This window comes from Rhipicephalus microplus, chromosome 2 (genome assembly GCF_043290135.1).
Source record: "Rhipicephalus microplus isolate Deutch F79 chromosome 2, USDA_Rmic, whole genome shotgun sequence".
Classification (NCBI taxonomy): Eukaryota; Metazoa; Arthropoda; class Arachnida; order Ixodida; family Ixodidae; genus Rhipicephalus; species Rhipicephalus microplus.
In genome coordinates this window covers 245,278,254-245,420,397 of record NC_134701.1, presented here as the reverse complement: position 1 = coordinate 245,420,397, position 142,144 = coordinate 245,278,254, and the positions used below count along the sequence as shown (strand labels likewise).

The 142,144-nt window shown below is 45.3% G+C and overlaps 9 protein-coding genes and 1 long non-coding RNA gene across 13 annotated transcripts in view; 6 read left to right on the top strand and 4 right to left on the bottom strand.

The window, feature by feature from the left end:
- Positions 1 to 1,193, bottom strand: part of LOC119161527 (uncharacterized) — a 6,404-nt gene extending 5,211 nt beyond the window's left edge. Inside the window, exons 1-2 of the mRNA XM_037414049.2 lie at positions 865 to 1,193; positions 71 to 183 (exon numbers count right to left, since the gene is read on the bottom strand). Of these exons, the coding sequence (XP_037269946.1) occupies positions 71 to 183; positions 865 to 1,042 (291 nt within the window). The 5' untranslated portion in view covers positions 1,043 to 1,193. The remainder of the gene's footprint in view (positions 1 to 70; positions 184 to 864) is intronic.
- Positions 1,194 to 1,404: 211 nt separating this feature from the next.
- Positions 1,405 to 8,451, top strand: LOC119161526 (uncharacterized). Its single transcript, XR_012887133.1, has 4 exons — positions 1,405 to 1,845; positions 1,932 to 2,145; positions 2,583 to 2,777; positions 2,836 to 8,451. It is a non-coding gene; the product is annotated as an uncharacterized LOC119161526 (long non-coding RNA).
- Positions 8,452 to 13,729: 5,278 nt separating this feature from the next.
- Positions 13,730 to 15,497, top strand: LOC119170201 (anaphase-promoting complex subunit 15). Of its 2 annotated transcripts, none has more exons than XM_037421286.2 (4): positions 13,730 to 13,966; positions 14,050 to 14,109; positions 14,651 to 14,767; positions 15,429 to 15,497. In XM_037421286.2, exons 1-4 carry the CDS (start codon positions 13,844 to 13,846, stop codon positions 15,438 to 15,440), a joined length of 312 nt encoding a protein of 103 aa, XP_037277183.1. In that variant the 5' UTR covers positions 13,730 to 13,843; the 3' UTR covers positions 15,441 to 15,497. The 2 variants fall into 2 exon arrangements, with proteins under 2 accessions (XP_037277183.1, XP_037277182.1); XM_037421285.2 differs by having other exon boundaries at positions 13,732 to 13,966; positions 14,645 to 14,767.
- LOC119170199 (polyprenol dehydrogenase) lies at positions 15,459 to 18,383 on the bottom strand. Its single transcript, XM_037421283.2, has 7 exons — positions 18,106 to 18,383; positions 17,911 to 18,015; positions 17,756 to 17,824; positions 17,573 to 17,674; positions 17,306 to 17,513; positions 16,111 to 16,303; positions 15,459 to 15,818 (listed from the first exon to the last, which is right to left on the bottom strand). Exons 1-7 carry the CDS (start codon positions 18,239 to 18,241, stop codon positions 15,600 to 15,602), a joined length of 1,032 nt encoding a protein of 343 aa, XP_037277180.2. The 5' UTR covers positions 18,242 to 18,383; the 3' UTR covers positions 15,459 to 15,599.
- Positions 18,384 to 31,707: 13,324 nt separating this feature from the next.
- LOC119169319 (proton channel OtopLc) lies at positions 31,708 to 39,138 on the top strand. The gene is made up of 7 exons (XM_075885878.1): positions 31,708 to 31,824; positions 33,074 to 33,390; positions 33,841 to 33,949; positions 34,720 to 34,966; positions 36,600 to 36,766; positions 36,856 to 36,994; positions 37,584 to 39,138. The coding sequence occupies exons 1-7, from the start codon at positions 31,807 to 31,809 to the stop codon at positions 38,510 to 38,512; spliced, it is 1,926 nt and encodes a 641-aa protein (XP_075741993.1). The 5' UTR covers positions 31,708 to 31,806; the 3' UTR covers positions 38,513 to 39,138.
- A 3,352-nt stretch (positions 39,139 to 42,490) lies between these two features.
- Mtmr6 (Myotubularin related protein 6) lies at positions 42,491 to 58,506 on the top strand. The gene is made up of 14 exons (XM_037421287.2): positions 42,491 to 42,657; positions 43,033 to 43,149; positions 43,229 to 43,391; positions 43,518 to 43,675; positions 45,280 to 45,405; positions 45,600 to 45,734; positions 46,953 to 47,085; positions 47,516 to 47,748; positions 50,528 to 50,778; positions 51,841 to 51,972; positions 52,783 to 52,909; positions 56,312 to 56,516; positions 56,597 to 56,733; positions 57,897 to 58,506. Exons 1-14 carry the CDS (start codon positions 42,634 to 42,636, stop codon positions 58,041 to 58,043), a joined length of 2,088 nt encoding a protein of 695 aa, XP_037277184.2. The 5' UTR covers positions 42,491 to 42,633; the 3' UTR covers positions 58,044 to 58,506.
- Positions 58,507 to 61,818: 3,312 nt separating this feature from the next.
- On the bottom strand, positions 61,819 to 104,348 carry unc-45 (unc-45 myosin chaperone). Its single transcript, XM_037421289.2, has 20 exons — positions 103,985 to 104,348; positions 103,734 to 103,909; positions 102,126 to 102,215; positions 101,869 to 102,039; positions 101,638 to 101,806; positions 101,280 to 101,438; positions 101,015 to 101,192; positions 99,694 to 99,763; positions 98,678 to 98,770; positions 97,846 to 97,980; positions 97,534 to 97,628; positions 93,325 to 93,466; positions 92,764 to 92,904; positions 90,328 to 90,443; positions 77,244 to 77,310; positions 76,500 to 76,613; positions 67,897 to 68,012; positions 64,668 to 64,785; positions 63,247 to 63,393; positions 61,819 to 62,176 (listed from the first exon to the last, which is right to left on the bottom strand). Exons 1-20 carry the CDS (start codon positions 104,211 to 104,213, stop codon positions 61,889 to 61,891), a joined length of 2,814 nt encoding a protein of 937 aa, XP_037277186.2. The 5' UTR covers positions 104,214 to 104,348; the 3' UTR covers positions 61,819 to 61,888.
- Positions 104,349 to 104,670: 322 nt separating this feature from the next.
- Oscillin (glucosamine-6-phosphate isomerase Oscillin) lies at positions 104,671 to 112,563 on the top strand. 3 transcript variants are annotated; one of them, XM_037421291.2, is made up of 6 exons: positions 104,671 to 104,751; positions 105,337 to 105,462; positions 105,529 to 105,630; positions 107,451 to 107,633; positions 109,391 to 109,575; positions 112,099 to 112,563. In XM_037421291.2, the coding sequence occupies exons 2-6, from the start codon at positions 105,339 to 105,341 to the stop codon at positions 112,354 to 112,356; spliced, it is 852 nt and encodes a 283-aa protein (XP_037277188.1). In that variant the 5' UTR covers positions 104,671 to 104,751; positions 105,337 to 105,338; the 3' UTR covers positions 112,357 to 112,563. The 3 variants fall into 3 exon arrangements, with proteins under 3 accessions (XP_037277188.1, XP_037277187.2, XP_037277189.1); XM_037421290.2 differs by lacking the exon at positions 104,671 to 104,751 and adding an exon at positions 104,820 to 104,978; XM_037421292.2 differs by lacking the exon at positions 104,671 to 104,751 and adding an exon at positions 105,037 to 105,277.
- Positions 112,564 to 113,394: 831 nt separating this feature from the next.
- On the top strand, positions 113,395 to 114,685 carry LOC119170205 (AH receptor-interacting protein). The gene has a single exon (XM_037421293.2). The coding sequence runs from the start codon at positions 113,592 to 113,594 to the stop codon at positions 114,567 to 114,569; it is 978 nt and encodes a 325-aa protein (XP_037277190.2). The 5' UTR covers positions 113,395 to 113,591; the 3' UTR covers positions 114,570 to 114,685.
- A 1,906-nt stretch (positions 114,686 to 116,591) lies between these two features.
- LOC142794306 (uncharacterized) lies at positions 116,592 to 118,777 on the bottom strand. The gene is made up of 2 exons (XM_075885877.1): positions 118,760 to 118,777; positions 116,592 to 117,468 (listed from the first exon to the last, which is right to left on the bottom strand). The coding sequence occupies exons 1-2, from the start codon at positions 118,775 to 118,777 to the stop codon at positions 116,680 to 116,682; spliced, it is 807 nt and encodes a 268-aa protein (XP_075741992.1). The 3' UTR covers positions 116,592 to 116,679.
- Positions 118,778 to 142,144: the final 23,367 nt, after the last annotated feature.

Below are 142,144 nucleotides of genomic sequence, written 5' to 3'. Positions count from 1 at the left end.
GAGCAATAAAATACTGGGCAATATTTTCTTTTATGCTTGGTCAAGCAATTACATATAGGGTGAACCATACCTTCGATGGTGCAACATTGCTGTCGCCATCGCTGGCTTGATCAGAATCTTCAATTAGGGGCCTCACCCGCACCCTTTTTCGGGACACAATTTCCTTCAAGTCTTGTTCCGACTCTGGAATACACAACATTCTATTACAGTACAAGTCGTAAGCTAGAAAAACGGTGTAACTGAAGACTACCATAAAAGCAACATGGCCCAAGAGAGCAATATGATTGTAGCAAGAAATGTTAACCTAGAAAAACGTATCTGTCTCAACAGATTGTGATACATACATATAAAGGTTAAAGCTCTTTACATAAGCAAATGACACAAGCTCACGTGTTTGAAAAGGCAAACTAAAAGATTGGTGAACCATCAAGAAATATATTCATGTGTGCACATAATTTCGCGTGTACATTCGAATTTAATGGCTATATATCTGAATCAATTAAATGCTTGATGTCGTTTGATCACATAAATGACCACAGTGCACGCCATATTTACCTGGGTATATGACAAAGAGTGGGTGTACACGTGAGTGTACGCAAATATAATTAGGAAGTTCTACAATTTGTGCGTTCAAAGAAACCTAGAGCGCCTAGCTCACTTACGTTTTTTCATGCATCTGCCTGTTCTAGCCCCCTACATTAAACGGGGCACGTAATTTTAATTTTGCCGAATTGCACGAACTTCGATGAAAATCGCCCTGCACTGACGTATACACGATCGATTTATCGCACGTCACATCGTTGCTGCGTGGAGCACGAAACAATCGAACTAATTCAATGCAGCCTTAAAAATGCACAAACTTACCTCCAACCCGCAAAATTCTTGCGCGGTAGTAGGCACATGTGCCGGTGGAATCGGTCCATTTGACCATAAAGAAGGCTGTCGAATAATCCTCATTCGGATTGAAATTTTTTATGTCTTCCACTGGCACGATTGCCAAATGTTTGTCGTCCTGGTATCGAACGTAAGCGTGAGTAATCATCGCTGCAACGTTCCGATTCCAACACCGCAGACAATCACGCACAACACACAGAACACACTACACACGTTCTCGAGCAGTACGATGCCACCATTACCACGTTTTTTTCCGAAAAGCTGCTGCAAGCTCATTGATGTTGATGCTAGTTAGGCCGTCCTGAAGTGACAAGGATGGCGCCCAGCTAGAACTAAAAAAGCAAAATAAGTTAGACACTGACACTGATGCTAAAATAAAATGTTATTGCTGTTGAAAAATAGTTTGATAAACTTATTATTTGGCATTCAAATCCCCCATAAATAAAAAAGTTACGCCAATTTTGAGGCCATTGTTGAGCTTGTTGGCTCGTTGCACGCAGCAGCGCGGCCATGGAGGCCTCCGTGAGCGCGGCAGACGTCGAAAACAATTTTTTTCGGCTTTTGTGACGTGATAAATGCCAAGAAAAAAACGTTTTCTTTTTTAGGTTGCGTTCACTGACCACTTGCGGTGAGCTATTGTAAACAAACGTATGTTTGGTATGTTTGCGGCCGCAGGACTGTGGTAGCGTGGTCGTTCTGTGGCGTGGGTCGGTGTTCTGGCAAGTGTTCTGTGGGTCGGTCAATCTAGCGTGTAGAGCAAGTGGTGGTCAGAGCGCATTCAAGTTTTACACATAGACGAGCGCATAGCGGTCACCGCCACATATTAGCAAGATGGAACCGCAGAAGAAACGGAAAAAGCGCGGAAGGTATAAAAAGTATCTGAATCCAAGCAGTGTATGCAGTGTGCCCAGATCAACAGACTCATCAGCTAGGCTGCGGCTCGCTAAAACTGTAAGTAAACTTCTTTAATTGTCTCGACTCTATCAGATTATCGGCAAAAAATGTCCTTGTTAAATCTCAATAATCTTGCCGCGCAGGAATCCATAAAGGATGGCTCACACAATAAAAGTTCGGATGAAGGTCCGCTGGATTCGCGGCCGCCCGTCGGTCAAGCGGAGTACACGGTACCGCAAAATGCGACATCGATGGCCGCTGCGGTGTTGGCGGCGGACAGTGCTGTGCAGCATGCGAATAATGACGACGATGGGCAGCGATTCCGATGGAGCGAGCAGCCTATGTTCTAGAACGCTGGTACGTAGATGGATGCCTTCGTCTCAAATATTGTACGCAGTGCGTTGAATGTAACAAGTACGTACGTTTGTGTTGGTGCGTGCACGCGTGCTGGAAAGTGCACCTACAAACATAATTTCCTAAAGCATTGGCTTAATGATTTCGAGAATGCGTGCTCAATTTAATTAAGAGGCACAGTTAAATTTAATTAGAGAAACTGTTGAGCCTCATTTACCACAACGTTACGATTGAAATCTTGGGTCCTTTTCTTGGAGCTGGTTTTCATAAAAGAAAAAGAAGCACGCGCGGGGGGGGGGGGGCGCAACATTTGTTTTACAGAGAGTTACAGTATATATCCTTTAGTCGTGTAAAAATTTGCAAGAGACAAATATGTTTTTAGTATATTCTTTGCTATTTATTTTTATGATTTATCTAAATGCATTTTTTTTTTTGTCTAGACATCTCCGCAGCCAGCCATTCCGGGTGATCGAAGTGAACGACAGAGAGATCTGCAAGATATAGATGATGGAGGTGATTACAGTGGAGACTGTGCCGCCACTGTGTATGATCCATGTGGTGCAAATCATTTCATCAGTGATGATGACAACACAGATTTTGGCAGTTGTGATGACACAACTGACCCTACAACAATGGTATGCTTCCACATAATAATTGTATTCATGTAAACCTTACAATGAATTTTTTCTGCAGGGCACTCAACATGATACTGTGGACAGCGTGACTCGGGGCGTGTTTCTATCTGAATGTAACAGTGAAGTGTGTGATGTGGCTGATGGCATAGACAGTGAGGGACCTTTCAATGGAAACTTGTCAACCGATGCCGACACAAACAGGACACAACTTGGAGATTTGTTTCAGGAGGTCCTGAATGAAAAGATTGTCGTTTCAAAAGGCGAGATGCTTTTGATGATATTTAAACATGCCATAAAAAGTAATTTGTCTTTTACAGCAATGGTGAGTTTGATTGAAATGGTCAACATGTTTTTTGAACGACCTGTTCTGCCACATTCACGATACCAGCTTGGCAAGCTTTTTTCAGAGCATGGCACCGAGATGAGTTTTCATTTCATTTGTGGTAAATGTTCGACAGTGCACGAGGTCGCACAATCCTATGCTCAGTCGAGTCATTGTCAAAAATGTGGCTGGGCTCTAGCTTCCTCAGTAAACAGCGAATCATTTTTTGTCCTATTGGATGTCCCCTCTCAACTTCGAAAGGTTTTAAAGAATTGCAGCTTTCTTGACCTGACAAAGCCCTTAAGTCAAAGCAGTAACCTTTCTGATATTTGTGATGGAGAATTATATCGCAAATTTGTTTCTGCTACAGTAGACGAAGGGCACAGGATTAGCTTTACATTAAATGCAGATGGCACACCACTATTTTCATCCAGCAACACTTCAATTTGGCCTATACAGCTACTGGTGAATGAGGTGCCCATTATGCAAAGAGGGGACAAACTTGTGTTGGCTGCTCTTTGGTTTGGAAAGAAAAAGCCAGATATGAGCATTTTTCTTGATGTGTTTGTAGAGAAAATGGAAGGTTTGGCACAGAATGGCTTTGTTCTTGATCATGAAGGACAGCCGAAGCTGTTCAAGGCTTATTGCATTTGCTGTGCAGTTGATTCAGTGGCAAGAGCCCCCATGCAAGGGGTCATGCAATTTAATGCATACTATGGGTGTAACTGGTGTCTGCAAAAGGGGGAACGCATTGCAGGCACTACCAGGTACCCAGTAGAGAAGAATGAGCCACCAGAGCGTTCTGAACAAGAAATTATGGAAGATGCAGAAACTGCATTGCAACAGGATCATTCTGAAAGAGGAGTGAAGACAGTTTCTCCACTTCTAAACTTGCCACATTTTGATATAGTCTGGGGTTTTGTCCCCGATTATATGCATAGTATTTTGTTGGGAGTGGCGAGGCAGTTTTTAGAGATGTGGATGGCTGATGCACAGTGTGATTTCTATATTGGGAAGCATCAAAGAACGATTGATGAAAGGCTGACAGCACTGGCTCCTCCTAGAGAAGTGCGCCGGTTGCCAAGAGCAACAAAAGAAAGAAAGTGGTGGAAGGCCAAGGAGTTTGAGAATTGGGTGCTCTTCTACAGCCTGCCAGTGCTGCAAGGAATTTTGAATAAATCTTGCATCAGTCACTGGGCTTGCCTTGTTGAGGTGCTTCACATTCTGCTGTCACGTAACATAAGTTTGTCACACTTTCAGCGAGCAGAAGAACTCCTTTTGGAGTTTCACGTCATGGCAGAAGCCATATATGGGAAAAAATGCATGACATTTAACCTACATCAACTTGTGCACATTGCAAAAAGTGTCAAGCACTGGGGCCCACTGTGGGCGCATTCGGCATTCCCGTTTGAAGCTGGCAATGGCGCATTAAAGTCCATGGTAAAAGCTGCAAATGGCGTACCACACCAAATTTGTAGAGCACATCAAGTTGAGGACTTGATCGACAAGCTATCAAGCATAACAACAGACAGGAGAGTGCTTGACTACTGTATGTCGCTCGACAAAAGAGCCACACAGAAGACAGTTGTTGCTGAAGACATTCGCCTTTTTGGTAGGGGTGTCCCATACAGAAGTGATGCTTCTACAGATCTTGTGCAGTACACCCGTATGCTTATGAAAGGGACAGTATACACGAGCCATAACTACTCGTCAAAAAAAAAGACTAACAGTTCTGTCGTACGCCTTGCTGACCAATCATATGCGGTTATAGAAACAATTCTTATGAAACAAGGCGAAGTGTACATTGCAGCCAGGCGCCTCCACTGCTCAGCAGTAAAATATAGCACCTTAGTGATGGAACATTTGGTGAAGGTTCAAAGAGAAGCAGCAACAACAACTCTTGTATCAGCATCAGAAATTTTCAGTGTTTGTGCACACATGCAAGTAGGCCCGAACATATTCATTTCACCCGTGCCTAGCTCGTTCACAATGTAAATTTTCAAATCTGGTGTGCAATTCTAATAGACCATTTTCAAGCACACCATCGCCACTAACAAGTGCGGAAGCACTCACGGGTAAAGTTGGTATGCCAGAGCAGCCAACGGCAAGAAGTATGCGGGCCTCACGCTTTACCGCTTGCGTCATTCCAGGACTTCTTAGAGACCTTGAATTTGGCTAGGTGCAACATATTACTGCGTAATTCAATTGCGAACTTCAGTGTTCAGCTGCGAGGGCTTCTCGACTATTTCCATCAGTCTCACTATAGGATTTTTTAAGTGGCTCAGAAGTGTCATCCCCCTTTTGTTTTCCTTTATGGCAAAAAATGAAATAAAATAGATACACTCTGTTGCCTATGAAACGCTCGAGCAGTCCTACATTTGGAACCAATGTCCACTGACACTGTCTACGAGTAGAATGTGAGGTTCTGATTTTGAAGAGTTCTATAGAAAGTATAGTCCGCATTTAATAAAATAAGATACAATCACTGAACGGCCGTGTGTGTTGCTTGCACCATATGTGATGATTTGATTTGTGGGGTTTAACGTCCCAAAACCACGATATGATTATGAGAGACGCCGTAGTGGAGGGCTTTGGAAATGTCGACCACCTGGGGTTCTTTAACGTGCACCCAAATCTGAGCACACGGGCCTACAACATTTCCGCCTCCATCGGAAATGCAGCCGCCGCAGCCGGGAATCGAACCCGCGACCTGCGGGTCAGCAGCAGAGTACCTTAGCCACTAGACCACCGCGGCGGGGCTTCCACCATATGTGTAACGAACGATACGTGTCTACTAACCTTCATTGGCACTATAACTACAAGTTGGGATTGTACTAGAGCAAATAAAAAGCAGGACAAAAAAGGGGATACAAATTCTCTTACATATATCAATTAATTCAAATATTTGTAGCTTCTTCATTATTCACGGGCAAAGTACATCCATATTTATCTTTCTTAGCCTTGCCAACCAATTTTTGCAGACAGATGCAACAATGCACAGGATCCCCTGCCTCTTTGAGGCAATCGATTTGTAGCTGGAAACTACTGCTCATTTTATGTGAGCAAGTTTTTTTTTTTGATGCCGTGTGTAGCATGACGTTACAATACCTCGTTTAGCAATATTCGAATGCTCTGACATGAAATTAAGACACTGGTTTCGATGAACCAGTCGTGCAACCTAAAATCAGGTACCAAGAAACAGCAAATTATCATAGCAAGGAACCTCACAAATAAATTCTAGTTCCGTTCCTTTTTAAACGCATTTAGAATGTGCTCACTTCTTTGCACAGTGCAAAGAAGTGAGCACTTGTGAATTAAAATAAAATAATCACTGTACCTAAACACTGTAAAACCTTTCTGCTGTTTTGTTAAACCCGATCATGGACAATTAATTGTTAATCGTTGAACAAGTAATCATTTATAATTATGGATTTGGTGTTCCAGCTCCCACTGCTCACGATAGCACGTTTTGACTTATGTATCGGCATGTGATCATTCATTCGCGTGCCGACTGTATCATTCCTTTAGCATTTAATGTGTAGATATACATGCAGGTGCGTTCAGACATGTATAGTATTTTGGATGTAATAGTCAACATTTGGGGATGCCTCTTAATTTTTCTTTTTTGTTCGGTGCTCCCACGGCACCAACGAGCAGCGGGTGATCGAAAACAGCTGGCGCGTTTGACCGATTCAACGTACACACTTTTCCCATAGTGCTTCCCATGCCTGCGAGGGCTCTGGGATTGCTTGAAAATGGTCTATTTGTTTTGCACTGAGGGGACTCGGCATGCTCATATGGTTCAGATGTGCTAAGGATATTTATGATTAAATTGACACTAGATAAAACTGGTATCCCATCTTGGTGAAGTGCTTATCCTTACCACTTTTTCTGTACAACTCGAGAGCTCTCCTAACTGGTATGTGGCACATTATATGAGCATTCGAGTTTTTCTTTAGAAGGGCTTGTATGCTAATTGTCACTATGTGATTGCGTCATTGTAACTGTTGTATTATATGTTGTATATTCTTTTTTCAATGTGCATTTTATGAAATGCCATAATCAAGGAAGTTAAGACATTTGCTTAGGGAGCATAGGGACTCGGGTTTAAATCGCACTAATAGAGTGAAAATTTGTTGTTGTTTTTTTCATTTGTATTTTTATGATTGTCCTAAGTCACAAAGTGACATATACTCTTTTCTTCTTGTCCTTGCATATAATTGCTAGTGCTTGAAGTTCGGTAAAATTATGATTTCAGCACTGCTCATTGTCGCTATGTTATTGCAACATTGCAACTATCATATTGTATGTGCTATTTTTTTTAATATGCATTTTATTAAATACCATAATCAAGGAAAGAAAAATGGGTTTGTAGCCCACTGGTTAAAGGGGTCCTGACAAAATTTTGTGGCTGAGACAGCCTGCAAGGTCGATTCCCGTGAGCATTTGTATATCATCTGCAAAATATCAACTGCAAATATAGGTTGGAAGGTATTTTAAATCGATTTTGGAAGTTTGCATCTTGCCACTGACACCCTCGAAGGGAAACCTTTGAAGACCCCCTACTTCCCTTCAGTCACCATGCTGCAGTCAATAAAACAAGTTATGATGACATCATAGCTGCCTTTTTTGTTGCGTTTGTTATCGGAGTCTATACTTCTTGGCGGCTGCTTGGGAGTGCTTCGCTGTGGCACACGCTTTGAAAGTTTTGTGTTTGGCGACATTGCAGTCAGGTTTACTATTCGAAAGTAATTCTTGATGTGGACTGTACAGAAGTGTGTCACAGTTCTTTGTGCTGACTTGATCAAGAGCTGCATACTCTAGGTAGCGATAGTTGCCCCTGGTGGCTTCTCGTTTTTTGGAGCTCTTTCAAACTGATACTGAAAGTGGTCAATTGTCAGGGGCCTGTAATTATCTGTCCCGTGCTGCAGCAAATTATGTGTCGTGTCATGACTAACAGGCCCCCAGCAACACATTGCAGCTGAAAAATGCGAGGCCAATGTTTTTGTGTCAGTACCCCTTTAAGGCATTTGTTTAAAAGCATGGGGGCTCAGGTTTAAACTGCAGTAATTGAATGAAAATTTTTGTGTTATGTTCATTCGTATTTTTATAGGGAGGACTGTTTTAATTCTCTTGTTGTTCTGGCATACAATTGCTACTGCTTGAAGTTCAGTGAAAAATGATTTTGCCGACAACACCTTACTAGTATTGGTGATTGAGTTTCATTGCTCTGGAACCTTGATGTTGTATTGCAAGTGTTGTGAAAAAAATGCACCAAGATAGATACAAAGGGAGTGTCTGCTGCTTACTTTTGTTGTACTTTTTGTACTAATAAACGTTTGTGTGACCTGATTGTGTGCTTTTGTTATATACATGCCTGAAACTGCCTCCACTGCTTATGGCCTTTGAATATTAATTCGGTGTTATATGCCAAAAATTTGCACTGCTCTATTTTCAGCTGTACCATTTAGATTGATGTAACTGCCTTATGTTTGCAATAATTGTACCAAGAAACATTTTTTCAGAAAAAAGGTCTAATCTATTGTAGTGTCCTTGAATAAAACTAGCTGTAATCACATTCAAGCAAAAACATTTTTGCACTGCTCTCACTATCCCGAGGCACGCAAAGCTGTGAATAAAGTTCCCTGTAGTGCATGCATGACAAAAGGATATAATGCTGTTTTTCGCAAGAGTAGCTCCATGCACATGAGCTGTGTAACTTAGTTTGTCTTTGCGGAACTTACGTGGCTTTCAAAACTTTTAAAAAATGCCATTAGTGTCATTTGGCCTGCTAGTGCCCACGAAGAACTAAAATGCCGAAGGGGCGCTCAACGGACTGACTAAAAACCTAGTAGATTGTGTGGTGGGCCAAAAAGTTGTACAATATATGCTAAAAGAGACTTGACAAGCACAAAATGAGATAAAAGCCGAACGGTTCGATGGATTCTGACATATGTCCTTAAAACAACATTAATAATTAGCACTTTCAGGTCATCTTAGCAGTGGTATAATAGACCCTTGGAATTTTTTAACATTTTGCAAGTAAATGAACGGAACAGTTCAAAGCGACTCCAAGTTTCTGACCAAACTGTGCATGCGAATTTCCAAGGGAAGCTTATGGCCCAACTAAAAGCAACCATTTTTGATTGAACCATTTGGCATTTGCACATTATTCAAATGGCCTAGTTGAAAAAAAGCCCATTTGGTCCACTTGGAAATGAGTAAACCCACTTGAACCATTTTCAATTAAATTGTTTCACATGGCTGAGTTAGAAATGGAAATTTCATTTGACCCAAATGCAAGTGAACAAATCCAATTGAACCATTTGGCAATTCATTTTTTTTCAGTTGGCCCTGTTGCAAATCCCATTTGGCCCAATTGGGAGTGAGCATATCCAATTGGCAATCCAAATGACCCAATTGGAAGTAGGCAAACCATTTGAAAATTCCAATTGGTCTTCTTGGTTATACCATTTGATCCTAGTGGACCAATTGGCAATTCCAATTGTTCCAAATGGCCCAATTGGAGATTCCATTTGGCCCAATTGGAAGTAGATGAACCATTTGAAGATTCCAATTGGTCCTGCTGGTTATACGAATTGGTCCAATTGGAAATGACTATTTCCATTTGGACCCATTGATATTTCCAATTGGTTCCAATTGTTTTTTTTAACTGGGTAAAGCATCACGCATATTTCTTCATGGTCCCCAGCCGCATAAAAAAAAAAAAAAACTGAACATGATTCCTTGCAAGTGTGTAGCATCCGAACAATGACGAAGGATGGCATAGTGCGTGCCTTCCTACTACACAAACATTATGATTTAAGGCGTAATGGGTTCCCCTGCAAGTGTGCTTATGGTATTACGCCACAAATCATACCTGCAGTGTGCTTATGGTAGTTACCACAGGCCGCCCTTCCAACTTTCGTTTTGACCGAGCGGCTGAGCACAACGAAAAATAAGTTGTTCTTGTTCGCGTATTCGAGTAGCGATATGTGACTCGCATCGATTGTGAAGGACTGGTCCAGAATCGGGTAGATTCATAATATATATATATATATATATATATATATATATATATATATATATATATATATATATATATATATATATATATAATAGAAACTACGAATTAAAGATAATGTTTAGTGCGCGATTCAAAGTAGAAATCAAAAAGAAAACAGTAGCTTTAAGGTCTCGCTGAATGAAAACCAAAGGTGCCTCAAACAAATGGCTAAGGTACTCGGCTGCTGACCCGCAGGTCGCGGGTTCAAATCCCGGCTGCAGCGGCTGCATTTCCGATGGAGGCGGAAACGTTGTAGGCCCGTGTGCTCAGATTTGGGTGCACGTTAAAGAACCCCAGGTAGTCGAAATTTCCGGAGCCCTCCACCAAGGTATCTCTCATAATCATGTGGTGGTTTTGGGACGTTAAATCCCACCAATCAATCAGCCGCAAACAAAGCCGTCACAAAACACTTGAAATGTGACAACTACCACAATCTAAACTGCGTATTCACAAGGTGTACACTCCTATTTTATCTACTTACTTATCTTTTTTATTATTTTATTGAACCAAGCGTCATCAAAGGCGTAAACATGTAAAACGTACTATAAAACGTTTTTAAAACTTTTGAATAGCGCTTAGCACTAAATAAAACAACATTTTTCTAATCTGCTAAGCAGCACCAAATGAGCAAAAACGATGAAGCAGTGCGCCGAGAGAGTCGAGAAATAATACCTTATGAAACATTACTTAACGTCGCACGGGAAATAGAAGAGGAAAAAAGACTGCGCACTCATAAAAAGGTCCACAAAATAAAAGAAGAGAAATGGAAAAGAACACCTTGCAAGGTGTTCCCCACAACATCAAACATGACCGTGTTGGAAGCCTATTTCCCTGCCCAAAAGTGAAATTGAAGGCACGTTTATGCATTTGTTATTAAATTGCCTGATAAAATACGCTTCGATAATCTCCCTTTCAGTCTTTTCACGTGCCTTCGCCATGACTGACACATTTTCAAATCGGGGGGTGTTTCTGTAACAGTTTTCTGCAACAGCAGTTCACACTATCGAAGCAGAAAAGCAAGAGGGGGGAGGATAATGTCATAAGATTAATATGAAAAGAATCAAGTATGTGTTTAGAAAAAAGTTGTTAACGATTTAGAGTACTTGATACTCTACTATGGGAGAGCGAAAAGCCGTTCTGTTATCTGTGTGTTTAGAAAAAAAGTGGTTAACGATTGAGAGTTTTCGACACTCTACTATGAGAGGGCTGAAAGCCATCGCTTGCGACTCATATTAGCCCGCCTTACAATTTTATGAGGTGTTGGCCTTACACATAGCTTGTGTTTAGAAAAAAATGTTTAACGATTTTGAGTACTTGGTACTCAACTATGGGAGAGCAGTAAGCCGTCCCTAACAATCCAACACCACCAAGCATATTACACTAATTAGGAAGTCATTGCTGATGACGAGGCGAAGCAGTGTTCATCTCATATTGAATCATGGCCTTCTATTCAGTTCTGGCATAGCCTCCTTTATTTTCTGTGCCCGCGCAGTCAGTCCGCCGGGCCCGTTCGGCCGCCTCCCGCATCCTTCTCTCTTTTTGCGTCTGCTGTCCGCCAGGGGCGCTCGCATCCCAGAATCGAGTCGGCGCATTCAGCCGCGGCGACGCATCTACAGGAAACCTTTGTTCGTGTCGCATACGTTTGCAACACCAATTATTTACGACCAAAACGGTACGTAGTACTTTCAGCAAGTATAATTGTAACTGTTGCTTCATTGTGTTGCGTGAGCAGATGACACGCGGCATTAACTGAGTGCGTATAAACAAACAACGTCGTTTGTACCCCGCGTTTGCACGGCCGTTGTCAAGCGCGGCTATCATTTTTCGCGCTTCTTTCTGGCAATACTTTTCCGCGCACCTATCTTCGCAGCGTAGTACTTTCAGCAAGTATGATATTTAACTGTTGCTTCATTGTGTTGCGTGAACAGATGACACGCGGCAATAAGTGAGTGCGTGTAATCAGGAATGTTAGTTTACGGTTTCTCTCGTTTCTGTCTCGTGCAGCGGCCTACGCACACAAGTCTCCGTGGTTCATTCGGCTGTGATGACCCGCGTCAGGTGCGATGGCGTACTGTTGCGTGCCCGGTTGCTAGTCTTCAAGGAAAAAGAGAAGGAAGTAGGAATTTCATTCCACGAAATTCCAAGCGACGAGGAGTTGCGGCAAAAGTGGATAAAAGTCATTTCACGAGACAATTGGACGCCGAACACCACTTGCTGCTACTCAACCGTGTGCAGTCGTCATTTCGCTGCTTCTGATTTTAAGCAAGGATGTAAAACACGAAGGCTTATGAAAGGTGTGGTGCCTAGCGTATTCGAAGAATATCCGCGCTACTTGCAGCCTTCGACAAAAGCCCCGAGAAGGGACGCGGCGATCAGAAAAAGAGCCAGTGTGTCAGAATGTCCCACAGCAACGAAAAGGCGAGCCGTGCGTCGTAGCAAGTCCGACTACCCTCCGTGGAATGGTGATGATATCCCTACCAATGGCGACGGGCGCGATATGTCACCACCGGCATGCAGTATCACCTGTGAGGACGGCATCCCTGCTACGAGGCAACAAAGCGATCGAGCTGTACAAGTATCAGTACCTACATTTGTCCCTTCCGTCGAGCGAATGAAGTGGCGACGGAAAGAGCGTGACCTCAAAGCACAGATTCGCCGCCTGAGAGAGACTGTAGACAAATATAAGCAAGAACTTGAAAAGCTCAAAGAAGATTGTTACGTTCTTGCCTTTCGTCATATCCGCGAAAAGGCAAACGAAAAGGACGTACAAGCATTAATACGCAATAAACAAGTTTCTCTACCGTTTCCTTGAAGGTATGGTGTTCTGTTCAATGTGCTATCTTGCGTACTTATTCTTTCTCTCTTGCATATGTTCTCTCCTAAATATTTAAGTGGCACACGGGAGTGGTATCACACTTTTGTTTTTTAAGCTTGCCGCGCTTACAAACGCGCAACGAAGGACCCACCCGTCAGTGCCGGCGGTAGCACCGGAGTCAGTGAACAGGCTCTGCCGGTTCTGGGAAGGCAGCGCCGCCTGGTGGTGATTGCGGGAACTCAGCCTGACGGTCGGCTCCCTTTGATCCCGGCGGCAAAGCGCAGGCACAGAAAATAAAGGAGGCTATGGTTCTGGTTAACATTGTTTTATTTTGTTCTTATTGACGTTTTGCTCTATCATGGGCATTAATTGATGGATGGATATATTTTGATGTTTTTGCGGCGCTGTTGCGTTTTAATTCATTTTTGCTCTAGTTAATTATATACTTTTTGTCGTTTACAAATGTTTCGGTTCACATGCACCTGTCCTAACCACTGATCTCCACTGGAGATCAGTGGTCCTAACCTTCTGCAGTTTGAAAGTTGGAATTGTCCATACATACACGTCGCTCTGAAATACTTTGCCTCTATACATTTTTTTTCCTTCATGCCTCAATATATTGCTGCATGAAACACGCATAGAGTTGGGCTCACTTTTCACATTAAAAGGCATCACAGGATTTTTTTTTTGTTTCTAACACTAAGAACGGGAGCGCCATCGACATCATGGCGTCCTTTGTATCCAATGCAAGTTTAAGCCGATCCATCTTAGGAACGGTTTGTTTACGTTTGTTTACTCTGCTTGATTGTTGCAATCATGTTTAATAAAGGGCAGAAGTGCTGAGCGGCTAATTATAAGAGTAGATGGAGGCGCCCCAGTTTCCTTCTCTACAGCCGAAAATAGCCGACCAGTCTTGGTTCTACGTTGACCGGCCCTGTGATGACGAATCCGAGTTAACCCAGCTAGAGAAAGAACACCAAAGCGCGGTAGGTATTGCAGCCGCTCGCTGCGTTCTCTCTTGTTGCCGGATGGCGTGCCACAAATATATACAATTTATGCGTTATTTCAGCTCACCAGCATCGCGCAGACGCACAACGACCTTGTTCCGATTGGGAAAACTGCAGCAGAAGTAAGCCTGGCCGGCTGTGGCATTCTCAACTTTACTTACGCGTTGGAGTTACTTTATTGTTTTACTCGCTTGTCTGCGTGCTTCAGCCTGCGCAGAGGTTATGCACGACAATTTCTTTCTTTAAGATGCCGCGTAGGACGAAACCAACGGCACCATTAAAGCACAAAGGACTATACATTATCATGCTCGATAGATTGTACGTGTGCCAGGTACCGGATAAAACGCGGAAATACGTCGTGTATTTAGTACAGGTTATTGACGTCGCCTAATTGAGCAGTAGGACCTAACGTGCTATACTACAAACTTAATACCCCTGCGTGGTCAGCCAACGCAGACAAGCCAGCTAATAACTTTTGTTTTTATTATATGTATAAAACGCTTAGTCTCAAGGAAATGCACCTCACCTGTGTTCGATTTTGGCTCTCGCAACAGAGCAGTCGACCGGTCAACCAAATCGTTATCGTAAGGATTTATAAACAACCCGTGGAATCATTTTGCTCGGTGGTTCGGCTTCCTAAGTTGTGTTCTCGAAAAGTTGCAGGATGAAGACGAGGAAGACGATGAGGACGACGACAATGAGGACGACGAAAGTGATAGCAACGAGGATGAAGACGACGAACTGGATGCAGATGACATCAATTACGATCAAGACTCGCCTGTAAGCATTGGTAGTGTGCATGCCCATCAGGCTTCATATGAGCAAAGACACCGTTCAGACATTATTAATTTGCTGTATAACAAAGTTAGACATTTCCTTTTTTGTTTCACTTTTTATAACATGGCCTTGCTAGATTTGTCGAATGACCATCCATCACAGGTCATCGGATTATAAAATGTATTAGACTTGACACATTAAAAGGTACCTTCTGTTCAACTGGGCAAGCCAGGAATCAAACTAAAAAAAAAAGTTGTATGCTGAAGCCAGTAGTCAAGTGATTGTGTGTTTAGAAGAGCCAGTAGTACCTGGAAACTTGATGCAAGCCATACAGTATAGAAGTGGTATAACATTGAAAAAAATAAACAGGATATGCGGCAAATTATTTACGAGCACGTTGTGAAGTGGTGGAGATAATAAGGTAATGATTAGAGAATGAGGTAGGAATAAAATGTAATGATTATTCTTATTGTAACACTTACATGAATAGTTTAAAAAAAATTGAATCCTTCTTTTTAAGGCAAGGTAATCCCTGCATTTGTCCTATGTTTCATTTGCCACAGTCATCAAAAGGCTAGAGATACACACGATTACATGAAAATTGTGTTGTGGAAATAATAATGTTGATGCGTACATTGCTTATTTATGCCTTCTTTCTTTGCAGATGTTCCATTAGCTGCCATTCCAGGTGACATCAACAGAGAAATAAATTGTATTCTTTTCTCACGCTCAAGCGATTTGGTCATTTTTGATCAGCGAGGTCTTGGCCTGCAGTTTATCGTGCCCGAACAAGGCCTGGTACCCCGATTCTCCAAGTTTCAGTGAATGGGCTATTTCAAGATGCCAGCAGGATGTCCAATGCATGAGTGCGGTCGTTTAGCCATGGCCTAAGCAGCACCCACGTTTTGTTCCAAAGTCTCTCTTGGACAGAGTGGTCGTCACACAGGGATAGCGACTGAGCCAGTGCACATTCCTCCAGATAGTGGCCACTGATGCCTTCAAGCTCGCTCGAAAGAGTTGCGTGAAGCACTGTCTTAACACATTCTTCTGGCGTCTGTCAGTAAAATTAAGAGAAATAACAAGAAAAAAATTAGCAATAAAAGGATATCATTATTTGTCACGATAGTGTTGATAAGCCCAGTTATTACTTGTTTAATCTATGTCCAACTGTAAAGTTTAATTATTAATAGATCACTATATACACACATCACCCTAGAATAAAAGTTTATACAATTAACGAAGAAATGAGAACTTTTCTTTTTTACTTTGACTCAAGCACTTTCATGAGCTTGCATTTTTAAACTACACTTTGTACATGTATGCACAAAAAGAGTGTTAAGACCTACCCTGAAGAAAAGGCCAGCAACTAGAGGTGCCCACCATACCCTCTGATAGAGCTGGGTGTTCACAATTCCCGGGTGGATGCAGTTGACGGTCACAGGAACACCCTTGGCTTTTAAGTGCCTTCCAAGCGCTTTTGTGAACAGCACCTGTGCCAGCTTTGACTGAGCGTAACCGTTGTAACAAGAGTATGATTTTCTGTTAAAAGAATGTAAAATGGAAATGTGGACCAGCCATACAGTTCATGGAACGCCTTGATGGGACAGCATGTGTCGCATAGTTTTAGATGACACATAAATGTAGAGGAGACTTTAAGCCAGAAGTATCACACGCAGTGCTAGCGGCCCGCACATGACTGTCCTTGTCCTATTTTAAAAATTTCTTAAGTATGTTCATGTGCTACACAATATGACTGGCCTGAAGTATTTTTTTCATAAAGTAATCCCTACAGTAACCATGTGTTGTACATAACCATCAAACAAAACTCAACATTTAAGCATTGGCATCCAGATTTTAGTCATAATGAAGATAGGTATCAATGTGTTGTTGGTGCCAAACTTACTTCTGAAATAACCCATACATGAGATATGAGAAGTTCACCTCTCATATGGAAACATAAGCTGATATCTTGTACAACCTATACACCTCCCTTCCCTCCTACATTCATAATTGTTCTGGCCCATGCAGGTGTGTATTTGTTTTAATGTGGCCCATTCGATCAGGCGGGTTTGAGACTTGTGCTTTAGATAAACGTCAGTTGCTATAATGCTCCTGGTTATTTTTTGTACTTTGCTGCATCCCTGCCTTCAATAAGCACAACCCAAAACCAGATGACACAAGATTTGTTCTGTACCAAGATTACTCTACATGCGAAATTTTATCTGGATCTGCCCATTATGATGTCACCAATAGCCAACAATTCTGTCACACTATATAGGTGTATTACTTTGACAACTAACAGTAAACCATGGCGGCAGAAGCAGCAGCAAATGAGGGTATGTGGCATGGGTAAATACGATAAGGAAACAATAAGATTTGCAATCACACTGTTTCACGAAGATTCGAGGCAGGGTAAAAGAAATATATCCACGATAGACTTAACGTAATAGCTTGTTGGGGCTAGAACATATTATGCTTATTCCTTTACAATGGTTGCAAGTTTTCTGCGTTCCTAGTAAGCCTCACATACACTAAGCTCACCTGCTGTTGAGATCATCGATGTCCATGCGGCCAGCTTTATGGACGCATGACGATACATTAACAATCCTCGCGGCTTGTCCTTTGCTACTGGCAGCAATCAGCAGAGGTAGCAATAAGGCGGTGAGAAGGCAGTGGCCAAGGTAGTTAATGCTCACGTGCAATTCAAAGCCGTCCTCAGTTTCCAAGTATGGCATCAGCATCACGCCAGCTAGACAGAAGGTGGTACTGTGAGTGTCCTGTGTCATAGAGAGATTCAAGTTGACTTACCGTTGCAAATAAGGGCATCCACTTTGCTTTCGCTTTTCAGTATCTTTTCGACAAATAACTTCACAGAAGCCATTGAGCTCAAGTCAAGATGCAGGAGCTCCACTGCAAAGATATTTAGCTTTGGTTAGACAATAACTCTACAAGACACTTGTGCAGGAGAACAAATGAGAAACCTTGATAAACCTTGTGCTGTTGGCTGTCCTTCCAAAAGTGAACGCCTTCGTTCTTCCTTGAAGTTTGTATCTGGACTTCCTGTAACAAACATCAGATATACTTAAAACAAAATTTGTAACTAGGATTGCTTTTAGTCTGCTCCTTGGGCAGACAAAAGTTGTTACCATCAATAACTCGAGCACCAAGAGATAAAAGCGCTCGTATTGTCTCGTGCCCTATTCCGCCTGATCCTCCTGTCACCACAACTGTTTTGTTTAGCATGGAGCGGTCTGAAATGGTATCAGCTATCAGATTCACAACTCCTCATTGACAAGCTGTGACGCAAGCCACATAAGCACAGAAATGCGCGCTAAACTTACATGAAATTTCCTCTTGCGGCGATAGTCGGCTCTTTATCCGCAGTAGGCACTCCCAGAGAAGATAATAGGCTGACAGGATGTATAAGCAGAGCAGGTCCCTGACGAGGAAAATCACATGGTGGATGAGAGAAATCATGTTCGAGCTAGTAAAGCTGCTCCCAAGCTGTCTCAGACTTGTCGCTTTCTGCGTGCAATTATGCACGCGTGCGAGTCTGGGGGTATTTGGCGGCGCAAAAATTAAAAGTGGCAGCTAGGGGGGAAACGACGCCACTCCAAGGCCCATCTGGTGAATGCAAAATGCAAAACAAAACTGCGCGTTTACAGCTGTTTGCACAGTGTCCGCTACCGCATGCGTCCAAGCTCGTTTTTTAAACTCATTTTGCCGGCGAAGACAGCTCAAGATGTGGCAGCAGTTTATTTTATGCAACTACTGCTGTTCTTTGCTAAAACCCTTCCATAACATTTTCCGCCGAAAATGAGCAACTCAGGCGCTTCAAAATTGTTTATTTTTTCACGTGGACTGGAACTCACGCACGTTTACGTCGTGTTTGGGACACTCTAGTCGCAAGCGATTGCGATAGGTTTGCCCATTCTCCATCCAAATAAAATCAGAACTCTGAAATGGAACCAAACACAAAACGAAACAACAAAAACGTGACGCTGACTATTCTTCAAAAAAGCTACTTAAAAAAAGTTGCTATAAACTTTTTTAAATGTCTAATTATGAACGTAAACCCTGCTTTCAAACGTAAAAAAAAAAGTTAGCGCATAGAGCGGGAGATTTAAGTGCCGTAGTTCTTGTACTACTCTGTGCAAACAGTGTGAGTGAGCAAACTTTATTTAACCAGCGGATTGAGGCGTGGGTGTCTACCAACAAAAACGTTGGTGTGGACAGAGAACATGACTACTACACAAGCAGATCTATTTTTGTTCCTCCGTAATTTTCCATGTTATTTTTCAAAATAAGTTCCGCCAGGGTGAATCTAACGTGCACGATATGCCGCACACGTTACAGGTGAAGGAGGTAGAACAGCCGTCTGCACAAACTACTTGCTTGCTTTATTGAAGCATTTGTCTTGCCTCACGAAAGCCTACAGTGTATGACGCCAGTGATGTAGTCTGTTGGTCGAAACGAAAGCTCGTCGTCTACTACCTTCACATTTTGTACCGCTAGGGTGCTGCGAAAAATTGGGAGACCCTTAAGCTTCGCCTTTAAGAGTTGAACGCGATAGCGAAACCCAGTCCCTAGTGCGCCCTTCAACCACTGAGCGTATACTTATTAATATGTTTTGTCACATAGACACACATGCACACAGTAAATTGTACCAGCGCGCGCGCAAGAATGGTACATGTTTTTGATCTAAAGAAAGAATCGCATGGCCTCCAAGATACACGCCGTGCGCTTGCTATCTCGGAGGCCATAAAGAGTCTCACAATGCCTCACAGATGGCAGCACATTATCTAGCGTTTGCTCTTTTCTTGATCGACGCCTCTGGAAAGGCATGATATGTTTCCACTAGATGGACATGGTTGTCCGTTTTTATAGCTGTTTGAAAGTTCCTGTGTGTTTTTAGCGGCGATGGCTGCACTATTCCGGCTTTTTTCGACGTAGTTTGAGGCCTCCCAAAATGTGCATACAAATTGCCGAATGGGCTCGTTTCCGTCGTGACACCTGTCAAATAAAACGCGTTACTTTTTAAAGTAACCATAGAATGAATTCACTAAAAGAGCTTATTGCCTCACGAATTCAACGCCGCAAAAATTTTAAGAATCCGTCCAGTGCGAGTGGAGTTACAAAGGTTTGTCGCATGCTGGAATTGCATTCTATCTTCTCTCGCCCCGACGAAAGCGCTGGGAACTAAGCAGAGAGGGGTGGCAGGGGCAAAGAAACTACGTCACCCGCGCCTCGTGACCTTGAGCACTTCTTTCTTTTTTTTCTTCGAATGCGAGGTTTTTTCAGTGTGATCGTGTGCGCACGCGTGGACAAGTAGCGGCCTCCCGCGGTGATCTCTGTAACAACCTTTTTCGCTCACGGACGATTTTTCGCTCACAACCAATGGGGTCGACACCGACGGTGGAATTTCCGCGACACGAGCTCTCTAACGCTATCGCGTTAATACGCGTTGTTGAAATAGTTGAGGAAGGGGGATGGCTAAATTTTATCTCCGGGCCTACACCACCTCCCTCGTTGGTAGAGACCAAAAGACAACATGCGTCACAATGGATGAAAAACAAAATGAAAATGAAGGAATGATGTGCTTCTCGCCTTTCGTTCCAAGCTCTCCTGAATTAAAAAAGGGAACTAGACAGTTCTTCACGTTCAACATCAGTGGCCTGCGGGCACGCCGTTACCCTCAGAAAACCTGCGTGGCCATAAGTAAACGTATTGGGCAGATTTTGCACCCCTCCCTAAGCAAAATCCACTCCCGCCCCCCCCCAATACCTGCCCAAATTATTCAAAGGGGTCCTGCAACACTTTTTGAGCATGGTCAGAAAACACTGCCGATCGGTAGTCGAGGCACCTGGAAACATATGTGAACCAAACATTAAAGTGCTGCACGTGACATGTTTTTTTAAAATATTTTTTGCAAAGACAGCTAGAAATTATTCCCTCCTTTAAAAATAATGTCTTACCCTCAAGTGGCCCCGCCGTATACCTTAATTCACGGACGTCGGCCGATTTAAACATCGTCAGCTGCGTAGTTACTAAGGCCGCCGCAAAAGGCCGCCACATGCCTCCGCGCGCGCGGGCGATCACACTTATGTCAGCTTTGAATCGTTTCGGAGCGCTCTCTTGAGAGAGAGAAAGAGACTGATGAAAGGAAAACGACGCAACCTCGCTCTTTCTCAGGAGAGTGCTGCAGAGCGCTCCGAATCGACCAGTCAAAAATAAATGGCATGAAAGTAAGACGGGCGCGTGACGTTACTTCTTTCCCCCGTGCCAACCCTCCCTGCTTAGCTTCCTTCCAGCGCGCTCATGGGGACGAGAGGAAAGAGAAAGCAATTACAGACGGTGCGACAAATCTCTTAACTCTGCTTGTACTTGAGGAATTCTAATTGTTTTTTTTTTTGCGATAGACAATTTGTAAGGCCACAAACTTCTTTAATGAAGTTATTCAATGATTGATTAATAAGTTATTGCAGGGCCGCGTTATTTAGCCGCTGACAAAGTACCAGCTGAAATACTGCTATATTCGCCCCTGCAGTTAAAATATGCCGCGAAGCCGATCACCTCCGCAACTGAAGAAATAGCGCCACTCTTGCACTCGGCTATATTCCCTAAGGTCGAGTGCATTCCCGAAAGGCCATCACCGACAATCCGACTAGATCATGACGTCAGTCCGAAGTGCACGTACATCGGTCCAGGCTTCTGTGAATCCTCCTTTGAGGTGAACCGCCGCGGACTTCAGTAGTTGTATACGACAGTCACTATACTGTATACGATCTTAACCCCAGTTTGCACAACTGTGGTATCTTTTGTTAATTACATGCAGCAGTACGCCACTGGTACCGCTACAGTACTACTACTGGTACGTTGCAGCGTGGCCGCCTCGTTCAGAAGGAGGAAGAAAGTTTAAGCGGAAAGACAGGGAGGTTAGCCAGTTCTTAGACCGGCTGGCTACCCTGTGCTGAAGAAAGGGGTGAGGGAAATAAAAGATGTTAAAAAGAAATGTTGCGAAGAGAGAGAGAGAGAAATTGCAAAAAAAAAAATTGCGACAGAGGAAAGGCAACATCAAAGAGTATAAGACACTAAAGTCCGTCTCTTAGGCCAGTTGTCCGCGAAATGCGCAGCAAAGCTTTCAAAGCCTTCAGTGCTGCGGATGGGCTCGGCCAATGACCCAGAATTCTTTGTTCCGGCAAAGGCCGATCGCCCAGTCTATCCAGAACCCCATTCAAATTTTCAAAGCACTAGGCACATGAATAGAAGATGCAGTATCTGTACCGATTTGTATTCGATACAGCAAATGACTTCTTGAATACTGTGCACGATCAAGAACGAGAAAAAATCTGTTTTTTTTTCATAAAGAATATTATGTTAGGCATGGCCACAAAATTTTTCAGAAATAACTGTCAACAATGTTTTAGAATTCTTGTGTGTGTGTGCGTGTGTTTAAAAGGAGCAGAAAATACCACGATTATCACGCAAACTATGAAACTGCGTCAGTTTTAAATTCAAGGAAAGCCCGATAACAAAAATGAAGCCCACAAGATAACCAGGAAGAAGACAAATACTTCATTGCAGATTATTTATACAAAAACTTTAATCTTTTTTGCACTCGTGCTTGAAAAACATGAGTGCCAAAAATTAAAAAAAAAACAAAAACGAGGAAGTAATTTTTAAGTACGGGCAAAGCACAGTCCACAGGAAACACTGGGTGCAGTATGCTTACAGAAAAGCTGGCAAACGTGCATTTAATTATGCGATCAACGCCGATAACTTAGCAAGGATCCCTAGAAACAATAAATGGAAGCCACAGACATGCCAGATAGCTGAATTTGTTCGGCAACGCCACGTATGCAACCTCTCAGTGAACAAGGTGAAGTTGTATATTAGCTGGTAAGGTCCACGTGATGCTCGTATTCCTATGTTTGTATCAGGTCATGCTGTCAACTGCTAAAACGGACAAGAGCGTCGAGGTTTCAAAAGGTGATGAAGAATAATGTTCCGTCATAATTATTGGCTTATTCACTTGAACTCTCGAACGGCAGTTTCTTTTCTTTTTTTTTTTTGCCTGGTTGGTATCAAAGCACAAAGTTGACTCAGCGAGGAAGTTTGGTGAAGCGGTCAATAACTTCCGACCCGCTCATGTGGACATCTCTGAGGGCGTACTGAAGTGCCAGGCCAACCATGCGTTTCAGACATCGTGAAGCATAAGTTGTTCTTAAGTAACCTCATGCTTGAAAACGTTCTCTGTGCACTGGCAGTGGTCACTGGAAGGGTGACTATAAAATCTGCAGCAGCTTGTACACATTCGGATAGAACCTGCTGTCGCAATGAGAGAGGGAATCGTTTCCTGCAGTGCTGCAGCCGCTGGTTTGCTACTTTGTTCTGCCACTTTGTCCACCATAGACGCAGTTCTCCTAAAGCAGCCCTTGTTTCGACGTCATGCGTAAAAACGGTTGAAGATTTTTCGCTCCTTTCATTCGATGATCTTGCAGGGGGGGTATTGCGAATTGTACAATTACTGAAAATTTCTTTTTGTCCTGTGTTTTTCGAACTATTGGTATAACTGGGTTAATACGTGGTCCGTAAACGGAATGAATAGGGTTCTGCGAAAATATTCTTTTGGGCTCTCGAATTCATTGGTCCCACGATCTTGCTTTCAGACACCAGCTCAACGGCTGGTGATTTCCCCATGCAGTTTTTCTGCTAATGCCTGCACTTGTGCAAATATTTATTAGGAAGAAGCATTAACATTCTCGGGGTCATTTTGAATTGTCTGCTGCACCGCTTCTATGTCGTCAATGGCAGCGCTAATGTCGCATTGGCTTCTCGCCTGCAGCTTTTTTAACAGCGGCAAAGTCAGTGCTGACAAGTGTTTCCCGCAACATGCAGGCTTACAAGTAGGGCTGGTGGTAAGAGTGCCAGCATTAAACTGTTTGCCTGCACTGTACTTTCACCATTTCCGCTAAATTTAATCTCCTTTAGTGCGGTGATCAACGGAATTCAAAAAGGCTCTCTCAACCCAGCGTGTTTCACATATTCACAAAAGGCACTGCCTTGTGTATAGACTCTAGACAGCTCAAACTTATCATTATTCGCAAAACGTGTGAGAGGCTAGAAGATTTACGAAAAAAGACGGACGATGCTTTTAGAGTCCCCAAAGAGTTTCTTATATCTGTGAAGGAGCATGCCGCACACAGGTTTAATGGAGTGGCTGGCGCAGTGAGTGTAGAGTGCAGCTGGATATTTCTCACAAACAGCAGCTTGAGCACCATTCATTTGGCCAGCCATCGAGCTTGCACCATCGTAACGTGGACCACGAAGGTGCTGCATGTTAACACCCATGTCTGGGAGGAGCCTTGTGATGGTGTCAGCAAGGGCCCGGCACTTTGGTCGTGAATTGGCACAAAACTTAAGAACAATTTTTCGATTTCGTTGGCGCCCTTATTACGGTACCTTGCACAGACAGTATATAAGCTGCTCGATACCCGCAACATTCGTCGTTTCACTGGCGAGCACGGAAAAGCAGCCTGCAGCGTTCACTTTGCGACCACGCTTTCCGTGGTGATTGCCGCGGAGATCTCTATGATCTGGTTTAACACATTTGCCCTTATGTACGAGGCATTATTTGAGCGACTTTCTGAATCTTTTTTTTTTCTTACATCTATGTCGCCACAATCCACACGCATGCATGTGAATCAGTGCGCTGAAGATCCCTATTTTTGTAGAGGGGGCTGTGCTTAAATACATGTGACCACTGTGTTTCCCACGGAGAGTCAGACCTTGCCTCCCACAAAAGAGAACTGCCTCAACAATAGGCTGCAACTTTCTTTGGTTTTCTCGGATTTGATTTTGCCTGCCATGGTCCAGTTGATAAATAACACTTGACACAATTCATACGACAGTTGTAGGGTCTCGAATCGCGAGCGAGCGCCACGCCACGCTCTTGGAGTGAACGGACACAGCAGACACGGTCGGTACAGACCAAACAACCACATACATCTATTTACCTAATTTCAGAACAACGATATCGTCCGCCTAATCGATACATCAATCGTTATCAACACGCTACCGTACAAACAACACAATAACACTACAAACACACAATAACATGACAAACACAATAACACACCAAAGGCGGCGTCGCCAACGCTTGACTTACCACGAGGGGCCCCGACGCGCGGCCCGCGGTGCCACGCGCCGAGGACCCACGCTAGAGACAACCGTTTGCGGCAACCGCCACGCGCAGAAGAGACTCGCTCAACTCTCGCCCGCCACGAAGGCTTGCTTCCGCCAGGGGTCACTGCCGGCGCTACCACTCTACCAACCACGATGATGATAGTGGTGCTCAACGCGAACACAGCGCCATCTATCGCCCGGTGGTTGTAACTCGAAATGCGGCTTTTGGGTGATACACGTGCGCCACGCAGCGCAAACAACTTTACAGGAGGTGTCCACACCCCCCACAAGGTTTGAAGAAAATTATTGGCAACCAGCTTGGGGTCACTGCGATATCTAGTGGTTTCGTGTGTATCAAAGACTTCGAAGGTGTGCTTTCATTTTTGTAAATGGCTTGGGGGTTCAAACCCACAGACTGTCAGCAATGCTGGGTGCAGACCGCGCCTCACGATTGTGGTAGATCATTTCGTTAAGACTACGAGCATTACGCGCCCCGCCGCGGTGGTCTAGTGGCTAAGGTACTCGGCTGCTGACCCGCAGAGCGCGGGTTCGAATCCCGGCTGCGGCGGCTGCATTTCCGATGGAGGCGGAAATGTTGTAGGCCCGTGTGCTCAGATTTGGGTGCACGTTAAAGAACCCCAGGTGGTCTAAATTTCCGGAGCCCTCCACTACGGCGTCTCTCATAATCATATGGTGGTTTTGGGACGTTAAACCCCACATATCTATCTATCTATCTATCTATCTATCTATCTATCTATCTATCTATCTATCTATCTATCTATCTATCTATCTATCTATCTATCTATCTATCTATCTATCTATCTATCTATCTATCTATCTATCTATCTATCTATCTATCTATCTATCTATCTATCTATCTATCTATCTATCTATCTATCTATCTATCTATCTATCTATCTATCTATCTATCTATCTATCTATCTATCTATCTACGAGCATTACGCGAACAACCAAGCTTATTCCAGAGCTTGTGCAACAACCAGTGATAAGGCTGGAAAGTTCGAAGCGTGGTGCATAAAAGACAGCCCGACCCCGCGATGATCTGTTTATCGACAGCCGACACTCTGTGCGTTGCTTTCAGTGCACAGTGTGTGCCGTTTGTAGTCCGGCATTTCATTTCACGGGCAAAAAGTTCACCCAAATAAAACATTTCATCTTAAACTCGCCAAGTGCTTCCTTCTTCAATGTTACGACCACGTGACAATACCCGAGCCGTGGCTAAGTATTTTCGCTTCGACTCAGGGTCAACGGGCCCAGACGACAGGAGCCTGACTATTGGCCGCGAGGGCCTATGGAGAGGCCAGCGCTGCGATCGTTGCGACGTCACAGGATGCGTAGTTGTGGAATACGGCAGCTTTGCTTTCGTGACACCACTTGCATCGTCCCCCATGGCTGCACCGGTTCTTAGTCGCGATTTTACGATGCAAATTAGACACGAGAGTGCCACCGGGGGCACCGATTCGTAGTTTGCTTGCCCGTATTATCAGGTGTTACCACATCTTTAAGCACGTGAACTTCAAAACGAAGGGAAGCAGGCACGGTGTTCACAGCAAAAGCGCAAGAAAATAGGTGTTCTAGCAGACAAAGTCAACCCGCGGCATCCTATGAGTGACGTCATCACGTAGATGGTGCCACGGTGTGTCCATGAGGCCAATATTAGCATATTTAGAAAAAAAAAACCATTTTCTACAAAAAGACCTTCTATAAAAGCTCACATGTGAAAATCGAAGATGCTCACGTGTTCTAAAGAATGGGAGTTACAGTGCAACAAATATATATATATATATATATATATATATATATATATATATATATATATATATATATATATATATATATATATATATATATATATATATATATATATATATATATATATATATATATATATATATATATATATATATATATATATATATATATATATATATATATATATATATATATATATATATATATATACTCACCTTCGTTGGCTACGGAGTCATTACGTGGGCGCTTTGTTGCAGGTGAATAAAATGACGACATTCTTTTCAGCAACATGATGGCACAACTGAAGCGCCGAATCACTTCGCGTCGCAAACGGCTAAGATTTGGTGGCCAGCCGATACAAAGCGCACACCCCTATAACTTCTTGAAGTGATACTACACCTTGTGAAAGCAACCGCAGACTGATTAGCAGGGCCACATCCTGTTTATTAATCTCCTTCATGTTCTGTAGTTATCTCCAGGGAGAGAAAGGGAACTACCGACATGGTTCCAGTCATCTGCGTGTCATTATTAAAAGAAAAACCCCACCCTAAAATATTGACGAAGCCCACTTTTAATTATGGGAGGGTTCTCCTGTACAGTTAAACCTGGATATAACGAAACTGAAAAATTCTCGGGAAAATTCGTTATACAGAGGATTTCATTATATGCAAGTTTGGTCCGCAAATTTAAAAAACGAATGCACAAATTAAACGACAGGGGAACTGAAGGCCGAGCTAACCCAAAACACTTATTTGGCGGTAAGAATGCGTTACTATTGCCATGGCGGTTATATGGACACTCTCAGCAGGTTTTTGCCGTCGCCCCCATGTTCCGTAATAATTAAGTCCTAATGAATAACATGCCCCCGCGCATTGTAACTTTTTATAACGATCGCGCCATTTATTAAAGTGCAGCGTGGTACATCTAAAGATACCTTCATATATTTTAAGGGAACCATTGCATATGGAACGCTCAAAAGTGCGACGATGGTCAGCGAACAAAAGCTGTATCCACAGTTTTCTTCTTTTCCCTTTTCCCTTTTTTTTTCAGACAGCGCGAGTTCAAGGAAAGAGAAACGCAGCTGAGTGTTGTAGATGGATGAGTATAAATTATTGGACAACGCGCGAAATTTCTTAAGAGGACTTTTCGACGTGCGTGAGCTGCTTAAAAATCAAGACGGCAGCGTTCGTTGTATCGAAGCGCTCTATACGTGTAGTTCAGAAGCTACGGGCGCATGTATAGAGTGTATACAGTAGAACTGTTAAAGGCTGGGGCACGTAAGTTTCTCAAAGTATATGTACGTAGAGGTGAACAGAGGGTGCCGGGAAGCAACACCAATTCCAACACTACACCGGTTTTACACCTATGTTGATTGTATGAGTTAGGCAGAGGGTGTGGAGAAACACGCTGGTGAATTTCGCACGTCATGCGGACCGTGCCGGCCCGCAGCTAGTCCACAAACACAATAATCGTTGGGATGGCTGTTTGCGAATTTTCTGGAGCAGACAAAGACGGTTATCATATAACTCTCGTTACCATTACAAGAGGCTACTCGTATACGTAGTTAGAGCAGCGACATTTCCAGGGATCCCAGGACAACTACGCCATATGGTAACAATACCATGGGCTTCCTTGATGACATTGTATATCACGCATACGCGGGCGCGGTGCCTTCCGTAACTTTTCAATGAAATCCTATATAATTAAGATTGAAGGACAGCGATAAAATTTCGAGAGGGTGATGAAACGCACAAGATTGCCAATGAGGAATGCCGCAAGCGTGCGGAAGGGTTATGAAAGAAGTATAACTGATAAAAGCCCGTTTGTAGCACGAAGACACAGGGAAATCAACACGGATCGATCAGAAAGTAAAGCTTCTATGCGAAGTTCAAGAAAAATTCGTCCTGGTTAGCAGATTTGGTAGCCTTGAAACGCTTTGGCAGGTTAAATCCCCGGATTGAAAGGAATTCTTTTTTTCAGCTAGAAGCTCCCCGTTCTGAGAAACTTTCATGAATTTCTCTGTGGATTCGTGTTGTATATACAAACGGGCCATTGCCAATCATGCTTTACTCAACGGACGAGATTGCGCCGCCAAATGAGCGACTGACTGCATTCGATGAGTGACTTGCATCTTTGCAGTGGAAGGGGTTCAGTCCATGACACACGCGGTCTCGGGCGTTCATTCAGCCCCAGCTGTTTCGCTGTGGGACGCGAGTGCGGTCTCAGTGCGGTCTGGCCGCCCTCGGCAACACATCGTATGCGACGGCACGGTCGGGGCGCGCAAGCCCCGGACGCCCGCGATGACTTCAGGTGGATGCCTGCCGGTCGCAGACCCGCGATTTTTCTTTGTGCGTCGCTCATCGTCGTCTTCCACTCACTATTCTCTTGTTGATGTTGACGTTGTTGGCGTCGTCGTTGCTCCATCCGTGCTTTTTCTCCCTCGCAGCTGCCCCTATACAGATTTCCGTGGAAAAGAACGGCTCAGCTTCCGAGTTTTTTTCCACTCGGCGCTGGCTGAATATCGAGCGAGGTTCAGCCGGCTCGCCGAGCCGCGCGTCTGAGGCACCATTGCTATTCTTCTATGAGTATACATATTAGGCGCCGCATATCGCAAGCGCGGAGCAGTCATTTATTTACGTTATATATATATGCTGCGAGTGTTGTTCTTTCTTCACTTCATTCTTGCATATATTCGCTTATCATCACAGGTACCATACTTGGATGCCCATGCCATGCACAAGAACGGCGCTTGTCAACGACTACGTAAAGAACCCCAGGTGGTCTAAATTTCCGGAGCCCTCCACTACGGCGTCTCTCATAATCATGTAGTGGTTTTGGGACGTTAAACCCTACTTATCAATCAATTGTCAACGACTACGACCATACAGCGCGCACAGGGTACCTCCCCCCCCTCCCTTCCTCGTAGGTCGTGCACAAAATACTACGTGCTTCCCAACAGGGATGAAACAAAGAAAATAAAGTGATTACATGACTCTCACAGTGGCCTTTGTTTTTATGGGAGTAAAGATGGGAACTAAACAGTTCTTGCGATTTGAAACCAAGGGCAGTCATTATCGTCAAAAAATCCGTGCAGCCGTAAACTTTCTCAAAACAATGGCGGGACAAGGCAGACTGAGTAAAAGTATATATAGGGCGGACTTGGCATCCCCATCAGAGATGATGGCGGAGGGGGACAGCCACCCCTACTCCCTACTTATCCATAACCGCCATAGCGATAAACGCAACTGCCTTCTAGGACTATACAGCAGTTGGGGACAATGTCATAAGCACTGAAATAAGCATAATTACGAATAAAACGTGAACAATTATGTTTACTGTAGGATGAGAAACCGCTAGTTATTCAGGCTAGAATCAGACTGTTTCAGTGCAATAATGGAAATTGCAAAAGGCACTTAGCAGGTGCGTGTCCTCTCTTAAATTACAGTCGCGGCGGTACCACACAACTCCTCTCCTATGTAGCTATCCTTTCTTATGATCGCTCACACAGCGTCTTAAGGACACTCGAGGAACGTGATATCTTCAGCTAGGCCACACCCTTCGCATTTAAATTCATTAATATATCTTACATTTACATGCTGCACGCGTTTGTTCTGGCGGGTATAGCAGCGAGAACGTCAGTTGAGCAGTTCAATGACCTAATACTAAAATTCGGCAAAAGACTTCGTTTAGTTTGCTGCCCTACGCGTGGAGAGAGACGGGGAGAGTGAAAAAGAGAAAGTGAGGACACGAGTTCAGATAATCGACAAATATAGCGCACGGTACGCATAAAAGGTCGGGCATTTGAAGCAGTCGTCTTCAAGTATTCGTGTATGGCCTTCCGGGCTGAAGAGTTGTCAAGATGCAGGCTCCCAACGTATTTTCTTCCGTGAAACGCCAATCACCAATTCTGCTAAATGCACAGTGTATCATTTGGCGCTGTTTGCGAAAACGGGAATCAATATTTCGACATGTTGCGATCAACGTCCATATAGGCGTTAAAGTACATGATAGACGGGTGATGTAGCACGTTGAAATAAACATGGAACTTAGAAAGCACCCTGAACATGGAACTTAGAAAGCACCCTCTATAACCTGTATGAATCATTTGAAATAACATACACGAAAAAAAAAATATAGAAAAACTGCGAGTTCAGTGGTGTGTCCTTGGAGTAGGCGGCCAGTGTATTCATTTTTCTCTTCTCCCACACCCCCTCCCCTTTTTGCGGACTGGGCTGTTATCGAATCATGTACAGACCGCAATTTTCTCCTACGCAAGGGTGCATAAATTCCCGCGGGTTCTTCGACAAGAACGACGAGAAGATTGAGAGGCGCTGATTCCGAAGAAACAATGGCAACAAGAGCGAGCAAGGGGGAAATGAAATTGCAGGGGAAAGCGCAGACGCATATCGGCTCTTCCGGCCGGTGCGCTATACGATGCCCGTTCCACGGAGAACGCTATTTTCACACTCGCGGTAGCCCGACTGACGAGATCTTCTTCAAGGTCTCGAGCGTCGTAGGCACGCCATACTTCGAGGCTTATCGTTGTGTTCGCTTCTGGCTTTTTTGTTTTTGTTTTACGTAGCGCTGAAACACGAATCCGCCGCGCGGATCAATTAATGGAGGAGCAAAACAAATCCGAGCGTAATATCACACTCGGAGCGTGCTTCTTAGACACCATTACGTTCACGCTAGATTGACTGACAGTCATGCAGGTCACGTGATCACGCTCTCTTCCGCGCAAAGGCGCCGAAGCCGGCACCAAAGGGTGTCGACGCATGGCGCAGTGCCGGCCCTGCTTACGTTCGTGCCATATACGAGAGCATGCTGCCGCGTTCTAGACGGCATCTGTTCTTTCTTTTTGCGCGTAGGGTTTGGGGGGGACTGCAACCTTCGAGCAGATTGGCCGAGTAATACCACCGGCGGTGACGTAACGACGACCCCTCCTCTCCACTTCCGGCGTCGCGATCAGCAGGCAATCAGGAGGTGTGCGCAGTGCCCTGGATGTGGCAGAGACGTGCCTACCTGCGTAGTGACAGGTCGGAATCGACACGGGCGCGCACGCACACTGCAGAGCAGAAGTCGCCATGGACTCACTACCTGAGGTGAAACGCTCTTTGATTCCGTTTAAGCCTACAATCGTGAAGGTTACATGTGCTCAATTTGCAAATTTGACCTGAATTACATTACGGTGAAGAAACCGCTTGAATGAACCCATGCGTTTTCAGTGATGCCACGAGAGAAAGCATTTCTTGTAGTTTAGTTTATTAATGAACAATGAATGGCCCGTTAAACACACACAACGGCCGAAATTAACTGCTATGGTTAAAGATGATGTGTGGAAGTCTTACTTGTACACCAACCGGTGATTCCGAAGCTAGTACTGTACTCAATATATGTCTCTCTTCGTACATAATTTGTAATTTGTATGGAAAGATATGCGCCAAGTCTGAATACACTTGCTGCATGAAAACTGCAGGCTACGGCCAGAATTAAGACCGCTGAAAATAATGAGAGGCAATGTCATATAGACAATGACCAGGGCATCAACAACCGATATAGATCTGCTCGTGTGCGCCGTGGCTAACGACGGAGTACGGATCGCGATGTGCGTCAGAGAAAGCCAGCGGTCTTCTGAGGTGTTCGTACTTCACACTGGGGTGCATCGGTACCCGTACTCTTGGAAGACCGTCTGCAATGTCGATTGGTTGTGTTCAACTTCAAGGCCGTCGCACTTCGTCCGTTTAAGTTGGCGGCTCAGAAATGGTGTCTGTACAACTGCGCCCGAAGCCTGGAAGCATCAATGAACGTGAGCGGGCGGGCCTTTATAGCCAAGTCATCATTACCATTAGGAGCAAATAGTCACAATGGTAAGCATGAGTAACGGCGATCGCATCACATGGAAACGGTGGTCCCCAGCTTTCTCTGTATGCCGCGCACTTCGCCGAATTCGTTGTAAAGGAGAAATGTGCTATGGCATACTCGGGTGGTAGTTTCAGATCGACGTGGAAGAACAGGAGAAGCGATTGTGTTAAGATGAAACACCCTAACTGACGATCACTAGGTTAGATCGTAATGCAGATTCAAACCGTTTGCGCATGACTGGTGCAGAGGTAGCATCGCCAGAGCTCTTCCAAACAACCATGAGAGTATGTGTAAATACTTTATTTTACAGTAGTTGGTCCCCGTGCAGCTCTCCCTGACAGTACTCTGCTCTGCTCAATTTTATGTACGGGTTAAGACGGGTATAGATTGCTGGACAGTGATGTGATACGAAAATTGCGTCTCATTCTTCGGTACTCTGAAACTAACATAAACTTTTTTTTGCCCCCTCATCCTTCTTTTATGCCACAGCAAATAGCGGCGATTACAAACCAAAAAACGGAATGGGACGAATGCAACAACAACACCCAAAACGAGAACCATCTCCTGTCTAGATCTGTGGGCTCTTTCGGAGACGAAGCACTCAGCATCGTGACGGTACCGACGAAAGGCGGCAACGCGGAGAAAGTCCACGGTTTCGACGGCAGCAGCGAGAAGGCGCGGTGCCCATCGGCAGGCAGTGTCCGAAGCGCCAAGTCTTCCGGGGTTACGTGGAACGAAAGCGTAGTCGAGCACTCGGTACAGAGCACCACTAGGAACTCCAAAGAGGAGGACGTTGTCAGGCCAAGGTACGGCAGTTATATTCATTTAACGCGAGAGCGTATATGCAACGCAGCGAGCAATAAAAGAAGAAAAATGGTAGGTGTAACCTTAAAAAAACAAGGATAGAGCAAAGTGGGTCAAGGAATTTGCATGAGCAGGACATGTAGGGTGAGGGCGAGATTTACACTGGTCAATAAATGTAACAGACTGGATTCCAACGAAAGGCAAACGTGTGAGCGGGATGCATAAAGTTAGGTGGGCAGATGAGATTAAAAAGTTCGTGGGGATAACGTGATTACAGCAGACACAGGACTACGTTGATTGTTGGAACATGGGAGAGGCATTTGACCTGCGGTAGGTGTTGTCAGGCTGATGATGATAACTATACGCAACGCTGCATGAAACTACGTTGCAGCATACAGTGACTGCCTCTGAAGACACGTCTGTTTCTTTTTGTTTTCTTTTTTTTTACGCAGGAGGTTTTTCAGCATCGTGCTTAGTTGCATCTACGGGGTTTTCGTCTTCACCATGGGCTCTACATTCTGCGTTACGGACCGAGTTTTGGACGAATTTCATGCGCCCGAGGTAGATCGTTGTCCTTTCACCTTTCTTCCTTTATTATACTTACATGGCTGGCCTTGCACGACAGAGAAAACGCGCCAAGTTTTAATGTTGTAGCACAAGGGTCCGAAGTTGCTCACTTCAAATTGCTCTTGTCGTGCTGCATGTTATGACAAATCTAAGTTGGCTACAAATGATAGTTCTTTGGAGCTAGACCGTTTGCATATAAATATGTAGTGAATATACGGTGCTACAAGCGTGTACAGGGTTGCCCATCCGTGGGGGAGAAGGGGTGAAGGTTTATCGCAGTGCCCCCTTCCCTACTAAGTCAATGTTTAGGGCAAATCTTGCGCACTCCCCCCCCCCCCTAGGCGCCTCTCCCCTGCCACGGTGCGCCGAAGCGTCGATTACCGGCAAACTCTTCGAGAACTCGTAGTTGTTTCACAGCCTTTAATTGCAAGTTTTCCACAAGACTAGTAAATTATATTATATAGTAGATTGTAACGATTCCCGCCGTAATGGTTTCGATTGATCAGCGCCCGGTATTCCTCACTATGTGGCCCGCACCTACAAACTAAGATAAAGCTGGCGCAGCTACGACATTACTTCGGCAAATGTGTATATGCGTGTAAAATAATTTCTGCGAGCCTTCCTAGACATACGCTGGCTGCAGTTGATGAGTCGGTACTATAGCATAACTTTCCCTTTTCATTTAATATTAAACCGTAGTGCCACGTGAGGTTCACCTTTTTCGCACGTGTGGAGTGATCACTGTCTTTCACGTGAACGTGCAGATCTTCAGCATCGTGATCGCGTCGGTCGGCATGAGCTGGCTGGCGCTGTTCCACGTGGACATCCTGAGATACAAGTATTCGGCCAGCCGACAGGTGCGCTCCAAAGTGCGGCCCTCGCAGATCGGCCTCTACGTGCACAGCGCCGCTAGCGTGTTCAGCACGTACGCCCGTAAGACGCCCGCACCGGAGCTGTGGTTCCTGAGCGGACGGCACAGCGGCAGCTTTTACCTCAAAGGTGGCATGGTCGGTGAGTCGACTATCTCCCACATACAAGGCGGCTGCCCGTTGCATGCGAATCCGCGCGCTTCCAACTATTTCAATAGGCAGTTACGATCTATATACGACGAAGTAAGCGCACCAAGAGAAAATTCATGGTCGTGAATCGTGCGCCTTTGAATGGCACGCGAATAGGATTAGCTGTGTAAAAGGACGCTGGCCAGTGCACAATTCGTCAAAGCTTTGTCCAGTTCATTATTGAAGCGATCCGTGCTTATCTTATTTATCTGTGTTTGAGCGTTGTAGGTAACGTGTTACAATTATCTCTGCACAACTTTCAATGTGGTTCTCCACTGCGTTCTGTTCATGCGCTGTTTCGAAACCTATGTGTACATACCAACTAACCCGTATAACCAACATTTGGAAGTTCATGATTATGTCGTGGTTGGTGCAAACGGTCCGATACATGCTGCTGCCCACGAAAGGCATCAACTAAGTTGTTGCTCGAATAGTATAACTGACTTCGTATCGCATACGCCCTGCACGCATTTGATTGCTTCCTCCACTGGCTTTGCTGAATAATTGTGCATCAAAGTGTGCTTCACAGTTATACAGCTATCCTAAAGGGGAACATAACGGAAGTCACCATGTGCCTCCGTAACAGTTCACTTGAAGGCGATTGTATCATGAAGAGGCAGCTACGACATGTACTCGCAAAGCACAAGTGATTCAGAGTGACCAGTACTCGTTGCATGTGCATTAATATGCTTTTATTTCGTTTTTTTCTACTTTACTAGTATAGGGCAGATTTAACCGTCAGTTGTGCTATTACGGATGCACATGGCGAATTTAGTTACGTTTTCCATTCGATTTACTGTACTATAACGGACACGCGTGTTTTGCTTCCCAAGGATACACGAAAAGCGGCGGCAAAGCATCAAATATGTGCTGTACATACATTACACCAATATACTTACTCTATTGGACTTACCCCAGTTGACGCCTTGCGTGGGCAGCAGCGTGTATGGGGCCACACGCACGAACCTTGACCCAGTTATTCAGTTATGAACATATATGTACGTTTACAGTACGCGCCTTGAAAGCTGGCTTTACCGCTGCAATAAGCATTAAGAGGAGAAGCCTGCTTTTGCGAGAAATTATTCACTGGCATTGCGTGTTTAATGAAAATTACACCCATATTGAATCGTTAAGTGTAGATACCAATAATTAGGATAAATTTACGTCAATTTACATCAAGCATAGATTCACAGCTATCATTCAGCCCTTTGCGCATCCTGTATTATCAAAATTTGAAGCATCGCGTGTCGGGCGTTCGAGTGGTTGTGAATAACCAGTATAAATGCAGCGTTGTAGAATTGAAGTATTGGTCTTCAATGTAGCACCCTTCATATACATTACAGGCAAAACTAAGGCACGTCTAATAGCACAGAGCATAATAATGAAGATGCCGGTAGTACGAAAACGTCAGCCTCAGGGACAAAGAAACCAATTCGATGGTTGCCTATAGGGGGAGCGAAATGCAGTCGGAGGTGTGAGGGAGGTCGTTCAAAGCACCGCTACGGGGGGCCATTGCAGCCCGGTGTTTCACTTGTCCATCTCAATAGTCCGCACATAATAGAAGCTTTTCTCTCACACTCTTCCAGTGTTCTGCTTTTGCCACTTGGTGAACGAAGGCCTGTTGCTACAGCGTAGCATTCAAGCTCTGCTGTGGCACGGATGCAACACAAAAGACGTCCTCAACATAGTTTTTCACGTGCAAAGACCGACATACTCCTTTTACCAGCTGTTCATGGCGTTCAAGTACTCAAACGTACGTACTCTTTTTCTTGTCACACTCACACGGCTTACGTGTCGGGAGCGCAACAATACCATTTATTTCCCGCTCAATTCTATTTTCAGATTGTGATAAATCATTCGACTGGTTTTGCTAGGTTTGGCCTTATGCACATGATTGGTACTTGCCTGTACTTTTGGTTCAGCAGCATCGTACAAGAATACCGGCATAACACCCATTACGGCGATGACAGCGGATATTTGGGTATGTATATACTATTGCTAGAAGTCACATAGCTTCGCGCATCCATTCACCTTGTAACAATATTATTGCGTGATGAGCTACCAGAAATGTGCAATTTATAGGATCGAAAGTGGATTGTGAAACAAAGACAACAGAAAGTAACGGTCCGGTGACGACTTTAAAAGCAAAACGCGGAATGTATTTTTTTTTCAACAGTTACCGTGTTGTTCGAAGACCATTCTTTTTTTTTTTGCGTACAGTAAAACAATTACCATTGCTTTTGTTAAAGAAGAACCTCCTAATATTCGAATTTCTACATTCTGAATTATGTGGAGGCTGTGGAAGTTTGTTGTTGCCAATTACCACTATGACTTCACATCTACCGATCAGGGGCTTAATTCATCCATTCGGCCTCACAAAGCAGTATTTGAGACAGTGAACCTGATAACGCTATGTAGTACCCCTCTGCACTTCGCTGTCAGCAGTTGCCATGTACCAGACAGAGAATGTCGCCACCATTCGTCTTGCCATATTTTTTTCTTACTTACGCCGCATGATGCCTGCCATTTATCGTCTTCGTCTATGTTCCTCTCTTTCACGTTTTCATCAGTGATGAACGAGACAGCGTACGCGTACCATGACAATGGTTCGAGCATCGACGGAGGTCCCATGCTAAACACGGTCGCCATTACGCCCTACCTGCACCCGTTCACAATCGAGTACAACATCATCCTCGCGGGCGTCTGGTTCATCGTGTGGCAGAACGTGGGCACCGAACCGAGCCACCATTTCGCGCGGCGGGAGTCGGTGTTCGCGGAGTCGAATGGCGACCAGCAGCACGACGCCAGCTACCACAGCAACCTGGTGGTCAGCGCCGACTGCCACGCCGCCAACAAGGGCCTGTTCGCCGGCATCTTCCTCCTGCTCACGGCCATCGTGTCTCTCGTCATCGGCCAGGTGGCGTTCAGCGGGCCCCGTTTTGACGGCATCGAGAGCATAATCTTCCTCGTCCAGGACACTGTCTTGATCGTCGTGTCCCTACTGGCCGTCGTCTGGGGCTACGTCAAGATCTCCAAGCTGGACTGCAACATCCACCCTATCACGCTCCTCGACGACGTGCTGCTGTACGTGCCACTGCCTTTCTACTTCGTATACTACATCATGTCCGTCACCGCGGACGTGTGGTACTGGAACTTCACGAGCGTCGTCAGTCACCTACTGACCGTCGCCCAGGTGGTGGTGCAGACGATATTCCTGAGCGACGGCCTCCGGCGTTGCAGCAACTCGAGGCGACACCGGTTCACCAAGCCGGGCCGAGAGATGGTCACCTTCCTCGTCATCTGCAACGTCACCATCTGGGTGACCAATACGTTCAACATGGAGAAGCACCATTTGAACCAGAACGTCCGCCTCTGCTTCGGCGACGACGCCTGGGTCATGGTCAAGCACTCCACGTTCCCGCTGATGCTATTCTACCGTTTCCACGCTTCTGTGTGCCTTGCCGACATCTGGAAGTCTGCCTACGAGAGTGGAGATTGAACGTTCGTGATGAACTCATTCAAGGGCTTTGATACGAGCACCAAGACCAGAAAATCCCGGCTAGAACTAATTAATTGTTGTTTTTTTGCGGTACATTGTTGTAGCTGTAGTGTTTTCTGTTGTCGTCCCATGTTTGTTGTCGTGCACTACGACAGTAATTTAAAGACAGCGGTACCAGCACTATTGTATATTCAGGGTACATTCCAGGCGATGATGCCATTAGATACTTCGATAACCTTTTCTAGGCGCAGTTTTTGTTGGTCTCAAGGCACTCAAAGCACGCAGAGCGCGTATGCGCCTGTCGGATTGCTTGCGCTTTTAATTTATCACGTGATGTTTCACAATAACCTTCCATGAAGGTTACTACTGCATTGTATTATTTTTGTTATTACTACGCTGTGCTATCTGTATCGTGTTTTCCTATGTCATTTTTCTCGACGTACTGCTCTGTCGTGCCACAAAAGTAGTTTCGGAGCAGTGCAGAGAAAACAATTTTTGTAGTAAAGGAATGAGAGGGATCCTAAGGCCCTCCGACAATTCTTTTAACATTTGAAGCAAACGCACGCATCGAGTTGATAATGAGGTCACGATCAACAGTGCCAAACGCGGCAACGGGAGCTGCGGGTGCGCCACAATTTCCAAGAAACAATTCCTTTTCCCTTCTACTCTCCGGACCTTCTGGCAATCCCCAGACGTGATGTCACCGTTCGCGCCTGGTCAGGTCATCCAAATGAGGACCAGTCTGCCCGCAGTTACAGTCACTCACCACTCTTCCTCCTCGCGCGGTTAAAAGGAGCACTCGGCCAGGTGGGTGAGAAAGAGAAAAAAAATTTCTTTTGAAACACAAGCCCGGGTTCGAGCACTAGGGGGAGGCTTTCATTACTAGCCTCCCCTAAGATGGCATGTATATAATTAAGGAGAATTGTCCACGATGAGGTTGTTTCGCCCAGATTCGCCACCCAGGCCCCCCATGTAAGGTGAGACGAGCAGACAAACGGAGCACAGCGAAGGAAAGAGCGAAACGAGCGCGGGCCTCTTTCGGACAATGAAACGCGTGTAACTGCGCTAATACGGCACTGTTTCGAAAAATTCTCGCGGCTACGTGTTTGTTGAAGGCTCGTACACAACTGCAACACCACAACTATATTTCGACCTCTCAGTGGTCTGGGGCCCTTAAAGACATATCTCATTACATTACTGCGATAGCCTAGTAACAAAAATAAAAGCCAACATTTGTTTACACTGACCTGCAATGAAAACGCATCTGAGGTTTTTGTCGGAGCAAACTGCGGGAGCGTGCAAAGCACTGCTTGATAAGGATGCGCTCTTCATGATCATTTAACCTGATTCGACAGCGAGATGTGAAGTTACGTCACTCATCAATATCTCGTAAAGTAGTAATGGTCGTGAAGAAGTTTAGGCTCTGCGGGAAACAGAGAGTGGAACTTCATTAAACGGAAAGGGAGACTTGGGAGCTCTCATGGCTGAGGCCTTACGTCCATGGCTCCACTGGCTTTAGCCGTCCGCCATTCTTGATCAAGGAGCGTGAGCTACCCTCCCAGGTCCGAGATGGTGAGTTGTGTCTTAAAGGTTTGCTGAGGAAATCGGCTAAGTAGCTTGCTTTACAATCGCACTCCCACGAAATGTGGTAGAGAGCCGGCCTACCACCACACCCTGGACACACGGTCTCATAAAGTGTAGGGCGAATCGAGTGTAATTTCAGTAGATATGTGAAGATACGTCCGTCTGAATTTTTCGAAGGTCGGCGGCCCCTCCTCATTGAAGCATCTGTGAGGCACCACATACATTTGTCGCATGAAGCGCTAGTGAGCAGGAATGTCCCAAGGCAGCATTGGTACGGTCAACGAAATAGAGGGATTATCTGCTCGGTCCCGAAATGCGCGAGCTATGGCATCCGACCTTTCGTTGCCCTCAAGCCCTGCGTAAGTATTTTTCACCAGGAGGCGCTACTTTCTGTCTCCCATGTGGAGACAGGGCTCAGCGCCTTTGGGATGGTGGAAGTTGGACAGATGAAAAGAAGAAGGAAGATAATCAGCAGCAGGTCGCTATCGTCGCTGCGGATGAGGGCTCCTGATAAGCCGATATGGAGGTGACTGAGTTGGGTCGTGGTATCCTCGGCGATATATGGCGGGAAGGCGGCCGACAGGCCTCCTGGGAGTGGGTAGAATAATTGACGGCTCTCATCGGCGTTGCTGAAACCTGACGGCTATGGCTATGACCTTTGTCTCTGTCTTTGTGGCCGAGGCCATGCGCGCGGAGCACTCGTCAGCAGTGTCATGTCGTCGACGACCGTAATTGCATGCCTCTGCCAATCGTAACTGGCCACACGACAGCACAAAAAAGTAACACGAAGAGCCGAGCCTTCGACTACGGCTGCTCATTACAAAATAAACCAAAGGAAAATCGGAGGAAAGAAAAAAAGCCACAATTTTTTCTGAACGGTGAAGCATTGGCAGCGACAGCATGGTATGAGGATATTATTCCATGCAAGGTTCGCACTTGTGTAAATGGTGTATATGCATTAAACAATCACTATTAAACATGAGCATCGGCAGGGGGTTTCCAAAAAGTGCTCTTGCCCCTCACCAGAACTTGCCCTCACCCATGCTACATCAGTGCTTTCTTCCTCCCCCCACCCCCGCGATGCAACACTGCTTTGCACCCCACAAGAGAAAATCCTGCTGACGACCCTGCCATTCAACCAAAAACATGTGCACTATCACATAACCAAAGACACGTGCGCCTGTTTCTCTCGATAGCCGCGAAATCTCGCAGTCACAAAGTTATGACGAACTCGTTTTTGATCCAAAAGGAAATTGATTTGTGCCACTTTGTCTATCCTTTTGCGAGGTCATCTATGTGAAGAAGGCACCAGCCTCCACGCAATAGAACACGCGATCTCCAACACTCGGTGCTCACGTCGCGCATGACGAGTCATCGCATTAGTGACAACACAGCGACGGCGTCTATGCACATATATGTTGCTTTCTCGAAAGAAGAAATTCATAGACATTGGAGCAAAGATGGATTTTGAAAAACGAAGGCAACCAAGCTACGTTCACGTATTTCTTTTCAGATATTTCGTTCACAAAACTCAAGGCTCACATCAATAAACTAATTTTGTTACAACAAAAACCAAATCATCATGCGAATGTTATTACGTATCGGAAGGTTCAGTCACAATGCCGAGCAGTTTCGATCACGATTAAGTCCCTCCTGGATCTGAATTTTCGAACGTGATTAACGTCATTTCTGTATCTTGCGCGCAACAACCAATCACAATTGAAAAGTCCAATCATGATAACGCACCTGAATCGCAATCAAAACGGGCGTTCTCTGGCACAACTTTCACAGCGGCTTAGAAAAGAGGAAGAATTGTTTATTGTAATCATCTACGGCATGCGTTGGAGAAACTAGCTTCGTTAATTTTGGGATGCCACATCTGCCCTCTAAAAGGAGTTTGTGCCCGTTCGGCAGTATATTCTCTCTACAAACGGCATATATGATATAGCTTCTGTTTCATTTTTGAAAAATTGGCACTCACTATAGTGTCAACAACGTGATGTCACGCTTATAATGCACATGCTTCTTTCGTGATCTAGCTGTGCTATCGAGGAAGGAGCTTTCCTTCCTCCATGAGCTGTGCCCTGGGAGAGGAAAAGCGCACAAGATGGTTATTATTGCTTGATCATAACTTATAACATGAGGTTTTGTTTAGTCACTAGTGTTTGGAATCGCAAGAGGTAGTTCGGCAAAGGCAAATTTAGCGTAAAAAACTAAGCAGGTGCAACTATTAGTTCACGTACTTGATTATGATGACGCTTTCTCGGACGTGTAGACTTTGATTAGGTGAAAGCCTGTATGCTAGCCCACAGCTATATTCGGAGTGCGCGCCAACCACGCGTTGGCGCTCCGAGCGCTAGTTTTTTATGGCAAGCGGAACGCAGCGACAAAAGTACAAATGTGAGAGATGTAGCGAAGCGGCAAGCCTGCGTGTGGTTTTTAGGGGGGACGTAAACAAAACTCTTATCCCTCCTCTGTATGTGGGGGAGGCAGTTCCTCATGTGTTTATAGTTTATTTTCCTCTTGATTGGACCGCAATGGAAGCGATTCGGACCCCTAAAGTAAGTATCTTCTACTGTCCGTATGCTTGCTTAAAGCACCACCCCCCATTTCGTGCAATCTGGTACCAAGCCGGTAAATGCTCACAGCTGATACGGTGCCCCCGCGATCATCTGCCATCACAAAAGTGAGCGGCTTGTTGGACAAGCGGGTTCTCATGTGTGATATGTTACGGTAGAAGGAAACACGACGCAGGCAGCCTGGCACAAGTCTCAGTGCCTAGTGAACTTAGCTCATTGGCAGACATCTCACAGATATTGGGAAAGCGACCAAGCGCGAAATCACGAACGTAAACAAACGATGTATAACCAGTTTTTTCGAAGCGTTGCCGTTCATTTGTTGTAATCAGCTGTTTCGTTTTTTTTCCCTCTCGGCAGGTTGAAAATGTCCGCATGCTGGATCGATTCAACAACCGTAAATCTTCAACCGGGTCCCTTTATCTGACTACCACTCATCTAATTTTTTTCGACCCAGATCGCAAAAAAGAAACATGGGTAACGTTTCACTGCCCTTTGAATATCGCAGCCTGTTTACACTTTAAGAGCTCTTATTTGTGACCTCTTTGATTCGCAGATCCTTCACATGCACATTGCGTCGATAGCAAAGCTTCCCATTTCGGCAAACGGCACGCCGCTTCAAATTAGGTGCAAGAACTTCCTCTGTGTAACCTTTTTAATTCCTAAGGAGAGGGACTGCCATGACATCTTTATCTCTCTGCAGCAACTGTCCCAGCCCCGTGAGTACGAATTTACTGATGTGGACTAGACATTTTGTCATTGCCCACTTGTGCAAGTTTGCTCAGCACCCCTTTTAAATGTCACTAATGTGCAATGTTTTAAATCACGCACCCATTTTCTTTCAGTACACATCAACGACCTGTACTGCTTCCATTATACCGCATCAAATGAAGACCTCACAAAGGCAATGGGCTGGAGCAAGTTCGACTTCCAAGTGGAGTATGTTCGAATGGGTGTGCCAAACACCTATTGGTCGGCTACAAATATCAATCAAGAGTATGAGGTACACTTATTTTATCGTGCTTTATTCCATGAGGCATCATCACAAGTATACGAACCAATGCATATTATCTAATAGAGGCCACAATTTACACCTGCACTGCAGCTAAGGCACCAGCATCTACTGAGCATGTTCACGTATATGTGATATAAATAATTTTAGTTTTGGTTTGTCAGTTTTACCAGCTTTGGTTGATATTTTAAAGATATTTATCTATTTATTTATTTCACCCCTAAGGGCAAAGACATTATAAAGGGTGGTGGGAAAAAATTACATACATATACATCAGTAAAACAAACACAGTAAGTAATAATAACGGTAAAGTAAAACGGGCTCATATATTTAATTAACATTGGTTAGTGCTACTCGTAAATGTTTGTCGGTGATTGATGTGATTTCAGATTAAAGATGGTTCCACACGATCGCGGTGCGTAGTGAAAGTGATTGGGAGAATGTTTTCATTTTTGAAAAATCGAACACCTAATTTATGGCAATTATCTATGCGGGGGGACATATACTGGAGGGGCAGAAGAAGTGCGCCGTGAAGAGTTGGGTGATAATATATATTATGGAACAAGTTCAGGCGAGCAACTTTTCGATGCGTGCTTAAAGATGGAAGACAAAGGATGGCTTTCATAGCTGATTTGCTAGCAATGCGATTGTAGTTTATAGAGAATGAAACGAGCGAAGGTATTCCTAAGGCAGTGGTTAATTTTGTTTGCATTGGGTCCCACACAGAGGCAGCATATTCTAAATTTGGCCGATAAAGTATTAGTTTAACAGAAGAGGGAACAGTGGAAAAGTTGGGGCGTAGATAGCCTAGCATACGGTTAGCGTGCTATCTCAAAATTGTGTGGTTGCGTCGCTGCCATTGACAACTGTTTTCATGTCTTCAAATTGACAGTAGGACACGTGATGTGGTTATTATTAAGTGAATTTGTTTTCAGCTATGATGGCATCCACTTCAACACATATTTTATGGTGATTCCTGGTATGGAAAAAAATATTACGTCCCTTTGCTGTAGCCATTTGAAGTGTGCCACAAATACCAAACAATTCTTGCTTCGCATAAATTCTTAGTTTAGTCTGTGGCTCCCTTGTTCTTATACGTGGTGGGAAAAAGTTGCTTACTCTCTTTCCATGGCTGAATTCATAAAGTAGGAGACTGTATCTATAGAAATTCCTGCTGTGGCCTTGCTGGGTGTAGCCACAGTGTCATATGGAGAAAGGCACATCAAAATATGTGTTCTAAAGCATTAAGTAAAGCAGTGTTGTATGCTAATATATCTGTAGAGTATGTGTTCACATATCCTGATGTAAGGGTTCATTAGGTATTTTAGTTCTTTGTGATCTTCACATTCTCCAGTGTGTTTCAACATTGCAGCATGGCAGCATCTGTATATCACCATGAGTTCTATGCAGTGTATGCAGTGCAGACACAGGGCAGAACAAGTTTACAGTGGAGCCACTGACCATGTGCATTATTGTAGAATTCGCACTGGACTGTAGCAAATTGGGCTCTGAAGTTGGACACACATAGCATGAATCCTTCTTGCTTTGACATTCTGGGGATCGCATAACTAATTTCTTGTGGGTCTATATTCCAGATTTGTGATACATACCCTAGGCACCTATATGTCCCCTCCGTGGCCAGTACTGCAATACTCGTGGGCAGTAGTCAGTTCCGCAGTAAAGGGAGGTTGCCCGTTCTCTCCTACTTGAATAAAAACATGGTGAGTGCAAGTGCTGAATGTTTATTGGATGTAATCCGACGAGGCTCCGAAAGTCTTATGCACACATCATAAATTGAACGATGCTGTTCGTAGCGAAGTAATAGGCTAGCGTCTAATTTTATTGTACTGTAGTTTGTTGGCTCGCGTGTGTTTTTTCATGAACTACGACTAAACTGGATTAATCCTCTTTCCAGGCAGCAATATGCCGATGCAGTCAGCCACTCTCAGGATTCTCAGCACGATGTGTTGAAGACGAGCAACTTTTGAATTGTATCCTGAAATCAAATCCTACCTCCAAATTTATGTATGTGGTGGACACACGGCCTCGGGTGAGTCTCGCACTCACTGTTAATCTACTTGTCTTCTGTGCGTATGCTGATGAAGTTGTCATAAGATATAGTCGTGGTGCCCTCGCTTCTTGCACTTCCTATCTTAACTTGCTTCTGTGGTATGTATGACTGGGTAATAAACAAGCCGTAACACACTTGCCAAAAGATAAAGGTACTTTTATCTTTAAAGATATTTTTATCTATAAAAAATACTTGCCAGAAGATAAAGATAATTTGGTACACACTAGCTTTATGGCCCTTGTTTTATGAAATGCCATATGAACCATAATCCACCAGTTCACTTAAAGTGATGTGCTTCAGAAAAAAAGCACTGTTTGGGTTGAAACCATTCCCTGCCTTCTGTGAGGCAACTATTCTATAAAAAGACCAACAACCTACTTTCTTTTGCACAACAGAAAGCTCACCACTAAGAGTGTCTTGTTACAAAATGATAATGTGAAGCACTGTGGAACATTTGTTATCAGAATTTTTATATCTCCAGTGAATATGAGGTCATATACACACGTTACAATGCGATTTGCAAACAGTGAGCCTGGCAGTGGTTCGTGTTCGAGCGTGTTGGTTTATTGCGCATGTGTACACTCTGCACATGCGCCACGGCTCGCCACAGTCCACTGGCGGCCATTAAAGCAGTGCCGCTAATTACCTTGTAAGCAGCACAAAATCGAGCAGGAATGAGCAATAATATAAACACTGTAATTCTGAGGACAAATTATGGCACACATGACAGCATCAGACTCAGTGGCTACGTACGGCAAAATAATCTACTTGTAGTGGAGCTTCAAAGCTCTTCCGCTAGGCTGCGCGACGTACCGGTTTCTGTTACCTTTAAATATAATTTAAAAATATACATTCTACTTAGCTCGCAAAAAGGATGCTTGAATCTGCCGCTATAATTTACAGTCTTTTTTATTTCCACCAGAATTTATTTACACGTTCTTGCCAGTGGTCTGTCCTTTTAAGTTTGCGCGAAGTCAAGGAAATGTTCTTGTGACAGCCAAAGTAGATGTCTAAGCGTACTAGACTTATTGTATGGTCCCACAGAGATTCTTTATTTAGCACTGCATTAGGTGCTCGGCTTGGTAAAAAAAAATGTAACAAGTCTGTACCAACCATCATTTATTGTACTGTTCTAGTCTCTAGAGAGATGGTTGTCTGTTCTTGTGCTTATAATATGCGTATTCTCCCTTTGTGCAGATCAATGCAATGGCTAACAAGGCTGCTGGAAAAGGCTACGAGAATGAGAACTTCTATGAGAACATCAAGTTTCAGTTCTTTGGCATAGAAAACATTCATGTAATGCGCAATAGCCTGCAGAAGCTCATCGACAGTGAGTGACATGCATATTTCTCAGTGCACATGGAATGCGTACGCTTGATGTGCCCCCTCACTGTGCATGCTCTCAACCAAAGCTAAACAAACCTCACCCAAAATATTTTGTCGATTAAGCCATAGTATATCAGGCTGGGTTGGCCGGTTTGCCAGGTAAATTATGGCCACTTAGCATAAACTGACGTACTATAAAAAAGGGAGCGAAGAGAGGGTAGGACAGTGAGCACTAAAATTTCAACTGGTCAAGCTTCGTTCATATGCACGCTACTGCCAGCATCGTTATGACTGCTGCCCACAACTCCAGTTGCCACTTGGCAATCAGTAAATGCCAATAAGTATGCATACTATGATACCGGGATGCTTAAACATGGGTGAAAGCGGATAGTATCTGACAAAGGATGTTGCGGCTGGACTTTGCCATCTTACAGCGTGCGAAGCAAGTGAACCCTCAATGGGGGCCTTTCTGGGAGGACTGGAGGCAAGCGGGTGGCTGCGACACGTCCGAGCCATTCTGGAGACCGCGCACTTTGTGGCCCGAGCAGTGGAAGACGGCGTGAGCGTGTTGGTGCATTGCTCGGATGGCTGGGACCGCACAGCGCAGACATGCTCCCTGGCAAGCCTCCTGCTGGATCCTTACTATCGCACCATCATGGGTTTTCAGGTTAGCACAATCTTGTGGTTCACACCATCGTTTGAAACCAAGTAAGGCCGCCTCATCGAGGCTATAAACCTTTTTCTTACCAAGATTTTTGGCCAAAAATAGTAAATTGAAAATGCAAGCACACATTTCTATACCGAAATGCTTACTTTGAGCGTGCTTTCAATTTTTTTACTGCACCATCTATTCAAGAGAAGGAGAACTCGGCAACATGAATCAGATTAGCTTCATTTGCATGGACGAGCTCAGCTCGTCTTCCTTGGGGAGATGGTTAAAGAGGTATTGAGGAACTGTCATGCATATCATAGGTTTATGATATAGTAGTGTCATCCTCTGTCGGGATGCGGTAGTTGTTCGCTTAAGAAACTTGCACTTGACAAAAAAATCTTCGTGGGGAAGTCTGTGGAGCTGTGCGAATAGAAAATTTCTGGTTGCAAAGCGAATTCAAATATGAAGTTTTATTGTGAATGGAATCAAATATTTTTTTTTGAAATATTTTTCGAATACCTTGAAGCAAAATTGCAGAAAAAAGGTTGCTGAGGATCCTTAAGCACATTCTTAAGAGGTAAGAACACGGAAGTGTTTTTTCTTTAAGGCTAGGATGGTGAAGTGCTGGAGGGATGGTGCTCCCTGGTTGTTTTACAAAGGACAAGGCATTGCATAGGCCGAATTATATTTAGTATTTACACGACTTCGTGCAACCATTGTGGTGTCACAACTTCTTACACGTGAAAGAGAAAGACTCTATTTCCTCCACCTCTCCCTTTTTTTTTCTGCTGATTGGCAGACAAGGGCATCGAATTTCAAGTTGCTAATCTACCCTGTAGATGTGAATGTATGAAAACATCTGAAATTTCGTATGCCGAAAATCTCTAATTTTTTTTAATTTCTGGTCCATAATGGCATTACCTAAAGCACCCACCTCTGCCATGTAGATTTAAATCAGCACTTCTGTGAGTCGATTCATTCAAGGCTGGGCAGAGATATTCAGAAAAGTATTCTGGAATGCAGATATAGAAATACAAGCACTGGAAGCTCATATTCAGATACTGAGATACATTTGTCTGACGTAATGGGATATTTCTGAAATACTTTTGCAAAGAAGAATGTATTTCGGAATACAGATACAGGAATACAAATACAAGAATACAAATACTGTAATACCTGTTTAAATTTGGGAATAACGCTTCATTAGGCACATACATTAGGGGCAGGACAATACGTGTATTGTTTGTTTCACTGCATTGAAACTTGCATGTCAAGCATATCACTTTAATTACAGTCTACTCTCATTAATTGAAACTCGGAGAGACCTCTGAATTTTGTTTCAATTATCAAGAAGTTTGAATTATAAGAAGTTTTCATATATATGACTCTGGATGAGGTGACATCACACACTATGAGTAGGCATTGATTTTATCACATTTAAAGTTCTTTAAAGTGTTTTTGAGCCCTAACTGCACGCTGTGAACAGAAAGCAGAGGTGCAAAGTTCACAAGCTTATTGGCCATTCACTGCTTATCAGACCTTTTAAAGAAATCGTGGATTTCCAACTGCTTCATTGCTATAGGTACATTCCTTCAGCAGAAAGCTCTCTATACCAGTTGAGAAGCATTGCGGTTCATCACGCTTGTGTTTGTTTCAAACATTTGCTTACTTGCAAAGCCTTTTTCCTTGAAGGCCTCAGGTGCTTATCTTTCATTTTTAGACTGTTAGGATTATATAAGCATGCAAGTTTTTAAATAGTAGTAGAAACGCAGCAGATATTTTCTGGTATGGACCTGCAAAAGGTATGAATTAACCGAATGATTATGTATAATCGATATGTATTCTCATTCGGTATGTTGACCAAATGAGAATAGAGTGACAACCAAAATGTTGAATTTTGTTTGAATAACTGCAAGTATAAATTATTGGTGTTTGAATTATCGCAAGTCTACTGTACTTACGAACACAAGTATACATTTATTCTAGAGATAAGATCTCTATTGCTGAGATAGTTGTTGCATTAGCTGCTCTTAAGAAATAGCAGGATCCCTAATACTACATTATCATTTGGACAACGCTGGTTCAGCCTCAACAAAAAACTCGCAAAAGACACAAGGCTCGTGAAAAAGATAATGGTGCGGCAGCTGCCTTGAAAGACTGTGACTATTGTCGGAAGAGCATGACTGCCTTCATATTCCGCCGCCGCATCATTGGGCACATTACTACGTGGGTCATTTTGTGCGTGTGAGGAAAGCTTCGGTACCTCTCACTGTGTTGGAGGCCAGCGGTGCGTCTTCGCTTGTCAAAGCACAAAAGTCCTTTTTTCCTCTTAGAAAGCGGGCACTAATTTTTGACGAAAGAAAAAAAAAAGTAGCACAATACCTATCTCTTCTGCAGTATCACAATATAATTGATACATCTTAAAGGTATTTCATCTTAAAGGCATAACGTGGCAACAGAAAGCACAAGAGCGAGTTGATTGGCGGATCATGAGAGAGGCCTTTGCCCTGCAGTCGGGCTGATGATGATCATGAAAGGTATTTCACTGCTGAGATACCAATAAATTTAGAAATGCATCACAATGCTGCTTACCCCTAGATTCGTTAGTTGTAGCAGAGTTCTAAAGGTAGGTTTCTTGCAATACTAGAATGTAATGCGGTGAAGCATAAGAAAAGAAAAATGATGAAGGGGTCATTGTAACGGCGCAGTGCATCTCTGTGTTGGAACCAGCATTTTCTTGAGGCAGGATGTAAGTGTTGGCGTTACCAGGGTCTTTCCTCTGTACGTTTTGCAGGCTTTGATTGAGAAAGACTGGCTGGCCTTTGGGCACAAGTTCATGGACCGATGTGGCCTGGTTCAGGGCGACCAACGCGAAGTGGCACCCGTGTTCACCCAGTTTGTGGACGCCGTCTGGCAGCTGATGCACCAGTTTCCCTCCTCGTTCCAGTTCAACGAACGCTTCCTGCTCACCATCCATGACCACGTCTACTCGTGCCAGTTTGGCACTTTCGTCGGGAACTGCGAGAAGGATCGCCTTGACTTGAGGTTGGTACTGCTGGGATTGAGCGGCACTGGGGATCTGTGTACCTACTTCAAACTTCTTTGAACTATGCGCGAGCATCTTGTAAAAGTTGGCCATCATCATACTGTTTGCAAGAATTCTACTATATGTACAGTACTCATGGATTGAAACGCGACATTGTGTTTTTTTTTTAATGTAAAAGCAATTGCTTGGGACAACTATGTCATGTTGCTGCACACTGGCCATTTATGGTAATCTTAGATTTGGTGTAAGGGTTCAATTCAAAATTATGTCGACATGACACAAGCAGACAATTGGGTTCGTAGTTAGGAACGGTGCAAGAACACGAGACACAAAAATGATGAAAACACAAGGATGGGTACCGGACTCTTAACTAATCTTTATTCATGACAGGGAGAGCATGACGGGGCCTTTCGTGTTGCATTGCCTGATTTTTTTGTGACCATGTGCCTGTATGTATGTGTGAGTCAACATGAATTATATTTTCGCGCTGTTTTTAACTATGGCAGAAACTGTAGATGATGGAAACAAAGGTACGTGCTTTACTTAACCCTAAATTTTTGCATTTCAATATGCAAGTACAGTACCTTGCAAGGTGAGATAGCTGCCAGTACTATAGCAATGTCATATTGACCTGACAAGTAATCATGAGCATCGTCTTTAGCTCTGTGGTTTAGTGTTCATGGGCTTGTCTGATTATGCATTGAAGCCTTTTTTTAGCAAAGTGCTTGGAACAGTCAAATTATGTACTAGGAATAGATATACTAGGAATAGTCGGTTATACTGGTAACTTTATTGTAAACGTGTTCATTGTAGGAATGTTTGACTGCAGTAAAGACTGCTTACAAGCGAATCTAGAGAAACGAGAACTGGAAAGCATTCGTCTTCATCGGCAGGTTTATTCCTCAATTAGTGTGCATACTTGGGTGTAGAATTAATTATTCTGCGTTTGTGAGCTCGTAAGACCTTCTGTGCCACCTGTCAAAATGTTTTCTGAAGAAAGTGCTACTGTTTACGAGCAATCGTTAAGTAACAATGCTTAAGGAACAATGCTTCTGCCATAGGCTGAGCTCCAGGACCTACTCACTGTGGGCCTATCTGGGCAACCACATCTCGGAGTACATCAACCCCCTGTACAGGACAGACAGGAGAGGAGCTGACACCCTGCACCCATCACTGGCTCCACAGGCCATCAGGTCTGCAACAAGTTTGATTTTTAAACTTCGGTAACACTCAAAATAGTGCTGAAAGACATTAACATATTGGGTCACCTGTGTTGCATGAAGCTGTCTCTAGAGCAATAGGTCTATGTTTGTGCATGTCGAGTTTGTGTGTCGGCTTGAACTGCAGGTGTGAAATTATCCCGTGTTTTCCGTTGTGGTATCTCACATAGCTGGAGTTGCGTTGGAGCGTCAAATTCCATAAACCAACTTAACACACCTTTCTCTACTTGGTAAGAATTAAACCATAGCTAAAAGCCTTTCCACAAACTTTTTTGTTGTTTGTCCTTAGGCCATGCCTCAATGGCATGGAACGCAAAAATGCTTGCGCACTTCGAACCTTATTTCCAAACAAATACTTGATTCAGCTGCCACATGCAAGCTAAAGTTAATGTTGCACACATACTTACTTTGTTTTGCCAGCCTTCCAGGGTAAGGGACCTGTGTTGAGGCACCTCACAGAACTACAAAAAATCTGCACTTTCGTCGCAATGCCATATATACTGCCAGTGGCCACCGAAGGTGCCGAGTGCAAAATTGGTATGGCCAAGCGTGTGCATAAAAGTGGTTCAGTAGAGAAACATGGCTGTTAACACTGGTGAGCGTACTTTAAGAAAGACTTGTCATGCTGGTAAAATATACATTTTTTTCTGATAAAAACAGAGGTAGTGCATGTTACTGACGTTCTCTCGGACAAATACGTAGCACATACAAGTCCAAGTTCAATGCGGGTGTTCCAAAACAACAGTTTTAGAGCTGTCAGCATTATGCGTGTCTTGTCCGCAGGTTCTGGAGGGGTATGTACAACCGATTTGAGAATGGAGTCCATCCACGTGAACCCCTGAGTGATATCCTGGCCGCTACAAAAGATCACATCCTCAGCCTGGAAGACCACATCCAACACCTCGTCAAGGTGTGTGTGCATCGTCCCTTTACATTGGGTAATGCTCAGAACAGCAGAATTGATCCTTTAACCATTCAAACTACCAAATTCCTAACCGAGAACTTAAGATTATGCATGCTGCATCATTAGTAGCAAAGCATATGCATTCCAGTGAATTGGCAAAAACTGACGAATTCAACTGCCGGAAGATTGTACCTCGACAAGATCACTGGTGGCTTCCAGCAGACTTCAAGCAACCTGTATCTACAGTGGTGTTCTGGTGGTTATGGCGTTCGACTGCTGGCACGGAAGTCGTGGAATTGAATCTCGGCTGCAGCAGCCGCATTTCTATGGAGGCAACATGCTAAAGGCATGTGTGCCGAGATTTAGGTACTTTATAATCATAGGAGGTTGAAATTTTTGGGAAAATCCTCAAATATTTTTATTATTTCAGCAACATATTTTACCAAGAATGTCAATTCAACTTCGACGTGGGTGTCTGTTTTTTGCTATGCATACTTCGTCAATAATGCTATGGGTCGTCAGCAGTACCTTTTAGACGTGCGTGTTACTGTTGAAAAATCTGAGCTTTGTACTTTATAACCCGATCGATGCTTTTTTGGTTGTTGGAATTATCCTGGCTGCTGCATTGGCACGGTCTTGGCACAGAGCCCACTGATTTTGTATGCGTCGTGTTCCAACTTCACATGTTCATCACATTGCCACTTTTACATTTGACATTGGGCATGACAGATATAGTGGTGTGCAGATTATATGTTTTACTGCACAAACACTGCATCCAACGAAGAACTGGCTTCACATGCACACACTGTGCAGAGCTTTGGCATATCGTGGCTGCTTCTGCTTTCTCACAATCCACAATGTATGCCATATTGTAGTTGATGGCTAGCCTATGTTTTTTTAGATTTCAGCGCAATGGGAAATTAGTCTGCAGAATTTTTCTTGATGGTACCTTGTTTTGTGGATGTTACCTGCTTGAAATGTGCAGATGTGCGAGCCCATTAACAGAATGCAAAGGGTTAATGCATCTCAAGCAGGTAACTGCGCTGTGTTGTTTGTTAAAAGGATACTGAAATACTTAAAAAAGAACAAGAATATGGTGTCATGATACGTAATTTCATGCAGCGAATGAGAAAATCCAGTCGAAAATTTGCATAAACCAACGCAAATAACTTCATTTTGCCGAAAACAAGCAGCACGCACAACGGCCGCCATCGCGAGTCTTGCCGCCGCTGTGATTGGTTGAAGCTCCATGACGGCACTATCAGGAAGGTGGGGACAGCTGACTGAGCTCGCCGGCAGTCAATGCTGTGTTTATCTGTTGAGGCGCTGCACCGTGCTCCCTACCAGGCTGCAGAAATTGGGCGCCTTTTTCTTTTCTTACCACTACCACCACCACTACCTGTTGAAATCGGGCAGTTGCTGTAAGTATGGCAAACTGTGAAAGCCGGACCGAGTTCGCTGTACATCCACACATGTTCGAGCCGGTCACCACTTTACGGGCGACGACTAAAGCGGCACAGGAAAGCGAGTCCCAACCAGCCACCTTCACCCGCGTCGGAAACATAGACTGGCGCATATAAGATGCATGCCAGTGCTTAATTTTACTGTAGTAGACTGTTACAAATGATACGCTTATCGGTGGATATGAAATTCGATAGGAAAGAGCAGCATCAGCACTCCCTTTTAGCTTATTGGCACAATCCACGCTACGCGCAGGTCAGCATGTAGAAACATCAGGCTATTTGTAGATTTCACAGCTCAGAGTGCGGCGTTGTTAATGCAGTCAGTATCGTACTTTGCAGCGGGCAAGGCACACGCGATGAATCAGTGTGCTACCCCAAGAGGGGGGGGGGGGGGGGGGCAGACGAGTGTCGCTCTTGCTGCAGTGGTGATATGTGCTCTGAACTGCGCTGAAAATTGCGAACGAAAAGTGTGGCTCATAAATTGAAATTCTGTTTTCTTTTTTTTATATAATACCGTTGCTTTTTTAAAATTCTGCCCAGTACTACATTGATGATGTTTTAAAATGCAAACGGTGTATTAGCTGCGCTAGAAGCATATGACCGTTGTGTAAAATAGCTGACTTCGAATATGCGTACTGATACCTTTGTACATATGTTGTCGCTATAGGTGCTCATGCACGTACTGCATGCAAATGGTGAAAGAGGAGTGCTGCTGCTGCTTCAAAATTGGGCAGACTCGCGACCGCCACAGCGCGCTTCATCTTGTAGGTTTGAAGTATTTTCTTATAACTGCAGCGGCCCATTTTGCAGCCATCTTCTGATCCCGAGGAAACTTTTGAAAAGCAACTTCATCGCGACCGTAAGTGCTGCAACATATGTCGCGCAGTAACTTGGCATCGCGGGTCCCCTCAACCTTGCAAAAACTCAACTAGTGAATGTTGAATGGCGAAACTCTCTGATCAGAAGAAGAGAACAGTGCAATGGCGAGAAATCCGTACGAACTGGTGGCAGAACTGATGCTTCGCCAGGCAGCAAATCGCAGCAGAAACAAGGCACAACCGCGAAGTAAAAAAGCTAAGCTAACTGAGCGACGCAGGCGGTCCAGCACACAGTTGCCCACTGGGCCGCGGCTCGACCCTGATGGTAGCGTCGCCTCTCCACGTGTCTATCTCTCTCGTGTTCCGCCCCTACACGCCAGGGGGCATTCTTTTGGTCGAAGTTTGCTCGCTCATAGAGCCGTTGTTTAATAGAACCTCGCGAAAAAAACCTTCGTAGACATGTTGTAAGAGGTTGCGGATACCGAATTCGCAAAAAATTCGCGAATTCAAAACCTGTTCAGTGTCCCTTTAAGCGCAATAGGTGCGGCAGTGGCACAGTGATTGCAATTCAAGGTTCCCGGTTCCGAGAGACAGGGATTGTTTTCAGCTTCCAGATATACAAACTAATGCACCAGCGCAAGTTAGGCTTTACGAATTGCTAGTAGATTGCGCAAGTGGCTTTTCCAGCCCTATTGTCGTGAGTACTCTGAGATTTTATTGTGACGTGGCTGTAATCACGTCATCAAATCATGAACCACATGAATGGTATGGAAGAAAACTGCCCCTGAAAGGGGGCCCGTGTAGCAGACTCGTCAAGTAGCAGCAAAAATAAAAGTTATGATGAGAATCCGCAAATAAAGTATGTGTGATCACTTGGCACCGTTCACAGTGCTAAATACAACAGTCGTAGCGGCAGTACCAGGCTTTTGAAGAAAGAGATGGGCCTGACCCACGTAAGAGCTGCAGCACGTCAGAATTGCAGGAAGTAAGTTTGGCTCTTACACGAGTGTATACAGTGAACATGCGTGGCAGTATTGTGGTTTTGGCACGTAAGTAGTGTGGTTTGGCAGTTATGTTAAGTGAAATGTAGTAGCTGGCAAATAATAGGAGTACATATCTGTGTGCAGCGCATAGCGCAGCTGCGAGAGCTGCTGCACCACGCGGACACCCCGAGCAAGGACCTGGATTCTGTGCTGGGGGAGTCGCTGACCGGGGACGAGCTGGACTCCCAGCCGGCCTCTTCAGAAGGGGCCGTCAGCGTGCGTGACTCGGGGTTTGGAGATGCGGACTACAACGAATGCAAGGAGCTTCGACAGAAGCTGCATCAACACAGTGAGTGCGCTGCTTCTGCCGCCGTCTTGATCTTTCCATGTGGTTCGCAACTTGCTTTCTAAAGAATTTCTTTGTTGCAGAGCTGGGGGACAGTTTTGGTTCCACAGTGCTTCAGAAGTTAATGGAAGAGTTTGACTCAGTTGCTGTGGACTGGAAGTCGTTTAGGAACATCAAGGAATGTCCCTGCTCCACACCGTTTGACCACTTCAGGAGAAAGGTAATCCAATTGCTTATTCAGTAGACTGTCATTAAACGGACCCTGAAGCAACCAGGAAGATATCTTCTATTCAACAAGAGTCCATATTACTGTGAAATGAACATGGGTGCAGAATTCAAGTACAAAACTAATTATATTGAAGGTAGATGTTCCAATTGGGCAGCATTTTTGTCTAATTGTCTAATAGATTTTCGTTTGCCGAGTCTGCTGTATATGTACTAGTGTGGTGAAGAAGTTGGTAGATTTAATGAAGGTAGATGTTCCAATTGGGCAGCATTTTTGTCTAATTGTCTAATAGATTTTCGTTTGCCGAGTCTGCTGTATATGTACTAGTGTGGTGAAGAAGTTGGTAGATTTAATGAAGGTAGATGTTCCAATTGGGCAGCATTTTTGTCTAATTGTCTAATAGATTTTCGTTTGCCGAGTCTGCTGTATATGTACTAGTGTGGTGAAGAAGTTGGTAGATTTAATGAATTTCTCATATTTCTAGCCATTTTTTGTGTACTAATGTAATGTAGTACATTGTTAGCATAAATGAACAGAATGCAGTTATATTGGATGCAAAGTTTATTGAAATCGCATCACATTCATTATTAGAAGAGAAATTTAAGCATAGTTTATTTGTGAATTTCGTACTGTTAAGTGTAAAAGTGATGTTGCAGCTTTCAAAGTCTTTTTGGGCAAATAAAATCTCTGGCTCACTTAAAACATAACACCATTAATTTTCTTACTGATGAATTTATGGGGCCACAGTGGATGCCATGAAAAAAGTCACAAGCAAGTTAGTGCAGAAAAGTCAAGGCGGTGTTACCGCCCTTTTATTTTTTTGACTTGCCATGCATATTCTCGTGGCAAGAGTCGTGGTTTTGCTATTCCAGAAGGGTAATTTACTAATGTTAGTAGTATAACTGATCTTCTTTAACATGCCTTCAATAACAAAGACACAGGCTGCATTCCTGGGCACAATGGGGTGCAGGAATGCAAAGTGGCATTAGCACAGCTCTTACATAGCCTATCTGTGTAGCCATTGTGTATTGTTTGTACGTAACGAAGGACCTGAATGTAGAAAAGCTCTGCCCTGCTTGTATGCACAAGCACAGCTGCTTCACAGATTTGGAGATATTACGGTACCCCAACATAACTGCACGCCTCGTTTGTTTCAGTTCCACTGCTGGAGCTGCGGAGACGTGTTCTGCATTCGTTGCATAGACAAGAGGTTGTGTCTACCCGGGCACATGACCAAGCGACCTGTACCGGTTTGCCGACACTGTTACAAAGAACTGACGCACACCAATTCGATAGATTCTTAAATCAGCTGGGACAGGTGCCTCCTCCTCCCATTCACCCATCCTTCACTTTCTACCCCTTCGTACTGCAAGGATCCATCGAGTCGAACGTGTCGCGTCCTCGCGAAAACGTCATCACAACATTCTTTTTGTATGTTCGGGAAATGTGGTAGAGACAGAAAAAAAGCACTTATGTTGCTACCGTTGCACACGATGTGAGGTCCGCAGCTGCGCTGTCCAGATCGGGAACAGTTAGTAGTACCATTGCGTTGATATCTTTCATTAGCCTAGGAATCGTTAGGTCCAAGCCCAAGACGAGGACGTGACAGGCTTCACTCGTCTCATGACTACTATCAGGTCGTAGGCCATAGCTATGCAAGAAAAAAATATGCTTAAGGAAGGGATTTTCGTCGTAGACATGGCTGCTGCTGTTTCGAGACCTCCAAGACCAGTTTTTGCTGCTTGCTTTTAATGCCTGTTGCGACGGCTGTGATACCAGCCTTCCCAGACAGATCTGCATTTTCTTTTTTTCTTTTTTCATTGTTCTCGCATCAAGTGAGGAAGCTACTGAGTTGCATAATGTTTTGTATAATGCAATGTGACGGGGCTGTTCCCTACAGGAATGAGCACTCTTTTTAAAATGGCGCTTGCGTCACCGTTGGCCAGTAGCTGCCTTAGAGCATGTTCTCACTTGGCTACAACTTCTTCTCTTTCGATTTTGGTAACCATGCACATAGTGAGTGTAAATTTTAAACTCTCCATTTTTTTTTTAGTTCTAGTCATTTGTTATGGTATGGTATACGTTCATGAAAACTGCTGTTTTTGTTAGTTTTTTTTTCTGCTTGCTAATCTGTATGCTCTCGAAATCTGCCACATCGACAAACTCTTTGATGAGTTCACAATGATGTTACACAATCCAACAGATTGGCTCGAATTGCCAGCCTGGCAGAACTGGCCCAGACCAGCACTCCCGCGCTAGTTGTCAGGCCGTAGGTGTGACCGTAATAGAGTACATTTAGTTTAGTCTGATTTTCTGGCACTCCTATCTTCCAATGGGTACACGGCAGGCATTATTTTAACTCGTTAGAGCAGGGTCTTCTCGTCGTACTTCCTTTCGATGTCATCGCACTCTAACATTCCAGTTGTTGACCCTTGCAGAGAGTAGAGGCGTCTTGTGCTTTGCTTCGCCGTTAAACAGAAAAAAAAGAAAACTTGAGCCCTTTTATCGCGTAGCCCTTTTATAACCTTCCCTCACATCCCTGTGAGAGGTGTTTTTTGCACATCATGTCAACACTCTCGTGTGGTTGTGCGCAAGTTTACCGTATACTCTATACATATATACTATTACGAACGTTGTGTGCGTGTTGACACGTGTTGTCTTGCGGAGAAACCCATTCTTCTGTGCCTAGCACTTGCACCAACACAATCATGGCATTGTGGAAGTCGTGTTATCGTCTTGGATCGGAGCTTGTTGTGCTTTTAACGACTCCCTTACGTTTCTACGGCCTTTTCTTTTTTTCTGTGCTTAGTCTTTGACACACTATCGACGCTTTTTATAGAGTGTGTAACTATTCTTTAATAACCGTCTTTACCACCTTTCCGAGAGGCTTTCTTTTTTTCTTCTTTGTACCAGATAGCAGCTTTACTTGTCAACAAAATCAAGGCCCACTATCTATGCTTACATTGCTTTGTTTAGCTGTACAGATTTTATAACCTGTTATAATTTTATCTTTTTTTCTTCCTTGCTCTGTTTTTTGCTTTATTCTTTGATGTAATACAATTCACTGGTATTTGCCATTTTCAGTGCCACTTTAACAAAATGCTGCTAAGTTTTTGCAATGACTCTTGTTGTAATGTTTTAATCTCGAAAAGTTGTAATCAAAGCTAAATGGCACATGAATAAATTTGGTTTGCAGATGTGTTTCGTTGTACTACATGGTAAAAGAAAAAAAATATATTTGACTTACTGCATACGTCATGTGGAACTTCCTGTGCGCACTCGTTTTCGTGGTATTGATGTGCGGAACTGTAGCACGCAAACTGCAATGGAATTTTTAGATAGCATAAAAAGCCTGGTTTCAAATAATGCGGCTATACGGCAGCCTTAATAGCAAAATTAAACTTTTGAAATACAAGCAAACGCATATCTTAGCATTTTTTTTGCATTGTACAAACCGAGACCTGTCGGGTGAACCAGTCTTGTGCCATCCCAAGATGCAGTTAGTATTGTACAGATAGCAACTTGTATAAGTGCTCATCTTCATTGAAAGGTGCATGTGGAAATACAGAATTTATCTAGGAAGTAGTAGGACTAATCTTTGCAGCCCGAAGTAGGTAAAGGAGCGGGGACTTCGCTACCAGCGCACGAGTAGCCTCCAAGCCTTCGTGGAATGCAGATGGAGTTTAAAGTGAACCTCTGTCAAGGTGTCTTGTCATCCATGAAATGAATTTAGTAAAAGCTTAAAGCAGTGTTATGTGGTGAAGTTTTACTTCAAACTTAGTAAAACGGCATGTGGGACTCGTGAAATGATCAAGTGTGTTTATGGGTGCTATTAAGTGTTCTTGAGTGGCACAAATTGCTTTGGGAAAAATGAAAGCAAGTTCAAGGTGATCCAGCAGTCGAGACACCTGTCAACGGCAAAAAGTCGTGACAGTCCGCCAAGCCAAATTCCTCCCATGAACTTCATGACAAAGCATTTCATCACGAAACCTCCCCAGCCTCCCAAGAGCCCCATCTCAATTTTTCAGACTCCTTGCTCTTTTCTAGATGGGAAAGGGTCATGAAATGATGGCACCACGAATTAGCCCAGGCCATTCAAAAGGCCATATTCCAGTTTCTGCATTGCAGTGAGCCTTTAAAGTTCCTGGAATTGCTGCGTTAATGCAGAATGGCCACATACTTGTGAATAAAAAAAAAAGTTCAATCCTGCTTTTTTACGGACACACCACATAGTTTTTAAAATCTGAGATGACAGCGTGCCGACAGGTTTTTCCTAGAAAACCACACAAAGTCCTAATCGGGATTCCTCTCTCCCCAAGTGTGTCATCTGGATTCACAAGCTTAGATTAGATCTGTCCTGTTGTTGCAATTGAAGCTAAGTGTTACATATGAAGCTAAGTGATTCACAGATGAATGCAAATGTCATAGAGGAGCACTTTCGAGTAGCAGTTTCTGTTGACAAGTAGCACTGTCGAGGCTCCTTCGTGAATCATGTCTGTGCACACAGAGGTAAGCTTTAAAGCATTGACTGCTGGGCGAGTTGGTAATTCATCTTAACTAAGTTGCGTACAAAAATTGAAGTACAAAAGGAAGACAGCTGGACACAGCGCACACTAACAACTGAAAGTTTATCGCAAAAAACAGACATGTATAAGCGGTTACGAGAACACATACAGTGGAAGAAATGATTAGATTTTAGAATGATTTGTACTTCAATTTTTGCACACAACTCAGTTAAGCTTTAAAGGATGTTGAAATAGAGACAAATAGGCAACACTCCCTTAAACACATCACTCACAGCAGTAGTAAAAACAGAGATTTGAAATATTTATTGATGACTGGTCGAGAGCAGTTTAAGAACAACCAAAGTAAAGTAAATTGCGGGGGCTCAACTTGCCAAAACCACAATATAATTGTGAGACACGCCATAGTAGGAAGTCCAGATTAATTTTGACGTCTGTAAGTGTTCTTTCACTTTGCACCCCCACTAAAAAGTGGCTGCCATGGCCAGCAATGATACCCGCATCTTCTAGCTTAACTACAACAGTGGTTAACAACCAAGCTGTATTTTTGCAAAGATACATACAAAATGAGTTTATTCTCCCCCGTCTTCAACGTCCACCATGTGTCGTCTAAACCTTGAGACATTTTACTCGACGTCGTCGCCATCAGAAGGCTGTTCGGACTTCTCTATGAGTTTCCACTCCTCAGCCTTCTTCAGCGTTTCTTGAGCCAGTTTCTTCACCTTCTCGCTGCTGGCTGTCCCTTCGATCTGGCTGACTGCAAGGAGGACTTCCAGTACCTTAGTGTCGACCAGCTTCTCTGCCACTTCTCGTGTGGAGTGCACCAGGTTGTGCAGGATGCAGATGCCACGGTGCTGGAGGCCCTCGTCCTGGTGAGCCGCCAGGCCGCCAAATATGTCCTCCCAGTCCTTGACCTGCGCATGCATTTTTTCACGAACTCGCTCCTGCAGTGGCCAATACAAAGGAGAGCATCGGTAAAAAAAAAAGAGAGAAAAAAGTGGAGCTCACTTCGGCTCGCTCAAAATATATATTATGCTTTTATGGCTTACCAAAACTATTTTAATCCATACCAACTCGGACTCGCTGAAACTTATCTTGGTCAGACTCAATCATACTCAAACTCGCCAAAATATTACTCTGCATTCCCCTCGGACTCGTGGCTCGATTCGGGTCTGCCGACCTATAGAGCTGAGTGCCTATTCGCAGCAAGACTAAAGAATGTCTGCTAATGATTAAAGATGCATAGTTGAATACCCTAAGCAGAAGGGAAAATTTTTAAATGCGAATGCATTTCTTAGTCGGGCTATATCAGGTGTCCGTCGGGATCCGTCCACCACCCTCTCCCATAGCAGCAGCTGTGGACGTGGACGCCCCTAGCAACTGGAGCCCCAACCATGTCACGCTTCGGCGTCGGCAGCTGCCAGCAACAGCTCGAGGTGCCTCTGTGAAATGCCAAGCCGAGAACGCTGTTTGTTTTGTTCACTTCATAGTATTTTTTAACCGTGCACGCTAGCTACTGCTGCTGGAAATGCATCCCGAGTTTTTCGCTACAAAGAAATGTCACGTGTGGCGAACAGGGCTATTGGCTGCACGGAGTGAGAAAAAAAACATTATTCTTCTAACGCTGGGTTCTCACGTACAAAATACCATTATGGATGCTACGCAATGAATTCGCATTTCCTCAAGATTCCCTTCTGGGAAGTGGGGACATTTTTTAAAAGAATTTCCTTGTTCACGCTTAAGATGACAAACCGATTATCGAAACTCCAGTATATATTAAACCTTCAGCAACTATATGCAACCAGCACCACGAATTTCACACTATGGCTCCATACTAGTATTTCGCACATACTGATATGTTGAGACATCCACCTTTTCTTCTGAACTATTAAAGAAAAACTGCAAGTGGCAAGTTGTCAACTTCTGCTCTACAGGTGCCATTGGACAACAATCATCCCATAGTCTTCCCTGACAATAGACTTACCTCCACCACTTTACGACAGGCGTCAGTGCTGACTGATGTAAGCATGGCCAATGCTCCAGCAGCGGCTAACGCGGTGTCATAGTCCTCGTCCTCGAGGCACAGCGTGAGGTATTTCACTCGATCACCCTTCTCGTATATTGTGACCACCTGCAAAATGTATTGCCCATGAAGTGTGATAGTAACAAAAAGAGAATCACAGTATATTAGAAATGCTATTCGGCACTCATTTTTCTAATCTAAAATAAAGCATGTCGTTACTTCAATATGTGGAAAGGGGGAGTTAGCAGCAAACATAAGTGTAACAAGCTTTGATCACACTTGCAGTTGTCGTTTCCATTTGGTACACATGCAGAACACATGTATCTACGAATGAAATTCCCTTAACAAAATTGCAATTTTTAGGGGCGACCCTTATGCCGTGGGTCGTATGTCCCGTGTCGTCGCTGTCGTATAGCCAGTTGCATTGCATTGCACGTCAATAAAAACGGTGTCACACCATATCCACGGAATGGATAATGATGAGTGGGCGGAAGCCTCTACCCGTGTGTCCGTCCGTCTGTCCGCTTTACTCCACTCGTCATCATTCACCTCGTGGATATGCTGTAATTTTTTTCTTTCTGGCCTGCACCTCTAAATAAAACAATTGGTATCATAAATTTGGTGATAGCAGTCTATAGCTGTGCAACAGTTCATTCTCCTGACAGCAAGGGGTGCATGGTATGACATTTTTTTAACGCCACACAAACAAGGAAAGCAAAGATGCTTATTACTTTAGTGAAGGAGGTCTATGAATGAAGAAGTGTGGTCTTTAGCAAAGCTCGGGTGAAAAAGGAGGCAGCAGTAAATATATAAAAATTTGTCTTTTTAAGTTGTCATACCAAAACATCCAGCAATTCAAGCTGCAAGAAAGGGTTGACGAAACTGAGGAGGTCGATATTTAGTCAAGCAACTGTACATGGCAACTGCTGCACTGCTGCAAAAAAGTGCAAGGGAAACAAAGGTGTTTGTTTCTATTAAAATGAAAAGTCTTGCAATTATAGAGGTGGATTATATGTCTTTGTGCCTATCAAAGAAGAAAAGAGAGAGAAAAGAAAGGTGCCCAAGCTCTCTACCTGCTGTATGACCACACGTGCAGTTTCAGGTTCCTTATAAATTTTCAGGTTTGGTATCTTTTGCCAACAACAAATTGTAATTATAAATACTTTTTTTTTTCTTTCAGGGCATTTTTACTACACCGATTGCTGGCTGACCATGCACAGTGGCAGCAATGCTATTTCTCCGGGTATCCTGGTTTAAAACTCTAGCACTCAAATATTCAATTATAAATAGGCACAACACACACATGTGCGCACTTAAGGCACACAAAAAATGTCTTAACGCTGCACTAGCAAGTAGCTTGAATAGTAAGACAAATGGCTTGCCTCTTCACTTTGCATCAAGTTCAGGACGCACTGGGTGGCAGCTCGTTTGAGCATGACATGATCTTCGTAGCAATAGTTCTCTATTGTGGTGATTCCTCCATCTTTGATCATGCGGGCCCTTTGGAGGAACAACATCGACAGCTTATGTTAGAAGATGCCTAAGTAACTGCACATAATACATTCATTCCGACAATGTGTGACATCAACGCAGTGTCGCCTTCCCCTCTTGCCTCACCGAGGTTTCAATAAGAGGCAGCTCCGAAACACAAAGCACTTTCCTTATTACAAGGCATAGGATTACAATTGTGAGACACTGACAGCTCTTTGTGATCTTGAAACAGCTCTCTCTCGTTCTAAAAAAAATGACAAGTCGAATAGACATGGCTTGATATGAAGTGAATTGCCATCAAGCAGCACTGAATGACCAGAAATAGCCTACCGTGCTTTCGTATAATTCAACTCTGCATATAAACCATGCCCTTTCACTGTCAGGTGTTTCTGGCCGTGACGCTCCCCCAGGGGTTGGCTTGGTTTTGGGAATGTCGGGGAAACTTGAAAAGCAGAGAAATGGTGCACCGTGACGTCAAGATGACAGATGGGGATAAGAAAGGGGTACACATAACCTAGTTTGCTGCTGATAGCAGCGAGTGAGGCCAGCACAAGCAAGCAAAAGAAATGAACGAGTAATGTATCGATATACTAGAGGGCAAACAGAGGGCTCCCCTGAACTTGACGTGCCACAGCAGTATGAAAAAAAAAAAAGAAACTGCGGCAGATGGCAGAACAACCCTTGTACCCATAAAGTCCCTAAAAATAAATATGTACCCATAAACAGTCATCTTGTACCCTTGAATACACGTACCAACACAGCGAGAAGCGCAAATATGTGCTTCTAGATTGATTTGAGGGAAAGTGCAACCGGCAAAATATGCCAGTTTTGCGCTTGTGTGTGAATTTTCGAAGCCCCAATGAAGAACATACTAGTAAATTAGAGACACTGCAGAGTGGAAACACAAGAACATGCTGGCACATTCGTGAAACCAAAAGGGTCAATTACGAAGCACAAATAAAGAATGAACAAAAATAAAAGCTCCACATATTGCCATGAAACCACCCTGCTTGCATTACCATGAAGCAGTGCCATGAAGTCAACATGCACAACAAAATGGGGGCATGAATTACCTGCACCTCTACTTGAGCTTTATACATGAGCGCACAGAGGGAAGTAGGGGGGGGGGGGGGGGGGACAAATTGGGGCAGCTGCCACCCACCCAAGAATTGCGCATATATTTCTATGAAGAACCAATGATCTACACAGCTTGATTAGCATACTGAGCTAGTTCCAATGATCTACACAGCTTGATTAGCATACTGAGCTAGTTCCTGCATATCCACGTGAAACGGCCTTTAGCATTGCCAGCCAACTTTGCACATTACACACTATTGCCCCTTCATCCAACTGCTTAGGGGGAGATGCAGGTAGAAAAATGCGAGTTTTCGCAAAAATTACCTATCTTGTTTTGGCCTGTTTCGATAAGATTAGTACCTCTATTATCCTGAAAAAAAAAAAAATCCATGTCGAGACTAAACTGGAAATGCTTTAAAATTGTGTCTAAAGAGCACGAGGTGGCTGTTAAAAGGTCGAAAGTTTGCACTCTTCAAGCACCTTGCCGCTGATAATGTGCCACTGCTCGCCACTGTCGATCACATGAGGCGAAGAGCCAAGCCTCACTCTTCAAATAACGACGGTTTGTCGCGCTGCTGCAGCACGACAAATAATAAAAAAGAAGCACGCGCATTTTTCAAGCACCGCAACTGGATTTTAAATCATGTGGTACAGATTGGGAACCCTCATTGGCCGTTGTGCACCTGTATGTGCTGTGAAGCCCACTTGCAAGGTCTGTGTCTCGTCGAGCAGCGCACCTGAGGAACGCTTTTCTCGTGTCTTTATCTCCATTATCGATGAAGAAAGTCGTAGCTCACGCGATGGCTACACTGTTAACGTGAAAGCTGTTGTGGCAGCACACTCTGTAGAAATGGGCTGCAAGCAGCTGGTTCGATTTGTGGCAATTCTCGGCTTGCAAAAGCCAATGCATCGTAAGTCATTCACAGCCATCAGCCGGAAAGTCGACAATGGATGACAATGGAGGTTAAGAGACCTCACAATGAGGGAAGCTATTAGGGGCGGCATTGCCGTTATGTACGACGATACGTGGCACAAACACGTCCACAAGAGCCACAACGGCACTGGCATTGTTGTGTCCTTAGACACTGGGCTTTGTTTAGATTTCGAAGTCGTGTCAAACTTTTCCCTGGCTTGCGATTGGCACAAGGCTCGGCCAGATGGAGTGGAATAAGTTTGGCAAGCATTTTTCATGGCCCTGACTGTGAGCGAAATGTCTTTGAGGAGTCAGCTCAAAAAAGCCGTGAGGGACAAACTTATGTACTGACGCATTTTAGTGGCAGTGGCCACTGCAAGAAGAATAGTTCTTTTTTGTGTGCAAATTTCATCATATTTAATTATCTCTTTCATAAATAAACATTCAATTTTAACTTTAAAACTCGTTTTCCTCTGAACACAGATTTTTTGCCATTTTTTTCATTGTGCCCCTGCTTTTCAGCTACTTCTGGTGCACGAATCTGCATAAAATTTTGTCCAAATTTTTTCAAAGTTATTATCTTGTTTAAATGTCAATATTCTTATTATATAATGAAAATCTTATGTAAACCTTTTACGGTAGGAGAAATACGGACTTTTTCACGTCTATTACATATTTTGTGTGCACTTCCTGATTAGTTTTTTTGCATTCTACACTTTATTAGAACCATTATTGAACTACCAATGGTAAACAATTATGAAAGTGTAGTGATGGAGAGGGTAGGGGGAAGGGGGGACAAAAGGCTTAGGGTTTTCATTTTCTCATATTGCAGAACTAAATGTATACAACTTGCAAGAAAACTAATTATATATTAAAAATCAGCACAAGAAGTTTTATAAGCAGCTGAAGTTGCATTGCTTCAGAGTGAATATAAAATGAAGTGTCTTCAAAAAAGGTTTGCTATGTGCCCGCTGCAAGTTCATGCGAGACAGGGCAAAGACCATCAGATACTCTCTCTCTTCTCCTATTTCTCTTTTATTATTTTTTAAACGAGTAATTCACAAAATTAAGCAGGAATTGTGCAGACAAAAGCTAAAGGTGGTAGCACCGGTCTTATTTGTAGGACCTACCTGACACTCTCACTGACTGTTGCAAGATTCGTGAGTGCCATCAGTGCTTCAAATCCCTGCAGCGCAGAGCAATCTGGGTGAAGCAGAGACAAAAGGGGCCGGACCACCTCCACAGCCTGTGCAAAGAAAAAAAATGTATAAAGTCAGAACAAACTTCCACTTACTCTTCGAAACAACCTGTGTGCCTAGTGCATCATCTATAGTTCTGTCACAAATTGCTGAGACACATGCCGGTTGCAGTGTCCTTATACATGCACCGTGTCCATCGTTATCACAGTGGATGTACTGAGTTAATTAATATTTTAAAGCATGCTGGTAAGCCTATCTATCATTTAAATTTCCTTGAGGCATAATAAAAAGAAAGAGAAAGAATTGTGCTACAGCTGTATCACTTCAAAAGCCTTCTCACGGTCCTGTGCAGTGAGGGCTGTCAGCTACATTTTCTGCTCGTTTCAATTACACAGATTAATACTTGATTAAACTTTTCATTAGTCAACTAGTTTGTATTCTCCAAAGAAGAGTCCATCATGCATTTTTATGATGCAGTGCAAGGAGGGTTTTGCAAAATGCTACTTTATTGCAGTGCATTAATGGCAATACAGTATTGCCTTTGGCGCACGCACTCCATATCCCCACAATAGAAAGTAAGTCCAGGGTTTCCACCAATGCACTGTTCTTTTTTGTTTCATAACACGTTTAAAGTACACCCATAAAAAAAGCAAAGGATCACAGCTGCTGCAACACACACAGATACACAAACATGCATTATCGTCAAACTAACCTCCAAAGAGCCCAATGATGCAATACAGTGGCAGCCTACATGCTTGCTGTTGCTAATATTCTGGCTCACGCAGCTTCCTTAAGGTAAGGGTGCGGAGATCTTTATACTACACACAATCAAAATTTCTGCTAACCAGTGGCTACAGAGAAAAAGGAGCTGCTAACCAGTGGCTACAGAGAAAAAGGAGCTGCAACATGTGGGAGAACACAAGAAAAATATTAGTGCCACTTGAATAATAATAATAATAATAGGGATGTGTAGGGAACTATGCGAATGACGACGAAGCAGCAAAAAACGGCAAGCCACAGCGTTGGTGCACACGCGCGACCCGAGCTTGCGCTTGTTTTGTATTTTCGGCCTGTTGACGTTCCTCGCTCTTCTGGCGTTCCTCGGCCTTCCAGTAGGTCTATACGTAAATAAACTGCGTGACATCTGGTGGAGGTGTGTGGACTCCCGTAGAAAACTGGAACTTCGCTCCCGTAAGCTTGCCCCTCTACGTGACACAAACATGGCCACCGAGACGCCTCTCCAGGTGGGACCTTCGACCGTCCATGTCACTTGCGGCGCCGTGTATCCTCAACAGGACCTTCCTATCTTCACGGGCTCCACTGAGTCGGACGTCGAAGATTGGTTGGCGAGGTACGACAAAGTCGGCGCAAGTAACAAATGGGACGACCTAAGCAAGCTGGGCTACGTCACGTTCTACCTTGCGAACACCGCGCAACTGTGGTTTAATAACCACACAGCTGACATTCCTACGTGGTCTGCATTTAAGACTGCTATTACGGACGTCTTTGGACGACCTGCGGCACGCAAGCTTCAGTGGTGTACCTTGATGGCGTCTAGGACGCCATCAAGGTACACCACTGACGGTCATCGACCCTACGCAAACTATTGGTCACCATTGCCCCGACGACGCTCCCTGTCCCCTATGCGTCGCCGACCTGATACGGAAGAGGGAAACTGATCGCTGCAGCTCCGGAGGCAACAGCTGCATACAATTCGAACTGCTTAAGGCCTCCATCTTTCTCGCCGCAAAACGTTATCAACGTCAATGTTGAGGGGACCGCCGCACAAGCGCTTATCGACACAGGGGCCGCCGTTTCCATAATCTGCGAGACCTTATGCCGCAAGTTGAAAAAGGTGACGACGCCTCTTTCGGGCCTGATGCTCCGCACGGCCAACTCGCAGTGCATGAAACCTACAGCTGTGTGCACTGCACGTGTCATTATCCAAGGTGAACTTTATGCCATTGAATTTTTTGTGCTGGCATCATGCTCCCACGAAGTCATTCTTGGATGGGACTTTCTTTCGCGTCATCGGGCCATCATAGATTGCTCACGTGCAGAAGTTGCCCTTACACCGCTGCCAACCTCCTGTTTGGTATATTCTCTTTCTGAAGCTTACAAACTTGTCGTTGTTGCAGACACGGAAATAGCATCGAGAACATCCACCCTTGCAGCCCTGACCTGTACGGCCGCTCCTGCCGGAACTGTTTTGTTCACTCCGTCTGACGTATTTACCCGCCGCCGTAGCCTACACTTGCCCTTTGCCATACTCACCGTGGAATCCGGTGCTACCGCCATGCTCGTTGCGAAATCGCTATCGTCGCCAGTTACCTTACTTCGCGGAGAATATTTGGGTAACATACAAGACGTTGACCTTTTGCGCCCTCTGGAGTTTGCCGAACACCCACCTCACCTCCAGCTCAATGCTATGACACCACCTGTGGCCACACTGCCCGCGCTAGACTCATTCCAGCCCTCTGTTGCCGCTGAGCTATCGCCGACACAAAGACGCGAACTCTTGTCCCTTCTTCGAGAGTTCCGTTCTGCCTTTGATTGCCCTCAACCGTCTTTGGGTCGCACAGCGAACATCACGCACCACATTGACAACGGTACTCATGCTCCCTTACGCCAACGGCCATATCGAGTTTCAGCGGAAGAGCGCCGTATTATCAACGAACAAGTCGACGATATGCTCAAGTGTGGCGTCATCCAGCCATCACAGAGCCCTTGGTCATCCCCTGTTGTACTTGTGCGCAAAAAGAATGGGTCTATCCGATTCTGTGTTGACTACCACCGGCTCAATAAGATAACTCTGAAAGATGTGTACTTGTTGCCACGCATCGACGATGCTCTCGATTGCTTGCAAGGAGCAGAATATTTCTCCTCTTTAGATTTACGCTCAGGATATTGGCAAGTTCCAATGGCTGATCCTGACCGATCGAAGACTGCATTTGTAACACCTGATGGGCTGTATGAGTTTAACGTCATGCTGTTTGGACTCTACAACACCCCAGCTACCTTCGAACAGATGGACACCATTATTCGCGGCTACAAGTGAAACATGTGCCTCTGCTACCTAGACGACATCATCGTTTTTTTTCGCGGCTTTTCGACTCACCTTGTTCGTCTTCGTGCTATTCTCACGTGTCTCACCTCTGCTGGCCTTCAACTTAACATCAAAAAGTGCCATTTCGCCGCACGTCAGCTCACTATACTATGTCACGTCGTCTGCAAAGAGGGTGTTCTCCCGGATCCGGCGAAACTCCGCGCTGTGGCGGACTATCCGAAGCCCAATTCCATCAAGACGCTTCGAAGTTTTATGGGCCTGTGCTCATACTTTCGTCGATTTGTGCACAACTTCTCTTCCATCATCGCGCCTCTTACCAACCTGTTGACAACTTCCAAAAGCATTTCTGCTTGGTCAAAAAAGTGCGACGAATCCTTCACCGCGCTTCGGCGTTTATTATTATCACCTCCAATACTAGGTCATTTTGACCACGATGCGCCTACGGAGGTTCACACCGACACCAGTGCTGTCGGTCTTGGTGCTGTATTGGCTCAACGAAAACCAGGATACCAATAATACGTGGTCGATTACGCGAGTCGAACCCTCGAGAAAGCCGAGTGTAATTATTCCGTCACGGAGAAAGAGTGCCTCACAATTGTCTGGGCTTTGACGAAGTTCCGCCCATACCTTTATGGCCGCCCTTTCGAAGTTGTCACGGACCACTACGCTCTATGCTGGCTATCATCGCTCAGAGACCCGTCGGGGCGTCTTGGTCGTTGGGCGCTTCGCCTACAGGAACACGCCATTTGTGTTGTACACCGATCCGGCCGCAAGCACTCTGACGCTGATGCACTATCCCGCTCGCCGCTACCGGCTGGCCCAACCTCCTCATCACCTTCTTCAGCTGTCATAACACCAATCGACTTCACAGACATGGCATCAGAACAACGCAAAGATGTGTGGATTTCCCAACTCCTCGCCTTTCTGACTGATCCGTTAGCTAATTTGGTCTCAAGAACTATCCGCTGTCAAGCCACACATTTCGCTACTTGAGACGACCTCCTCTACCGGCGGAATTACAAGTCTGAAGGTCGGAGGTGGCTGTTAGTGAAACCCAACCACATGCACTCGGAAACTTGTACAGCTTTCCACAACGACCCGCAAAGCGCTCACGCCGGCGCTCTCAAAACGTGCAACCGTCTACGTCAGCGGTACTACTGGCACGGCAAGTACACATTTGTTCGCAAATACATACGTGCTTTTACTGCATGCCAGCGACGTAAAGCCCCACCTCAACGCCCTGCCAGTACACTTCAGCCTCTGCCTGGTCCAGCGCATCCATTTGACCGCGTCGATATCGACCTATATGAACCAATTCCCACGTCGTCTTCTGGAAATAGGTGAATAATTGTCGGCGTGGACCACCTCACGCGTTATGTGGAGACGGCAGCACTACCCGCAGCAACAGCGAGGGAAGTTGTGTTTTTCATCTTGCGCAACTTCGTTTTTCGCCATGGTGCTCCCCGCGATCTTTTGAGCGACCGAGGGCGTGTTTTCTTGTCTGACGCCATTCAAGCCTTGCTCGCTCAGTGCAACATGGTTCATCGCATGACGACAGCATATCACCCGCAGACGAATGGCCTCACAGAACGATTTAATCGCACTCTCGGTGATATGTTGACGATGTACACAGCTTCAGACCAGACCAATTGGGACAATGTCCTTCCATTCGTCATGTATGCGTATAACACCGCTACGCACGCGACAACAGGGTTTTCCCCTTTCTTTCTGTTGTACGGACGCGAACCATCGTGCACGCTGGACACTATCCTCCCACACACGCCCGACTCCTCTGAGTACACTGCAATTTCCGATATGGCCAGGTACGGAGAAGATTGCAGACGATTGGCCCGTTCACTGACAACCGAGGACCAAGGCCACCAGAAGCTACGGCATGACACCGACCGACATCTCTCTACTATCACGACTGGTGCTCTCGTTTGGCTCTGGATTCCACCGAGCACTCCTGGCCTTTCATCGAAATTACTGGCCCGATACCACGTGCCCTACCGCATTCTCGCCCGTACGTCACCAGTCAATTATGAGATTGAGCCTTTGACACAGTCTCATGACTTACGCCGTCGTGGCCGAGAAATTGTGCATGTGAGTCGCCTGAAGCCGTATTACGACCCCGCTGTAGTGACTACGCCTTAAGTCGCCAGGTTGGCTACGCTATTCACCGGGGGCCAATGTAGGGAACTATGCGAACGACGACAAAGCAGTAAGAAACGGCAAGCCACAGCGTTGGTGCACATGCGCGACCCGAGCTTGCGCTTGTTTTGTATTTTCGGCCTGTTGACGTTCCTCGCTCTTCTGGCGTTCCTTGGCCTTCCAGTAGGTCTATACGTAAATAAACTACGTGACAGATGGAAATTTCAGCGTGAGAGGATGTCTCTCTCTTTGCTCTTACCGGCCTTTCTACTGTTTTCACCGCCGTCTCGCGTCTCCGTGCGTGCAGCCCTTTTCGGGGCTCACCATGGCGACTGAACTCACACTAGGGGATATCCTCAAGGACGGTGACTCACACTCTGTGGCAACCTGCCACACCCGTTCCCAGCTACGCAGGTTCTTCGCTTGGGGCTCTGGACAGCAGAGAGGTAAGGCTCTCGCCCTGCACAGGCAGAAGCTTGAAGTTGCTCCTGCTATAAGAAGGCAGAGACGGAGAGAGAGAGGCAGCAGACAACACCCACAGCGGGGGAAAGTCCACTTCAGGCCCACTCGGAGCCTCCTGAATCGGCGGCTCCGGTAACTACAGACTACCTCATCTTGGATTCCACTAACCTGACCCCATCTCGCGCGCAAGAAGAGCGCTCTACTCAGGGCACCCCTCTTCAAGCGGACTCTACCGAGACCGACACCTCGTCCGTCTCTAGCTCTTCATGGGAGCATACCACGCCTCCCTCGTCGCCTGCAACAACAGACACGACAGGTGCGCCGAGTGTGGTCTCTACTCCGTGCTTCTCCGCCCCTCCTCCGACCTCCTCCCTTATCCCGGCTGCCGAAGTCAACACGATGGAGGCGCCCGAGAGTGTCGCCCCTCCCTCTTCCACATATGTGGGAAATCGTGGTGGCACCGTCATTTACATACCAGTGGGGAAGCGAGCCAACTTCCTCGCTATGACTCGTGACTCGATTGCAGCGTTCCTTTCCGATTTCACTGCCACCCGGTGCGTCCGCGGCAGCAGATCCAACGAAGCTCCTCGATGTTCGGCGGATCTGCTCCCTAAACGTCAAGTCCAAGTTCCTCATGGACAACACGTGTGTTGGACTCATCTTTGGCATTGACCAGGACCTGGATCTTGCTAACATCACGGCCAACATCGACTCGGCCGTTCTGGTCCTCTCGTGTACACGTCGAGGCAGGTGCGTCATTGTCACGTTTGAGGGGACCACCATACCACCGGAGGTGTTCCTTTTCAAGCTCCGCCGGCCAGTTCGTCCGCGCCTCCCGCGGCCCCTCCAGTGTGCCCGCTGTGGTCGCTTCGGCCACGCCACCGCGACCTGCTCGCGGGATCAACGCTGTCTCTGCTGCGGCGGCAGCCACTCGAAAGCACCGTGCCCTGCGGAGTGCCCTCGCTGCATTAACTGCAGCGGCATTCACCCAGCTAAAGCCACGCTGTCCTTCCTGGCAGATTCAGCGCAAGGCCGCCGTCATCATCGCTTCCTCGGACGGCCCCGTGACGCGCCGCCAAGCACTGGAGAAGGCCAGGACCGCTGTCAACAACATCGACAAGCGAGACAGCGCGACACTCGTCCAGGGCCGCTCCTTTCCGGACGCTGTCGCCTCCGGTCGTCGATCGGCGTTGGCATCTCCTCCTCGCCCTCCTGCCAGTGAGCCTACAGCAAGCACAAGTGCCCAGTCGCCCCCTCCTCTGGATTGCCCCGACATCGGGGCGGACCCGAAGGACGCGGTGATCGATGCGCTTGTTGCTGCTGTCCGCGCTGTGATGGTGTTCCTGCCGCCTGATTCGCCGGTTTGTGGTCTGTGTGTTGCAGCTATCCCTGCGCATGGAGTGATTGTTCCGGCGAAGTAGGGCGACTGGATTACCGCACTGAGTTCATCAGGACTCTCATATGTGTGTTCAGCTAAACATTACTTTCCTGTTTTTATTCTTTCTTTTTTTTTTCTCCTTTTCTTTGGCTGAACTGAACTTTTTTTTTGCTTTTTTTTCCCTTCTTGCTTGTGTTTGGGCTATGCGCCCTTGCCAGTGTTCTGTGCACCCGCTGGATTAATTCACCGAGGCCAATAGGACACTAATCTGTGAGTTCAACTGGATTTGTTTTTCCCTTCTCATTGAACTGGAACATTTTTGTTTTTTTTTTTTCCTCTCAGGCTTGCGCTACGTTCCGAAGAGAGTCTTTTCCATCAGTGAGTTCAACTGAATTTTTCTTCCCTTCTCATTAAACTGAAACTTTTTTTTTCATTTTTTTTTCCTCTCGTGCTTGCGCTATGCGCTCACGCAAGTGTTTTCCAACATGACACCAATCTGCAAGTTCAACAGATTTTTTTTTTGCTCGTTGAACTGGAACCATTTGTTGTTTTTTTTTCCTCTTTCCTCTCGTGCTTGCGCTCTGTGCTCACGCGAGTGTTTTCCCCATCATTTGATGCGCCTCTTCGGCTCATCCTCTTTTTTTTTTCGGTGATTTAGTTCCCCGGCCTTCCCGGCGGCTTTTCCTGAGGGTTGCGGATCGTCGCAGCAGTTTCAAATGCACGCTATGTGATGCGGTGCGAATGCTTTTTCTTACCCTTCTCTTACTTTTTCTCTTCTGTCTCTTTAATTCCCATTCCCCCTTTCCCTGCACATAACTGTGGAGGAGCCCTTGATTGAGAGAGGCAGTAACGAGACTGCACTTTTTTTCTTCCTTTTTGCTCTTTCAAAGCCACTTCAATAATAATAATAATAATATTAATAATAATAATTGTCGGGGTTTAACATCCTAAAACGATCATATGATTATGACAGACGCTGTAGAGGAGGGCTCTGAAAATTTCAACCTCCTGGGGTTCTTTCAATGTGCACCTTAAGCTAAGCCCACGGGCCACAAGAATTTTCGCCTCCGCTGAAAATGCAGCTGCCGCAGCCGCGACCTGTAGGTCAGCAGCCGAGTGCCTTAGACACTAGACGACAATGGCTGGTCAGTATGCCACTTGCATATGCAGGCTGAGCTAAAGGGGGTGACCAATGGTGCAATACAGTGGCAGTCTACATTTTTACTGCAACTAAACTTTACTGAAACTACAGTTTTACTGAAAGCAACTCTCCCCTCCTGATGACACAGTAACAAGACAGTTGAAATTCTAACGTGAACATTACTGTACGTCAGTAAAATACTCCCTAGACAGCACCTTTCTTTGAGTAAGCAAAATTTGCACTGTGGCCAGGTGAGAGGGGTGTGCGGCAGCATATGTTATGAAAAAAAGTTTTAGAAAAGGAAGAGAGAGCCAGGGAGGAGAGCCAGGGCTTACCCTCTGACCAGGGAAAGCAACTTCAGGATTGATAGTTATTCCGAGACGAGCCAGGGCCTGCGCTGCTATCATCTTTCCATTGGGTGTGTTCTCCAGAGCAAGCTTGAGCAGCACCTGCAACCACACAACATGCTAAAATAGGCAAGCCTACCTACAGTTCAGCTGCTTTGCTAAACAGTCAATGCAATCATATGATGGTACAAATTATTGTATTGTGAATGTAGATAACGTATGAACTGTGCCATGTGAATTTTGCATAATGATACAGATGTGTAAAACAAATTGAACAAAATTACCTTTGTTAAGGCTTTCAGGTTCTTTAAAAAACCTCATCTTATGCAATGCTAAATCACAGGTTGTAAATGGGACACGTGTTTTAGGTGTACTGCAAATGCGAAGAAATGGCATGAAAATGCAAGAACTCAAGAGTTGAGAACATTTATCTGCCCGATATTCTCCCTAGAGAAGAAAACAAAGAAGAAATAAAAACACACCAAGCATTTATGTATGCAACAAAACATACCAGAGTTCCAAGGACACTTAGAACACAGAGAATATTGAACGTAACGTTACGTGCGCAGTCAATGAGCCAGAACATATAAGCAGAGCACTACAGTGGCAGCACAGCATCATGAAGGAACAGTGTCCAATCGTATAATATTGAATGAACTTCTTGCTGTGCAGTTTGAAGCGTCACTGCAAGTTAAAATTTTATAAATAAAAAAGAAAGTACACGCCCTTTACCTTTGCTCCACCTTGCTGAACAACGTGGCCACGGAGCTCCTGATGCTCACATATTGCATTGAAAATTCTGAAGAAAAGAAATGAGAAAACACAAACACTTAGGTCAACCAGCATACTGCCACATACCTTTCTTGAAGTTTTGTTATTGCCATGTTACACTATGTTCAGCGCAAACCACGCCTACGTTGTTAGAGAAGCTTCGAGGCTGATCGTTTTGTTACGATTTTGCCCACTTCGTGAATCTTTCAGATTATTCTTGAAACAACATTGTCACTAGTGATAACACTAGAATGTTCGATGGCAAGTGTATAAATGCCGACCCGCTTCGCCATTTGTGAGTTGATAGACGGCCGACGCTCAGTTCGCCGCTATCAGTCTAAGACTGCTACTGTAGTCCGACTTTCTGTTTACTGGGCACAGGTTCGCCCAAATAAACAATTTATTATTCAACTCGCAGTGTTCTCCATTCGCCCACGTCACGACCCCGTGGCCATACATTCTTACTGCAATCTCAAGACATATGGTGCACATGTTAAAAATACGACAGCATATGATTTCCCAATTTTGGGGCAACATAGCTATGCAAGTTGAAAGACAATAAAGAGATCAGAACTGTTCTAAGAAACCCCTAATACCGAAATTGAAACCTCAAGATGTTTGTGTCGTTGGATTCTCTTGTGAATGTGGGCACTTCTGATAAAATATAGTGACAGATGTTGCCTTTAAGATATCTCAATTTGATTTTAAAGTAAGCAACAGTGCTCATCCGAGTTGGCAACACCACATGACATCACCACTCGTATCTCGTAGAGTGGGGACCTTGTGTGACATTCAGTTTGAAAAGTGAGTATTGTCAATGTCACATACAAGCGTGCGAGGCACATCCAAAACAACTGGCACCTAACAGTGGTCAATGTTCCTCAGGATCGGTGTTAAAAGTAGGGCGGTCCACGTTTAAACAATCAGTATATGTTTTCGGGTTCACCATCGCCAGTCAAGCATATTGAGGCATGCGAGGTTTGTAGCGCCGGGCTGTTTGGTGCATCAGCAGCTGTGTTGTTGAGACAGACCAGTTGAAGTTGTGCTTTTCTGCAAGATTCCAATTTTGACCACAGCTGGAGCCACACTACCTTTGACCAGCGTCTCGGGTGCTGTCTTATTGTTTAATTCCTTACAGCAGTCAACTTGAACTAGAAGTAATCTTGTTTAGTAGGTAACTGCAGCTTTTCGTGCAACTGAATGTGAGGACGGTGTTCGGAAATCACATGAGGCTTGCATGCTCGTGTTAATGTATCAAACAATCTCTCGGGGATAAGACAAATGTCTCCCATGTCCATAAATAAATATTGTTATAGACACCTTCCTTCCATACAGTTATGCTGGCGCAGCCTACTTACAGAATATTGTGCTTGGGGCTGCTCTGGCCACAGTTCTGATCGTGAAGCAGCAAAAGTAGTTTTGACACTACAAAAAATGGTGAGAGAAAAAACCGCACCACAAAGCAGCACACTAGACCTAACTCTAAATGCAGTTTATCAAAACGTTCCAACATAACTAGAGCGGGAGTCGGGACTTGTACGCTCTTAACGCTGCACATATACCCTGCTCCAGTTCCTAGGCTTGTGCAAATAGTGAGTTTTAGGTTCAAAGCAAATTTAACACGAAGAGCCACATTGGTCGAATAATTCTGAATCGAATTTGTACAGCATATATATGACGTATTCTAACGAAACAGGAATATTTTTTATGACCCAAATAAGCTGCAAATTATTTTTTAAAAATTGTAACAAAGCCTATGCAAATGCTATTTTTTAGCCTCAAATAAAGTGGAAACAACTCCTGTGCCTTTCTTGGAGCTGTGCCTTTCAGCAGACAACAAAAGTCTGCTGTGCCTTTCTTGGGCTTGCAGCTTGCAAGGTGGGGGTCAATTAATAGTTTTCCACATTTGCAATCAGCATTGCACGATTGGCAGTAGGAATATAGGGGCCCTTTTTTACTAGCTGATGGCCTTCCTAGGTACCTTCGATCGGCTTCCCATATATCAGTTGCTACAGTAAAGCCTCGGCGATACAATCACGGCTCGTACGTATTTTGGGATGATACGAATCTTTCTGTAGTCCTGGCCAGGGCCCATTAGCCTGAACTGTAGTGTAGTACAGTTATGGCGAACCGATTTACACCCGGTGATGTTTGACGAGAATGCACACTATTGTGCAGGTGCACACGGGTATTGCCCGCGCTCAGTGCTGTAAATAAATAAATTAATTAACAGCGTTTAGCCTGAACACTGTGTGAACGAATGTCGGCGGCCTTATTGCGCCTTCGTGTGCCTTCGCACTTAAATAACAAATGGCCTTGGCATTGCATTCTTCTTTTTGTTTCCATAGCGTCAACACATGTTGCTGTGATTGAGGTAGCATCGTACTGTGCTTACACACACCCGCCACATCAATGCAAGCCATATCCTCTCAATCAGACATCGAACGTGCACAAATGTTGGGGATGCGCACAACTGCAAACTTTGATTTATACGAGAGACTCTGGAATCTTTAGAAAAGCTCCCTATTATGCGGACATGGCCGTTAATCTGCCAAAGAACATCCCCAGCCCTAGCATGATAAGAAAATGATGAAAACAAAGCAGAGCGGTCATAACATTTTCTGGCCTTCAATTATCGCGTGCAAAGTGCTCAAGTCATTTTCGCTGCAGTACTGTGGTGTTGTGCGGAAAAGCGTACCAAGATTTCAAAAAGGACGATAGCCGTTGCGGAACACATTTAGCAGGTTAATTACATGCAACGCATATTTACGAGTACTAGTATAATCTTTGAAAAACTTTACCGGCTGTCATTCAGAGCTGCTCATGACATTTCTGTGGTCCTGAGACACAATAGAAAATGCATGCTAGCCATCTTTTCTTTGCACATTAATTTTTCCATGTATCTGGTGATAGGAATATATTGTTACGGGGATTACAAATACACGGAAGATAGAAAGGAGTGTATTTGCAATATTTACAGGTAGGTGTGACACCTCAGGGTTGCTAGGATCTCGAGCGCCGAATCCGCTTCTTCATCGATGCGTCTACGACGGGGCGGAGCCATGCCCACTGCCTTGTAATATCACCCCCGGCGGACGAAGCGCCGTCACGGTGCCGCTAAGTCAATCAGGACTGGCAGTGTAGTAGCGTTTTAGTCGCAACACATGGACAACATCAGTAGGTGTTGTGGCAGAAGATGAAGGTGGTTAAACGGGAGTAATGAGGCAGTCGACGTCAGTGACCTTGCGGAGAACTTTGTAGGGCCCGGTGTATCGTAGAAGAAGCTTCTCGCACAAGCCTTCACGTCGATGCGGCGTCCAAAGTAGGACGAGAGAGTCAGCAGGGTTGTAAACGTCGCGGTGCCAGTCATCGTAGCGGACTTTTTGTGAGGCCTGAGAAGCAGTGAGCCTAGTTTGCGCAATTTGGCGAGCGACGCGGGCTTGAGAAGCAACGTTCTGAGCATACATCGTTGGTTCGGTAGTATCAGAAGGAACGAGTGTGTCGAATGGCAAGGCAGGGTTGCGGCCGTACAGAAGAAAGAACGGAGAATAGCCGGCGGTGTCATGCCTTGATGAATTGTATGCAAACGTAACGTAGGGGAGCATTGCGTCCCAGTCACGGTGATCAGCAGAGACGTACATGGACAACATGTCTGTAAGAGTTCAGTTGAGGCGCTCTGTGAGATTGTCCGTCTGGGGATGGTAGGCAGTGGTAAGGTGATGTTCGGTAGAGCAGCTACGAAGGATTTCGTCGATAACTTTTGCGAGGAAGCAGCGGCCACGATCCGTCAGAAGCTGGCGCAGATCCCCATGCCGCAGAATGACGTCATTCAGTAGAAAGTCTGCAATGTCTGTAGCGCAGCTACTTGGCAAGGCACGAGTTATAGCATATCTGGTAGCATAGTCTGTTGCGACAGCGATCCATTTGTTGCCTGACACGGACAGTAAAACTCAGCCTTCTCCCCACTCCCTCTGTTCCCTGAAGCAGAGCTCTCCCAGCTGCGTAGCGGCTGTTGCTACGGAAGGGAGTGGAAGGTTGGTTGCTTCTCGGTGTCCGTCTTGTGTTCTCGTAGCTGCTGCTGCTTGTTCAGAGATGGAAGCCAGCACATCTCAAACGTGACAACAACTCGAATTTATATACACAAACTTATGTACATATTTACAAGACTTGACCGCCGGAACCGTCGCATGTTGCCTCGGCAGAGCCGATAGTGCAGAGCACTCCTTGTTGCGACCAGAACCAGCCGCGAGGACCCGGAAGCCAGGTTTTAATACCTCGGTTGCCCCTCCCGATTCTCCTCCCGGCCAACCAAAGCAATTTAGTCTGTTTATTGGACAGAAAACACACTTGTTGCCGTCCCCTCCTCTCCCTCTCCCCTTCCCGCACTCGACTGCTCGGTCGGAAAGAGAGAGACGAACGGACCGGCCTGTACACCACGTTCCGCGAACTGTGCGAACGCACACAATGGTGGCGCCGTTCGGCTGCGGGCCCCCTCCATTACCGCGGGATGACTACGCTGTCCAGCGCGACAGCCGTCCCGCGGACTCTAAACCTGACGGATGGGTGGCTATGCACTGTTCTCACGTCACCCGCCGGCATTCCGAGGTTCGGGGACCATTTAGTGGGTTTCTAGAAGCCACGACTGACCGCGTTATCCTTGCCAGAGGGGGCGCGCTTACGCCGAGATTATCGTTTCCCGAGAATCGGCTTTTTGGGAAGCGCGCCCGTTTGAGATCGAGAAGACTCGCTTCCATGGCCTGCACCGCCAGACCTTACACGGACATTGGGAAAGGGCCGAGCAAAGGTCCGAGCAAGTCGAGGCCGACGCGGAAAAATGGTTCCGGGGGAATGTCGATAGGTTGGAGCAGGCCAGCCATACGGAGAGTAGGACGTTTGCGACGCTGGCAGCGCTCACAAGCAGCAACATAGCGGTGCACAAATTTATACAGGCCAGGCCAAAAGAACCGTTGCCACACGCGGTGATAGGTGGGTGAAAAACCTAGGTGTCCTGCCGTTGGAGCGTCATGCAGAATGGTGGCAGGCAGGTGTCAGGGGATAATCAACAAAAGGTCCGGGCCATCAGGCTTCATGTTGCGGTGGTACAGAATTTCGTTGCGGAGGACATATTGACGGAGCGAAGGGTCGGAATGTCCTGAAGATACTCGCTCAATGACCGTCTTGAGGGTTGCGTCCCGGTGCTGCTCTGTGCAGATGTCGCGCAAATCAGATAGGGTGGGCACACAAGAATCGCTCTCATGGACAGCGAGGCTAGCAGGGTCATCGGATAGCGCGAGAGACATTCGGAATCTTGGTGCAACCTGCCAGACTTATGAATTACGTTGAAGTTATACTCCTGAAGACGTAGAGCCCAGCGACCTAGAAAACCAGTAGGGTCCTTGAGCGACGACAACCAACACAGAGCATGGTGGTCCGTAATAACTGAAAACTCCTGGCTATACAAGTAGGGGCGAAATTTTGCTACAGCCCAGACCACCGCAAGACACTCAAGCTCTGTTATCGAATATTTTCGCTCAGATGTGGAGAGAAGGCGGCTGACATACGCAATGAAACGCGTTTGGACCCCTAGTGCGGAGCAAGGACGGCGCCGATGCCGTGAGCACTGGCGTCTGTGCGAACTTCAGTCGTCGCGGACGGGTCGAAGTGAGCCAATATTGGTGGTGAAGTGAGCAGGTCGATCAGCGGAGAAAACGCGGCTGCTTGGTCTTGGCCCCATGAGAAGGGCGCGTTCTTTTTGAGAAGATCAGTGAGTGATCGTGCAATTGTAGCGAAATAGCGTATAAAACGTCGGAAGTACGAGCGTAAGTCCACAAAACAACCAACATCTTTGTTATTAGAAAGAAGGGGAAAGTTTTTGACAGCGCTAATCTTGTCAGGGTCCGGTTGGACGCCAGCAGCACTTACACGATGACCAAGGACCATGATTTCTCGTCGGCCGAAATTGCACTTTTTCGAGTTCAGCTGGAGTCCCGCTCGACAAAAAACGGCTAGAATGGTCGACAGGCGAGTTAGGTGGCTTTTAAAAGCTGGAGAAAAAGCAATCACATCGTCGAGGTAGCAAAGGCAGATGGACCATATATAACCACGGAGGAGAGAGTCCATCATGCGTTCGAACGTTGCCGGGGCGTTGCACAGCCCAAAAGGGATAACCTTGAACTGATAAAGGCCGTCCGGTGTGACAAAGGCAGTTTTTTTTTTCGCGGTCTAAGTCGTCGACAGAAATTTGCCAATAGCCCGAATGCAGATCTATAGATGAGAAGTATCGCGCGCCATGAAGGCAGTCAAGGGCGTCGTTGATTCGGGGCAGAGGATATACGTCTTTGCGGGTTATCTTGTTCAAGGCACGGTAGTCAACGCAAAATCTCCCACTGCCATCTTTCTTTTTGACTAAAACAACAGGTGACGCCCATGGACTTGAAGAGGCCTCTATGACTCCTTAAGAGAGCATCTTCTTGACTTTTTGTTGTATGACCTGGCGTTCGGACTGGGAAACACGATATGGTCGCCGTCTAACAGGACTAGCATCGTCGGTATGTATTTAATTACGCACGACGGACGTTTGACCTAAAAGGCGGTCATCGATGTCGAAAATATCTCAGTAGGTGGTCAGTACATGGTGGAGTTGCGCAGCCTGACAGGGCAGAAGATCAGGAGCAATCATCATCGTGATTTCATCGGTAGGTGCGTTTGCTCGGCTGGCTGCAATAGGGGACGAGCGGTCTTCAGGGTCTAATGCCACGATGTTACATGCATCAAGTGGGGAAACATGGCCTAACGAAATGCCTTGCGGGAGAACTTGGGTCGAACTACTAAAGTTGAGAAGCGGAAGCTGAACGTAGTTGTCCACGATAGTCACGATGGTATGCGGCACAGCAACACTTCGCGCCAAGAGCACATCCACTAAGGGAGACACTATGTAGTCACCGTCAGGAAGAGCTAGTGATATCGTTAAGGCCGCTTAGGTGATGGCTTGCGGTGACAGCCGAACATAATCAACAGCGCACAATCCGTGTGACAATGAGGACGGCACAGCCCCAAGTCGAGACAGTTCAAGTTGGAGAACGCCGGTTGCAGAGTCGATGAGAGCGGCATGAGTGGACAAGAAATCCAATCCAAGAATCAGGTCATTGGGGCACTGCTCAATAACTGCAAAGAGAACAGATGTGGGGTGATCGGCGATTGTGATGCGTGCTGTGCACATTCCTATGATGGCAAGACTTCTTCCGTTGGCGACACGAATAATGCCAGAAGCAGCCGGTGTGAGAACTTTCTTCAGGCGGCGACGAAGTCGAGCACTCATCACAGAAATATGCGCCCCGGTGTCAATACGTGCAAAAACAGTGAGGCCGTCAACGTCTACCTCGATAAAATTTCGTCGTGGCGGCAGTACAAGGAGAGCATTTAAGGTCGGTATCGAGGATGCAGCTTCACCTCTAAGAGCTGCACCGCTTAGTTCCCTGATGAGAATTGAGCGGGGAGGTCGGGCGTCGTCGTAGAGGTGAAAGGGACGACAGGCGACGTGCAGGCGGCGAACGAGACTGATGACGTCAAGGCGATGGTGAGGGGCTGTGCTGCGTATTAGGGGCATCGAAGGGTGGAAGGCGGCGGTAGCTGTCGGGGATCGGCGCAGGAGGCTGGAAAAGACGGTAGCTGTCGGCGCGGCGAGCAGTGTTATACTGTGTTGGGGAAGAAGACCAATGGTTGCGGCAATACCGTGCAACGTGCGCTATGCCACGGCAGTTAAAGCAGATCGGCCGATCATCCGCCGTTCGCCATTCGGCCGGATTGTGAGAGCGTGGAAAAGACCGTTCCTGGGGCGGTGACTTGGGGCGAGGCGGCAACCTTGAACGGAAGCCAAATGATCGAGACTGAGCAACGGCGCAGACATCGAAGCCCAAATTGCTGAGGTCTTCCCGCACAATCGACTGTACCAAGCAAACCTGAGGTACTTGCGAATCGACGTGGCCATTGCTGGGAAGAGCAGGTGTAATTTCTTCGATTTCCCGCAGGACGATTCGCGTAATTTCAGACGCTGGTGAAAACTGCCGATGAGAGGTCAGTCCATCTTCGCAGGAGGACGTCGCAGCGGTGTTCAGCAGTCGAGTGAAAGATCTTGAAATACGCCTGCTTTTGGCCTGTTCAAAACGCCGGCATTCCTGAATAATTTCCTCGACGGTCGCGCAGTTCCGGCACATTAGCAGCTTGAACGCATCGTCCGCTATCCCCTTGAGGACATTGCCAACCTTATCCGACTCCGACATGTCGTTGTCGACTTTACGACATAGAGCCAGCACGTTCTGTATATACGAGATACACGGCTCTGTGGACGTCTGAGCACGTATAGACAACTCCTTTTTTGCAACCGCCTTTCGACCAATGGGCTTCCCAAATAAATCGCGAAGCTTCTCCTTGAACGTGTCCCAACTGCCGATCTCCTCCTCATGGTTCTCGTACCAGACTTTGGTTGTGCCTTTCAGATAAAACAGCACGTTGGCCAGTATGAGAGTCGGGCCATACCGGTTGAGCGCACTGGTACGTTCGTAGTCGGCTATCCAGTGGTCAACATCAACTTCGTCCGTACCGCAGAACGTTCCTGGATGTTTTGGATGCGTCAGCACGTACGTGGGTGGGGGTGGGGCCGGTGGAGGCGTTGCCGTAGATGGTGCAGGCGTTGCCGAGGCCGATGGAAAGGTGGCCGTGGGATCAGTCCCGTGTTCCATCACGGAAACTCCGATTTGACGACCGCTGCGGAGCTCCGTTGTAGTGCGCTTCGTTACCCAGCACATCCACCAATTTGTTACGGGGATTACAAATACACAGAAGATAGAAAGGAGTGTATTTGAAATAATTACAGGTAGGTGTGACACCTCAGGATTGCTAGGATCTCGCGCGCCGAATCCGCTTCTTCTTCATCGATGCGTCTACGACGGGGCGGAGCCATGCCCACTGCTTCGTAATAATATTATGATGACCCCGGGAGATTCGTACCACCAAGATATCACTGTAGTGGGCAGAGCCATGCCCACTGCTTCGTAATAATATTATGATGACCCCGGGAGATTCGTACCACCAAGATATCACTGTAGTATGTTCGCTCATATAAAAATGGCACTACTGAAAGCACACACTTTTCTCGTCTCTTTCTGCCACGTTATTTCAATGAAACCGTACCATTTCGCCCTATTCTTGGACCTTTTCTTCTCTTTTTATTGGTATCCTAGTCTTGAAGTTATTTGACATGAAGTCACTTTGCACGGCAAAGGCATGCAACGAGCGTGAAGTTACAAGTGTTAAGCTACAAGGCAAGACTGCTCTCTGTTTCACAAAGCAGCAATCCCTCGGTGTGGTTATGATGACCTGTATACGCACATTAAGGGGCAGACTGGTCTTAGACATTTCTCGTTTATTTCTTCAGTGATCTTGATCAAACTGCACAGGATTATGCAGTTTTTCTTCTGATTTCAAATATTTAATTAGTTTTCCTGTAACATATCTTGTTGTTGAGATAACTTAAGTTCACTCTTTGTCGTTTAAGGCCACCATAGAAAAAAAAAAGTGTCTAACTAGAAGTGATATTCAGGATACGCCAACATAGACTAATGACTATAGATTGAAAGTATAGAAGAGTTTTTTGTTTTTGGGTTTGGTTTTTTTACAGCAAAATGAACTATCCATTTTCAAAAGCAGTTGTAATTGTGTTACAACTCTGATGAGTAATTAATTAAAAAGGCTTGTGCTATAAATTCTGCTCCCATACTTGCATTGTACACATATACAAGTTTCCATTGCAAAAAGAATGATTGTTGTACCTGCCCTAGCTGCAGAGATATTGAGGCCTCAAAATTGAACAGTCGTAAATTTACTTTTTTGAGAAAAATGGAGAAAACTGAAAACACACAGCTCCTTCAAAAAGCAACATTCATGGTGCACATGTTTTGCAATGCTCATAAAGGCACTCATAAATTCATAGCAGAGCTTCTAACAAAAGTCCCGGCTAATTATAAAGAAGCCTTGAAGTCTGTTCCCTATTTTTTTTGCAGGTTCTGCATGTTAACAGCACCAAGAATCTGAACACATAGAATGACATTACAAAAAATTACCACTTCCTGGTGTGTGAAAATTTGCAGAGATATAGAAAAATACTTGCAGAAACCAAATACGTCAATTTTAAAAAATTAATTTTTTTTGTCACTTTTTAGTCCCAAAGATTAGTCTGCCCCCTTAAACACGACCACAATGTTTCGTTTCCTCCCAGCATTCAGGTTATGATAAAGTCACATTATACCGCCTTTGCTCGACCCAGCAGAGCACCAAACATCTGTTACATGAAAATCAGCACATAAAAATAGTCATTTTCTGTAGCCTTTCTTTAGCCCGCTACGTCACTATAGCCTTTTTTTTATTATTGAACTGCGTCACTAGAGCTGATTGGTCGAACAGTCTAACCGTATACATTTGCATTGCCACGCCGCTGCCACCATTTAGCACAGTGGTCACCAGGTAACCACCTTTTTTTCATTTTTTTTTTCCTCTTGGAACAGGTAAGCCTCACATGCCAGATTTTACATGGCGCATATTTTAAAGCTTTCAGTAATCTGACAGAGATGGCGCTGCTTCGTTTGGGCTTCAATGTGGGATGTTATGTTTGCCTTCTTCCAGCTGCTGTCGCCCTCAAGGCGTGCTGGACGGTGGACCCAAAATATTTTTATAGATATAAAAGTATGTGCTGTCCTTATAATGTTGATAGTGCAGGAGAGCTTGTTCCATTAGTAGATAAAGCTAAGGAATATAGAAATGAAGACATGTACCGTATTTACTCGAATGTAACGCGACCACGATTGTAACGCGAGGAGTGACTTTTCAGTGCCGAAAAAAAAAAAAAAGAACACAAATGTAACGCGAGTATAGCGGGGGAAAAAAGTACCTTTATTTGCTGCACATGGTAGTGGCAAAGACATCCCAGTTTCTAAATATAAAGTGAGTTTTGTTCATTCGTCGCTTTCATCGCCGGTGGTCGAGCACTCTTTGTCACTTTCTTCCTCCCAGATGAGGTCATCCTCCGTGCCATCCATATAGTTCGATATACAGCACTTTTTAAACGCGCAAACTATCATGTCGTGCGGCAGCCCATACCAAGCGGCGGACACCCACTCGGCAATCTTCGCGGCGCTAGGTCGCTTTATCCTACCCGTAGGTGTCAAAGCCCGATCTTCTCGCATCCATTCTCCGTACAGCTGCCGCATTCTATCCTTAAATGGTTTGTTCAGGCAGACGTCTAATGGCTGCAGCACGGACGTCATACCTCCGGGAATAACAGCGAGCTGCATCTGAGTTTCCCGCATCAGCTTCTTCACTTCGGGCGTCAGGTGACCGCGAAATGAGTCGAGAACTAGGATGGAGGCGGGGTGGAGGAGCGCACCTGGCCGTAGGCACCACACAGTCTTGACCCAGTCAAGCATAAGCGGAGTGTCCATCCAACCTTTTTCTTGGCAGCGAACAATCACATCCCTGGGGAACAGCTCCTTAGGGATGGTTTTGCGCCGGAAAGTGATGTATGGCGGCAACTTGCGCCCATCCGCCAAGCAGGCTAGCATCACGGTTAGCCGCGTCTTCTTGTTGCTTGTTGTCCTTATGCGAACTTGGGGGGCACCTGTTTCGCTGACAGTCCTTGACATAGGCATGTCCAAGAAAACGGGAGTCTGGTCCGCGTTGCCAATGTGCCCCAACGGCATTTGCGACGAGCGGCCCAGGTCGAGCACATAGCGCTGAAACTCCACTAGCTTGGCTTCGCAATCTGCTGGTAGCTTCTGCCTTATCGATGTTGTTCGCCGGAGGGAAAATGTATTTCTTCACATGAACTTTTGTGGCCATCCACGTGAAGCCTTAAAGTTCTCCCGCGGGATCCCCATCTCTCGAGCTACGTCTCGGGCTTTCCGCTGAATCAGCTCAACGTTGACCCCCAATAGGCGATTTCGCTGCTCAATCACGGACTCCGCCACTTTTTTTTCGAGTTCTGTGTGACGGCCACAACGAGGTCCACGGAAGCCTTTTCGGCCGGGCTCACTCTTGAAGAGAACTTCATGCTAGAGCCTCCATCCACGGATAGTAGATTCCGCCACATCTAGGCGTCGAGCCGCGGCTGAGTTCCCGATCTCCTCAGCCATCAGTATTGCACTTCTCTTAAAGCGGGCATCGTACTGAACTCGTCGCGCTGCCATTTCCTCGAGCCGAAGTCGCGGAAGCACAAACGAAATGAACCGGCCGCAAAACACGTCGCAAACAATAGCATTGGATTGGATTCGATGTTGCCGGTGTGCATATGTTGCCAGCACAAGGTTGAAAGATCGCTAGGTTTGTCGTAGCCATTTTAAGGAACCAGTGGGGCGGCACCGCCAAGACACGATTTGAGGTGCTTCAATTATAACGCGGACCCCCAAATCACTTCAGAGAGATTTTGAAAAAAACTCGCGTTACATTCGAGTAAATACGGTACTTTCACCGAAAGTGACCAGTAGACCTTTCCGGCATGGTTGTCACCTCAGGTGACCACCTCATATCTTTTGAATGAAAATTGCCAATTTCTTTTTTCTAGCCAAAAAATCACTTTTTGCAAATGATTTTGCCACTTTTTCAATAAAACTCTGTTTCTCGCGGAAAATGAAGTTCTGTGTAGGAAACAGTTTAAAAAATGTTACGTCGCCCTTCGAGCAACAATGTTATAATATTAAAATAATACTTCAAAAAGGCAAAAAAAAAACTAGAAATAAGTCGGACATTTCTAATGTTCCTACCACCATTCTCGTAGTCCCATGCACAACACATCAGCCCACCGCATCAGCCGATCAGGTCGGCGAGTCCACCAAGCTTCATTTGAATTGCCACACAGGATGCAACTTCAAGACTCGTCATTCTTACGCTAGACGTAAATGCAATGGCTGCCATCATTGCATCTAGACGTAACACTAGACACGCTGTTCGTTTCTTTGCAACATAAACATGAAATAGGCGAAACAAAATGTGGCTTTACCTAGCAATCATTTCCCGACTGTTCTTGCTTTCGGTTGACGACAAGGCCACGAGTGCCACGGTGACACCAGACTCGGCAAGAATTTTCGTTCGTTTGTCGACGTACTCTTTGGAGTCCTAGGAGCAACGAAAAACCACGTGAAGACACAAAAATTGGATGTTTGTGTACACTCCAACAAAATTCTCATGCTGAGTTCTTGTCTCGTACCATTCGTTAACACAAATTACGTAGACATTTGCATCACCTTAAGGCTACAGACGCGTATAGCCTACAGAAAAGTATAAAGGCCAGTCAGTAGTCAATGACACACAGGCTATACATGTCGTAACTAATTATAGTTAATACTCGTGCTGCAAGCTGCATATAAACCTTCCCATTGCAATTTTTTTTTACTATAATACATCCACAACAATATGCAGCACTATGAGTAAACAAAGATCGTGCAGCAGCAGACAAGTTTTACTAGTAATTCTACCAGCGAAATTCAGCTTATGAACACATTATCGTGACTGCATATACTGTCTTTCAAACATAATGACCAATCATACATTGAATGAGAAGCGTGTAAGAAAGGAGATGCACTGACACTATTTGCACATCATTGTCGGAACTAGTACACATCACAATTTGTTGACATTATTACAGACAGCTGTGTACTTGGAGGGGCCCTGCGCACTAAGTTACGCATGCCGTTCTTATGGGCTCTTTGCTTGCTACGCATCTTCATGAGTACTGTGGCACGAGTGAAAATAACGAGAAAACAATTTGATGTCATAAATTGTGTTTAAAATGGGTCTCCGCACAGTCTGCAGCGTCGTACATTAAAGATTTCTCGGCCGTAAGTGAGGCACTGCTCAGCCAACGATGTTCCCTTTAATTGGTTGAAAATGAAGAACATACTATGCACGCTCGCGATGTACTCATTGTGAGCATTTTATGAATTGTGAGGTGTTTTATATTTCATAGAGATGCCAATTTGTGCATCAGTTTCAATTTTCGTGCAGCTGTAACACCTGTAGCACTGTAAAAATGATCTACAGTGTTCCCAAATCAACTGCACTCCACCTGCATTCTTGCATGGATCCTCCTTGTCACCGTCATCAGCCTCGACGGCATTCATGGAGGTTTTAGCGGCTTCTTTTATATGTAGCAGCTATGCTTGTGCAAATAGCAAACTTCAGATTAGAAGCGAGTTTGAAATAAATAGTGATTTCATCAAACAATTTCTAATCAAATTCGAATAGTATAAATCACATATTATTAAAAAAAAACTGGGCACACTTGTCATGACGCAAGTAATCTGCACAATTTATATGTATGTATGTGTGTGTGTGTGTGTATATATATATATATATATATATATATATTTTTTTTTCATTGAAACATGGCATGTGCCCATCATTCTTTCTGGTTCAAAGGAAGTGGAAGCAACTTTGAATGGTAGCAGAATTTCACTTTTGGTAGAATGCAAGTGATAATGATTAAAATATTTTACATTTTGAAATTTGCTATATCTAAAGCATATAAGCTGGTATAGCAAGCTTTTAAACTTACATAATTCATCTATTTCACCTAAACGCACCTATTCATTCCTTTCAAATATTTTGAAATTTCCAGTAGCTTTAACTTGAATCGAAGCGAATTCGAATACTGTAATATTTGTTCGAATATTTGTACAGGCCTAGTAACAACACATGGCTCATTACTTGCTCATAGGGACTCGCATTCAAAGTTTGTCTTGTCACAGCAGCTTATTGCTACCGCCGTGTTTTGATCTCTCATTTGTTAACGCAGCATTGTCTGCTTAATTGTGCGGCACCTAATATGTCCGAAAGTGGGCAGCTCGCATGCAGCAGGAAGGAGATCACGTGCTGCAGCGTTTCGGTGCAGTAAAACATAAGCTGCGCTTTGAATGGAGGCAGCCAAAACCAGGCTGAGTAAGTGCAATACAAAAGAGTATGCCAGCTTTTTGTTGCGGACTTTTATTTTGGATTTTGAAGCTCAAAGCCTTCTGCTCACATGCATCGATCCTCCAAATTCTTTTTTGCATTAACTTCATGATGATAGAAGGAACACACTGCAATGCATAACTACGTGGGTAAAATGTGGGGGTGCAACCCCTCTAATGTACAATTATGCAATTTTGTGAATTAGGAGAATTGTTTGCACATCTTGTTCATGGTGAAAGGAAGCAGGAATCCCAAAGAGTTGTTAGGAAACACTTGTCGATTGGTTGCGATTACACATAAATGAATTTTTTTCATATTCAACTGTGTTGAAGGTGCAGTGGCCAACGTCAATTGCTTTGATTACAGCTCTCCTAACAGCTTTGCTTTATTGATAGGAACCACCACACAGACCACGTAAGATGCAAACGGCAGCTAATTCTGCTTTTTTTTTTTTTTCTGGCCCACGCTAGCAAAAGGAACCACTTACGTATACGTGCTCTTCAGGTACATGCTGCTTGGCAAACTTTGCTAGTTCCTTGAGTTCTGGTATGATTTCTTGCTTCTCATAGCTGTTTGTGAGGTTGACCAATGTGGTGAGCACACCATAGAGGACAGATTTTTGTTCGGTCTGCAACAAAGTACGACAGCATAGGGTCACTGATATCAGGCAGCACACGCTGCCCCCCTTTTTAAAAGCTATTTGTTTTTTTTAAGATGGGGCTCTTTAACATACTAAAACAATTCAACTATTCTGTGAGGCACTTCTACGTAGCCAACACTGCTTGCATCATACAAGCACAAGGCAGACATTAAACTGCATTAAATATTAAGTGCAATAAATATTAAGTGCAATTGTTAAAACAATCTTGCATTCTTCAATTTGCATTTTTTTATCTCAGAACACGCGTGTTCATCACTCAAGAAGTTTCGATTTTACGCCTTTGGAAAAACATATGTTATGTGAACACACAAGCTGTCTCATTAAACATGCCATCATAAGTGTTGTCACACACATTTATGCATGGGCTGAGACGACCAAACAGTGTACCTTTGCCAGGTCGATGAGTGCATGAATGGAAGCCTTGTCACTAATGAGGTCTTCTTTTACTTCAGCATCAAGTGTAAGGTAGGCCAGACCCTCAGCTGCCCACTTCCTCAAATCTTTGTCTTTCTTTGGATTGATAAGGAAGCTGGAAGACAAGCAGTTAAAAAATTATAACTTGCTAAAACTGCAAACTGCACCAAGACTTGCTCAAGACCACATGTAATTCGTAAACTTGCATTTTGTATCATTTTCACACTCCGTTGGGATGCAGCCACCATGCCCAGAAATCAAACCCACAACCTTCCACTCAGTGGCTGAATTTCATAGCCAGTATTTCATTGTGGCGGGTAAAGGCAAGTCATTAGGTCATCATTGAAAATGAAGAGAAATGTGCCGGTCGAAGGGCGAGCTATTTCATTATACCTCATGATGAAAAGAGCAACTAACTTTAGACACTGTCATATGTATAATTCGAGCTTGCCTTTGGAGTCTATCTGTAGTAAAGGCAAACACTGCCTAATCTACATTACACCAGCAAGGGCAGGTCAGCTGTCAAGTCTGTCTTATCAGACAATTACCTAAATTAGCCTCGACTGTCCATTGTCTTCAGTAAATCTATCTGTATGAAAAGCTAACACGCCAATTAGGCATGTATGCAGGGTTGCCAAAAGTCAACATTTTTCTTCACATTTTGCCGAAAAGTCTCCACTCGAGGTGTGTGCTGCATGCCCAATAATGAAAATTGCAAATTATGTATAGCCCCATGGAATACAGTACCGTCTATAACCTCTAAATTATGTTGACATTTTTCAATACCAGTCGCATCGCCAGGTTCACCACTGGAGTACATGGTGTACCTGGTTTTCCCACTTGCCAAGAGGTGGGCTTGGTGGCGCAAGTGTTACCACCCACTACGAGTGGAACGCTCCTCATATCCTTCCATAAGAGTCCGCTCGTTTCAAAGGTGAGAGTGTGGTAAGTGCCACTCTCCATTTCTTATAGTCACTTATATGAACACGCATCAATCCAACGTGTCTGAGGCACAATGTAAAATGCAAAAATGCAATACAGCAATGGTTTTTATTGCACATGCTCACCGAGAGCAGTGGAAAATACCTCAATAAATACTTTTCACCGAGCACACGCCATGTGAACGCCACTCGGTCATAAATACACGCGAGATCCCCAACAAACTTCCCGAGTTTCATAGAAGGGACACTATTGCTAAATGCTGGAAGCCTCAGGACAGTACGGCGTCATTTAATGGAGCACTTCCTCCACAATGACGTAGTTTTTCAGCATCTCTTGCTGCAGACAAAGGCCACATTTGATTCTTAAGATGGACTCCAAAAGGTCCAGCTTCATTTTGTTGTGAAGCTTCCTGTTAGTCAAGGTAACATGAGAAAAGACTCCATCCACGCTGTGGCATTTGAGATTGGAAGTATAAGGGTCCTGATGGTTCCAGTGGCAATATGTGCTGAAAAAACAGCGACTCTGCATGCTGGTGCCTCATACCGTAAAATTATGACAGAAGTAGTTTCATTTGTAGTGAATGCTGAGCGAGGTAGTCGCTACAAGAGAGGGACGGCGTGTGCAGCTTTACGGCAGATAATTTCGTTGCAGTAGAATAATGTGTCCAATAATTAAACAACCTAATTAAATAACACTGGGAATACTTCAAAAGTGGTGTGCAACCTTCGCAATGCTTGCACCATGCATTCTGTGCAGTAAACTTTATGTTACCCATTTGATAAGCGCAATTCTTGAAGGCTGCCCTGAGAAACTGACTTCTCGATCTGCCAGAAGAGTATGCTAATAACAAAATTAAACTCTACATACCAAATTAGGGGTTCTTTAGCAGTAAAGGAATCGACAAGCTGTTCAGAACAGTTGAAGCAACGATCGGCACATGCAGCCTGTGATCTCACCACTTCACAAGCAAACATTTAGAGATGCTTAATGCACCCAAAGAAATTCGTTTAACACCACCACCTCATGACTAGCGAAGTAGTCCGCTGGCTTACATTCTGCTAGGAGGTTGCAGGGGAATGCGACAGCACTTCCAAAACCCAATTAAAGAGATACAAGATAGAATCAGGGCGCAGATGCTGCATTGCATAAAGTGTTAGCCTTTTTTGGTTGGTTTAAAGCTAAGAAAAATACTATAAATGTTACAATTCGCTGAGAAGACACTGAGCATATTATGCGCAACTCAGCCGAAATATAAGTGGAAAATCACTTAAAATTTGCCATGTTGCTATTCATAACTTCAGGTCTCAACGGGCCTCTCAAATTCACCAATATGGCGGAAAAGTAGCCACCAGTGGGAACCCTGCCATGTATATATGCTTGTATCTGCCAAAAAATTCACAAATACTTAGGATACTGCTTAATGCAAATTCTGAGCACAGCTTCACATTGGGGCAAAGCCAACTTGTGTTTGAAGTTCTGGCTTTCCACAAGGCATCGACTACGCCTTAAAGCATAGTTTTTGTGAAGTAGGCAGCATTCATTACGCTATTCTGCAGATAAGCGAAGCAACCTCTAGACATTTGTAAGGTATTATGGCCACTTTGTTGACGTTGCATGTGGCTGATGACGAAGAAATATGGCTGAAAGCTTTGCAGCGGGTGCAAAGTATTAAACCAGACACTCGTTGTGCAATTAGCATTTTAGGGTGACTGGTTGTTATTTTACTCTTCTGCTATGCTATAGTAAAGCCTCGTAAATTTAAAGTGACTGGGACTGTAAAAAAAAAATCTCCGAATTATGTGGGCTTTTGAATTAATGAAACATACAAAAAGTGGGGAACAAGAAATTTTGAATTATTGAAAGTAATTAGAGGAGGTCACATGCTGTGTCAACTGTTCTTAAGCTCCAAGGGTTCCTGTCACAAACACCGAGAAATGACAAGCCTTGCTGCTGCAAAAAAAAAAAAAAAAAAACACGGTGTCGAAGTCAGTTAAAATACATGCCTGTGGAAATATGTGTGCTCCGCTGCATGACAGTGGTGACACACGACACACAAGTAGTGTGTCACCTGCTACTCGCACCATCATATGCAGCTCATTCTTTTTGGTAAAATAAATAATTTAATTATGGCTAGTTTAATGAAATTCCAATGTGCTTTGGCTGGAAAACATCGTCATTGAACTTTTCGAACTAGGTTTTCAAGGCAGGTGCCACTGGCATGAACACTGGCAGCAGTGCAAGTATGCAAATTGCTATAGCAAGCAGCAATCGAAGGTTTGCGTATATCACAAACTCCATCAGACTGTCCTTAGCTTTTTTTTATTCTCTTAAACAATGGGTAAATCATGATGTCCGGACATCGCAAAAAGCATGCAACATGAAGCCTGCGTGTCATGGCTGTTTTGCAGTGAAACATGTCTACTTTTCCGCAGGACACGTTTCAACTGAATATGAGACATCTTTTTTTTTTTTTTCATCTTTTTTTTTTCTTTGTCTGAGCTCACTGAAGTGAAACTGAGGTGCATCACCTGTCGCTCTTTAGTATCGCAACACTTCATTGCCTTCTGGTACCCAAGGGCCGTCGTTACTGCAGACTAGTGGCAATATCGGTATCGGGGATCGGCACATGACAACCAAGGTTTTCGAATTGACCAGGCTGGTGCTGACTACCACTCCCAATTATCCAAACTTACATTGCAAAATATGAGACAGCATAAATACTTCAATTTAGGCAGTTAAGCGGGATTTTTAAATAACAGAGTTCGAGTTAATGAGGTTTTACTGTTTATTACATAGGCTAATGTAATTCCACGCCTAACATGACACCCGCAGAAAGTCTTTTTGCAAATGGGTTTCAAGCACCAGCATGGCTCTGTGATAAAATACTCGACTGCCATGCAGAGATCCAGGTTCAAATCCTATTCAATCCTGTTTTTTTTTTTCTAATTTTTTTTCCATGTCTATGAGTTTTTCATGTCTATCGGTTACACCACTGACGGCGAGGGCAACGCTATTCAACGAAGGAACAGGCACTTAGGAGCTGCGCTCTAAAAAGCATTAGCGCAGTCGCAAGTCTGCCTTAGCACTAAGTACGTACCAGTTCTACAATACACAATTCTTTAGACAGAAGTTTGAATGGTTCCTGCTTATGATGCCCTTTGCAAACACTACTGACCCTCAAAGTACTGCAAGAAATCTCTAAGCTGATAACACATATCGAGAAAGCAATAAAATGCTCACTTTCTACACGTGCCCACAAGCTTCAGGGTAGTTCCGTCTGAAAAAGGACGCAGACTGCTGTCCGTGCCACCAAAGGAGCCCAGCTTGCAAAGCCCCTATTTGAAAAATCACAGGGAAACAAATATTTACAACACTACATCTGCTGGTGCTTCATCACTGTCCATGGTTATGGACATACCTGGAACAATGAAAGTGCAAATCTAGAAGTGAATTTATTCTCATTTTACATTTCTGTGTTAACGAGGTGGTGCAGCCAGGGAAAATGACTGGCTAAGAACATATCACAAAGTTTGGCAGACACTCGACACTTACGACAAGCGCGCGAACTTTGATGTTGTCGTTCTCAGACTTGTACAGCTTCTTGAGAATGCCCAGTCCAGTGGATATGATGCTCGTGCACTTGTCCTTTTTGGACGCTGCGGCAATGATGGCTTCGGCAGCCACTCTCTGCAAGGGGCAATGATATAGGAAAACGAGAAATGTCCTGAAGTGTTTGATCTAATCAAAATGAGCTGCTCGGCAGCATCTGCATCATCAAGTATCTGCAACTTAAAAGCTTATGGTGATCTGCCAGCTCAGACAGCTAGCACATCACATCTAACTTCACATACCTGCTATTCCTCCGCTATATGTATATTTTTGCACTGACTTCACATTGTCACTCGTATGTGTGCGCCAGCGACAATATAGTTGTGACGAAGCGTACCTGTGGAGGTTCTAGGTATGCACTGTACACTGAAACCTGAAGTAACCAGAAATGTATCTAGTTTAACAGGAGTTCCATTCACGGCGAGATCAACAGGGGTGCGAAATTCAAGTGAAAAACCAATTATATCAGAGGCAATTACATGTAAAGCCTGCACTCCGACAAAGCAGAAGAAAGTCAAACACAACCACGTGAATATGATAAGTGCACTGAAATATATCTGAGTTTATTTATTTTTACATGCCTTTGCATTGTACAGAAGCTTCCCTACAAAGAATTATTTTTTAGATACACTGATTTATGTTTCGTAAACTTGACGGGATGTTCGTAAAATGATTTGACAGGTCCAAATTCATAAACTTCAGAAAAAATTTGAGTGTAGGCGGATGTGTGCGTGACTGATGCCACTGGGCCAGAGTTTTGCGCTTGCAACTATACCTGCTGCAGTTCTTCTTCAGAGCCAGCCATAGCAAGCATCATCTCGACAACCCCTGGTGAAGCAAGGCAATTGTTGCCTACGTCCAGCGGACCCTAGAAGAAGTGCAGAGAGCAGGTACGTGAACGAAAGCAAGAGCAAAATATGCTTATTTGAAAAAACATATGCAAAATATTTCTAATATTGAAATATGTAAAAAAGGACAGAAATTCTCAACAAATATGCAATAAGTTTAGATAAAAATGCCAGTTGTAACTTTTTAGAGCCGTTAGAATACAAATAGAATATTGCCAGAATATAGTTGAGCACAAAAAACTCTGGAGGTAGCTTTCCAATAATTGTTCTTTCTTCTTAAAAGATAAATTTAGTTGTGAGTTCAGTACTGCGTTCTTTTCTTCTTTCTGTCTCTATTCCAACCTTGCTGTGCTATTAGTTATTCCCCGATAATTATTATAATCTATTTTCACGGTTAAGGCAAAAGGATGCTCACATTTTAGTGTGCAGCAGTCAAATGTGTGTCAATAGAATGCACACAAGAACAAATCAGGTAGTCTGCTCATTGACAAGACTTTAGAGATTTGTGAATGATTGCTGTATGTTAGTAGAATATGGCTTTCTGAACATCATAGCCTGCTCAACCACACGGATTATGTTTCATGGCTATGCTACGGCTCTGATAATGAAATTTAATTGGCTTCCGGGCTAAGTCCCTCTACCCACAATCAGTTCACATATTGAGATTTTCAAAGAATATTCACATTTACATATAGTACTAACCCAATTGAAAGACAAGTTCAAACAGAAAAAAAAAATTCTAATTTGTTACACAAATGTTTTGAATATTCATGCAACCACAGTCATGAATATGTAAATATACCATTGTTACAACACTGAAAAGCTGTCGAAAAAGATATTCTCAGCAAGCAGATTCAATGACTAAAATCTTAGTGGCTATCATATAGACATCACAGAACTAAAAAAAAAGGTGGCACATTTGTTGAAAACAAGAAAAACTTACCAGGAGCAGAGTAGTGATTGCAGCTGTAACACGAACCTTGCTTTCAATCTCAGCATCTCCCAGTTTCGAACTGAAAGCCATAAAAACAAATGTAAAAGCTTGCCAAGGTCAATATCCAACACACTATCTATGGATGAAACGTTCGACTAGAGTTTGACCTTTTCTCTGTGGGGCTATGCTTGCATGCCTTTCTTTGAATTTGAAAGCACGGGGAATCGAGCATTTCTTTGCAGGGCCTCCTGAAAAGCTCTATGATCTTTTACAACAGTCTTTAGAGGGAAATTAACGTGAAACAATGAATTAGTTTAGGTTAAACAATTGTGCTTTGAGAACTCTAATGTCACTAATTTTACCATCACTAGCCTAATAATATAATATCAAGGTCCAAGTTAAATTTCTAAATTTTGTACCAAAACCTCTGCGGTCGATGTCAAGCATGTTAAAATGTATTTTACGCAGATTGGCAACATTGCCTCAACAAAATTTTCTGGAAATTGGTATGTCAAGTCCATGACCACTGAGGGGATAATGAACTTCATTTTCAGAGATTTCAAACTACGTGGGACCACGAAGATGTCATCACAACCTATGACGTCACACCAGTTGGTGTGGGAATTTTGAAGTGGTGCCGCCAGTTTTGTTTCAATTTTACGCATTTTCTCGCTTACCAAGAGTCTTCTTGAGGCAAGCACTGTGATGACAGAATTTTGAATGATGCAGTAGAAGTCTAGAATACATGAGAGCATCTCACGAGAGCACCAATAACAGTCACAGAATATATGAACCATATATAAACAGTGAATGTATTGCAGCAGTGAGGTTCAGCTTAACAGCTCTGCTAGCCACTGCAACATTAACTGAAGTGTTGTTTTACATTATGGATACAAGTTCACAGACTAAAAGTGTTCTACTGATGCACCCTTTCATGCTAGTGATCCTGACTGCTGCCCCGTTATGGTGGTCTAGTGGCTAAGGTACTCGGGTGCTGACCCGCAGGTCGAGGGTTCGAATCCCGGCTGCGGCGGCTGCATTTCCGATGGAGGCAGAAATGTTGTAGGCCCGTGTGCTCAGATTTGGGTGCACGTTAAAGAACCCCAGGTGGTCAAAATTTCCGGAGCCCTCCACTACGGCGTCTCTCATAATCATATGGTGGTTTTGGGACGTTAAACCCCACATATCAATAAAATTCTGACTGCTGCTAGGACATCTGGGCTATCGTTAAATTGCAAAAATACTAAACTCCACTGTGGTGCTGCAATACAAGAATGCTTCTGCATAGCACAGAAGGGTACTTACATATTAGACTGATTCCGATACTTACTTGACATAATCCATCACTTTTTCCCTGTACTTTTCCTTTGCTTTATCATAGTCCATACAAAAGTATATCCTTTCAAATGCAACTGAGCAGTTAGGTCTTGTATTTGGACTTATATCCATGCTGCTTTCATACTTGATGTCCTCGAGCTCACTTGCAACTTCCAGCAATTCCCTAAGGCCTGGAAATATTCACCAGATATGAAGCCTTGAGAGTGCAATGCAGTGAGCACAATGAGACAATGTATGTATTGTGTTTGATACATTACCATCAGAATCGACCAACTTCATGCCCCAGTTGAGGCATTCATAGTCAGCATTTTTTGTGATAAGTTCCAAGATGGCATCACGACCTTGAGCTGTCATGACACGACTGGAGGAACTTTTGACGAGTGCAAGCATGATTGCATCAATGTGTGCTTCGTTATCTGCAGGAAAAAAAATGCAAAAGTAGTGTATTCATTGACTGCCATCATATCTTGCGGCCTAGCTTATGCTTCTAAATAGAGAGTAAGCTAAGCGTACATAAAACACAGCTAAAAAAAGCAACTGTATTTTTTTCTAAACGTAATTCCTATCCTTGAAATGTTAAATGACTTGTTATCTCCCGATATCCAAGTAACATACCTTTCATCATTTGTTCATCTGGCTTTTTTGATTCCTTAGAGTCCATCCCACTGAGAGCATTAATGATAGTCTGGAAAAGGTACTGCACTGCTGTGATGTGCTGCTCGTCCTTGCTGACAAACTGGTCGATCATTGCAGGAAGTCCGAACTCTGTCAACACCCTCAAAGCCTGTGGACGTATGCTTGTGTTATGCGTACAAACGCCAACAAATTCACATGAAGCTCACATACCCAATCCAGCTTCTTCTTACTAAGCTCGCTGAAGATTCGTATGCAAGAAAGCGTAAACTCTGCATTCTTCAACGAACGCACTGCACTCAGACATTTCACGATTCCGTTGGCATTGATAACAGCCTCTGCACCAGCCTTTTCTCTGGATATAACAACTAGGTTGTTCGCGGCCTGCAGGAAAAAAAAAAGGGGGGGGGGGGAGCACCAGCAATAAAACATCAGGAGTGTTCATGAGAATCTTGGGTCTCTGTTGTTACCTGGTTCTTGAGTTCAAGCGAGGAGCTGTTGTTCTCAATAACGCCAATCATTTGTGTCACCCTGTTGGTGGTGCTTGCGTTTTCTCTGGCCTGTAAAGAAAGTGAAATTTATACATTCCTCCAGGTATGATAATAACACCTGAGGTCTTAGATGAGAGACCCCGTAGTGGAGCGCTCTGCAAGTTTTGACAATCTGGTGTTCTTTGACGTGCACAGACATCTCAGGATAAGCAGGTCTGTACGCCTCCACCGAAATGTGGATGCGGCAATGGTGGTTATAATTAAGACTGCGACATTCGGGTCAGCAGCTGAGCACCATAACCAGCGATCCACCGCGGTGAACTATATCCCTCTAGGTGCAGTTTATGGTGCGCTACTGATGAATGCATCAAATTTCCAACGGCCAATTAAAAGAGGCCGCACGCATCATCACAAAAAAGTCAAGTGGTGAAACTAGTAGCGCACAAAAAACAGGAACCGAGCATGTTAAACTAGGATGATGCACTTACTTTTAACAGAATGTTTACAGAACAAAAGTGACACAGACAAGTTCCCTGTGCAAGAAGGTGCTAAGAGACCCAGCTGGGTTGACGAAGCAAATCAAATGAAATGATAACTGGGGGTCTGGAGCACCTATCACCCTCCAGGTGCAAGGCATTATTTGTGCACTATAAGTTTTACCGTGTATCACTACCAAAAAAGCCCATGTTATGGCTGCTTTGCACATGTTTTAGCAAGCCATAATTATAAGAAAATAAAAATATATCAATTATGCAGTCAATGAAACGTGTTTTTCGCATAAAAGCACTTTTACCAGAGGCTCGAAGTACATCAATGAGAACATATTGGCTGCATAGCGATTTTCGATAGTGCAGTTGACCACATTTTGTTTTTCACGTAGGAACAATTTTATCGCTGACTCAAAACATAAATGAGTCAAGTATAGATGGCTTGCATGCGACATCACGGACGCAGTTTCTGAAAAAAAACTGGTGCTCCACGACAGCTGCTTCGATGACAAACAAGTTGCTTCAATGTAAAAACGACGCGGCAGGAACGTCACTGTGCATGAATAACAAAGAAACCTGCATGTGATGTTTTGATAATATTAATGTGGCATCCGAAACGTCGCATCCTCACACGCTGGTGCTCTAACATGCCGCTTTCAGTGACATCAGTGCAAGCCGCAACTGCTGCGTTATATAAAAAAACATTTCATTTATCCTTCGCTGTTGATGTCTTGAGTGGCATGTCATGTGTCTCTCTTAAATCTGGCAGTGCCTCAGTAGAGGTGACCGTCTTTAATATGAAGTGCACTGCCAGCTAAATGAGTACAAATAATTGGCGGAGGGGTTTGAATTCACCTATATTGAGCAGACATTTAGCTAAGCTCAATGTCTGTTGTTTTTTGTTGCTGTCGTTGCTCACAACACTAAAAACAAACAAAGTATACACAAGTACAGTACATGACGCCCGGATAGTGCTCTTCTTACAGCTGATACATTGACTTGGACTGCACGTAAATTATTATGAACATTAAGAAATAGCAGCAGATAACTCAAGGTAATCACACAGGAAGAACATCATCTTCAAGAAACATATACTTGCAATTTTTTCGATGGCTTGACTAAGACGGCGGAGGCACTGCTGGACGGCGCTGTTTTTCGGATCTATTTGCAGAATCTTACGGGCATCTTTGAACGCTTCGTCCATTTTCCCAAGCGCTTCGTAAGCTTGACTCCGCCGAAAAAGTGCCTTCACATCCGATGGGTTAAGTTCCAGAACTGTAAGTATAGAAGACGCAATGTTTACCAACTGAGCAAACGAATTTTCAGCGCAGTTAGTACAAGCCGAGTTACCTTCAGAAGCATCCTTTAAAGTTTCTTCGTATCTGTGCAGCTTCAAGTTAGCCGCGGCTCTGTTGTTCAGCAAGACTGCCCTCTCCGGGCTGTCCACGATCGACAATGCCTTCGTGTACTTCTCCAGGGCGCCTGCGAAATCTCCAGCCTTGAACAAATCATTGCCCTCTTGCTTGACGGCCTGTGCGGGGCTCGATGAACTACCCTGCTCCGACACGTCCGTGGTCATCGTTTCTCCTGGGATATCAGGAACGCGTGCAACTACTCTGCCGGGAGCTCGCTCTACAAGTTCGCTCCCCGCATGAGAAGCCAAAAATAACTTGCCGGCTCCTGCGACAACTTTCTAGATACTTCTAGAGTGCGGTCCGCATCGTCTAATGTGCATTTCAACAAGTTTAGCTACAACACGTCAACTCGACGGCACAAGCGGCGTGCTGTCATAGAACTCTCGAAAAAGGAAACTGCCAGAACTTTTATTCACACTCCCAAAAACAGCGAAACTTCGTAGCTAGTAATGCCTTAAAAGGCATTAATAATGCCTGCTGTCGAGCTGCTTTGAAATCAGCTATTCGCACTGGTAAGCGGTGTCACGTTTCTCCAAGTACAACTTTTTGATTACAATTTGCGTTAAATATTAAACAACACGCGAATTGCATGCGATGATAGCGTCATCTATGAGTGTAATGGGGAACGAGTAACATAGGAGGCATTGGCAGCGTTGGTATCATCATCACTGGGGCTGGCATCCGCGGCTCGACTGCTCTGAGGTGCGTGCTCAGTTTGCGCGTGCGGTAAAAATAAACGTCTCCGTGACGTGTTTCTGTCTGAATGAAGTCAGCCTCGCAAGCTTGGTGATCGCCAGTACACAGCGTCTCGTGTGTGAACCACAGCGCTGCTGAGTTTCGGGCCGTCATCCGTCGCTTTCTTGATGTAGCTGTTGCTGCGTATCCGCTGTCGACCAATACGATGGACAAAAACAATTACCAGTATCGTGGTAAAAAGTTATTTCCTAGACGACAAAGCGTGCACAGCAGCTCGTTCGTTCGTACCAGGTGGTACACGCGGCGTGATAGAACCGCGGGGCCCGCGATTTGCACAGTCGCACGCTGTAATCGTATCGCTGGTGAAACACGGGGAATGGAATTGTGCGTGGAGTGGCACGATAAGTGATATCGTTCAGGGCGTGCGCTACTAGATACTACACTTAAGTTCCCAGCCGCCGCAGCTGGCGCAAGTAGTTGAGAGTAGTTGAACCGCTGTCGGTAGCGTGGTCGCACTAGTGTGTTCGTTTCAGTAAGATCGCTGGTACTGTTTTGAACACGCAGTTTTACCGCCTGAGTTCTCTGTTTCAGACATGAGGCTAGTTATCCTCGAAGATGACAGCGAAGTGGCCGACTGGGCGGCCAGATATATCAGGAAACGCATTCAGGATTTCAACCCAGGCCCAAACAAATATTTTGTTTTGGGACTGCCGACAGGTAACGCCCAGTTACGCGTAACTTTATTCACTGCTTGGATAACTGAAAAAAAACTTTTCTTTACAGGGAGCACGCCGATGAGTTGTTACAAGAAGCTGATTGAATTTTATAATCAAAAGACGGTGTCGTTTCGATATGTGAAGACATTCAACATGGACGAGTATGTTGGCAAGTATAAAATTCATGATGCTCGCCATTGCAGTGCGTTATGAAGAAGTCAACTACTGACATTGTATCAAAGGAAAGTTCACTGGAGGCCACGTTTTGTATTGTTCGGAAAATGCCGCATATGTACATGTAAGCATGTACATATGCTTACAAACTTTACATTACAAATATTATTCCTTGATTGCTTTTACTTCTAAATAATATGTATCAATTGTTTTCATTGTGGTTTGCAGATTGTTTGTATGCAATGTATCTTTTCGGCTACACACCATTGTTAGTGTCACTGTGTTAAACGCGTCGGAGTGCACAATACGGCATACTGCTTTAGGGTGTAGGTACAGTAATTTCTAGAGCTGAAATTAACACCCATATTCAGAAACACTCCTTGACTTGGAACTCTCCTTCCCACCACCTCAATGCAGTGTTTTTGAAGCGTACTTGTGCTGCATTAAAAGCGGTGGCCAGTCGAGGAGAACTTTAAATATCGGGATGAGTGTATTGTTTATCAAGTTATTTTTCGTCACTAGACATAAAAAAATGTTTGCATCAAACAAAACTGAACTGGTACATTGCGATTTTCTCTCTAAAACATACACAGGCTTGTTTCTTCATTTCATTTTATTACCCTAAACGCCACTCTAGAGCGTGTTATTCAAGGGGTGGAGGGGAAGAAATTATGCAAAATGGTAACCACATAAATTAATTGTGAGACGGGTGATGTGTTACACTTTGCATAAATAAAGTCGGGCAGGTAATGGTGGCAGTGCTGCGGTAAAGGTTGTTCCATTTACATCATGCCCATGGAAAGGAGGCAGAAAATGTCTTGGTGTTGCTCTACGCACGGCTAATTTGCACAGCATGACCGGTGCAATGAGGCATACATTAAAAGTGGTAGTGTCATTATTTCTAGCTGTACACAGCTACAAAGTCTACAATGTGCCCCTTTGAGACTGTGCATTACAAGCTCTGGCTTTCTGTGATTCTCCTTTTCTGGTAGCTGTTCCTTTGTACTGTGGAGCCCTGGATAAAGTGTGAAATAGAGAAAGCATGTTAGGGCAAAACCAAAACTACTTTTATTCTGGTCAAATCGGGGAACACCAGTGCTAGTTCATTTATCTACAACCCTCCCATCTATGTTGCTGCCTCAGGGCGATACCTCAGTTGTGATGCAGCTGCTACAGCATTTTTTGCAGTATGTAATCAAAAACATAGGACTGCGTGAAGTGCAAACGAAATCACACCATGGGAATGGTTCACCTGATGTAGTACCTATTCAGTATGGAATTAAAGTAGAGCATTGTTACATTGGTTGTCATGGGTAGTTGTAGGGTGTCAAGATTTTTATGATGCTGGCTACCCCAAGCTGAATAAAAAGACTGATGCAAGCAAGAACTACGTTTGAAGATATATCAGATAGAAGATAAAAGTTTGAAGATATATCATGGCATGAAAAATCTGCTATGAAATGTTCATTTAAGGTGTGCATCAATAGTTCCTATTTACAGAAAGCATCTCCTGCCCCTAAGCCAGCCTGAAATCTGTTAATCTGATTATCTGGCCCTGGCAGTCCTGGACTGCTTTGGGGGGGGGGGGGGGGGCGTCTTTGACAAATGAGTGTTGTGCGTGCAGTATTTAGGCAGTTCAAGATTGCTTTGATTTTCAAGCAGTTCCACTTCGTGGGGAGTTATCTTCCCAAATATGAACCAACCCATCCAGCAGCAAGTTTCACTGTACCTTGTGAGATATGTGACAACCTGTGATAGTCTGGAGGATTGTTGGATTTTCATTGCACACTTTACTTTTGAAACATGAAATTGCAGGTCTGCCAAGAGACCATCCAGAGAGCTACCATTCATACATGTGGAACAATTTCTTCAAGCACGTAGACATTTTGCCCGAGAACGCCCATATTTTGGATGGAAATGCAGCTGATCTGAATGCTGAGTGTGACAGGTTTGAGCGGCTGATCACCGAAGCTGGCGGAGTGGACCTCTTTGTTGGAGGTGAGGGCTGAAAACTTTGTACGTCTTTATTGGGACTGTTCCACTAAACTTTTATTGTTGTGAGGTGCAATGCAGGAGTCATCTGAACAGAAACTATAGTGTATATAAAGCATACTACGACTTTTTCATGAAACACAAAATATAGTGACAATTCTTGAGTGTCCCAGCTACTTTTCTGTCCCACTACTCATAGACTACCTAAGTGTGGATGCAGCATGCGATGACTTCGTCGTATCTTAAATTTAATGCTGGTTTCTACAATCGCCAAGTTGTGTGATTTCCGAGCACTAGCAAAGCCATGAAACGCTCTTCGTGAAACTCAGTCTGCCCCAAATGTGCTTCATGGTGATAAAGTAAATATACTGCAGTGAAGCTTTTCGATGAAGCCTCCAGGGGTACGATACGTTGTCTAGTCGACGTTAATTATTCGAGCTCATGCCCTCACTGCCATGAGGGCTGTACGACTTCTACGATAGCTCTCTCACTTCATAGTTGATCATGATTTAAAGGGACTGACGACTGGCCAGAATGTGTGATCCGGTCCTCGTAGAAATGAAAAGATGGTAAAATGTGGTGACAGATTCCAGTATCCTTTGCCTTGCGAGTAGGATTTATATTTTTAAACCAGTATGTCGCACAGCGTAGCAGGAAAGTCTTGAAGCTGGATTATGGAGTCAATCACTTTCCTGTATGTAGTCACGTAGTCTGATGCCACCGAGCACACCATAATTAGTATTCCATATTAGAGTACTTACAATATTATCTATCACCACTCTATTCTGGGCTTCTTACGAGATAAAAGGAGTTGTGTGACGAAAGTGGCACTGCCTTCGTGGCAGCCAGTGCACTCGTCGAGTCGTGGCACATGCGCACGCAGTGCACGCATGCGTAATACAGTGCCGCGCTCTAACACGCACCGCTCTCGCAGCATGTATTGTCACTTGCATAGAAGGCTTCATATTTGCCTCACATGGAAAAATTCTGATTACAAACATTTCATGGCAATTTCTACATTAGGATTCCGTGATTAGACACAATGATCTGTAACTTTTCCATTGTGCTAAATAAAATAGGTTCCACAAAAACTGGTTGTCGATATCATAGAGCATTAGAAGAACTATGTTGTGCTGATGACAACCCTACTGTGCGCGTCAAGTCTTTCAGGGAGCAATTTTTCTTCTATATTTAGGCAGCCGGCTTTCTGTGTTAATTTTCTTTAAATTGATGTTTTTATACCATATCTCTGCATGCGTTATGTCACTAATGCCTCACCAAGTGCATCTTGTTTGTTATTATAGAGCCAACACATGGCATTATCTTTGTGTTGAACCTGGTTAAGCGCTGTTCTTCAACTGTTCACCTTGACTCTTTGTTCACGTTAGAGCAGCGTTGCCTGTTCACTTATTGACAGCAGTCTGCAGAAAAGATTAGCGTACTTAGTGTTATACCTCTCCAACTGATTCCAAGCAACATTTTTTCTACTCAGAAACTGTTTTAATACACAATTATCTATGCTGAATCTGCTTAGAAATGGCTTTTTTTTCTGCTCGAAGATTTACTCCAAATCCTAAACTAGTTAAGCCATCACTGATGGAGATTCGTTGAGCTCATAGATTTGCTGGAATTTGCGTTTGCAAATGAACCTTACAGCACCTAAAAGATCTGCTATCCTCGACAGATTGCCGTAACTTTTTAGCAGAGAATAACTAATAGTCCTAATCAACAATCTTGCATTCTTGTTGTTTTATTGCAAAAAGGCATTGGGCCGGATGGACACATTGCTTTCAACGAGCCTGGTTCAAGTCTCGCATCTCGGACGCGAGTGAAGACCCTAGCCAAGGACACAATTATGGCGAATGCGCGTTTTTTCGAAAATGACCTGACCAAGGTTCCCAAGGAAGCATTGACCGTTGGAGTGGGCACCGTGATGGATGCACGTGAGGTGAGATTACCGTCTGGTTATGGTGTCATAAAGCATCCCCTCGTTTACTTTTTAAATGTGAAGCATTTCTTTAGTGAACTGCCGGCACTATGAGCGTTTCTATCTTCGTATCTATCTATCTATCTGGTGCTCTCGTGATCACCTCTTTATAATTTGGTGTAGACCAAAATCGGTATGGGAAGCAGGCCCGCAGACAGGAATTTTCTTTTGGGGGGGGGGGGGGGGGGCTACAGGCTTGACGGGAGGGTAATACCCCTGTCACACGGTACCTATAATGTCATTCGCTGTGAATTACATTAGTCGTTAATGTCATTTTTGTTGCTGCTACACAGGCATAGTAAATAGCATTCACACCTAATGGAATTCGCTCGTTGAATGTGTTCACCGAACTCATGGAAGCGCGACATGTGTTCTCTCATCAACAGGTGCTTGACAATAGATTGCAAAATCGACATCTTGAAGCAGGTGTAAACAATGTCCAGATGTTTATTAAAGGTTGTTAACTTTTTGGTAACTTTTTAATGTGCAACACGATAGTGGAAGAAATTTGTGCAGCTATATTCTCTTCCCCAGGCTCCGACTTGATGTATGGGGCCTCCTGTTGGCCATGTTTACAAATTCTCGCTGTTGTTTTGCTGCTGCCTCGCCGCGTTAGACTCGCTCGTAGCATAATGCGCATGTACATGTCGGACACCACTTTAGGGAGAGTGTATTCAAACCAATTTTCTTTTTGTGGGAAGCACTGCTGTTCAGTGTTATTGCGACGAAGTCGAAGCTAAGAGGGCAGCTGAACCGATTGGCGTGTATGGGTGCAGAGCTCCTAGTTCCTCGTCGTCTGTGATCTTTCTTCAATATCAAGCTTGAGGCACTTCAGTCGTTGTGATGCTTCATTCGCACCAGCTGGAGATCAATTATCATTCGTTTACACTGATCAAAGTTTATCGCGGTCACAAATTCATGAAGGCTGTCACGATTCCAAATATTGCCAACTGCAAGTTGTGAGCAGCTTTGAGCTAGTCTTGCTTTGGTATGAGGAATTTTTTCTACCGATACTGTTTTATCTTGTCGCTGTAAATTTTCAAAACCAGCCGGACAATGTTATGTACATTTAATGTGCGATTTGCAACTTTTTGGTAATATGGCAGCCTACCGATAAACATTGACATCAACTGCGAATGTAATCTCTTGTAGAAGGGTAGACCCGGAATGTAATATCACGATGGCATTCATTTTGAATGTCATTCTCTGCGCATGACATTACACGTTCCGTGTGACAGGGGTGTAAGTGAGCTGAAGGAATATGACTCTGTGGTCACGACCCTTTCCTGCAGAGACATGTGGCACATTCCCATATACCAGGGGCCACAATATGCGGGTATGTGCCACAGGTGATTGACAGTTTATATCTACCCTGGAACAGCGAGGGCAGACAATAGTAGCTGAAATGTGAGAGTTGAGAAAGTCTCACTTTGGCAGCATAGACTCGACAAATGCAAAAATAAAAAAATCAGGATATGACAGGAAGTGAAGCATTATGCTTGCTTTGGCATCGGGTGGCAACCACAGAATGATGCCAGGTTTTGAAACTGCTTTGGAAAAAGACACTATGCAGGTGTGAGGTCTGTGCAACTTTAATTATGGTTGCAGTGCTGGCTTATAATTTTATAACAGAGCAATAAATGTTACATGTGTAAACATGACACAGGTGTCATGCCAAGTTAATGTCAATTGCAGTTGCATTGTTGACTCAATTTTTATAGCACTCCTATAAACATTGCATTGGTATTCGTACGATTCAGCTAGCTATATTGAAGCATTGCTCGATCCCCGGGCAATGCACGAACGAATGTGATGTGCGATTTCAATAATACCGGCATCTGTGCTCTAATGAGGGTGAGGATGTTATGTAAGTGTTGTCACCAGTGGACGCCAGTGTAGTGGAAGTTCCTGTTAAGCCCAGAATTCACACACAACTGCACTCAGCATCGATGCACCTCGTAACACTTCCCTCAAAGCTCAAAAAAACTCGGCAGAGGTTTCGGCATTACGCTTCGTGTAACCAACATCGCAGACTAATGCAAGAATAATGTCAGCGGCAGTGGTGTTACGCAACTATGAACAACCAGTGGTCACCTCTTTACACGTTTTCTAGATATGGGAATACGTATAAAATTTAGACATATATTCACCGAGTACTAAATTTATCTGCCTTGTTAGGTGATGCTCACTTTAAAAGTCTGCAGGAAGAAGTTTGCCACATGGCAAACTTCTGCCTAGTTTGTCAACAGTAGAGTTGTGTGGGATTGAGGTTAATCTCTGCAGAGAGTAACACAGCTGCTAGCTGTAGTGTGCCACAGAAATGGGGCAAGCCCCACTACTCACTTCTGGGCTACTAAATGTTATGAGCAATGTCAACCAATGGAATAGCAGTATACAGTTACCAGCTCCGCAGTGTAACCAGTTTTCTTGGCGAAATGCCAGTAAAGATGCTGCAATATTTTTTTTGTCTTCTTCCTTTTTCAGGTCATGATACTTATCGTCGGTGCCCACAAGGCGTTTGCCTTGTACAAAGCCATTGAGGAAGGTGTGAATCACATGTGGACCGTATCTGCATTCCAAATGCACCCCCGGACAATCATAGTCTGTGATGAAGATGCAACCAATGAACTGCGTGTGAAGACTGTAAAATACTTCAAGGGCCTGATGCATGTACATAACCAGCTGGTTGAATATAGAGATGATGTGAAGACTGATGATGAGAAAAAAGCTGGCCAGCATTGAACCTTGTTCGTCGTAGACGATATTTTGCCTGTGCTGCACCATGATTCTGGGATTTTATAACGGTGTTTCGTGAGATGGACATTGGCACTTTAGTCCTTACAATAACATTACTTGAAGAATAGAATTTAATATGTCCTAATCTAGACCAATATATAATGTAACACTTTATTAAATACATATAAACTGATATTTGATCCACTTGTTCAAGACGTGTTTTTGTCAATGAACTGCATGGTAAGTATGATGTGTCCTTAGAGGGGAACATTTTTTTTTTCATCTTTAGGCAGCAAAGTAATCATGTTTGCTTTAGTCACCTTCCTTGTGGGGACATTCATTTCACAAGTCTTTTTTGTCTGCTTTTTTCCTACTAAACTAATGCCTACAGCGCACTACCTCCTCCTAAACATCTTTGCAGAACTAGCTCTGAAGAACCCTGGTTTTTAGGTCGCGTGCACCCATTTCTCTCTCTCTCTCTCTCTCTCTCTAGAACGAAATGAACACACTCTGTAATAAAATTCACTTGGTTTCTCGGGAATCCCCCTCCCCCCCCCCCCCTTTTTTTTTTAACTTGAGGGTAGCAACTTTTATGTCCCTTAGGTCGCGTTTAACTTCGCGCATGTAATCAACCGCTGCCAAGTGCTGGGTAAAGTGTGGCCTCCGAGATTTAAAGCTAGCAGTTTTTTATCTCAAAGGCAATGTCTAATTTACGCATGTTGCGTTGATTAATGCTCTCATTGACAAGCACTGATTTAATGTAATCAATAATTTTGAATCAGTCAAAGTTACTTGCAATCAAAATAATTTCCACGAATCAACCAACGCACAGAAACAAGTTGCAGAGTGAGAGCACAATTTGATAAAACAAGCGGCAGTGGTTAATCTGCAATTTTGTTTTTTTGGTACTTTGCAATATCTAAAATGATATTTTATTGGTTCTTTTATCTTTTGGTTTTACTACAAAAAAATGTTCGAGCAGCGTGGAATATTTGACGTCGTAATAGGAATGCTCACGTCTCCCGTCAATATTGCTCTCAAGTTATTTTGAGCTTATATTGACGTCCGCTCTGAGCGTTCTGTTCGTTCATGTTTTTGTGCGCATCGGCCGGTGGAACATTTTCTAGGACAAGTGAGTCTTTGCTGACAGAAACAGAATGATCAACCGTTTCTCCTAGCTGCTCTGGATCGCGCGCAGCTGACGCTTGTGAGCGCGGCGAGCGCCAGTCTCGCGTGCAAACATGAACGCAGCGATATCGAAGTTCGTTCAGAAGAAGGTCGTCTACCCCGGTGTCGGCGAGATCCCACGCTTCGAGAAAGGTGCCAAGTGCACGTTTCACTTTTGCGTGAAGCGCCTAAGCACCGACGATGACGATCCTGACGGTGTTATCGACGACAGCCGCAAGCTTGGGCGCCCCATGGAACTGCTCATAGGCAAGGAGTTCAAACTACCCATTTGGGAGCAGTGCATAAAATCTATGAAGGTTAAGGAGGTCGCCGAGTTCACGATAAACAAATGTTTGCTGGACAACTACACGCTCGTGTCGCAGAGCTACCGAGCCTTCGCGGGCGTCGGAAAGCCGCAGAAACGCAGGTGTTGCGGCATGATGGAGGAGAAGTTTACCACTGGTCACGAAGACCTTGATAAGTTGGCGGAGAAACTAGTGGACTTATCGTGCACCTTCGAACTGGTCAAAGTGGAAGAGCCGGGTGAATACGAAAAGGACGTCTGGGCGATGACGGCCGAAGAGAGGCTAAGTGCTGTACCTACCCTGAAGGAGCAGGGCAATCAAGCTTTTCAAGCGGGCGACATGGACACAGCCATGAACAAGTACCGGGAAGCCCTGGAGCACTTGGAAAACTTGCTGCTTCGCGAGAAACCTGGCGACGAAGAGTGGAACGAATTGTACAGGATGAAAGTGCCGATCCTTCTGAACTACTCACAATGCCTCCTTAATCAGGGCGAATACTACGAGGTCATACGTCACACTTCCGAAGTGCTCAGCAAGGATCCCAACAACGCGAAGGCCCTGTTCCGGCGGGCGAAGGCCTACTTCGGATCTTGGAGTCCACATGAGTGTCGCGCGGATCTGCTGAAACTTCAAGAGGCCGACCCGTCCCTTTCAAAGGTTGTGAGCAACGAGCTCAAGAAGCTCGAAGCTGAAGAAAAGAAAAAGAACAAGGAGGACAGTACCAAACTAATGAGCATGTTCAAGTGAGCAACTGTGTCGTGCCTGTACATGCAAGTTCTCTGAGAATGGCCGCGTATGCGCGCAAAAGAGCTTTTCGTGTTAGTCGAGGTTGAAGAAAATAAATTTATACTATTTGTTAGCAATTTTTCCGTGTTTTAATATTTACGGTCTCTGACACGATTTTTTTTTTTTTTTTTACAATCGTGTGAGAGGCCAGCTGCCTCTCACACGATTGTCTGCGATTCTCTCGAATCGACGAGCAAGAAGGCAGCCAGTTGAACCACTTGATTGTAAAATCTTTATTTGGGTCAGTTACCTTTGTGCTATAAATAAGAACGTAGAGCGTTTGGCGAATCGTCGGTGTTGTGGTGTCTCTGTTGTATCGGGACTGCAAAGATAGAAAACACACACATTTGTCGATTTGTCAAAGTAAGCGCTCTAGACTTCAGATAAGCGAAACCTGCCCTAAACTATAACGACGGATCGACGGAATGGTGTAACGTCAAAGTAGGTTGGCCGGCCATGTGCACAATATTCAACGTGCCATTTCAGTATTAGCGCGCAACACAAGGACAGAGTGACGTCTTGTGTAGCGCTTGATGCTGAAATGGAAAACCAACATGCCCAAACTTATGGTGTTTCACAAAACGTGCGTTGTAATGAGCAAATTTCTTTGTGAACACCAGGTAAGCGGAACTTCAGCAGGAACTACAATTTTGCTCTTCGACATTTGGTATTGGGAAAACTAAAAATTATAATAACAATAATAAACCATGTCAGGGCATCGTGATAAGCTGTGTACAAAATCTAATCGGTCCGCCATTTGAATGAAAGTTAACAATACCGAAGTTGCCGCAACACATCTGTGATGAGAACTTTGCCAGTCAAGTAAGGATCGCCGAGAACAAAAAAGCCATGACTGAGTCGGTAGGACCTTGAGATTCTGGTTTCCGCGTATAGATTATTATAGGAGAGAAAGTTTTGAAAACAGAGCTCCGCCAACCACGCACCATTTTTTTTTTATTTTTTGCTAAGATAATTTCAAGTCACTCGGGCGTTTTTCAGCAGCGTCGATTCTTGGAAATTTTCGTGTCCTTTTTTCTCTTCAGTGTAATTGTACAGAAAACTCTCACATACCGTCCTTTTCTACTGTATATACGAATTTATGTAACCTTTCCGTCTCTAAACTAGACGTTAAAGAGCAGAACAATAAAAAAGGAACATGCGGCATATCATTATTTTTGTGGTAGTTCACTAAATTGTTAAATATACTAACACATATTCAGATTCTTTTCAGTGACTCGCACTAGACGAATTGCACTTGAGTAGCTTCACTGCTACATGGATATTTATGCAGAGAAGCCACACCGGCTACACCTTCAAAGGTTACGATTAACTGGGCGGAATGTCACATCAAAGACAACCAGACAACTATCAAGAATGCAGATAGTTATTCCAAGCGCATGCCATGGTCCAAACGGTTTAAATGATATAGGAACTGGCGTACTTATTCGTATATGTCTATTTCATACTGATGGGGACCGTGAACATGACACGGTCTTTGGCGTCCAAGAATGGACGGGTGAGGATGTGACTTCCACGCGCTACCCGCACAGCCGCATCGCACGTGTTGGGACCCCTGCCGCACCGAAGTGTGTGTGTGGGGGGGGGGGGGGGGGGGAGAATGAGCGAATCGGCGACGCTCTTTCACTCTCCGCTTGTGTGCATGGAGACACCTGTGACTGAGACACGTGCATCCGTGCAGTAACCCTCCATATCGGCTGGAATATCCTTAACTTTTTTTTTTTCTGTGGCTCAGGCAGTGTCTTATGAGCTTTTACGAGATCGTCGATGTCACTTTTACAGTTATACTTAGTTGCAACATAGTTTACGTTGCCAAAACGGATTACTGAGTGAAGTATCATCGGTTCAAACTAGATCTCTGCGTGAGCAGTCGAGTTAGTTTAGTGAGTTGAAAGTGAAAGCGATCATCTTGTTGTTTTATATATCATGTCTCTAGAAATCATGCGTTTTAAAGATTGTTGCACAGGACATCAGGTTCCTTCGGCAGAAGGCAAGAAATAACTAGTATACTCTACTAACCACTGAATTATGAGCTACCATATACGTGTCGAACCTAGCCGTGTCCGTAGCCTCCTCCGTGGTGTCCGTAGTGTCCCTTGTGTCCACCGTAGTGTCCATGGCCGTAGCCCCTGTGGCCGTGTCCGTGTCCATGGTGACCGTACCCGTGGTTAGAGCCACCGTAGTGTCCCCGCTTGTGCCCTCCGTAATGTCCGTGGTGACCGTGCGAGTCATGCCCGTGATGGCCGTGCCTGTGCCCGCCGTAGTGGCCCCTGTTGCCGTGGTGTCCCCAGTGGCCGTGGTTCTCGCCGTGTCCCCCGTACGACCCGTGGCTTCCACCTCCTCGGTCCCAGCCCCACTTGCGCTCGTGGCCGTAGCCGCGATCCTTCCAGTGCTGGCCGTGGTGCTTCCAGTGACCGTGCCTGTTCCCGTGACCCCCGTACGCGCCGTGGTTCGAGTGGCCACTGTGGTGGCTGTCCCCCCAGCCTCCGTAGCCGCGGTGTCCGTGGTGACCGTGGCCCCCGTAGTGACCGCTGTCGTGGCCACCGTAGTGCTTGTTGCCGTGGCCGTGGCTGCCGTGGCCGTAGCCTTGGCTGTCGTGCCCGTATCCGTGGCCGCCGTGATGGCTGCCGTGACCCCCGTAACCACCGTGGTCTCCGTGACCTCCGTAACCCCCGTAGCCGGTCTCGAGTGCGACGAGGTCGTTGCTGAGTTTGCTGTCACTTGCCGCGACTTTCGTTTCCGACGCGGCTACCGTGACTGACTCTCGCAAGCCATCCTTGCTCTCTTTGCACAATACTGATTTCCACGAACAGAGTAGGAGAAACAGTGAAGCCCGTATTACCTGAAAACGAGGAACGTTGTCATTCAGAGAGCGGCATTTAATATCCTGAAAGATCGCTGAATTTTTTTGTTGGATTAGCGCTACCGCCCTTAATTGTTTTGGTGTGTCAGAACGCACTCTCGACATATTGTGCCGTTCGAACTTTAAAATAATAAATAGCGAAGAACACTTGATAACCGGGCGTACGACACTTCCTGGATTCGATTCCAAGCCGGAAAACATGTGATAGAATAAATACTGGCAAAGCCCCTTGTCACTCCTTCGTGGGACTATATGCTATATCAGGTCTTCAGAGAGGAATGGGAGCTTGCGGGACGCCTCAACACCATGCCTCTAGCCTTGTTTCTCTGCACATCGCCTCAAGACCTCAGGTTACCTATACACTCTGCAGGCATCTCGGAAACGTGGTGACACCGTCATGCGTATATGGATGGGTCATCGTTAGAGAGGGTATGTATATAGTAGGGACGCACAACGGAGCAGCAACATTTTGCGTAAGCGTGCATGTGCACTCCTCAACGGGATATATAGTAATGGGAGTTTTAGAATAACATTTGCCCCTCCTATGGAACAATCTAGAAACTTTAGCTGGTCCGCAAATTCAAATGCATGGAGACTACTCATAGCCTCGACAATAGCACTTCGCGGGCCTTGTGGGCCGCGATCGCCGCACGCTATTTCGGATTTTCTGCGGGCTGGCCGCGAACGGCGGCTGCCGTACGATGCATGTGCAGTGGCAGCGACCACACCGCAAGGGCTCGTGGTGCGCTATTCTAAAACTCCCTAATAATAGCCGTACGTAGCGGCTATTATTACTCACTACGCCTACTTACGCAAGGTACGTCCCAGTACACGCCTATGCGACGACAGCATCCTGATGCGTTCCAGCTCACCGCAATTGAATCTGTCATTTTAATGCATACATGTGTCGTCTATTAGGTCGCATATTTTTCTTTTAAACCCGTAAGGTATTCACACTTTACTTAAGGAATGAGGCAACACGAAGCTTGACCCGTTGACTACTGATCCAAGGGTCATTGGATCGGATCCCGACCACGGTGGTCGCATTTTTATGGAAGCGCAACGCCAGAGACCAGTGTCTTTGCGTTTACGTGCACGTTGAAGAATCCCAGCTGGTCGAAATTGCCGGAGCCTCTCATTGTCACTCGTAATGATATCGATATTTTGGGGCGTAAGACCGTAACGTGGCGTTCTAGCAATGCAATGGCTTTCTTTTCTTCGGAGCATATCCTGCACATGCTGTTAAACGTGGAGTTGAGCAAGCACTCACCTTCGGAGAACGGCCCATGACTTTCACGCTGGCCGCGTGTGGGCAAGCTGTGCGACTGGCTAGTTTTCTCGAATTTCGCTTTTATACGACGCCACATCGCGTGGCGCTTACCTTTCCACGGACACCCCACGTGGTTCACGGAGACGTCGTCGGGCTGCGCCTGTCAACGAGAACGTTTGAAACAGCTGGTTGGTCGCGAAAACGAGAAAAGTATAGTCAACTATAAAGAAGAAAAAAAAAAACCCACGAACATTGACGAGGAAGAACAGTGACCGGATCCCTCTTTTCTTTAACGTACAACCCCGCCCCTTTTGTCTCTGTTGTCTGGAAATGAGCATGAACCACAACAGAAAATTGTTCGGAAGGGTTGCCTGACAAATACCGCGCGAGGTTAATTGACAGTTTCCGCAAGCGCCTTTAAGTGTATAGGTAGTGACGCATTCAAGATGAAATGAAAAAAAAAAACTGTTCCAAGCACGCACCAGGATTAGTTTTTTGTTATTGTTGTTGTTTTTGTTCTTGTGAATGAACTCTGAAGGTTTGTAGTTTTGAGCAAACTTGCGAGGCGAAGCTCGTTTTATTCATCGTATTTGCTCGGTCATTGGAGCAAGCTGTAAAAGAGCTGTTCGTGTTTCTCGAACAAAAGCGTGCGCCTTGTTGAACTATTCGAATGCGCCCCTCACACCTCCACTCTTTTCCCTACTTTTTTTTTCTCCAACCGATCTTTTCTTTAACTTTTGTTCGAAGTCTGTGTTCAGCTTCGCCAGCAGACCTGAAAAATTCGCGCTCGCGGTAACCACAAGGTCCAGACACTTCGCTCTGCATTGCGAGTTGTGGTGTCAAGTCGTGTCGTGCGCTTTCGTTCTTTTTATTTTTTCTTCGAGAGCAAGTCGTTACATTATAATTGCGTAACTTGTCACGCCTTTTGGCCACAGCCAAATGTGACCAGAGTTCCTAGACCACACACACACAAAAAAAGGTGACAAGCCAAAAAAAGGGCTTGCTGTGTTGTAGCAGGGAAAGACACATGTCTGTGTAGCTTATTATACGTGATCATGGTATTTGGAATTGTTTTTAAGCGTAGTGCGAAGGCAAATCGCAAGAATGAAGTCAAGCGCGCATGCGAAGCCTATAGCTCTCACGAGCAAAGTTTTGTTGCGAAAAACGGAAAGTTACGTAGCGCTCAGAACTTGTGTACTTAGGGTTGTGGGAATTAAACAACCTGTTATACTATAATTACGAAGAACAGTTGTCACACAACATATTCTTGGTTGACCTTTCAGTGGCTTCATGAAGTGAGACTATACATGCTTGTCTCATACCAGGAGTAACAGGAAGTAATACCAGGAGCAGCCAGGAGTAACAAAGAAGCAAAGTAGATGATACTGCGATGAAAAAGAAATAGAGAAGGTGGGCACTGTAGACAGGAAAGAGAGAAAGGAAAAACGAAATTCCTGATTATTGTTTCATTTCCTTTTCTCAAAGCACCGCATGTGCACTTGTGCGCCTGTATTCTCGTGGAGCTGTGCCTATATTACGATTTATAGAAATGTTCGGGCAATCAGTATGTCGAAAGCAGTAGAAAAGTTGAGTGACTTGGAAGCCTTTGTGAGCTGCCACAGTCGAAATTATTGATAGTTTAGGTATTAATTAAGTTTCACAAACAAACCAACCTGTCGCAAATGACCTTCCCGTGGTGGCGGCTCGATTACGTGCGAGAAACCGTTCGTTGGTAGATATATAGCAACGGCATGAGATCCGTAGCTCATCGAGGTGACGTGAAATCAATTGATCATTTAGATAATCTGTGATTTTACGTTGTGCTTGATTAAAACTACTGATAACGTTGCCAAGCAAGGTGGGGAGGATGGTATACTTATGGCAAACGGAAAATAAATTGGACGAAAAAGCGATTCTTGCCGCAGGGAAAGGACTGACGTATGCAACATTCTCATAACGCGTCCTATCCGGATTTCGTCCGCTCCGGTTCCTCTCCATTTATTATAGTCTACAAACAATGTTTCTTCTTCGTTCTTTGGCTTTCTTATCTGTTGACTTGACTAGGTTGTGGCAAACAAAAAACAAAAAAATAGTAGTGTTGCCAGAATTGTTCGGGGGGTGGGGGGGGGGGGTTAAAAATATTAATATATGCCCGTGCGGGCGTTTGTATATGTGCGTGTATACGTACGTATACGCATGCCAAATTGAAAAATTTCACGGGGTTCGAACATCACCCTCCTCCCCCCCCCCTCTTACCTCCCTTGAATCTGCCAGTGAAAGAAACCAACCTTTTATCCATTCACTTTCTTTCGTTTATATTGTGCTTGTACGTCTACCTCTTGTTCGGTTTGGTTAAGTTTACACGAATGCTAACTTTGGATGAATTTACATAGCTTCGCCAAATGCACCAATCTTTTTTTTTCTCTTTTTTGTTTAATCGTCTTGTAAACTTGCGTAGTCAAAACAAAACGCGAGTATCGAGAAGTTTCGCATCACCCGAAATGGCTGCCGTTCGGTCGAGCGTTCTCGAATAATTTCGTCGGCAGGATACGCCAAGTTGAGGCTGCGTGTCTCAGCAAGCGAGTTTCTGCCGCGCGTGCCGGCACTGCAGCCGTAACGAGCGGCCGCTGACCAAGCTGATTTGCCGCTCGCTGCCATCGCGTCAGGCGACGTCGGCTGCGCGAGGACGCCCATACTGTGGCATCGGTCGCTGCGGAAGTCACGCGCTGCATCCGATGAAGCGAAGCGAGCCTGGCGACGAAAAAAAAGGAGAGAGGTCGGCAAAACGAGGCGCATGTAGCAGCTCTCAAACTTCCGCTCGGGCGCGGGAAGTGACGAGGAAAAGGTGCTGCCACCACCGGAACGCGACACGCATGAGACGCCTAGGAAATCAAGTGTGGCCGGCGATCGCAGGCACCAAAGGGTACACGCGGGTTTCTTTCGCCTGGTGTGTTCGTTGTTACGTGGCAGAGGACACAGACGAAGATTGGAGCATTCCACAGATTTTGTTGTTCCATGAGATGGTGGTTTGCTAGTTTGAATCTATTGGGCTTATCCTCCCGAAGCGACACAATCTATGAGAGACACCGTAGCAGGAGTGTATTGATTGATTTGTAGGGTTTAACGTCCCAAAACCACCATATGATTATGAGAGACACTGTAGTGGAGGGCTCCGGAAATTTCGACCACCTGGGGTTCTTTAACGTGCACCCAAATCTGAGCACACGGGCCTACGACATTTCCGCCTCCATCGGAAATGCAGCCGTCGCAGCCGGGATTTGAACCCGCGACCTGTGGGTCAGCAGCCGAGTACCTTAGCCACTAGACTACCGCGGCGGGGTGTAGCAGGAGTGTAGACAAACTTTTTTTTTTTTTTTCGGCGGTGGCACCTCCTTGACCTTAACGGTACAGGCAACTGGTCATTTCGTGCTATGTATGCCATGGCGAGGAGGAAAAGGAAAGAACTTTGAATCAAAGTACAGCGAGTTGGTGGAGTAGGCCAATAACCCCCCCCCCCCCCCCCGCCTAGGTTACGGCCAGGAGTCCTTGAATCCTGGCTGCTTCCTCGGCCCGCTGGAAGACCCACATCTGATCTTCGAGGGCGGGCTGAGCGCCGTGGCTTCCCAGCGCGCGTGAAGGCTGTCACTAGAGGCCGCGTATCCATTATGGACACTAATCCCTCGGAATTCCCATTACATATGCTCCAAATTGGCTATGGAGTCATAATGCTTGCACTTGTCCCTTTCGTAGATATCGGGATATATAATGTGCGAGAGCGCAGGATTCTAGTGCGTCCCCGTTTGTAACTTCCGCCATTCAACAGACTTTTTTGTTAATTTTGGGTGAGGGGGGGTGAAATAGGCCCCTCTGTAATCTATGTTTTGTAATGTCATTGTATCTGGTCATTCTGTCTTCCTATTCCCACTCGTCCACCGCGCCATCATCACCGGAAGATGCTTGGGTGGTACTTGAGGGGGTGCACGAGCGGCACTTGGGGGGGGGGGGGGATGCACAGGCTTGGTGTGCCATCCCCTGGCTACTCCAATGCTCAATAGTAGATAAATGATAAATTTGATCACCTAGAATTCTTTAACGTGCTGCAGCCGGCATCGAACCAGCGTTCTTTGGGGTCGGCAGCCGAGCACCGTATTCACTATGCCACAGTGGCGAATGTTGTGTGGAATGCCACCACCGTACTTGGCAAGCCTTAAGAATATCTGCGTTTGTCTGCAAGACGTTGCGTATCTGTCATTCAGATACATGATTGAAGTATGCATGCGTCGACTAGCTGTATATTTTCGTTGTATGTGATGTCATAGATAAGAAAAAAGTCGCAGCTTTGCCGCAAAGGCGAAACAATGAACGCGCTAGCAACAAATTGGAAGGTCACCCGCAGAATTACGAGCAGATTGAAACGTGCTCCGCGTTTCTCACGCACAAACGACGCACGAAACGTAGTCACGGGTACAAGTGAACGCGAATAAGCGTCTCAGTTGTTACTTCGCTGTGTCTGAAAAGCGTGCCCTTTTCGCAAACGGAGGCTGTGCAACGATTGCAGTGACCTTTATGTGCCCGGTAACTATACAACAGAATCGTTCCGACGAAACCGAAAGACTAGCCAAGACGTGCGATCCCCCGCACTGCAAGATAATGACGTGCGATCGAGCGTACACCCCCTTATTCTCTACGCGGGCCAAAATACATATATCCGTGTCATATCACACGACATTTCTGTCTCTAATAATTGCAACTATACCCTACTTGTCCACAATGCCGTTTTACAGGTACACAGGAGCTCCGCTCAAAAATGTACCTCAGTCGATATATATATATATATATATATATATACGGCGCATCATGTCGACGCCGACGCCGGCGGCGAAATTCAGCCGAGAGTGTCCATATAGTTGCTATCACAATAAAATATGTATAACATGCGCGTTACGATCACATGGTGTACGATCCTGGTCGAAATTCTCGGCGTGATTGGCTCCCTTCTTCACCTTGCGTGGTGAATCCGTGTCATATCATCAAGAAATTCGATCCACACCAGGCCCGATCGCGATCGAAAACGGCTGTTTGATACCTGTTTTAGAGTACTGTACTGCTACCGCACACATTACGCACTGTCATGTGGCTGTGCGTCATGAAAGCTGGCTCGTGAGCAGATGGGCACACTCACAGAGCTGTCAAAACTGTGCCGTGAAAAGCTTCATCTGAGCACTCATCGACCGGTCGAAGGGGCCCCAAGGTTGGTGCCGGTGTTTTATCAGGCATTTTTGGTCCGGAAGGTTCGACTGACTACATGCCACCTGAGCTACGTTTGTGCTACTAGTGCACGTAATGCCGAACTAACTGTTCATTGAATATACAAAATAAATATATGTTATTCTAATATTATACTGTTTTCTTTCCATCATACGTGCCTATAGAACTAAATGCAAATGCGTTTATTCCCGATAAAAAAAAAAAAGAGAGATGGGAAGTAGAGGGCTGCCCTCAGTTACGGAAGGAGAGCCATCATCGACAGGAATGCCGGAGTGCACGCATACCCCTACCACGTCCGCTAGATGGAAAAGCGCGCGGCCTTGCTCCTACACTCCCTCTGCGATCACAGTTTTTCAGTCATAAGAGCTACGACACTTCCAATGGACCCCATTTGTCAAAATACCAAGTCGCAATTGGCCAAAATCGTGGGGGTCCGTGAGGTTCTTGTATTGGGACACTAGGGGTCTACTAACTGTCGCGTCTTCTGTTGGCCGAAAGACAAACTAATAAACGCTCGCGATGACGCCAGCGCTGTGTGCGGCGTCAGCATCTCGCGAAGAGCACACGCAGAGGTGGCAATGTGTTTTATATTGCTCTCCCAGATGGCGCTACAAGGTTCAAGCCTCCACAGATGAACAGGATTCGGCAGTATTGAGTATCGCGGTTGTATCTAAGTGATAGTTTTGGTTATCAGGATTTTCGTACCGAGATAAATTTTACGACATGGCATGACAAATTCACGAAATACACGAAGTATAATGTTATATATATATATATATATATATATATATATATATATATATATATATATATATATATATATATATATATATATTCATTTGTATCTTAGTAGCGATTGATTGATATGTGCGGTTTAACGTCCCATAACCACTATATGATTATTAGAGACGACGTAGTGGATGGCTCCGGAAATTTTGACCACCTGGGGTTCTTTAACGTGCACCCAAATCTGAGCACACGGGCCTACACCATTTCCGCCTCCATCAGAAATGCAGCCGCCGAAGCCGGGATTCGATCCCGTGACCGGCATCTCAGTAGCAAAATACTTTTACTATGTATGTCGACTATATCGTGATACAGTGCAGGACACGACTATTTCGTTGTTTTTTTTTCTGTTTGTTTGTCGGAAATTAGCCAACGCGTTTCCAAAGAGGAAGGAATATTTTTTTTTCCTACTCTAATCAAAGACCCGCTGCCTGTCGTTGATGGCGGCGAAAGGTTTCCCACGCGCAGAATGACGCACGTGGTGAAGTACCTGCATGCCGCCGCTGATGGCAGAATCATGAAGGCAAACTTTTTTATAATCCGCCGACGAAAGTTTCTCAAGGCAGGTGCTGCACACTTTTTTTTTTGGCAGCAAGTCATTTCGGGAGTTCACGAGTCGTGGGTTGAGGCAAAGCCGACGCTATCTAAATGACAGCCTGCTTGAGAAGCTGCTGCTCATTTAACTTGAAATTGAATAAATGTACATATTTTTTTACAAATAATTATTGGTGTTCAATAGTTATTTAGTGATATGCTTGCCTCACAAGTTTAGTGCGTGGAGCATTCACATGCACCTGATAAATGCCGGAGCATCAGCATATATATATATATATATATATATATATATATATATATATATATATATATATATATATATATATATATATATATATATATATATATATATATATATATATATATATATATATGTGTGTGTGTGTGTGTGTGTGTGTGTCAGTATCCGTATCCCACTTGCTCTATCTCCAGATACTTTTTTTTCTGATGCAAAAGTATCTCCGAAATATCCCGTTGCGTCAAGCACAAATGTATCTCAGTATCAGAACTCCGTCTGCCTTAATTAACGCTGATATTTATCGCCGGTTCACCGGCTCCAGGGACCTAGAAATGGACGGTTCACTTCGCAGACTAACTCGTACATCAACTAGCTGCGTTCTACGTAGAAGCAAGCAAGACTAGCTCCATACACGCTGTTAATTCTGACGCGAGGCTTTGTCGCCACGATCACAGAGATCGATCGAGGAGCTTTCCTACCATGCGGTTTTAATTCTTGGTTGGTTGTCTGCAGACATAGGATTCGTAGCACTGTCTGTCGTTGAAAGAGCTTGGTGCATACTGTTATGCCAGCGAGTCCTCGTGAAACGTCCGTGCCTCTGAAAAAGGCAATCTGGGTCAAGGCCAGCCCGCAGTCCGCCTGGCGCAGAAAAAAAAAATTGAGTTGTCACTTTAAGAGTCTTGTGTCCCACATGTGCCTCTTGATGTAGAAGGAACAAAATTCCGATAGACACGTAGATAGGGATATGTTGTACTATACTTTGTCTGGTGTTCTGTCGGGTGACCGAAGGCACTTGCGTGTGTCGTGTGTTGTCTGTTGTCGAACCGTTCTTAGCAAGTTGCAGAACCATCGACAAGTGCTGAAACCGAAGATGGTCAGAAGAGACGAGTGAAGCTGGTCGACAAGTTGTGGCGACAAGCCAGTGGAGCTGGGATCCGTCGTCAAAATTGGGACGTGTTCCCGGAACAGTCTGGAGCTGTATTCTCCCCATGGCCCTGGAGGCGAACCTGGAGGGACCTGGCGAACGAGCGCACCTGACATCCGAGCCCCGTGGAAGCAGCTCGTCTTTCCGGTGCATTGTCTGGCGGCGGGGGTGCTGTTATGCCAGCGAGTCCTCGTCAAACGTCCGTGCCTCTGAAAAAGGCAATCTGGGTCAAGGCCAGCCCGCAGTCCGCCTGGCGCGATCAACTCGACGGCGTGAACACGCGCGGCGCCCCTCTGGCCCACGTGCATTGAGTCAGCTGCGCACGTGACAGCGAGCCGGCGTCCTCGTGTCTGGTGGTCTGACGCATGGCGCGGCAACCCCATTGGAGGAGTCTGCCCTGACGACCAGCGGCGCTTCTGATTGGACATTTTGGTTGGACCCGGTGTAAATAAAAGAAGCCCTGCGGCGCGTCGCGATCGGCGGTCCTATGAGAGAGGAGTCCCCATGTCGGAGAGCCGACATGTGTGTGAGTCGGCGGTCTTAGGCGAAAAGTTGACCTATGTATTAGAGAGGAGAGCGCGGCTCTTCGAGTCTCTGTCGGCCCCAGTGCCGAAATTGTAACGCCTCTGTATATATGCTGTACATAAACCTTGTTTAACTCACCGTCGTCTCGTCCGCTCGTCTTATCAGCTCTGCGCAGAAGCAGTCGCGAGCTGAGAAACATACGCTACCAAACGGCTGGTGACCTTCCCGGCGGAGTTGAAAGCAGTGGCGCCTTCGGGGCCGTGTTGGCGTCCCCGTCTTTCGCAACAGTGGTGGCTTCGGCGGGATCGGTCCGTCGTTCGCAACAGTGGTGGCAGCGTTCGCAACAGTGGTTGGCAGCTGCGGGATCGGCCGGCGTCAGCGACATCGATGCGGTGAGTGCCTGATGTTTTCCCCTCAGTTCACCAGACTACTCTAGCTCAGGTTGTAGTAGTTTAGAGAAGGGCTGTGTGAAGCATTAGAGTGAGCTTTGATCGTTTCAAGCCAAGTTGAAGTGCTTTGAAACCAAAGTTAATGCGGAGGTGGTAAACACGGGAGTGTGAAAAATTGCTTGCGCGTCTTGCTAGTTGACTTATAGTGGGTACGGCAAGTAAATTGTTAACAGGGGCAAACAGCAAGAGGCTAGTGTGAACGATGGAGAACCTTAAAGTGAAGGAACTCATCGAAATTTGTGAGGAACTCGGCATTACTTTGGGCCGTGCGAAACGAAAGCAAGCGATCCTTGAGATCATGAAGGATGAGGGAGTGTCGGCTGAGGAAGTCGATGAGGCCTGGGTGGATATTAAAGCACGCCGTGAGGAGGCTGAAAGGCGAGAAGTAGAAGCTCGCGAAGAAGCTGAAAGGCGCGAAGCTCGCGAAGAAGCTGAAAGGCGCGAAGCTCGCGAACGTGAAGAAGCTGAAAGGCGCGAAGCTCGCGAAGAAGCTGAAAGGCGCGAAGCTCGCGAACGTGAAGAAGCTGAAAGGCGCGAAGCTCGCGAAGAAGCTGAAAGGCGCGAAGCTCGCGAACGTGAAGAAGCTGAAAGGCGCGAACGTCGCGAGGAGGCCGAGAGACAGGAGTGCCTTGAGATGAAACGACTAGAATTGGCAATCCTACAGTGTTCGCAGGCACCTAGCGTAGCTTCTCCGACGATTCAGGTCAGCGGTTTTAGAATTCGTGACCAACTGCCACCGTTCGTAGTAGGCGAGGACATGGCGAAGTATCTCGTCAAGTTTGAACACGTCTGTGAGCGAAACGCTTTGGAGCGGTCTCTTTGGGCGCGGAACCTGCTAGCTCTTCTTCCCGGCGAAGTGTCCGACGCGATAACTTGCTTGTCGAGGGAAGCGTTTGAGAGCTATGACGAGGTTAAGGAAGTGCTCTTGAGACGTTATAAGTTGTCACCCGAGGCTTTCAGGCAAAGGTTCCGGTATGCTGAAAAGGGGAATGAGTCACACGTTGACTTCGCGTTTCGTCTTAAGGCCGATTTAATTGAATGGCTCAAGGGCGAAGGTGTTTATGACGACCGCGATAAAGTGGTGGAATGCGTGGCATTGGAGCAATTCTACCGCTGCATCGAGGATAATGTCAGACTTTGGCTGCAGGACAGACTTGGGGAAGTACAGTTAAATAAGGCAGCTGAGTTAGCTGAGGAGTATTATACTCGCCGAAAGTTGCATAGCAGGGCAGTGCGCGTTGAAAAGGATGAAAGGAAAGAGGGGTTTTCAAGGAAACCTGATCAACGGAAACCCGTTCCGCACCGTAATTTCAAAAAGGACCCGTCTCTTACGAAGGACAGTGTAGGGGAAGGGCAAACAGAAGCGGAGAAATCGAGTGAGGTTTCTACCACACAGGCATTTGAATCGGAAAACAAACGGAAGCCGCTAATCTGCTACAACTGCAAAAAGGAAGGACACATCGCGAGAAACTGTCAGGAAAAGTTTGCCTTCGCAACAATCCGAGAATCAGAAAAAAACATGCGGTTGTTGGAGCCGTATCTCCAAGAAATTAGGGTGAATGAGAAAACGTGCCGAGCACTTAGAGACTCAGCAGCAACCATGGACGTTGTCCATCCTTCATTGGTGTCTCCGGATGACTTTACAGGAGAATGCGCGTGGATCAGGCAAGTCGCCGAGGAGCAGAGTGTTCGCTTACCAATCGCCACCGTTGTCATTGAAGGCCCGTTCGGTAAGCTTCGCACCGAAGCGGCTGTGTCTGCCGCGCTGAACGATCGTTTTCCTTATCTTTTCTCCAACAACTCGGAGCAGCTCCTCAAAGAGCAGGGCAAATCGTTCTTCCCCGACTTTGCGTGCATGGCCCTCACGCGATCGCAAGCGCGAAAGCTTTCGCGGAAGCTGGACCTGGTTCCATGCGGTGAACTCTCAAGTGACCTTGTCGGCGGGTCGACGGAACCCCAGAAAGGAAAGTTTCCGCATGAGTCATGTGAGGAGTCACGCGAGCGGCCCGTCGCCGGACCGACCAGCGCGGTTTCCGTAGAAAGGGGAGACGACATGGCGCCATTGAGTCAGAGCGAGAGGGCTGCAACGCTCTCGCCTGTAGCGGAAAGTTGGAGCGAGCTGCCGAGAGTTGATCGAGAGACGCTCATTCGAGAGCAGCGTGAGGATCTCTCGATTGAAGCGCTAGTGGAAAGCCAGATTGAAGCGCTAGTGGAAAGCCAAATTGAAGCGCGAGTGGAAAGCTAGAAAAACGCGGCACAAGTGCTGTCGAAGGAGCACTACGAGAAATCGGTGAAGAAGCGCGCTTTTGAAGTTGATAATCAGGTAATGCTGCTGCAGCCGTCCAAAAGGAACAAGCTTGATGTTGATTGGGAAGGGCCCGCCAAAGTATTATCGAAACCTTGCGATACAAATTATGAAGTGAAATTAGGAAGGCGGCCGGACAAAATTTACAACTTGAAAGCAGTCGTAAAGCAGCTGTTGAATGCTTCAGAGGAAGAGGGAGCAGAAGTTTTGAGTACTAGTGAGGTAATCGAAGGGGGATCGAAAGTAATCTGGGAGCAGTTGAACCTAGAGCCTAGCTTAAGTGAAGGAGGACCTGAGAAGGAGGACCTGAGAAAGATTGTTTCCGAGTTTGGGTATGTGTTGTCGGACCGTCCCGGAGACACGACGGTGATCGAACACGATATCGAGCTAAGCGGTGAGGAGTCAATCAGTAGCAAGTCGTATCGTTGTTCCCCTGTGCAACGTCGCAAGTGTGAGCCGCTCTTGGTGCCGCATAGGTATCGTCGCCTAAAAGTGGCCGGTTACTGAGGTGGAGCATGTTGCTCCACAGCGCAACTTTGACGTTCGCTAAAGAAACAAAAAAGGAAAGGTAAACGTTAATGCAGGTGCATTGAGCAGTGCGTTTAGTTAGTACCTTCTCAACCTTTCGGTTTCTGGCTGGCGATTCGGGGCAAAATTTTGACCTCATCACGACCTGGGCTGAGCGCTCTCGTTTAGAGTGATCTCAAGGGGCCAACTTTGTGGTATTCTAATTCGTTACGTTGTTGTACGTGGAAAAAAAAATTGAGTTGTCACTTTAAGAGTCTTGTGTCCCACATGTGCCTCTTGATGTAGAGGGAACAAAATTCCGATAGACACGTAGATAGGGATATGTTGTACTATACTTTGTCTGGTGTTCTGTCGGGTGACCGAAGGCACTTGCGTGTGTCGTGTGTTGTCTGTTGTCGAACCGTTCTTAGCAAGTTGCAGAACCATCGACAAGTGCTGAAACCGAAGATGGTCAGAAGAGACGAGTGAAGCTGGTCGACAAGTTGTGGCGACAAGCCAGTGGAGCTGGGATCCGTCGTCAAAATTGGGACGTGTTCCCAGAACAGTCTGGAGCTGTATTCTCCCCATGGCCCTGGAGGCGAACCTGGAGGGACCTGGCGAACGAGCGCACCTGACATCCGAGCCCCGTGGAAGCAGCTCGTCTTTCCGGTGCATTGTCTGGCGGCGGGGGTGCTGTTATGCCAGCGAGTCCTCGTCAAACGTCCGTGCCTCTGAAAAAGGCAATCTGGGTCAAGGCCAGCCCGCAGTCCGCCTGGCGCGATCAACTCGACGGCGTGAACACGCGCGGCGCCCCTCTGGCCCACGTGCATTGAGTCAGCTGCGCACGTGACAGCGAGCCGGCGTCCTCGTGTCTGGTGGTCTGACGCATGGCGCGGCAACCCCATTGGAGGAGTCTGCCCTGACGACCAGCGGCGCTTCTGATTGGACATTTTGGTTGGACCCGGTGTAAATAAAAGAAGCCCTGCGGCGCGTCGCGATCGGCGGTCCTATGAGAGAGGAGTCCCCATGTCGGAGAGCCGACATGTGTGTGAGTCGGCGGTCTTAGGCGAAAAGTTGACCTATGTATTAGAGAGGAGAGCTCTGCTCTTCGAGTCTCTGTCGGCCCCAGTGCCGAAATTGTAACGCCTCTGTATATATGCTGTACATAAACCTTGTTTAACTCACCGTCGTCTCGTCCGCTCGTCTTATCAGCTCTGCGCAGAAGCAGTCGCGAGCTGAGAAACATACGCTACCAAACGGCTGGTGACCTTCCCGGCGGAGTTGAAAGCAGTGGCGCCTTCGGGGCCGTGTTGGCGTCCCCGTCTTTCGCAACAGTGGTGGCTTCGGCGGGATCGGTCCGTCGTTCGCAACAGTGGTGGCAGCGTTCGCAACAATACGCGTTGCGAATCTACATCGGCTGCAACATTGGGAGCCGACTCTGCTCGCCTTGAGCTGCAAGCCACCGAAAGACGACCGCTGTATGCACTGTTGCTCCCCGTGCGTTCTCGGGGGCGTTTAACTAAGGATGGAGGCGAGAAGGGCGCCGGAGAGGACAACGTGCGGGAAAAACAGAATAAAAACCACCGTAAAGCGTACAAGAACTGCACACCGAATGTTTCTCACGTGGTTTGTGGGAACTGTGTAGTTTTCGGTGACGAATACTCAGCCGCCAGACTTACTTGCAGAGAAGCGCGCTTTTCTGCAAGCTGACTAAGATTGCAGGTTGAGCTCGCTGACCAGTCACAATGGCACAGCGCACCTAACACATCCATAGTGAGACATCCTTAACTAAAACCAGCGCGTAATGCAGCCAAGAAAATTGTAGGGGACGTCTGTCGTACTGTTTTAAGTGCATCGTAATAATTGTGATATAGATCTGACGAAAGTAACGTGAACGAAAAGACAACGGAAATAACTACTATCGTAAAGTCGCAGATTCAGTGTCAGCCGGTGGCAACTTATCTTCTCGTCAGCTTTACTTTCTTGACATCTCTGTCACAACTGCTGGAATATACTCAAAGCAGTACAAAAAACGTTTTCTATGCTTTCTTTGGCTTCATTACCTTCTTGTTTTCATTGATGTTGTGCAAAATAAGGAAACGATCATTCATAGTTTTCTTTCGCCCTTGCACCAGGGCCCGATGGCTCCTGGCTGACGCTTAGGCATAGAATCCGCACCACCGAGGCCACCGGACGATGATGACCATTATAATGATGGCCTATTCGTATGGCTCTTACCTACTCTGGGGGATTGGCCAAGAAGTCGGTTGGTCGGTCGGTTGGTCGGTTCCTTTACCTGGCGCAACCCACCACGGGGGACTATCACAGTAGTTTCATTTTGCTCCTTCTCCTTCACTCATTCACAGTGAGACAGAGGCTTATATAATGCTGTCGTCAGTATTCTGGTTAAGTGTCACGAATTATGCTGTTTAGTGGATACAAGGTAAGACTGCACATTTTTTGGACGTCGAAAACATGAACCCTCGGATAGAGCCACGTGATGACGCCAGAAGGCGCGCATACACGGTGTGTCACCGTCTTCCGCTGGCGCGCAGCGTCCCAAGCGATCCCTCGTCGCGTGTTATGCACTTTCTGGACCGAGCAGCACACGTGAAACGTAGCTGGTGTGCTGCGCGCCACCATTCTCGAATCCCGTATTTTGTGTTTGCAGCGCACGCGTCAGTCGAACACCACAACTAAGAAAGTTTGCTCGCCGCGGTGGTCATGGCGTTCGATTGTTGATCTCCAGGTCGCGGCGTCTAGTACCGGCTCCATTTAAATGAAGGTGAAATTCTTAGAGGTCGGTGTGCTTAGATTTAGGTGTACTGTCAGCGTCAAATGAAACCCGAACAGCGGCAAGGCTTCGCGATGGTATAGTGCGTGCCGTCCACTTATCACTACGAACAGGCACGCATATATGCGCAAAGCTTCTGAACAGGATGCGTGCGCGCCTGTCAATGGTGATAACTGGACGGCACGCACTACACTATCGCAAAGGCTTGCCGCTGTTACGGTTATATTTGACGCTGATAGTACGTAAGAACACCAGACGGACAAAATTTCCAGCCCTCCATGACGGCATCCCACATAACCGTATCGCAGTTCTGAGACGCAAAACTACAACAACTACACTAGCAAAACTGCCAAGCTACGTAGGGTACAGGGCGCCGCAACAAGAAATCTCAATATTTCAAGCATGTACGGAGAGCGCAAATTACGTGTCAAGTTAGCCTGTAGATGTGGCTTCTTGGAAGCAATTCTCGACTTGAGGTGAAGCCACACTTGCCTAATGCAAATGCGCGCGAACGCGTTTCGCATTGCAGTGAAGTCGCACTGTGCTTCTGCAGTGAGCGGGTTAAACATAGTCGCGTCGTAAACATAATTCGTAAACACTACACCATCAATTCTAACCGCTAAACCAATGACGCTTTCCTTTTTTCTCTTTTATGTATTTGCCTCATTCTACCGTCGCTGCCGACTAATTTACACGTAAGCCTTCAACAGACTGATTTTTGCAAAGTGACAAAGGAACTTGGCACTTGGCCCCCCTGTTAGAACTAGCACAACTCTACCACGTCACCATTGAGGAAACCATTACCGTGATCAAGAGAATCATCACGTCCTTATAGTGGTTCTATTCCTGACCAGCTGAGTTTTCATGATGTCCCTAGTGGTGTAGCCAGAACAGCACTGCAGAAGTTTGGGGGGCTTCGTGCACCATTCCTCCGTACTGATTATTATTAACGCGGTAGCGTCGAAGAGCTTGTTTCGCAGAAATGCTGGCGTCGGTGTCGGCGTCGTTGGTTGTGAGCAAAAAATCATCTTATGCATGACCGAAAACTTGAGGAATGTAAATAAAATGCAGAATAAAAAAATCCTGGGTCAGAGTGAGGAACGAACCCAGGTCGTTTTGGGTCCGATTAGAGATCAAACACGGGTATTTTGCGTAGCCAGCGGATGTTCTACCACACGGCCACGGTAATTTTGTTTTAACGCGGTATTTATTAGAATGCGTAAAATAGTACACAATATCGCACAGAGTTGCACTGTTGCAATCCTATAACGACAATAGGCGTACAAACACTGCTTTAAAAAAAAGCTCAAAGGCTGAAGTCTTATAGTCTACGGATAGTTCGTCATCACGTGCTGCACAAGCAAATTGGATGGGATGCCAGTCCGGTCGAAAGTAAAGTTCTTCAAAAACATCCTCGTGAATAGCCATTCGGATGAAATGTGTGCATGAAGAGGTGATCAGCTGTGCGTTGCGGTCCTGCATACGCGCCTTCCACAGACTGTGCATACCGATAACGAAAAACGTATCGTATGGTACCTTATCAAGAGATGTTGGCGTAAGATAACGAAAGGTGTACGAATCATTAAGAATTTATCCTGCAGAATTCGTTTGAGGACGTAGCATATGCCCGTGTTTTCGTGGGATGCAAAGACACGGCCACGGTAATATGCTTGTGAATACAGTCAAAATAACTCTTTCTGCTTGGAAATGCAGTGACAGTAACACATGCTTTGCTAACACACGCGTCCTGTGTGCATGCTTCACAATACAGCATGAAATATCGCAGTACAAGCGCCCATTGACATCGGGCGTCGCAGCATGCGATTATCATAACGACTTCTTGGTTTAAAGCCAGTAACCCACCACAAAATGCGCACACGCTACTGCGCATGTTCCCTTAAAGGGCCCGTAAACCACCTCCGTTATTTTTTAAACATTTCAAGTAAACGCGCGCATCGTGTGCAGAATGCCGTCGCGATCAACGATTCTATACGTGGCAGCGAGGAGCCGCCGGCATGCCACAAACTCCGGAAAATAATCCCTCCTCCTATCCGGGCCTTTGGGGCCTCCACGTGACGCGCCGTGCCACGTCTCTGACGCGCCGAGCCAAATGTGATGTGATTGGTCAAGCAAGGGCCTACGACTTCCGGTCAGTCTGCAAGCAGCTGTTCGCGCTGCTTGTCGTTGTTCGTCGTGTTGCCCGCGCGCGTGCAACACGTGCCGGGAACGACGCGTCCCCGCATGGGTCCATCGCATTGGCGATCCTTTGAAAGCGCGCGCGCAAAGCAAGGTTCATACCGGCACGATTGCATCAGCCACGGTTCGCCAACGAACACGCAGCTACAACGCAGCTGACGGAGTCGCGGTAACCGGAAGTAGACGGTGTTTCAAGCAGCGCGTCAGCGATGACGTATGCCACGTTAGATTGGGCGGGGCACGGGAGGGGCGCTTGGCGAGAGGGCAAAGCGGCTTAGGAGAGGATACCAGCGCAGCGAAGCGCAGGGACGAGAGAAAAGCGTGGTCATCATGGTTTCAATAATCAAACGCGTCTAACTCTGCTATTACTGCACCGTTTGGAAGAATTCTCGCGGATCCGTGTTCGTCGTACACTCGTGCACAATTTCCCCACCCCAACTCAATTTCGACCTCTGGGTGGTTACGGGCTTTTTACGGCCACGTAGTGAGTGCACAGCAAGTTCTAAAAGGTTTCATGCACTAAGTGTTTGAAGTACGCACTAGGAACAGAATATCGTTATCGCGTTCAACTTTTCTTTCAGGAGGGGGAGGGTAGCACTTGCGGAAGGTTCTGACTAGATTTTAGAAAAAAAAACACTTATTTTCTTTATTTCATTTCAGTTAAACCGCCCTACCATCACAATTTCTTGGAAAGGAGGGGAGGGGGGGTAGGCCTGAACCCCCAATCCTGGCTACGAACCTGGTGCGTATACACGCAAACACACGCTCGAACATACATAAAGGCCGAGTCCGACCACTCCCACATCCTGCCTAAAGAAATTTCAGGCTACACCCCCACCAGCCCATTAGAATACACAGCGCCCCTCCATGTTCCCTCGCCACGTGTTGGTGTAGATTAAACGCTGTACATTCTAACGGATGCGTTCAGACGAACTCGCCTCAGCAACCTCTTAAGTCTTCCGACTGCCGCGTTCTCTGTCGCACTTTCTGTTGCCCCGTAGACGCTTTTCGCAAATGCTTGGTTTGAACGCCTCATGCATTCACGACACGTAACCGCTCCAGTGCTCGGTACACTCGTATCAGTGACATGAAACTTATACGCGGATGCCAGCTCCCTTAACGTGGCCCGCGACCATCATTGTCCCGAGGTACAAGCACGCACTTCTCAGTGGTGAACTACTTCCGATTACTGGCCCCACTTTATAGGAGGTTCGCGCCATTGATGCCACTCTCCGCCTTCAACCAGCGGATTTCTACAATGCCCCGCCGCCGCGCCTACCGATTCTACGCAAGTGTGCCCCTGGCTTGAACGTGGCATTTCAACGCGCAAGAGCTCGTGTCGCAGAAGAGCTGGTGTCGCAGAAAACCCGCCGCCGGCGTCGGCCCCGTTGGTTGTGAGTGAAAAATAGTCTGTGCGTCTGTGATCAAAAAATCAAGTAACCGAGATAGCCGCGGGAGGCCGCTACTTGTCCGCGCGCAATCACACTGACAAAGCCGCGCATTCGAAGAAAAAAAAAGTGTTCAAGGTCACGACGCACGGTAGTTTCTTTGCCCTGCCACCCCTCCTCCCCGCTTAGCTTCCAGCGCTTTTGTCGGGACGAGAGAAGAGATAATGCACATGCAGCATGCGACAAACCTTTGTGACGGATTTTTAAAATTTTTGCGGCGTTGAATTCGTGACGCAATAAGCTCTTGTGAATTCATTCCATGGTTACTTGAAAAAAGTGTTTCAGGGTCCATTTAACACATTTTGTTCGACAGGTGTCACGACGGAAACGAGCCCATTCGGCAGTAATAGCGTACGCTGGTCCAATCTACTGTGTGCGTGCGTATGTAACAAAACATATGAACAAGCATGCACTTAGCGGTTGAAGGGTGCACTAGGGGCCGGATTTCGCTAAGGCGTTCAAGGTGAAGCTTAAGGGTCCCCCAACTTTCCCTGTCTTTCACTCCCTTCACTTTTCATTGAACGTTGTGTGGATCCCTGCTAGCACAAGAATGTCGGAAAACGAAAGGGCTGCCGCACTTCGCGCCGGCCTCCTGAAAAACATCCATGCTACAAGCCACTCTCTCTCTCAAACCTAATTATCATACCACACCCACCCCATCACCAATCTCTTTTCCAATTTTTCATGCATATATAACACCACCCACCCTCTCCCCAAAAAGATGCCCAGCTACGCCCCTCCTATAATAATCGCACATTGGATTCTACCTCCTTCACATTCATAGAATCATACATTCCTACCTAGCCACCATGACATCCTCTTTCTTCTGCCAGGCCCAAAGACATACGCCACTCACCTCAATGAGGCTTCACTCAATGATGAGCCTCAGCCACGATGCCAATTTCTAACTTGCCATGGACATCCCCATTCCTCACGTACTCTTCTTGACTGCCCCTCACGCTATGCGCCAGCCTCATCTCCATCGCTGATCCGCACTTCCGCGGTGTAGCTGTCTCACATTGCTACCCTTTCAACACAACAGTTCCTGGTAGGCTTCATAAGCGAAGAGCTCTAAGGTCAAACCAGCTTATGCAGTCAGAAACTGCAAGTCTCCTCAGATGCAGAAGCATAAAAAATTCTTGAGGTAACCACGTAAGAAGAGGGAGAGAGGAAGCAAGCCAGCGCTTTCAGAAGCTCGGCACGTTTTTACAACCTGAATTTATGGTTGCTGGGTTGCTAGGCTATAATGTGCTATATTCATCAACATTGAGTCAAACAAAGAAACGAGCACTCAAAATTATCTGTCTTCATTATTCACTCACGGTGAATTATTCGCGCTCACCCCAATGAAGTTCCGTAACTTTGCATGCCTCTGAAAAAAAAGATGGTTCTTGGTAGCAGTTACTATGGCTGGCAGCAGGGGTGTAGCCCAAAATTTTTTTCAGCTAGACCATTGATGCTTCCCTTTTTTCTTTTCTTTCTTAGCCTCATTCTACCGTCTCTGCAAACTAACCAACACGTAAGCCTTCAACAGAAAGACCTTTGCAAAGCGACAAAGGAACTTGGCCTCCCTGTTAGCCCTAGCACAACTCTTCCAAGCCACCAGTGAGGGAATCATTACCGTGATCAAGATTGATGGTTGATATGTGGGGTTTAACGTCCCAAAACCATCATCAAGCCCTTAATGTGGTTCTAATCCTGACGAGCTGAGTTGTCATGTGTTATAGCCCTATCAGTATTATTACGTCATGGCTATGATCACGTTGGATCTTTACTTTATGATATCTTCACCTTGGCTAAACTTTTAATGATGTCCCAACAATACCGTGAAAATTGCACGACTGCTGATGCACCAATGTTCTTCACAAACACTATACAGAAGCTTGGCAGATGATGTGACATCATGGAGGTAGTGTATAGGCATCATGTGGACCCCCAGCATTATGCGTCATTTCTGACGAGAGACAATCTACCTTTTCTTTCTTGTTTCATTTCGATGTATCAGGCACAAAATTTTTACAAAACTTGTCATGATGGTCCCAGACATACTTCACAAGTTTTATGCAAAGCCCACTCAATACGTACATCAGCATTGAAGTCGTGACTTTTATGCAGTTCCAAAATCTCATCACACGTATGGTTTTTAATGGGAATGCCAGATCAGTATTATAGCAGCTTAGGTTTGCACTGTATATTGGCATACTGCATATTACTGTTAAAATAATCCCGCCTGGAAAAACTGCTTCACTGTGAAAGATCAATTTTTAGTCTCATGTGCCAAAACTAGAATCTAATTATGAGGCACCTTCACAAGCAGCATGGTGCTTAAATCATATGTTGTATACAGCTAAGAATTAATGTGATTGTGTGGGAAGGTGCAAAGCACTGCAGAGTAGATGAGCTCCAGTGATGCTTTGCCAATGACAGATACAAGACATTATATCAGTACTGACAAACATTTATTACACAAAAAGCTAGGAACGACACTTGAGACATGATTTGAGACGTAACATTTGGTTGGGGCCCAGACTGTTGCCGACCCAACGTAGCTGAACACAAGATTTTGTAAACTTTTTCTCAACACTTCCACTGATCAATGAAGCATAAAAGAAACACAATGAAGAAAATAATTTATAATGAGAAGTTTCACAATTTTTTTTTCACACATGGATGGCGTAAGAAAAAAGAATCTACATGCACAGCTGAATGTTGGACGTTGGCCTTTTATGAACACAAGTTATGAACTTCACGATAAAGCCGATATATTATCAAACAGAGGTGAACTATAAAAATTGCATTTAACATTTTTCACACAATTCATAAGGTACAGTAACCAAATTCGCGACAATGGGGCCCTCCCACGGAAACTCACAGCAATAGCTCATCTAGCACACGTGAAAAGTAACACATGCACCCATACAAAGATATACAAAAGACGGCAAATGGGACAGGCAGGCAAACAACCAACAAAAGGGAAGTCAAAACGAGAGCCGGTGAACATATGTACAAATGGTTCTCAATTCCAATGCCTTAACACAATAGTAAAAAGAAAAATGACGGTACAAAAAACACATATATCTGATAAAACAAGCACTTCGAAAAATAAATGTCAACTATGAATTTACAATGGATGGAAAAGATGGCGAATAAGAGGGGGCACGGAAAAAAAAGCTTAGACAGAAGACCCAAGCAACAACACGAGCGGAGAGAAGAGCAGATGTAGACTTAAGACGAATTCCACTGGTCAATAGGAGAAGCTGTTCTTCTTTCTGCTCTGCAGCCGACAAAAGATGTTATAATTACATAGGACGAATCAGAGATGGTTTGAAATTTTGCCAAGTTGTTTACAATGAGCACTGCAAAAGATCCCTTGCTGTTGCGCCAACAACGGGGCAGTACCTGGAAGTTTCGCAGAGTGACGCGCCGCTGCACACATCCTCGGCAACCATCGATTGGCGACAGCCATGCGTTTTCACCGTCCGATATGGGTCTGCTAGTTACGAGCTTAACAAAGTGGCTCCTCCAATATGAGAGGTGGAATTCGTCGTAACAAACACTTGGCATGGCGGCTACAGCTCTCTCATTAACCTGGCATTGAATTAAAACAGGGTGGTCCTAGAGACTCACGGAAAGAGAGGGGAAAAAAAAAGAATGCGTATACAAATCTTTTTTTTTTTTTTTTTTTAAGGACGTTGCCCTCGACCCTCTCGTATAAAAAACTCCCACTTTCTCGCCACCTCAACTTAGATGCTGCAAATGTTTCCTATGTGTGGTAATAATGAACAATGCACAGAGGAATCCGGCGTTTCGCCGACCTAACACCAACCGACGACGACACTAGCTTCGGCAAGCAGTGGCCGTGTGTTGTGTGGCAGCGGTTGACATGAGATATAAATTAGGATGGGTGTACACATCTGTGACATGAGTGAATGTTGTGAATGTTATACCCACCTGGTTATAACTCTCTCTCTCTCTCACATCTACACATTCACACATGCATAAAGGAAACAAACTTTCACTCAATAAAATAAAATAAAATGCATGCCAAAGGATAAAGCTTATGCAAGCGCTTAATGCCGCAAGTGGAAATAATGAACCTCGGAACACAAGACTGCACAAACTGTTGCTGGGCCACTGCAACTACGAAAACTCGGGAAGATGAAAACGAAAAAAAAAAAAAAAAAGAAAATCTTTCGAAGTAAGCACGAATATGACACACTAATAAGAACACAATGCTGTTTTCCTCCGATCAAGTTTTAACACTCTACAAAAGTAGCCACTGCTGCCTCTAGATTTGCATTGAGGTAAAAAATCTCAGCTTCGAGGCAAGGGCAAACGAGAAGAACAAACAAAAGAAGAGCGGAAAGAAATGCATTACCCGTAAAATTCACAGGCTCTCTCACAGCGGCCATCCCCACCAAATGGAGGTGTCCAGACAGTGTCTAATGTCGTTCAGATGGGTGTGTCCGCGTGTGACTGTTGTGTTCATGTTGGTGGCACGTGTTTGTGACAATGAATGCAAATGCGTCAAGAAATGGAGCTCAATGCCAGATGAATGCTACCTCACAGAGATGAGCATCTGCCGAGATTCGTACATGGGGAGAAAGATTAAAAGAAAATGAGGGGAGGACTAGGTTTAACAACAGCCACATGTGTACCTGAAATGAATTTGGAAAAAAAAAAAGAGAAAAGGATGTATATGACGTCATAAATATAACGGCGGATGGCACACGCACACCACTACAAAGATAGCTCCTCACGAAGGCATTTCGATCGTGAAGTTTTCTAAGAGAAGAATGAACACACACTGACCTCTAATATCCTTGGAAGAGGTTAAAGTATGAACTATGCACAGTGCGAACCATGAATATGTCACGGGAGGAAGGGGCACAGAGGAACAACGCAATCGCTAGAATGTTTTTGCTCTGCCGCTGTCATGAACATATGAACACTTGACACACAAAATCAAATCAGTGTGCCGATGCAGACAGGAAGAAAAACTCAACAATAAACGTTGCCAGACAAGTAACTGCTTTTTTTTTTTTTCAACCCTATGAGACAATGAGTGAGGCATGCCTCCAGCCAGCTTGCATGATCTGATGTGTACAGATAAGTGCGCCGTATAATATATATTTATACATATACATGTATAGTTTCCTTGTATAGAGCAAAAAACTGCTTTGTGTTAAAAAATTTAAACGCCTCCTTCTCTCTCTCTCTTCCCAAAGGAACCACCCACAGACCATTGCACTAGACTTTCACGATTTGTTTTCTTACACTGTACAGCCCCCGAAAATCTTTCCCCACCCCGTATATTACAGACTAAATGGAAGCAAGATCCACCATTCCGCTGTGCTTCTGCTATCGCCATTCTCCGTCGCCTTTACAT

Excerpts from the sequence above, each read along its gene's own strand:
- LOC119170201 (XM_037421285.2), top strand. The coding sequence starts at position 13,844 with ATGGAGGCGCCCCAGTTTCCTTCTCTACAGCCGAAAATAGCCGACCAG. Across the intron at positions 13,967-14,049 it reads AGAAAGAACACCAAAGCGCG|CTCACCAGCATCGCGCAGAC; the intron begins GTAGGTATTGCA and ends GCGTTATTTCAG. Across the intron at positions 14,110-14,644 it reads TTGGGAAAACTGCAGCAGAA|TTGCAGGATGAAGACGAGGA; the intron begins GTAAGCCTGGCC and ends GTTCTCGAAAAG.
- LOC119170199 (XM_037421283.2), bottom strand. The coding sequence starts at position 18,241 with ATGATTTCTCTCATCCACCATGTGATTTTCCTCGTCAGGGACCTGCTC. Across the intron at positions 18,016-18,105 it reads GCCGCAAGAGGAAATTTCAT|ACCGCTCCATGCTAAACAAA; the intron begins GTAAGTTTAGCG and ends ATACCATTTCAG. Across the intron at positions 16,304-17,305 it reads ATCGATGATCTCAACAGCAG|AAAATCATACTCTTGTTACA; the intron begins GTGAGCTTAGTG and ends TTCTTTTAACAG.
- LOC119169319 (XM_075885878.1), top strand. Across the intron at positions 33,950-34,719 it reads ACGAATTTCATGCGCCCGAG|ATCTTCAGCATCGTGATCGC; the intron begins GTAGATCGTTGT and ends GTGAACGTGCAG. Across the intron at positions 36,767-36,855 it reads TGGCGTTCAAGTACTCAAAC|ATTGTGATAAATCATTCGAC; the intron begins GTACGTACTCTT and ends TTCTATTTTCAG.
- Mtmr6 (XM_037421287.2), top strand. The coding sequence starts at position 42,634 with ATGGAAGCGATTCGGACCCCTAAA. Across the intron at positions 43,392-43,517 it reads GCAGCAACTGTCCCAGCCCC|TACACATCAACGACCTGTAC; the intron begins GTGAGTACGAAT and ends ATTTTCTTTCAG. Across the intron at positions 51,973-52,782 it reads CTGGCTCCACAGGCCATCAG|GTTCTGGAGGGGTATGTACA; the intron begins GTCTGCAACAAG and ends TCTTGTCCGCAG.
- unc-45 (XM_037421289.2), bottom strand. The coding sequence starts at position 104,213 with ATGACCACGGACGTGTCGGAGCAGGGTAGTTCATCGAGCCCCGCACAG. Across the intron at positions 77,311-90,327 it reads AGTCGGGAAATGATTGCTAG|AATTTTCAATGCAATATGTG; the intron begins GTAAAGCCACAT and ends TCTTTTCTTCAG. Across the intron at positions 68,013-76,499 it reads TTGCTTTCCCTGGTCAGAGG|GCTGTGGAGGTGGTCCGGCC; the intron begins GTAAGCCCTGGC and ends TTCTTTGCACAG.
- Oscillin (XM_037421290.2), top strand. The coding sequence starts at position 104,951 with ATGGACAAAAACAATTACCAGTATCGTG. Across the intron at positions 105,463-105,528 it reads TGTTTTGGGACTGCCGACAG|GGAGCACGCCGATGAGTTGT; the intron begins GTAACGCCCAGT and ends TTTTCTTTACAG. Across the intron at positions 105,631-107,450 it reads CAACATGGACGAGTATGTTG|GTCTGCCAAGAGACCATCCA; the intron begins GCAAGTATAAAA and ends ATGAAATTGCAG.
- LOC119170205 (XM_037421293.2), top strand. The coding sequence starts at position 113,592 with ATGAACGCAGCGATATCGAAGTTCGTTCAGAAGAAGGTCGTCTACCCC.